Source organism: Perognathus longimembris, chromosome 4 (assembly GCF_023159225.1).
Source record: "Perognathus longimembris pacificus isolate PPM17 chromosome 4, ASM2315922v1, whole genome shotgun sequence".
Taxonomy (NCBI): Eukaryota; Metazoa; Chordata; class Mammalia; order Rodentia; family Heteromyidae; genus Perognathus; species Perognathus longimembris.
The window spans coordinates 17,582,832-17,726,426 of NC_063164.1; the positions used below are offsets into that span (position 1 = coordinate 17,582,832).

The 143,595-nt window shown below is 43.6% G+C and overlaps 3 protein-coding genes and 2 non-coding genes across 6 annotated transcripts; 3 read left to right on the forward strand and 2 right to left on the reverse strand.

Annotated features, from left to right (window-relative positions):
* Positions 1-1,830: 1,830 nt before the first annotated feature.
* Tmem169 (transmembrane protein 169) lies at positions 1,831-8,307 on the reverse strand. The gene is made up of 2 exons (XM_048344805.1): positions 7,578-8,307; positions 1,831-3,949 (listed from the first exon to the last, which is right to left on the reverse strand). Exons 1-2 carry the CDS (start codon positions 7,840-7,842, stop codon positions 3,327-3,329), a joined length of 888 nt encoding a protein of 295 aa, XP_048200762.1. The 5' UTR covers positions 7,843-8,307; the 3' UTR covers positions 1,831-3,326.
* A 21,069-nt stretch (positions 8,308-29,376) lies between these two features.
* Positions 29,377-49,433, forward strand: Pecr (peroxisomal trans-2-enoyl-CoA reductase). 2 transcript variants are annotated; one of them, XM_048344803.1, is made up of 8 exons: positions 29,377-29,586; positions 33,862-33,995; positions 35,819-35,984; positions 40,034-40,115; positions 41,042-41,138; positions 43,648-43,758; positions 46,931-47,042; positions 49,232-49,430. In XM_048344803.1, the coding sequence occupies exons 1-8, from the start codon at positions 29,463-29,465 to the stop codon at positions 49,315-49,317; spliced, it is 912 nt and encodes a 303-aa protein (XP_048200760.1). In that variant the 5' UTR covers positions 29,377-29,462; the 3' UTR covers positions 49,318-49,430. The 2 variants fall into 2 exon arrangements, with proteins under 2 accessions (XP_048200760.1, XP_048200761.1); XM_048344804.1 differs by lacking the exon at positions 46,931-47,042 and having other exon boundaries at positions 49,232-49,433.
* Positions 49,434-51,488: 2,055 nt separating this feature from the next.
* Positions 51,489-51,679, forward strand: LOC125350961. Its single transcript, XR_007210866.1, has one exon. It is a non-coding gene; the product is annotated as a U2 spliceosomal RNA (small nuclear RNA).
* A 3,700-nt stretch (positions 51,680-55,379) lies between these two features.
* LOC125350972 lies at positions 55,380-55,570 on the reverse strand. Its single transcript, XR_007210875.1, has one exon. It is a non-coding gene; the product is annotated as a U2 spliceosomal RNA (small nuclear RNA).
* A 2,045-nt stretch (positions 55,571-57,615) lies between these two features.
* Mreg (melanoregulin) lies at positions 57,616-109,561 on the forward strand. The gene is made up of 5 exons (XM_048344806.1): positions 57,616-57,759; positions 78,828-78,987; positions 105,738-105,828; positions 107,490-107,653; positions 108,967-109,561. Exons 1-5 carry the CDS (start codon positions 57,668-57,670, stop codon positions 109,099-109,101), a joined length of 642 nt encoding a protein of 213 aa, XP_048200763.1. The 5' UTR covers positions 57,616-57,667; the 3' UTR covers positions 109,102-109,561.
* The last annotated feature ends 34,034 nt before the right edge of the window (positions 109,562-143,595 follow it).

Consider the following 143,595-nt stretch of genomic DNA (forward strand, 5'->3'; position numbering starts at 1 on the left):
AAACACCCCCCCCCCCACACACACACACACACCTCTCAAACTGATCTGGGAAATGAAGGAACTAAAGGTAAAATGAGAATCCATGAGGAAAAAAGAAGCCTCAGGGAAGCCAAACACATTCAAGTCAAGACAGACATTTTCGGGTTGAGCTCATAGAAACCAGGAGGTTCTTCTTCCAGTTCTTGATTCAAATTCAGAGTTCTTCCAAAGATGAAATATTATTTTTAATAATAGCTGTGTGGTTGACAATTAGAATTACTAGAGGTGTGATTCAGTGAAGGAAATTCGACTGCTTGACCATTCTGGAGAACAGGAAATGTTTCTCCCTTTCTCCTTCATTTTTCCCTACTTTCTCCTGTTATACTTAAATGAATCCTGAATAAAACTTTTTTAGTTGGGGCGGGGTTGATTTTTTGTTGGTGGTGGTAGTGGTTGTTTGGAAACAAGATCTCATTTTGTAGCCCAGGCTAGCCAGCAACTTGCTTGTAACCCAATCTGAGTTGGAACTCTTGATCTTCTGGCCTTTGACATGCAAATACTGGGATTTCGGGTGTACACCACAGAAGCTGGCTTGAAATTAGTTCCTTTTATCTTGTTTTATAAGAACAAAGTTTGGTTCCCATTGAATAGGAACTGAAATGAAGGTTGCTACCTAACGTCAAAGGACAAGATGTCTTGGAAACATCAATATCACCATCCTAGATTAGATGTAGTTTGTCCAGCTCAGCATATTATGGTTGTTGAGCAATTAAAAAACAAATCAGCTGGGAATGAGGCTTAGTGGTAGAGTGCTTGCCGAGCGTGGGTTCAATTCCTCAGTACCACATAAACAGAAAAAGCCAGATGTGGCGCTGTGGTTCAAATGGTAGAGTGCTAGCCTTGAGCAAAAGAAGCTCAGTGGCAGTGCCCAGGCCCAGAGTTCAAGCCCCAGAACTGGAAAAAAACAAAATAACAACAACAAAAAAAAACCTATAATCTTCCTCTGCAACATTTGCTGTGAAAATCAAATAACTATGAGCTAACAATTATTCAAATACACTTAACTCTCCAAGGTCTTTTCTGAAGTTCTCTAGGTGTTTACTGACAGAATAAATAGTGTTTCAGTTCTATCTGATTCAATTTTCCTTCCTCGAGGCTAGGTGTTTACATACCACTTTACAGCCATTTATGTGAATATGTGTGTGTGCGAGTGCGCACATATGCACACGTGTGCACTTGTGTGTGTATGCCATAAAGTTTATCCATTTTCTACAAACCAAAGTATTCAAAGTTATTTTGGAGAGCCTCAAAAAAATGAACAAACATTTATCAGATTTTATTTTTATTTTATCTTCATTACAACTGTTCATATCTCTGCAAATGCACCAGAAAGCACCAAGTTTATCTTTAAAAAATGACATTTCCTCTAGCTAAACTAATAACAATTAACATAAACAACAAAGAAAGGAAGGAAGGAGAGAGGGAGGGAGGGAGGGGAAGGGAAGAAGGGAAGGAGGAAGGAATTTCTCTGAAGGTGAAGTTCAGCACCATACACAAAGCAGGTGGTCCTGGTCTTCTGTGGGGAGCATGGCAAACCTCTGATTCTGGTCACAGAAGTTCTTTCAACCACTTCTTTTTGAGATGTAAACAAAAATGAGCACCAGCTTTACTTATAAGGACTCAAACTTCCAAAATTACCTTACTTAAACTCAATATTTTGAAATTACGGATGATTTTTCTTTGTCTTTTTTTGCCAGTCCCAGGGCTTGAACTCAGGGCCTGGGCACTGTCCCTGGCTTCTTTTTGCTCAAGGCTAGCACTCTGCCACTTGAGCCACAGTGCCACTTCTGGCCTTTTCTATATATGTGGTGCTGAGGAATTGAACCAGGGCTTCATGTATATGAGGCAAGCACTCCACCACTAGGCCATATTCCCAGCCCAGGGATGAAATTTTTAACATTCAAAATCTTTAAAAGGAAAATCTGGTGTACCTCCTATTCCAGGAAGTCAAGTTTTTCAGCACGTAAAAGGCCCTGTTTATCAGTAATCTAGAAGGTTCTGAGTAAGACTCTTCAGTGAAATTTTGCCAAACCACAAAAGGATAAAATCTGGCTTGTGTTTAGGGCTACTAATTCCTGCTGGGTGAATATTTGGCATATGCAATCTTTCTCTTCCCATTCTTTAATCTACAGATTAAATATCAGCAACTCCTCTTCTACTTTCACTGCCAAGAAAAGTTATACTATGGTTGGATAATTATCCTCTTGTACCCACTGTTTCTTCCAAGAAACTTGAAACCAGAGGACATTACAGAAGTTTGATTGAAAAGTATATGAAAAGATATTATCTAGCATATGAGTAGACTATATATAGTTCAGGTCTGTGAATAATCTCACTATTTAATATTCAAACCTAAATAAATACACAAACAGATAAATATTGTGTTAACGATTTGGGATTTCAAGTATCATTAATTATTGTAAGGCAGAAATTCTTACTTGCCTACCAAAATTTCCATTCTTCCCTTTTCTCTCCAATTAGAACTATTCCCAGTATTTCACTGAGAATTTCACTCAAACTAAAGACTACATTCCTCCAGCATTTTTTTTGTTGTGAGATCATATGACTAAGGTTTAGCCTATGACGTATAAGTCATATTGAGGGGGAAACTTCAGGGAAATTTCCTTAAACAGGAAGAGTTGTCTCCTTTGCCCTTTTTGTTATTGTTTTTGTTTCACTTGGATATGGTGGCTGAAGATATACTCATTATTGGGACATTAAAAACAAGAACCATATCTCACCATGCAGAAACCTGGGACCCAGGTGACTTCACAGAGTCCCAGGATGGTCTGCCTCTCACTTCTATCTAAGAAAGAAACTTCCGTCTTGTGGCTTTAATTTTGTGCAGTTCAATCTAAATCTAAATGATTCTTACATATCTTTAGTTTCTGCTACAACATACTATAGCCCAGTTCGTTAAATGTGTTACTCCATCACTACCTTCTCCATGGACTTTGTCACCCCTGAGTTTCTTTATTTTCTCTGTCACATTTAATCACGTATTTCCCTGGGTTATAGGCACCAATAACACCATTAAACTTCCCATCCCAAATAAATTGTCATTGTAAGGAAAAGAGCCAAGAAGAGTGTGTCCATTGGAAGGACTAATTTGTCACACTTGGTTTTCTACTCCCTCCCTTCTTGGATCCACCAAGAAAGCCAGCCAGCCAGTATCGGCTAAGATCGTCCAGATCTATAGCAGGCAGAAGATGATTTAAAGAAAGAACCTGCTGGAATTGTAAGATGATGACTACTGGGGCCAGAGAAGCAAGTCAGCTGTTGGCAGTTTAGACAGTGGAGGTTTCTACTTCCTGGGTAGGGTCTTTGTTAGAGAGACTGGCTGAGATAGTGTCTGATTCAAGCAGCTCCACAATGCTGTAAGGAGAACAATCCTCTAGACCGAGCTTGCTGCAGAGCCAACCACAGAAGCCTTTTTCCATGTCCCTAGCAGCTTGCCACCATGCCTCCCAGGACCAGGAGAGCTGGACCACAGCAGCATAGATACCCAGGGACGAGGCCATAGCCATGATGAGCACTGGGTAGAAGAGAATGAGGCAGGGGCAGTAAGAGATCTTATGCCAGAAGGTTCTTTCCTCATTGTATACAAGGAATATGTTGTACCAGGTGATGGTGCCATAGTAGAAAGAGACAACGAAAGAGAGGATGAAGACCACAGGCAGGCAGACAAGTGTCCACAGGACCACGTGGGGCCCTCGGTCTGCTCCCACCTGGCAGGCCTTTCTTCCTTCAGGTGCTGTTTCCCTTAACAGCTCCTTGGGCTTGGTCAATTCCTGAATCTCCTTCTCTGTCAAAGTGACATGGATGTCTACCATCTGACCCTTTTTCTTCCCTCGAGTGATGGTTCCAGTTAATGTGACATAGCGGCTGTCCAAAGGCATGTCCCATATGCCTGCAGGGCACAAAGGAGGTTAAGAGTGAAGATCTAAAGGGTGGAAGTTGTGCCCTCCCCTGAGCCTAGGGTTGATACAAGCATCATTCCTTCCTTTATATAGCACTTGGCAGAGGAGTCAGGGCCTCATGGGTGGACTGAAGGCAATCACTGTTGGAAGGCAATCACTGTTCTGTGACATAACTCACTCTGATAGTGAGTTTTCACTCCACATGTCTAGGCCCTGATGAATTTTAATCCAGATTAGAGTTGTTTTGTCCTATTTTTCTCTATTTCTTGTGGAACTGAATCTTGGAACAATCTCTATGACATAAAGGGGGTGAGAAATTTTCCTACAGATACCACTTCATAATGATCCTATTTCTAGGTAAGCAGTGCTATAAAGATATGAAGTATCAATCTGTGTGTAAAGACTGTGTGTGCACCAGACTGATGAACAACCTATTTTTTCCTTCTCATGTCAAGTTCTGCACTACCTTGAGAAGGACCACTGTCATGTGCTTATGAATATCCCAGCCCTCATATCCTACCTTTGTACAAACATTTGCTATACATACCCACACCATACATATCTATACCCACACCACACAACCCATCTCACCTCCATAGAATCCCAACCTCCACACCACATACCACCTAACACATATTATATCCCCTACTCCACCACTTCACTAACACCACACACACACACACACACACACACACACACACACACACGGCATACTACAGCACATCTTCTACACACATCCATGCATAATATGTTCACACATCCCATGCATACCACATCACACACACCATATATCCACCCCACATACACAAACACACACCGACATATACACTTCTCACACACACACACATACACACACACACGCCCTGTGCACATATATCACCTTTCCTGATCCATTGAGACAAGTGTATGGTCGTTGGCATATAAAATACACATGGGTACAGGCTTCAGACAGGTACTTTCCCTGAGTCCTGTCTGGAAGACTCCTGACTCACAGCTGGAAAAAACAACTCATGGAGACCCCCTAGAAGCAAAGCCAGGACAGTGGCACAGGCTCTGACTACCAGAGAGGATTGACTGTACTCCAGGCCTAATAGTGTCACAGTCTCCATCTGAGCAAATGACATATGTCTGTCCTGTCTTACAATCAGACACCCAGCAGTCATCATGCATCCACACCCCACCTCTAGTCCATCAGCAAGTTCACGGTACATTGGTACATTCTGCACCAGCATCTCTTTGCTAGCTCTTGTTCCTGCTATCACTCAGCTCAAGCTTCTGCATTAATGCTCTTATGGCTGCCTTTCACTGTCTTTCCTTGTTCCATACACTCCTTAACAGAAATAACATCTTTCAATCATTGGGCAGATCTTGATTTCACCTCAAGGCCTTTCCCCTTGCCGTTGCCCTTTCTTAAAAAGCTGGCTCCTACAAAGGGTGAACAAATCAGCAGTATTTCTCACTAAACACTATGTTGACTGTGAACTATACAACTTGAGGGTGGAGATGGAAGGGAAAAATTGGGAGAGAGCAAGGGAAGGGTGACACTGTCCAAAAAGAAATGTGCTCATTACCTGACTTATGTCATTGTAACGCCCCTGTATTTCACCTTTGTAATAACAATAAAAATAATTTTAAAAAGAAAAGCTGATTCCTTTGTGCCATTCAAATCTAATCAATGTCACTTCTTAAGAGAAGCCTTCAATGACTACATCTACCTTCCCTAAGATCTCTTTGTGGTTTTGTTGTCACTGTAATACACACCACTACTTGGAATTATCTTTTATTTATTGACTTATTTCTGTTTATCCTCACCTGACTAGAAAGTCAACTCCAAGACTGTAGGAATATGGCATATATCTTAGACACCTATCCATCCATAAAAATAGACCTACTCCATCCATCATAGCTATATAATAATTCTCTCTCTGTCTCTCTCTGCTTCTGTCTCTCTCTGTCTCTGTTTCTCTCTCTGTTTCTCTCTCTCTCTCTCTCTCTCTCTCTCTCTCTCTCTCTCTCTCTCTCTCTCTCTCTCTCTCTCTCTCTCTCTGGATACTGGGGCTTAGACTCAGGGCTTGGGTGCTGTTCCTGTTTTTTCATTCAAGGCTGACATTCTACCATTTGCACCATAGCTCCACCTCCAACTGAATGTAGAGTTTTACAGACACTCCTGTCTAGGCTGGCTTTGATTCACGATCCTCGGATCTCAATCTTTTGAGTAGCAAGGATTATTACAGGTGTAAGCCATCTGGCATAATACAAACCCTTCACAGTTTTATGAGCAGCAACAAGCACTCTTACGTATGCAGAACAGGGGCATATGTTTCATGGGGGATATTTTTTAGAATTTCTGGCACTTGGGGTATACATATTTTGAATTTGGAGGTGGTTTTTGGCAGTCATGGAGCTTGAACTATGGGCCTGGGCACTGTCCCTGAACTTTTTCGTTGAAGGCTAGTGCTCTACCACTTTGAGCCACAGTACCACTTCAAGTTTTCTGGTGGTTAATTGGAAATAAGATGGTTCATGGACTTTTCTGTCTGGCCTGGCTTTGAACCACAATCCTTAGATCTCAATCTCTTGAGTAGTTAGGATTACAGGTATGAGTCACCAGCTCCCAGCTTGAATTTTGAGTGTTTCGTTTTAATTTTTTATTGGAAAGGTGATGTACAGAGAGGTTACAGCTACATAAATAAGGCAATGAGTACATTTCTTTTTGAATAGTATTACCCCCTCCCTTGTTTCCTCCCACTTTACCTAACTACTGACTTCCCTTCCCCACCCCAACTTGTAAAGTTCATTTCCAATATAGTGTCTAGTGAGTATCAATGTTGCATTGGTTTACCCTTTGTCCTATTGTTATTAATGAATGCTGACAAATTCCCTACAATGTTGTTAAAGTGGCTATCACTTCTATTTGAGGTGTATATAGGAGGATAGTCATTTCCTTACACTGAAGTTACTATTTTTACCCACTTTTTTGGCATATGAACAAAACTATATTAGATCTCATTGTCATCTTGTCACTTTCCTGGATATTTTGAAAGTCAACAATTGTTATTTTTCTATCTTAATACATTCAGTTACTATAAACTCTGTGTGTGTTGCCTTTTTTTCTGGTACTAAGGCTTTGAATTTAGAAGCCCCACACTTACTAGGCTGGTTTGATCATGGCTGGTATTCTTCTACTTGAGTCAGGCTTCCAGCCTCGCTTTTTTCTCATTAATTGGAGATGGAGTCTCACAGACTCTTCTATCCAGGCTGACTTCAAACCTCAATCCTGCAGGTTTCAATCTCCTGCATATCTAGGATTACAGGCATAAACCTCTAGCACCTAGTTTGTGTTACTGACTTTTGTTTATGAATCATCTTCTTCCATTATACTATGGATGATAGTGATTTCCTTCTCCCTAGAATCGAACATAGTAGGGACTAAATGAAATGAACGAAATATTTATTGGAAGAACTCCAAAAACAAAACAAACAGACTGCAATGCTGCAAGAAATGTATAACCAAGAAGAAAGAGGTCAGTGAGCCGATAGCCATTTGGTCTTCTGGAAAAAGCATCCTCTTTGAGTTTCTTCTAATGGATTTGAACAAGGGGCCCCTCGGAGACTCACCTTCATCCACAGCGCAGTCTAGGAAATCCTCTCCCTCCTCTTCTTTAGGCCGATCTCCACCTTCCGATTCTTCGGGCTCCTCATCCATGTTCTCATTATCTGACCGGTAGATAATGACAGATTCTGGTCGAGACTCTTTCCTTTTCTTTTTCCTGCGACCTATGGTGGATTCCCCATCAAGGGCCAGGGCAGCAGCCACAGCCCTCCTCAGAGAGCCCTGGTGGGAGCTTGGGAGTTGGCCTTCCTCTGGTGCTGACTCCTCCATCCTGGCCCTAATACCTAGTTGTGCCTTATAAAGAGTATGGCTTGCTCTAGCAAAGTCACAATCCCCACATCACAAACCTTCTTCCTGAAAGTGGTTACGTAAAACTATCTTGAGGACGTGCCACCTGGAAGACAAGAAAGCAAAGACATTAGTGGGGAGAAAATGGAGTGAGATGGAGGAGGACTTGGAAAATCATCCTCAGCTTGGTAGAAGTCTGCACACCCCTTGACTTCCCACAACATGATTTGGAGTGTCTAGTGGAAGTCCTTTTACAAGAATAGATTATGAGCTTGGCACCAGTGGCTCATGCCTATCATCCTAGCACTCAGTAGACTGAGATCTGAGAATTGTGGTTCAAAGCCAGACCAATGTCCAAGAGACTCTTATCTCTAATTAGCCACTAAAAGCCACCAGTGGAGCTGTACATCAAGTGGGTAGAGGACTAACTTTGAGCAACAATGCTCTGAGACAAGAAGGAAGAGGAGGAGGAGGAGGAGGCGGAGGAGGAGGAGGAGGAGGAGGAGGAGGAGGAGGAGGAGGAGGAGGAGGAGGAGAAGGAAGAGGAGGAGGAGACTGTAAATAAGTTTTTTCTGTGCCTATACTAGGCCTTGAACTCAAAGACTGGGCACTGTCTCTCAGCTTTTTTGCTGAAGGCCGGCACTCTACCACTTGAGCCACAGCTCCACTTCTGGATTTTGGTGGTTAATTATGGGTAAGAATCTCTGCCTTCAAACTTTGATCCTCAAAGCTGAGTCTTCTAATGTGAATGAAAATGTGTGTGTCAATACTGTAGTTTGTCAATTGTGTAAGTATATGATATTACCACAAAAAAACTTCATCAGGAATTGGAGTGCAAAGTATAGGGAAATTAGTTGAGAAGGGTTTATAAGGAGCTGGCATTTAAAAAACAACCTTGCCAGGTAATCCTAGCTAGTAATCCTAGCTATGCAGGAGGCTAAGACCTGAAGGTTAATGTTCAAAGCCAGCCAAGGCAGAAAACCCATGAGATTCTTATCTCCAATTAACCATTACAAAGCCAAAAGTGAAGGTGTGACTCAAGTACTCCAGCCAGCAGCGACCTTGAATGAAGAAACTAATCGAGAGCATGATGCCCTGAGTTCAAGCCCAGTACTGACACACAAATATAAATAATAAAATAAAAACTAACCTTTTACCATAAATGAACAATGAGAATTCAAATCCAAGTATTGCTGCTCCTCCCTACCGCTCCCCTCACCCCAGCAAATAAAGGTGAACATTAAAATGGCTGAGACCAGTACTCTGGACTTTCGGCCATGGAGTCATATATATTTAAAAGTCATACATGGAAAAGATACCCAAGTAGATAAAAACAACTTGGAGCAAGCCATTCAAAACTGGTGGAACTTCACCAACTGCATTCCCCTTGCTATTTTGTAAAGGAAGCCCATCTGCTGACCCAAGCCCTAGGAAACAGAAGGAATTTATCCTCTCATTTGCCGGGACAGCAGTAGGGGCGCACTTCTCACTCTTAACACTATCTGTTGTTTCTGTTCCTGTAAACAGAGTGTGAGAGGAGAATGCCAGACATCTTTTGGAGATGGATTGTTTGTGTCTGGAAAATAACTATGAGGTAGTGTTGGATTTATACAGGAAAATTAAGAGATCTTTTCTGGAGTTTGAAATTTTAAGCAAGACACACATACAGAAAAAAAGGATTATGGAGCTTTGTTTTCTCTCTCTCTCTCTCTTTCTCTTGTTCTCCTCCTGCCTCCTCCTCCTCCTCCTCCTCCTCCTCCTCCTCCTCCTCCTCCTCCTCCTCCTCCTCCTCCTCCTCTTCCTCCTCTTCCTCCTCTTCCTCTTCTTCTTCTCTCCTTCCTCTTCCTCTTTCTTCCCTCCCTCCCTTCTAGTACTGGGGTTTTGACCTCACACTCTCACACAGCTTTTTCATTCATCACTGTTGCTCTACCATTGTGGCATTCTGCTGGTTGATTGGGGATGGAGTCTTAGGGAATTTTCTGTCCATGCTAGTTTTCAATTGTGGTCCTCTATGTCTCAGACCCCTAACTAACTAGGATTATAAATGACCTCCACATGAGCTTTGATTCTTAAATTGAGCCAAACTCCTGGGAATCTATAATCCATCTCGCCGAGCTTGAGCCACCCAGAGGCCCTCTGAATGTTGCTGCTAATATGGTATACATTAACAAAATCCAACCTGTCATATTTACTTAGCTAACTGCTCATTTAAAAAAAAAATCTGTTGGGGCTGGGGATATAGCCTAGTGGCAAGAGTGCCTGCCTCGGATACACGAGGCCCTAGGTTCGATTCCCCAGCACCACATATACAGAAAACGGCCAGAAGCGGCGCTGTGGCTCAAGTGGCAGAGTGCTAGCCTTGAGCGGGAAGAAGCCAGGGACAGTGCTCAGGCCCTGAGTCCAAGGCCCAGGACTGGCCAAAAAAAAAAAAAAAAAATCTGTTAGAAGCACAGAATTCCATTGTGTATATATACCACATTCGGAAGGGAGAAACTGGGAGAAAATGAGGGAAGAGGTGACACTGCTCAAAAAGAAATGTTCTCATTAACTGAGTTATGCACTATAACCTCTCTGTAAATCACCTTTACAATAAAAAAAATGCATAAATAAATGAAAAAAACCCTGATGTTATGGAAAGTTTCAAACACATAGGGAAACACAAAGGAAAACCTTTGCTAAGGAAAATGACAACCCTCTGTGAAAGTAACAATTGTCTTAGTGAACCTTCCTTGTACTCATCACCCAGTTTCAACAACAACAGAAATATTCAGGAGCTGGGAATATGGCCTAGTGGCAAGAGTGCTTGCCTCGTACAAATGAAGCCCTGGGTTCGATTCCCCAGCACCACATATATAGAAAAAGGCCAGAAGTGGCGCTGTGGCTCAAGTGGCAGAGTGCTAGCCTTGAGCAAAAAGAAGCCAGGGACAGTGCTCAGGCCCTGAGTCCAAGGCCCAGGACTGGCAAAATAAAATAAATAAATAAATAAAAACAGGCATGAGGCCCTGTGTTTAAATGCTGATACAAAATAAAACAACAAGTGTACAACAGCATATCTCAGGTAATTTTTAAAGTAATTCTTTAATATCACTAAGTATGAACCCATTCAAAAACCATGACTAAGCTGAGTGTTGTAATCCTAGCTACTCAGGAGGCTGAAATTTGAGAATCTTGGTTTGATGCCATCCCAGGGAAGGAAAGTCCATGAGACTTTTATCTCCAATAAAACTACTCAGAAAAAGCCAGAAGTAGGGCTGGGAATATGACCTAGTGGTAAAGTGCTTGCCTCGTATACATGAAGCCCTGGGTTCGATTCCTTAGCACCACATATATAGAAAAAGCCGGAACTGGCACTGTGGATCAAGTAGTAGAGCGCTAGCCTGGAACACAAAGAGGCTCAGGGACAGCGCCCAGGCCTAGAGTTCAAGCCCCAGGACAGGTTGGTTCACTGGGTATTGTATATATGCCTACTTGATCTAGCGAAGGGAAAGAAAAACAAGGGTGTAAGATATCACAAGAAATGTACTCACTGTCCTATTATGTAACTGTACCCCTTTTGCACAACACCTTGTCAACGAAATTTAATTAATAAATAAAAAAACCAACACCACCAACAACAAATATTGACTAAACTAATATTTACTTGAATGATTTTCTAAGTAAAATATATTTCCAGAGGCTAATGATTCATGCTTATAATCATAGCTAATAAGGAGGCTGACATCTAGATGAAACCAGAAAAGCCCACAAGATTTGATCTTCAAAATAATAAGTAAAAAGCAGGCTGGGAGACATGGCTCAAGTGGTAGAGGCCCAGGCAAGCAAACACACCACACACACACACACACACACACACACACACACACACACACACACACACACACACACATCTAGACTGAAAACGGAGTCTAGCCCTTTTTGCCTATACCAGTCCTGTCCAGTGGAATTTTCTGCTATTTTCCCTGAAATGAGGCTGGTGAAACTGAGAAAAAGAGTCTTTAAATGTATTGAATTTTGACCAATTTATATTTAAATAGCCACATGTAGCTACTGACTACTATATTAGATAGCACAGGTCTTTATGTCCAACTTCCAATCTCCTTCCTTCCTTCCTTCCTTCCTTCCTTCCTTCCTTCTTTTCTTCTTTCCTTCCTTCCTTCCTTCCTTCCTTCCTTCCTTCCTTCCTCCCTCCCTCCCTCCCTCCCTCCCTCCCTTCCTTGCTTCCTTCCTTCCTTCCTTCCTTCCTTCCTTCCTTCCTTCTTTCCTTCCTTCCTTCCTTCCTTCCTTCCTTCCTTCCTTCCTTCCTTCCTTCCTTCCCTTGAGCCACAGCTGTACTTCTGGCTTTTTTTGTAGTTTAGTGGAGATAAGACTATCACAGACTTTCACAGAGATGAGGACTTGGTTTGAAGTGCACTCCTCAGATCTCAGCCCCTCTGAGTAGCTAGGATTGCAGATGTGAGCTGCTAACACCCAATTTGTAATTTATTTCTTGAAGAGTGCAGTAGACTTCCTTGTTCTATTTTCATAGCTGCAAATAATCTATTTCAGCAGTATTCAACCTCACACTGGAATTTTTCCTCATTGCTTGTTTATTTGGGCACTTTTATAAGTTGTGTACTGTACTTCTATCAAAAGTCTCTTAATTTCTATTGGACTCTTTTCTGTGATGTTAGTAGGCATTAAAGATCATTGGTTACACCTGTTAACTCACTTGGAGTCACAAAACTATTCTATATATTTCTCTCACTTGATCTCTGTGAACCTTTAACACACTCAGTTTTAAATTTTATAGAGGAGACATTGGCCTTTTGTTAGGCAACATTATCAGCAATTATCCTGTGAAAAAATAGCTTTCAAGATTACGTGAGCTATCATAAGCTTCTACTGATAATAAACGTTTCTAAACTACCAGAAAAGTTCCAGTTTTTTTAATTAACGTTGTTATTGAGAATTGCTTGATTCCACGCATACCCCTGACCATTTCAGGTCTCCCTAGGCTGTCTGGTCCTCAGTATCTCCAGGTTTCTAGGATTCTTCCACTTCTATTATCAGTCCTTCTCTTCCTTCTACTTCTCTCTGAGTGTTTCTTTTCAATGCTGCATGCATAGCTTTGGTGTATTGTTATTCTCAAGAATAAAGTTCTCTTTCTTCGTACTTGCATTTAATGGTCTCAATATCCAATGGGACTGGACCCATGGACATAGCTAGGGTGGGCAGAAAGAAACAAAAATCTAAGCTTCAAGTGCCATGAAAATCCCATGTCTGAAAATTAGTTATCTTTGATATTACTGTGTAAAGGCCTCTATGTAATATTTCTTCAAATGACAAGCCCATTTTTTTCCATTTCAATGTTTTCAAAATTGAAGTGTATTTTTATGCCTATAGAATGACTATTTCAACTTCTTCTTCTAATTATTGATTTTCTTACCTGATTCTCTGGTAAATAGATAGGTTAAGTCCTTTTCTTTTTTTTGTTGTTGGTGGTAGTGGTGGTGGTAATTGTGGCAGTAGTGGTGGTTTCCCAGGCTTGAACTGGGGGCTTTGTATATTAGGTGAATGCTGTCTTACTTGAGCCACATCCCCAGCCCAAGCTGCTTAACCTTAATTACCTTTGTATCTTGAGCACTCAGTAAGTGTCTGAAAGAAAGTGTTCAGTGATAAAGTCCTGTAGAGAGCAAATTGTCCCTTTATGGTCAGTGTCTTAAAGACCCATCTAACCAGAATGAACATCATAGTCTTTAGAATTTTATCCCATCTTCCAAACAAGGCTCTGTGTTCAAGCACTGTTGTTTGTGTGTGTGCGTGCCTGTGTGTGTCTGTGTTTGTGTATCTGTATGTGTGTGTGTGCGCACGCACTAAGCAGCTTGTGCTAATATTGCTTCTAGGAAAGAGACTATTAAGAAATCTCAACTGGGATTTGAAATTTTAAGTGAACACATACAAAGGAAATCAAGAATAACTTAGTTGGGGCTGGGAATATGGCCTAGTGGCAAGAGTGCTTGCCTCCTATACATGAAGCCTTGGGTTCGATTCCCCAGCACCACATATACAGAAAATGGCCAGAAGTGGCGCTGTGGCTCAAGTGGCAGAGTGCTAGCCTTGAGCAAAAAGAAGCCAGGGACAGTGCTCAGGCCCTGCGTCCAAGGCCCAGGACTGGCAAAAAAAAAAAAAAAAAAAAAGAGAGAGAGAGAGAATAACTTAGTTATCTCATTTCCCCCAGGACTTATTGGCCTATAGAAAGAATTTGGCTGAGGAGTCTAAGATCACAAAGGTAATAATCAAGAAGCGTCAACACAGAAAGACTGGCCCAGGCAAGCATTTTCAAATGATAAGGAAGGCAACCATGAGACTACTGAATAAGTCAAGCATTGATAAGCTCAGCCAAGGCACTTCCCCCTAACAGAAAAGTAGACATCTGCCTAGAGGCAGACTGGATATAGGAGCTAGGACATGCAATAACATCATACTTTTATTTTCTTTATTTTAACATTTATGTGAATTTTAATTATATTCACAAGGACTCTTCCCCTAGGCCAAATCCTCTAGTGAAACTGATGTGCAGGAAGCTGCACCATGGCGATTCTATGGTATGATATAGATGACCACTCAGTAAACTATGTTAGGGGTACAGATATCACAGAATGGGAAGCTATAATTGGATCCAGTGTTTTCCTAATTAGAGCTGCTGATTTTCTCTGTAAGTCCTTCCTTTCTTTCCTCCCTCCCTCCCTCCCTCCCTTCCTACTCATTCTTCTTTTGCTATCAAACTTAGAGTTCCCTTGAAGTGCCAGACTTTGAAGTCAGGCCCCATTTTACCAAGTGAACCCCATTTTACCACGCGAACCCCACTTTACCACGCGGACCTGAGATAAGCAGGCCCTGTGAGCAGACCCAGGACAAGCCCATTAGGGCCCAATTGTCTAGAACTCTAACCGCTGCGAATGCTTAACTCTGACCACCCCTAGAATCAAACCCTGAGCCAATCAGATTTGTACCTGTATCCTAATCTTGCTTGCTTGAACACCTGATTGTTGTAACTTTCTTCTTTGCCTTTATAAGCCCTGTGTAATCACAGCTCGTGGCTTCCTCCTAACCTCCGCTGTGTGGGTGGGTAGGACGAGGCCCGAGTTGCAGCTCGCTTAAATAAAGCCTTGCCTTGCTTTTGCATTTCTGAATGTTTGAGTCTCGGTGGTCTTCTTGGTGGTGGTTTCGCGACTTGGCACAACACCCTAACTACCAAAAAGACCTCTATCTTGCCGCTTTTTCTCATATTCCATTTATCTCCTTCTTTCACAGCCAAGCTACTCTTAGTTCAGTTATTAATCTGGATACTATTAATCTAAATACTAATACTCTTGAGAATGATTCAATGTATGATTGTTTTGACATTTTGTTTTCATTGTTCTGGTCCTGGGGCTTAAAATCAGGGCCTGGGCACTGTCCCTGAGCTTCTTTAGCTCAAGGCTATTACTCTATCACTTGAACCAAAGCTCTACTTCCAGATTTCTCTGAGTGGTTTATTGGAGGTAAGATTCTCATGGACTTTTCTTCCCAGGGCTGGCTTTGAATGCTATCCTCAGATCTCAGCCTTCTGAGTAGCTAGGATTTCAGACATGAACCACTAGTGCTGTGCTGGTTGTTTTGAATTTTTGCTGGTGTTGAAAATATTATGCATTCTGTAGATAGTGTACTTTAAATTTTAATATTTTTCTCCAAGCTAGCAATAAGCAATGTTAAAATTCTGGGTTATGGTAGCTATTCATAATACCCACTCAACCCTGTCATCCCTATGGAAAATAACTAAACACTGTAGTTCCTTGTGTTGTTATGATAGTGTGTTTGCTAGGTTAATTGTATTAAATGTATTTTCTTTTTTTTTTTTTGGCCAGTCCTGGGCCTTGGACTCAGGGCCTGAGCACTGTCCCTGGCTTCTTCCCGCTCAAGGCTAGCACTCTGCCACAGCGCCTGCTTCTGGCCGTTTTCTGTATATGTGGTGCTGGGGAATCGAACCTAGGGCCTCGTGTATCCGAGGCAGGCACTCTTGCCACTAGGCTATATCCCCAGCCCAAATGTATTTTCAATTAATGATGGGTTTATCAGAATATGGCCTTATTGTAAATTGAGGAATGTCTGTATATATCTACCCATTTAGTTACACATTCAGTAAACACTGACTATGACTATTTGCCAGGAATTGCACAATTGATCTGTGCAAAACAATCTTTAAAAGTCAAAGGGAGGCTGGGGATATAGCCTAGTGGCAAGAGTGCCTGCCTCAGATACATGAGGCCCTAGGTTCGATTCCCCAGCACCACATATACAGAAAACGGCCAGAAGTGGCGCTGTGGCTCAAGTGGCAGAGTGCTAGCCTTGAGCGGGAAGAAGCCAGGGACAGTGCTCAGGCCCTGAGTCCAAGGCCCAGGACTGGCCAAAAAAAAAAAAAAAAAAAAAAAAAAAAAAAAAAAAAAAAAAAGTCAAAGGGAATACCAAATTCGAGAGACACAGGGTAAAAAAAGAGAAATAACTACAAAAGCAATACTTGCAAAACTGTTTGGTGTAAGTGAACTGAACACCTGGGGGGGGAGGGAAGGGGGGGGGAGGGAGGGGGGCATGAGGGACAAGGCAACAAACAGTACAAGAAATGTATCCAATGCCCAACGTATGATACTGTAACCTCTCTGTACGTCAGTTTGATAATAAAAATTTGAGAAAAAAAAAAGTCAGTACTATTTTGCAGAAAACTGAATTTTTACTGAATAGTAACAGTTAAAACTTAATAGATGTTTATTGTGTGTCAAGGGTTGCTCTAAGCGCTTCACAATAATAATGTTGCTTACTCCTCATAATAATCCAGTGAGACAGGTACTATTATTGTACCCACTTAGAGGAGTAATTATATAACAATAATAAGTGGTAGGAAGGCTGACGTTCATATCCAAGTTTGTTGATTTCAAAGCCCAAATACTTTTTTTTTTTGGCCAGTCCTGGGCCTTGGACTCAGGGCCTGAACACTGTCCCTGGCTTCTTTTTTTTGCTCAAGGCTAGCACTCTGCCACTTGAGCCACAGCGCCACTTCTGGCCATTTTCTGTATATGTGGTGTTGGGGAATCGAACCTAGGGCTTCATGTATGGGAGGCAAGCACTCTTGCCACTAGGCCATATCCCCAGCCCCATGCCCAAATACTTTTCACTATGCCTGAGTGCCTACCAATATTTACCCATGGTTTTCAACTTAAACTGGTTGAACTTAACTTTGATGAGCATATTTCCTATATTCTTTTTGGGAATGGGGAGGACTGGAGGCATAAGATTTGAATGTATTGCTTCATCTTTGCTTGACAGGAACTCTATCACTTGACCCATGCTCCATGACCTCTTCTGCTTTAGATATTTTTCAGAAACATGGAAACAAGATCTTCCTGATCCCTACCAAATAGCTGAGATTATAGGCAAGAGCCATTACATCTGGCAGCTAGACAATTTTCTTCTGGTCCTGGAACTTGAACTCATATAGTCTGAGCTTTTATCCTTAGGGCTAGCACTCTACCATGTAAGCCACAGCTTCACTTCCAGCTTGTTGGTGACTACCTGGAGATAAAAGTCTCACAGACTATCCTTCATGAGCTGGCTTCAAATCTCCATCCTCAGATTTTAGACTCTTGAGTAGCTAGGATTACAGGCATGAGCCCCCAGTGCCTGGCAGCTAGACAATTTTCAAGTTTGCTGATCATTTGGATGAAATTTCTTTATTAATCTGTTCATTTGCATTTTTACCCCACCACATACTAGAATATAGCCCTCAGTTACTTCCTCAGAATTATTCTTATACTACTGTAAGTTGTGATTAACACTAAAACAAAATGTCATTTTCATCTTCTCCAGTAATCATTACTATCTTGCCATTTCTGGCCTCTCATGCCATTTCTGGCTAAAGGAGCTGTTTGTTGCTTGAGGTTCTCTGTGTTTATCCATTCTAAGATTCAGTAGCAGATTTCCCCTTCCAAGGTGACAACACAACCTCAGAGGTTACCTATGTTGGCTTTTAACTGGCCTTCTTTCCTTTTCTCTAGCTCTTCCAAGCCTGGCTGAAGACAAACTCACTCTCATCCTTTGTGACTCCCTAGCCCTCCTCTTCCCCCTCATTCCTCAGGCCTTGTTTTTTCAAGTGTGTTGTGAGAACATTAGAGATAGACTTTGGCCACATTTTCCATACTGAGTCTGAGCTCCTAGGGCTCAGATGTGAAGGGTCAACATTCTGAAGTTAATGTGTCATTTCTAGAGTGAATTGTCCTTAATCCTATGATTTTTTCAACTCTTCTCTAATTTGTGGATCTGTCATTTAGCAAGTAGGTCATATATCATCTGTCTGCAGCGATCAGACTCTGTCAAAGACATCTTTTTGTTGCTGCTTTTGGGTTTTCTTTGTGTCAATATTGGACTTGAAATTTAGGGCTTAGGCACTGTCCCTTGAGCTTTTGTGCTCAAGGCTAGTGCTCTACCACTTGAGCTCAAGTTCTAGGTTTTGGGTCGTTAAAGGTAAGAGTCTTACAGACTTACCTGCCTAGGCTAACTTCTAATCACAATCCTCAGATCTCAGCCTCTGGAATGCCTAAGATTACAAACCACCATCACATGGCTTTTTTTTTAAACTAGTACTGGGTTTGAAGTCTGAACCTCAAACTTGCTCACCTTGCTTGTTCAGCTGGCACTCTACCATGAGGACTATGCCTGCCCTTGGATTATCCTAGACTTTTCTGCCAGGATGCCTTTGAATTAAAATCCTCCAGATCTCAGCCTTCTGTATAACTAGGATTACAGGTGTGAGCCACTAGCTTCAGACTTGCCAATTACATCTGAACTTGCTCCCTACTAGGCAATACTGAAATATGGATGCTGGGTCTAAGTAACCCCATCTTGTCCTCACTACCATGTGGTATCTTAATAGATGATGGAGACTTTCTGAGAGCTCTAGGTGATACAAGTTATTCTTTGAACTGCAGCTGTATTATGGGTGGTTAAGCACTATACAGGTGATATAGGTCATTCACTAACTGCTGATATTTCATGGACTGTTGAGATGACAGGAGCCAGGCACTGGTGGCTCACACCTGTAATCCTAGCTACTCAGGAGGCTAAGATCTGAAGATCACAGTTCAAAGCCAGCCCATGAAGGAAAGTCCATGAGACTCTTATCTCCAATTAATCACCAGAAAACCAGAAGTGGTAGAGCACTAGCCTTGAGCTGAAGAGCTCAGGGACATTACCCAGGCTCTGAGTTCATACACTTTGCTTGTCCCCACACCATGAGACAGCTGCCTTGATGTAGTTTATGCATTTATAAACTTTGTGCTAGCTATATTCCTGACTGCAAGTTCCTGGGGACATGAGTCCACTTTCAGTCATTGGCTTTCTAATAAAAACCTCCAATTCAACCTCTGTGCTTTTTTGTATCTTGCTGATAGAATTCCCATATGACAATGCAATGTTTACCATTTTGTCACTAAAAATTACCACTAGCCCCTCTCAGAAACAATCTCATCCAAGTAAATGTGGAAAAGAAATTGGCCTAGACTAGTGTCAAGGGATAAACATTATGATGCAACAGTACCTTTAAACTCCCAGCTTCAGGTCAGTTGTTCTGAAGTGGGACAAGCACAGTCAGGCTGCAGATTGTTGCTTCCTGAGCATCTGGTAGTCAAAAGAAAACTGAAAGAACTTTCCATCTTGACTTTTTTTCAGTTGATGTGTGTGTGTGTGTGTGTGTGTGTGTGTGTGTGTGTGTGTGTGTGTGTGTGTGTGTCCTGGGACTTGAACCCAGGGCCTTGGCTCTGTGCCTGAGCTTTTCTGGCCAAGGCTAGCACTCTACTACTTGAACCACAGCTCCACTTCCAGCTGTTTGGTGATTAATTGGAGATAAGAGTCTCATGGACTTTCCTGTCTGGGATGGCTTCAAACCAGGATCCTCAGGCCTTAGCCTCCTGAGTAGCTAGGCTTAGAGGTGTGAGCCACTGGTGGCAGGCTTCAGTTGACTTTTGAAAACCACTTATTTTAGAGGTCACACAGCTGAGCAATTCATTATTAGTGTTTTAATAGCTCTGACTAAAGCTGCCTGGCAGGTTGAAATTTTTGCCTTTCACTGTATCTTATTATTCTCTCACAAAAGATGACCTTTGGATCTTAATAAGTAACTGCAAGGTTAGCTCACCCTTCTAAAAGAGCCATGAGAGGTAAACCCTACTAATCATTACTTTTCTCTTGGTTTGAAGAATCATCTGATGGTCTCCAAGTAACATAAAAAGTGGCATGCACGGGCTGGGGATATGGCCCAGTGGCAAAAGTGCTTGTCTCGTATACATGAGGCCCTGGGTTCAATTCCCCAGCACCACATATGCAGAAAATGGCCAGAAGTGGCGCTGTGGCTCAAGTGGCAGAGTACTAACCTTGAGCAAAAAGAAGCCAGGAACAGTGCTCAGTCCCTGAGTCTAAGCCCCAGGACTGGCCCCTCCCCCCCCAAAAAAGTGGCATACAGTTAATTTCCTAAACATTACAGCAAATACTCCAAACCCCAAACAATTTTAAAAGACTACTTTCAAAATCTATACTCAAGGGGCTGGGGATATGGCCTAGTGGTAAGAGTGCTTGCCTCATATACATGAAGCCCTGGGTTCAATTCCCCAGCACCACATATACAGAAAATGGCCAGAAGTGGCACTGTGGCTCAAGTGGTAGAGTGCTAGCCCTGAGCAAAAAGAAGCCAGGGACAGTGCTCAAGCCCTGAGTCCAAGCCCCAGGACTGAAAAAAAAAAAAAATCCATACTCAAAAAGGAAGGAGAGGGCTGGGAATATGGCCTAGTGGCAAGAGTGCCTGCCTCGTATATATGAGGCCCTGGGTTCAATTCCCCAGGACCACATATACAGAAAACGGCCAGAAGTGGCGCTGTGGCTCAAGTGGCAGAGTGCTAGCCTTGAGCAAAAAGAAGCCAGGGACAGTGCTCAGGCCCTGAGTCCAAGCCACACGACTGGCCAAAAAAAAGGGGGGCTGGGGATATGGCCTAGCGGCAAGAGTGCATGCCTCGTATACATGAAGCCCTGGGTTCGATTCCCCAGCACCACATATGCAGAAAACGGCCAGAAGTGGCGCTGTGGCTCAAGTGGTAGAGTGCTAGCCTTGAGCAAAAAGAAGCCAGGGACAGTGCTCAGGCCTTGAGTCCAAGCCCCAGGACTGGCAAAAAAAAAAAAAAAAAAGAAGAAGAAAGAAAGAAAAAGGAAGGAGAACTTTAAAGAGATGGATAAATTTCTAGAGAAACACAATCTGCCTAAGTTGAACCAAGAAGATATATACCAGTTAAACAAGCCAATAATACCCAACGAGATAGAGGAAATAATCAAAAGTCTTCCAACAAGGAAAAGACCAGGCAGGCTTGGACAGATTCACAGATGAATTCTATTAGACTTTTAAAGATGAACTAACACCAGTGCTCCTCAAGCTTTTTGGTGAAATAGAAACAGAGGGAGTAATTCCATACTCATTCTATGAAGCCAGTATCACATTCATCCGAAAACCAGGCAAGGATCTAACAACAACAAAAAAGAGTACAACAGACCAATTTCTCTGATGAACACAGATGCAGAGCTCCTCAATAAAATATTAGCCAACAGAATCCAGAAACAAATTTTTAAAATCATACATTATGACTAAATAGGCTTCATCCCATAGATGCAAGGCTTATTTAACATATGTTGAAGGGGGGAATGAAGAGTTAGGGTGAACCCCATTTTCAGGCAGCCCCCGTTTTGTTGTCTGTTTAAACTATGAGCAAACCCAGGGCAAGTTTATTAGGGCCCAGCCGGTCAAGAACTCTAACTGCCTGGGAATGCTTAACTCTAACCGCCCCCAGAATGCCTCGAGCCCTGAGCCAATCAGATTTGTACTCGTATCCTAATCTTGCTTGAACACCTGATTGCTGTAACTTTGGCTTTTGCCTTTATAAGCTCTGTGAAATCTCAGCTCGAGGCTGGCTCCTAACCTCCGCTGTGTCCGTGGGTAGAACAAGGCCCGGGCCGTGGCCCTGCTTGAATAAAGTCTTGCCTTGCTATTGCATTTCGGAATGTCTTAGTCTCAGTGGCCTTCTTGGTGGTCCTTTCGTGACTTGGCATAACAATGTAAATTACTAAATGTAATTCACTATGTCAACAGTGCCAAAGACAATAACCATATGATCATCTCAATAGAGTCAGAAAAAGCCTTTGACAAAATACAACTTTCATTCATGCCAGAAAGCTTAGGAGATGCTAGAAATAGAAGGAACATTCCTTTAAATCATAAAGATTATATATGACAGACCAACAGCAAACGTCATACTGAAGGGGGAAAAACTAAAAGCATTTCCTCTAAAATCAAGAACAAGGCAAGGATGTCCATTCACTCCACTCCTCTTCAATATAGTCTTGGAATTCTTAGCCAGAGCAATAAAGCAAGAAAAGGACATAAAAAGGATTCACATGGGGAAAGAAGTCAAACTAGGAAGTGGTATGGTGGCTCAAAGTGGTAGAGTTCTAGCCTTGAGCAAAAGAGCTCAGGGACAGCACTCAGGCCCTGAGTTCAAGCTCTATGAATTACAAAAAATAAAATAAAATTATTCTTATTTGTAGACAGCATGATCTTATACCTAAAGGACCCAAAACACTCCATCCCCAAGCTTCTAGAGCTGATCCAACACTTTGGCAAAGTAACAGGATACAAAATTAACCCCCCAAATCAGTAACCTTTCTGGAGGCCAACAATGTACAAGCAGAAAGGGAAATAGCCTCAAATAATAAACAAAATATGTAGGAATAAACCTAACCAAATATGTAAAAGATCTTTATAGTGAAAATTACAAAATCTGAAGAAGGAAACCAAAGCGTACACCAGGAAATGGAAAGACCTTCCATGTTCATAGAAAGGTAGAATCAATATTGTGAAAATGACCATACTGCAAAAAAGAATATACAAATTTAACACAATATCCATCAAAATCTCAATGATGTTCTTTACTAAGATAGACAAAACAATCCAAAAATTTATATGGAACAACAAAAGACCTAGAATAGCCAAAGCAATTCTAGACAAAAAAAGTAATACATGTGGCATCACAATACCAGACCTCAAGCTTTACTACAGAGCTATAATAACAAAAACAGCTTGGTATTGGCACAAAAATAGAGCTGAAGATCAACGGAATGGATTAGAAGACCCAGAAATAAAACAGTTATCTGATATTTGATAAGGAAGCCAACAGCATACAGTGTGTGTGTGGGGGGGGGGGCGGATAGCCTCCTCAACAGCTGGTGTTGGGAAAAGTGGGTATTTATATGCAGAAAACTAAAAGTGGATCCCTGTTTGTCATAATGGACTAATATCAATTCAAAGTGGATCAAAGACCTCAACTTTGAAAATACTGCATGAGAGAGTAGTAGAAACTTTAGAGCTTATAGGTATAGGCAGGAACTTCTTGGAAAGAATCCCAAGGGCACAACATATGGGAGAGAGACTTGACAAGTGGGATTAAGGGCATGGTTACTAAACTACAAAGACAGCCAACGGACTGGGAGAAGATCTTTACCAGCAACACATTAGGCAAAGGCTTAATATCCAACATATACAAGGAGCTCAAGAAACTAACCCCTCACAGACCTAATAAACAAGTCACTAAATGGGCAAGGGAGAGACTTCTCAGAAGAAGAGATAAGAATGGCAAATAAACACACGAGGAAATGCCCATCATTGCTGGCCATAAAGGAAATGCAAATCAAAACAACTCTGAGATTCCAGCTCACCCCAGTTAGATCGGCCAACATTGTGAAAATCGAACAACAACAAATGTTGGCAGGGATAAGGAGAAAAAGAACCTTATTGCACTGTTGCTGGGAATGCAAACTAGTACAACCATTCTGGACAGCAGTCTGAAGATTCCTCAAAAAACTAAACGTAGACCTTCCTTATAACCCAGCCATACCACTCCTGGGCGTCTATCCTGAACATCATGGGCCAGGATATGGTAAAGACACCTGCACATCCATGTTCATTGCTGCATTCACAATAGCCAAGATATGAAAACAGCCAGATGCCCCACAATAAATGAGTGGATTGAAAAACTACACATAATGGAATTTTACAGAGCCATTAGAATAAAACAATGTAATTCACAGGGAAGTGCACAGAACTAGAACAAATCATGTTAAGTGAAGTAAGCCAACTCTGAGAGACAAACAGCTCAGGTTCTCTCTGATATGCAGAAATTGGACCTAAAATACACTGGGCTATGACAAATTATACAGGATTCTAGATACTCACACAGTGAAAACAAAATGAGGATAGTCTTAGGAAAGAAACACAAAAGTGCAATGCCTAAGTGCCTCTTCATATTTATATAAAATAACATACATATTGAAAGTAAATCCAAGATATGGGAACAAGAGATCTCTTTTTTCCTTCCTTCCTTCCTTCTTTCTTTTCTTTTAGCCTTCGATGATTCTATCTTCTTTACCTTATATATGGTGTATTCAAGTGTGCATCGACAGAAGAGTTGGGGGGAGGGTAAAGAACTAGAGGGGAAAAGGGGGGAAAAGTGCAGCAGTGGAGCTCACTGGACACTGAGAAATGTGAACCATACAACTTGTGGGTGGAGCCAGGGTGGAAGAACTAGAAGAGAGTGAGGGAACAGAAGACACTATACAAAAGAAAATGTACTCATTACCCGACTCATGTAACTGTAATCCCTCTTCACATCACCTCTGTAATAACAATAAAGTAGATTAATAAGAAAGAAAGAATATGGTGGGCTGGGAATATGGCCTAGTGGCAAGAGTGCTTGCCTCGTATACATGAGGCCCTGGGTTCGATTCCTTAGCACCACATATGCAGAAAATGGCCAGAAGTGGCGCTGTGGCTCAAGTGGCAGAGTGCTAGCCTTGAGCAAAAAAGAAGCCAGGGACAAGTGCTCAGGCCCTGAGTTCACCACCTAGGACTGGCCAAAAAAAAAGAAAGAATATGAAGTTCAAAGTAAATCTAAAAATATTAACTTCCTAATCTCTTGGGATGTGTGTGTGCGCACGTGTGTGTGTGTGTGTGTGTGTGTGTGTGTGTGTGTGTGTGTGTATGCCCACATGCATAAGCCAGTACTGGGACTTGAACTCAGGGACTGGAAACTGGTCCTTAGCTTTCTTGCTCATGGCTGATGCTCTACTACTTATGCCACAGCTCTACTTCTGGATTTTAGCTGAATTACTGGAGATAATAGCCTCATGGGCTTTCCTGCCTGGGCTGGCTTTGAACTGAGATCCTTAGATCTCATCCTTCTGAATAGCCATTGATTCCTGGCTAATCTTGCTCTTTAATTAAAAGTAAAATAATATTTAACTTGCAGGAATACAATATGTTGGTCTAAAAAAATAGAGGAGATGAAAATAAATTATTAGCCCCAAAGATATTCCAGTAAAAAGTACATGCCCTGAGTATGAAGACCTTGCTCAATATATGGCCCCTGTGCTCATTGCCCAGCTGCTTCTCCATTCCCTCTCTAGGAAAGCCCTTTGTACTCCTGACCTTCTTAAAATGGAGCTTTGTGAACAATAACTGTTCCCATCTGCTTTGATTTCCTAGCTTTCCAAATAAATCAATCTTCCTTCCTTCCTTCCTTCCTCTTTGTTGTTGCCAGTACTGGGATTTGAACTCTGGGCCTGGGCGCTATCCCTTATCTTTTTCATTCAAGGCTGGTACTGTACCACTTGGTCCACAGCTCTACATCTAACTTTTTGCTGGTTAATAGGAGGTAAGAGCCTCTTAAACTTTCATTCATGGGCTGGTTTTGAACTGCAATCCTCAGATCTCAGATCTTATGAATAGGTGAGATTTACAGGCATGAGCTATGAGTGCTGGCTCCAAATAAATCTTTTTCTTGCTCCAACAACTTTTTGTTGAGTCACTGGCCTTCAAGAGTGGCTAGTAAACAATCTTGGTTTGGTTCTAAGGCTAAGGCTGGTTCAGCAGCATCTGATTGTATATAAAGGAATACTTCCTTGGCAGCAAAGACAGTTGGGTATGAGGACTTTGAGCATCTCTGCATTGGAAGAGCTAAAAGACCTATCTTTAGCCTGGCATGCCTGTAGCTCATGCCTGTAGTTCTAGCTATTGAAGAGGCTGAGCTCTGAGTATCATAGTTCAAAGCCATCCTGGGCAGGAAAGCCCATGAAATTATTATCTCCAATCACTAAGAAAGCTTGAAGTATAAGTAATTATTCAGGAAAAAATAAAAAATGATAAAAAAAAACCTTAAGGATTAAAAAAAAAGAAGAAGAAAGCTGGAAGTAGAGCTGTAGCTCAAGTGGTAGAATGCTAGACTTCAGCACTAAAGCTCAGGAACAGTGCCCAAGCCCTGAGTTGAAGAACCAGGACTGGCATACACACACACACACACACACACACACACACACACACACACACACACACACACCTTGACCTTCACCATCTGTTTGGCTATTGTCCTAGCTCTTGTGGCACATATTATCTCTCAGTCCTCCACTCCCACTATCCCTATATGTTAGAATATATACTTAGAAGACAGTGAAAGCTAACTGCATTTTGTTGACTACACAGAATCCTACAGCATTGCGTGGCAGACTGCAGTGCTCATAAGTACTGGCTGAATATTATGAATTGATTAGGAATCTTATTCATGGGATGTGGCTCAGGAATGGTTATGTTTCCAGGCAGGAGCAGAATGAGATGCCTCATTGGCATTCTATTCTGTGAATTTGCATGTTTAAGAAGCCCCAAAGCCCCTGTCAGTCTGAGCCAGCAGCTGTTATGCAGAGGGGAGCAAATGAAGCTTCCAGGCAGATGGGGTGGAGGAGGGGTGGAGAGATGGGTGAGCAGCAAGAGCAACTCACAAGCGGAAGGGAGGCATTGCTAATGGGCCATGATAGAACAGGAGGTGTGGAAGGCTCATGGTTACAGCATGTCTTTTCCTCCAGGACAAAGGGGGCTGTGATGCAGAGCACAGAGAAGAGCAGCGTCTGATTCAGCCAAAAGAGTGGTCAGTACAGCATGGAGTGAGGGCCCAGGGAAGAAATGCCTCAAACAGGGATCAGAATTAATACCTGAAAACAAAGTGCTTCCAAACAGGAGAATTAGTGTACATCCAGGCTTTGGTGTGTGTGTGGCTTTAGATGTTTACAACCCCATGGTCAAAGGTACAAGCAGAGAGCCAAAGCCTCCTTGTTTGAAACAAACTATCTCTTGAAGAGACTTCACCTCTGAATCACACAGCCTACCTGTATTGGGCTAGCATTCAGTCCCCAGTCACTTTTCACTGGAAAAGTTCAGAATCCTTCTCTCAGTTCACTTAGTGGTCATATGGCTGTGGTTGTAACCAGGCCTCTCTTGACCCACCTTGGCACATCTCAATTGAATACAATAAATGATACCTTCAATCAAGTCATCTTTGAAAGAATTTAAAATGCTTCTATAACCAGGAAAAAAACTACGGACTTTTCTAGATCAAAGTACATCTTCAAATTGGAGTCAACATTTCTTTTTCTGTTTAAAAATAATATAATTGGGAGCTGGGAGTTTAGCTGAGTGGTGGAGTGCTTGCCTAGAATGTACAAACTTCTGGGTTTGATCCTCAGTACCACAAAGCACAAAAACAACAAAACCATTTTGCCATTAGTATCAAAATGCTAGCGATTTTATTTTTTTCTGCAACAATGCATTGAATTTTCTTATTTACGATTTTTTAAAAAAATGGTTATGAGTTAGGCACTGGTGGCTCATACCTGTAATCCTACCTATTCAGGAGATTGAGATCTGAGGACAGTGGTTCAAAGCCAGCCTGGTCAGGGAATTCTGTGAGACTCTTATCTCCAACTAACCACCAGAAAACCAGAAGTGGAAATGTTGCTCAAAGTGGTAGAGCACTAGCCTTGAGCAAAATGCACAGGGACAGAGCTCAGGCCCTGAGTTTATGCTCCATGATCCTTTCCCCCCCCCCCCCCCAAAAAAAAAAGTGGTTATGATGGTGGGTTTGTTTTTTTTTCAAATTTGGTTCTAACTATATACAGACTAAATTAGCAGGGTTAGCAGTTTCTCACCCCGCTATCTAGTCAATGGAAACACCAGAGCTTTTTTCCTTCCTCTAATGACTGTTGACTGGAATTTGTCAGCAACCAGGATAGAATGGGAGGGTTCATAAAGGAAGGTTGGAGAAGTGGGAGTGTCTTGGGAGAACAGAGAATCTGTGGGAGGGTAGGAAATGATGTCTGATTCACTCTCAGTAGCTCCACTTCCAATTCACTTTGTGGAGCCAACCAAAAAAAGGAAGAAGATGACCTCTAAAAAAAAAAAAGCACACAACTTTTGCATTATTTTAATACCTGTCAGGGAGAAATATAGCCCTCTAGCAACATAGTTAGAAACAGCATTCCACTTGGATTAAGCCCATAGCACCTGGCACTTTCCACAGATATTCCCTGACACAGTCCCCAGATCTGCCAAGTTTGTAAGGCCAAAGTGGCAGAATCTGAATTAGTGAACCCTGTTAACTGAGTGCCAAGTCATTGATGGGAAATTTCCCCCATTCTCTCCCTAGGTTCGACTTTTTTTTTTTTTTTTTTTTTTTTGCATAAAGAAAGAACTAGAAGACAGATCTCAGACATAAAACCCACAGAGGGGTCGTGCTGGAAGCACGGCATCCTCCAGTGAAGGGTCGTCGGTTTGACTGGTTATGTATGACCAGCTGAAACGCAGCAGATCTCAAATCCGGCAAAGGTTGCTCCTTTCCTCCATTCCTGGGTGGGGCTCGGGAGATGCGGGTGGGAGAAGGCCCGAGGGCATTTGTGTAAAATTAAAATGCTTATTACCTATGTGACCACCTGCAACCATAGCCCCCTTCTCGCCTTCCACCTTGCTCCGGGCTTCCTCCCTGGGGATGCAGAGATCTGGAAACTGGGTTTCTGCCCCCGTCTTTCCCCAGCCAAGCCCCGCTCCTGTCCCCCTTCCCGGCACACAGCAGCTGGAGCCCCAGCAGCTGACGTCTGGTGCGGGCACGCGCAGCAAGAGCCTCCTTCCTCTTTCCAGACACACTGGAGATTTAATTTTAATTAACCATGATTGCTATGGCCCCCAAGGGATGGCTTTCCCAAACGGAGCACATTCTATCTATCTATCTATCTATCTATCTATCTATCTATCTATCTATCTATCTATCTATCTATCTATCTGAATCTATCTGATCTCCCCTCCCCTTTTCCCCATGGCATCGAAATTTGAGAATATATTTAAAAAGCAAACGAGGTGTCTCACCCACTCGTGCCCGCGGACCCACGCCGGCGGAGGATGCGGACGGCAGCGGGAGGCGGTCGCGCCGAGCCGCCCAGCCTAGGGAGGATGCGGAGCTGGACCGCGAGGGGGCGGGGCCAAGGGGCGGGGCCCGGCGTGACGGGAGCGGGTCACGTGTGCCTTCAGCCACACCCACACGCTGGAGTCCCTGGCAGCCTCAGGAGACTCCAGTGAAGGACGCTGGCCCTGCACTGGGCAAGCTCACTCAGACGCTCCGAGGGCAGCGATGGGCTCTTGGGTAAAAGGCAACAGCTGCTTGGCGGCTGGGCTGCTGCAGAACAAAGTGGCCATCGTCACCGGCGGGGCCACGGGCATCGGGAAAGCCATCTCCAAGGAGCTCCTGCACTTGGGTAGGTTGGGCCTGGGCACCCAGAGCCAGGGTCTGTAGAGGCCTAGGTAGGAAAAAAAAAAATTCAGTTCTGGAGCCAGGGGACGCTAGTAGGGCCCGGACAGGGCTGTGTGCAAAGCTGGAGGGGGCTATAGAGGTGACTGAAATGACTGCTCGAGAAAGGGAGAGTTCTTCCTGACAAATCATGGCCTAAAGCCAATGATACTATGCCCGAGGTAGGTAATAAACTGGCCTGTGAAAATGTGCCGTGGAATTGTCTTTATATTTTAAGCTAATCCATCCTAAATGTTGCCCAATTCTCCAAATTAGGAGACTGTCCTCTCACATTTCTTGTCATAACTGCAGCAGGAAATATAATAGGTATCTTACTTGAGATAAGGAAGAACCTTATGCATACAAACACAAGGAAAGAAGCCACAAAGGAGGAAATAATTAATTTTTTTAAACGTGTGTGTGTGTGTGTATGTGTGTGTGTGTGTGTGTGTGTGTGTGCGCGCGCGCGCGCAGATACTGAGGCTTGAACCTAGGAACTGCGGGCTATACCTTAGCATTTTCACTCAAGGCTGGTGTTTACTACTTGAACCATAGCTCTACTTCTGGCTTTCCTGCCCAGGTTGGCTTCAAACTGCCATCTTCAGATCTCAGCCTCCTGAGTAGCTAGGATTACAGGCATAAGCCACCAGCACTCGGCTTCATTCCTAATTTTTAATGTTCAGTGCATTTTTCAATGAGTTTTAAAATGTGAAGTTTAAAGACACATGTAGAATATTGAAAGCATTTAGAAAGCCAAGTGTGATGGTGCATACTTGTAGTCCCCAAACTTTGGAGGTGTAGCAGGAGAATTCTGAGTTTCTCAACCACTCTGGAGTACACATAGTAAACACAAAAGGGGCGGGGAGGAGGAAGAGTTCTTAGCTTAGCACTAGCCCAGGAGGCTCTTACCTCCAATTAAGAAGCCAGAGGTTGAGCTGTGGCTCAAGTGGTAGAAGTGCTACCCTTGAATTAGAAAGCTCAAAAATTTGGTGATCCGTCATTTTTATATTGTTTTGTCCTTATTTAACAGGGATCTTCCTTCCTGGCTCTTTTGTTGTCTCTTGCTCCCATTTTATGGTTAGGCAGCTCTTCTGTTCAAGGCTAGCACCCTACCACTTTGAACCACAACTCCACTTCCAGTTTTCTGGTGGTTAATTGGAGATCAGAGTCTCACAGACTTTTATGCGTTTTTATGCCTCCTGAGTAGTAATGTGAGCCATCAGCGCCTGGCTTTAAAAAAAAATTATATATTATTCTTTGAGTAGTTGTACAATGGAGTTCAACCAAAACAGTTTATTTCTCTCGCTCGCTCTCTTTGTCTGAGACTGGGACTTAAGCTCTTAATCTGACACTTGTACTCTTTGGTGGATATTTTACCACCTTAAGCCATGCCTCTAACCACCACTACTACTACAACTATCACTTCTGAGTAATAGTCCATTATCTAGATATATTAGAGTTTTTTATTCATTTGATGATGGATACTTGGCTTGTTTCCATGCTTTAACAAGGAGTATAAACTTGAAAATTTTAAACAGTTACTATGTGACCCAGTAATTTCACTCATGGTATCTAGTCAAGAGAAAAACATTTGTCCACACAAAGATTTATATTTACTGTCACCTCATGGTGGTAACAACCCAAGTGTTAATCAGCAGAAATGTATAAAGAAAAAAAGGCATATATGTATAGAGGCATACTTACTTAGCAATAAGAAGGAGTTTTAAATGCAGTATGGTGAGTAGCTAAGCACAGAAAACCATGTATTATGTTGTATGATTTTTGTGAAATATTTAGAAATGGTAAAAGCAAAATCAGTAGCCATAGATAGATAAGTGTTTGCCTGGGGATGGATTGGATTTCAAATGAATTTTAAAAAGGAATGGGCGGGGTGGGGGGTGGACAGTGATTAAAACCTTCAGACAGAGAATTGTTGCATCATTGTGCATTTCTGTTACAAATCATTAGATTGTACACTTAAAGTATGTGAATTTCATGATGTGTAAAGTATACCACAATAAGGCTTTTTGTATCAAAATGTAATGTAAACTAAAATATAGTTGACTCTTGCTTTTTTGTGCAGTCTGGCAACCTGCATCTATAACTGGGGTATTTGCATGTAATGTGATTTCCAGTAGAACTGAATTTAAACCTGCCCTGTTGTTTGCTCCTTGTGTTGTATCTTCTCATTTACTCTTGTTTGCTTCCTTCATGTGGATTACTCGGTTATGACTTTCCAATTCATCTCTTTTGTTGACTTGGTACCTTAGTGCTTCACAGTGATGGCTTATCTGCCACTATTTTACCATTTCATCTAGAAGGTAAGAATGCCTTAGCAGTTTACAAGTGGTCCCAGCTTTACATGTACTGAGGTGCCATAGAAAAGAGCAAGCTGAGGGCTGGGAATATGGCCTAATGGTAGAGTACTTGCCTTGCATACTTGGAGCTCTGGGTTCAATTCCTTAGTACTACATTATAAAAAAAAGCCAGAAGTGGCGCTGTGGCTCAAGTGATAGAGTGCTAGCCTTGAGCAAAAAAAGAAGCAAGGGATAGTGCTCAGGCCCTGAGTTCAAGCCCCAGGACTGGCAAACAAACAAACCAACAAAAACAAAAAAGGAAAAAGGAAAAGTGCAAGCTGAGACCATGGAAAGCACATGGAATGATCAAATTGTCAAACATTCCCTAATCTTAAAGTCTTTAGTTAAGGCATCATAAATTCATTTTCTCTCGATTATGGATATATAAGGAAGTGTAAAACAAATAGTAGAACTAGACCAAGATAGTTTTACCGGGGAGATGTTAGGTGAGAGGCACCAAGTTTCAGTAAAATAGGAGGATTAAGTTCTAATAATTTATCGCAGACTGTAATAACAGTGTGTTGTAGATTTCAAAATCACTAAAAAGTTTGGATCTTAAATGTTCTTACCACAAAGAAATGCCTCTCTCTCTCTCTCTCTCTCTCTCTGTGTGTCTGTCTGTCTGTCTCTGAGGCAATTAGCTTGGAGATAGGTTGATACTCTGAAGGAGTACTTTTTTTAATTAATTAAATTTTGTTGACAAGGTGTTGTGCAAAAGGGGTACAGTTACATAATAAGGCAGTGAGTACATTTCTTGTGATATCTTACACCCTCGTTTTTCTTTCCCTTCCCTAGATCAGGTAGGCATATATACTATACCCAGTGTACCAAAATCATATACAGTAACCATGTAGCATATGCCAAAGGAAATTCACCTAGAACTTTATTCTTTTTTATTTTAATTTTTTAATTTTTTTTGGCCAGTCCTGGGGCTTGGACTCAGGGCCTGAGCACTGTCCCTGGCTTCTTCCCGCTCAAGGCTAGCACTCTGCCACTTGAGCCACAGTGCCGCTTCTGGCCGTTTTCTGTATATGTGGTGCTGGGGAATCGAACCTAGGGCCTCGTGTATCCGAGGCAGGCACTCTTGCCACTAGGCTATATCCCCAGCCCCTCACCTAGAACTTTAAATATAACATCAACAATAGAATCCTCCTGTGTCCTTCTCTTGGAGTTGTTTTTGCTTATTGAAGGAGTGCTTTTAAATTAAGTGTTGATCTGTTCAGCCTTTAGTCTATGGCTAACCCTGCCCCACTACTGAGGCTATGTATGCCCTTTACCCAGGGAAAGTCTTTTTTTTTTTTTTCTGGTTGGCACACTAACTATTCGTAGCTCTGTGTGAATGCAGGGTTTGGGGTGATTGTTCCCTCAGTCTATTCATGTACTCCCAGGTACTGATCAGAACTTGGGTGAAAATGCAAGGGGACTCTGCTGATCTCTTTCATCTCTCTGTACCCTCTGGAACCAGCCCCCAGGGTCTTGCTGGACTTTCACATTGTTCTCTTCCATCCAGGGAAACTTCAGGGCTGCAGTTTTGAAGCTCTCTCCAGAAAATAAGCTGGCTTGGACATAGGGCTCATGTTGTGTGTGTTTCCACTTTCTCAGAAACGACTGTTTGTTTCCAGTCCAATGTTACTGGATGTCCCATATGCTTTGGCGGGCACTGCTGCTTGTGCACCATTCAGTGTTTTTGTTGTTTCAGGACACAAGGTCCACTCAGTTCCTTTTACTCCATCTTGTCCAGAAACACAAGTACCAATTCATCTTTATTGTTTTCCTTTCTTTTTCAGGAACACACCATTTTTTTTCTATCTTATTGTTAAAATCTGAGAGGCTCATGAAAGCTTATTCACTTGTTATCTGCCCCCCGCCCCCCTTTCTCTTCCTAGGGTGTAATGTGGTCATCGCCTCTCGGAAGATTGACAGATTAAACTCAGCTGCAGATGAACTGAGGTCCACTCTGCCTCCCAATAGCCAGGCTCAGGTCTCTCCCATACAGTGCAACATCCGGAAAGAAGAGGAGGTAATACAACTGTATCTGTATCATTTATTTCTCTTTTTAAAAAGTTGAATTTGTTGTTTCCTAAACCTGGTTGTGCTTCAGGTTCTCCTATGAGAAGTTTCTTGTGCTGATGATTTACTGAGCTGGTGATCTCAGGAGAAAGGAGAGGAAGGGAAGCAAGACAAAGACTAAGAAATGACATGGTCTTTTGTCCATTAAAGCATTTCTTTCTTTTTACTGTTATTATTAAAGAGCTAACAAAGAGGTATAAATTCCATAAGTCAGGTTATGAATACAATGCTTCTTGGTCAACGTCACCCTTTCCTTTGTTCTCCCCCATTTCCCCCTTCTGGTTCCTCCTCACAAGTCACATAGTTCATCTTTTACATAATGTACATTGAATACAATGCATTTGCTCACCCTTCCCCCCCCCCATTCCTGGGTCCCTCTTTTGCTTTCCCCCACCATAAAAAAACAACAACATGTTTCCACTTCCCATTATTCATTTTTTTTCTTTATATCTTTATTGTAAAGGTGACAGGGTTTACAATTACATAAGTAAGATAATGAGTACATTTCTTTTTAAACACTGTTACCCCACCATATTTTCTGCTGCTTAGCCCTCCCTTCTCCCCTCCCCAAAGTTGTATAGTTCAACAGTGCAGCAGTGAACATGGATAACAAGTCTCTTGACCTTATCCTGACTGGTAATGCCTTGGGTAGATGCCAAGGAGTAGTATGACTGGGTCATAGTATGGTTCTATGTTTAGTTTTTTTGAAGAATCTCCAAACGGTTCAAGGCATTTCTTTTTTTTTTTTTTTTTTTTTTTTGGCCAGTCCTGGGCCTTGGACTCAGGGCCTGGGCACTGTCCCTGGCTTCCTTTTGCTCAAGGCTAGCACTCTGCCACTTGAGCCACAGCGCCACTTCTGGCCCTTTTCTGTATATATGGTGCTGGGGAATTGAACCCAGGGCCTCAGAGGCAAGCTCTCTTGCCACTAGGCCATATCCCCAGCCCCCTCAAGGCATTTCTTAATGTTAATTTTGCCCCAATTTCACCACTGTATTTTTTTTTTTTTTTTGGCCAGTCCTGGGCCTTGGACTCAGGGCCTGAGCACTGTCCCTGGCTTCCTTTTGCTCAAGGCTAGCACTCTGCCACTTGAGCCACAGTGCCACTTCTGGCCGTTTTCTGTATATGTGGTGCTGGGGAATTGAACCCAGGGCCTCATGTATACGAGGCAAGCTCTCTTGCCACTAGGCCATATCCCCAGCCCTCACCACTGTATTTTGAGGTTGGTGTTTATAAATGAGTACAACAGATCTACAAAACTTAGTGGTGAGTCAGGCCCTTGAAGAATCTTGTCATCAGAACTGAAATTTTACTTTTATATATGAGTATTTAATATTGGGGAATTACTCATGTTGTCTGAATTTAGGCTAATTCATTGTGACTACATGTTCATTGGCTATGCCTTTCAGTTCCTGTTTCATTTCTAGGATAAGTGACTGGTCCAAGTAGCAAGCTAGGTTATTAAACTTTGAACTTTTTCTTTTTTCATTTTTGCCCTGGTGCTGATGTTTGAACTCAGGTCCTAAGCACTGTCCCTGAGTTTTTGTGCTCAAGACTAGCATTCTATTACTTGAGCTACAGCTCCACTTCTGGCGTTTTGATGATGACTTGGAGATTCATTGAGACTGAGTTTCTTGCCTGGACTGGCTTCTAACCTCAGTCCTCAGATCTCAGCCTCCTGAGTAGCTAGGATTAGGGGTCTGGGCCAGCTGTCCCCAGCTTAAACTTTAGACTTTTAATAACCTTACTTTAAATTTTAATTTTTTTTCTTGTCAGGTGGATAATTTGATGAAATCAACTTTAGCTATTTATGGTAAGATCAATTTCTTGGTAAACAATGGAGGAGGTCAGTTCCTGTCTCCTACTGAGCATGTCAGTTCAAAGGGGTGGAATGCTGTAATTGAAACCAACCTGACTGGCACCTTCTACATGTGTAAAGCAGGTACGTGCCATGAAAGCTGCAAAAACCAACTTGTCTCATTGATCTCTATGAGGTCATAGAGAATGCTGAAAAAGAAACAACTGGGGACTTAGGAGCCTCATGTCATTCATATTTAACCCCATTCTTTTTTTGTGTGTGTGTGTCAGTCATGGGGCTTGAACTCTAGGCATGGGCGCTGTCCCTGAGCTCTTCAACTCAAGGCTAACGCTCTACCACTTGAGCCAACAGTGCCACTACCCCATTCACTTTTATCCACTATTCTATCGAAAAATCATACATTGTATTTGGTTTTTATTTTAATGTCTCTTTAATTTCACCTGATTTAAAAAATATATTTTCTTTTTTAATTCTCTCTCTGTGTGTGTGTGTGTGTGTGTGTGTGTGTGTGTGTGTGTGTGTGTGTGTGTACCCATACCAGGGCATGAACTCTGAGCCTCACAATCTCACTTGGCCGTTCACCCAAAGCTAGCATTCTTCCTCTCTATGGTCAATGGGAGATAGGCATCTCTCAGGTTTGTTTGCTTGAGCTAGTTTTGTACCTTGATCCTTAGATTTCAAACTCTTGAGTAGATAGAATTATAGGTGTGAATCAGCAGCACCTGGCCTTCTCTTTTTAATTCATTAAAATATTTAATAACATTGACTTAGCGAGTGTATCAAATTGTGTATCTTTTTACTTTGTAGTGATTCGATTCATTGTAAAGGTTTCTAGATAGAACTGAACAAAGATGGTATATATACTTCTTACCTCATCACATCTGGAGTCCTGAGTTAAGTTTCTTCTTTTAACTGATGTTGATCCTAACTGAATTTAATGTGTTATTTAAGATGATGACCACCAAGCTTTCCATTCTCAAAATATGGTTTTTACTAGTCTGTAGGGGGCTGGGAAGGTGGCTTAGTGGTAGAGTGCTTGCCTAGCATGCATCAAGCCCTGGGTTTGATTCCTTAGTACCACATATACAGAAAAAGCCGAAAGTGGCGCTGGGGCGCAAAGTGGTAGAGTGCTAGCCTTGAGCAAAAGAAGCTCATGGGCAGTGACTAGGCCCTGAGTTCAAGCCCCAAGACTGGCCAAAAAAAAACCCACAAAAACTTAATCTGTGGGGTACTCCTGTTTTCCTGTATTCTTCTACTTCATGGGTTTATAATTTTTTGTTGTTAGTTTTTACTTTGGCAGTACTGGGATTTGAGCTCAGGGCCTTGTGCTTGCTACAGAAATGCGGTACCACTTAACCATACCTGCAACCTAGCATTCTAGTGTAAAAATGAGTTTTGCTTTTTTCCCTCCCCTTCCCTAACTCTACCTCTGAAGCATTTGCTATTAGTGAATGGAATTTCTTTTTTTTCGGTGTTTCTAAGTCACCATTATTTTCTTTTTGATGCTTGAATTGTGGTTATGAGTGTTTGCTGCTTCTGCTCGACTTCTATATTTTTTCCACATAACTCTTCTGTTTCTCCAAGGAGCTCTCCTTCCAATATTAGTGAAGGGTTTTTAGAAACCCAGCTATGAATATACCAAATGTGCTTACTGCTACTGGGTTATCATTGTATTTTTTGCATTGTCAGTGAACTGAGCTTGGAAGGAAATACGTATCTCAATTTTAAGTATACTTAAAACAAACAAAAATGACAAATGACACATTGGGAAGCTCTGTACTATGTAAAATGGTTCAAAAACTAGAGAAAGAAAAAACAATAACCCTACAGGAAAATTGAGATGGCTGCCAACATGAGAACTGGGCATTTTATTACAGTAAAAGAAAATTGAGAAAAAGAAAAAAGGGACATTTGATCCATTTAATTGGTGGGATTTGTCCTTAAATTTGGACATTAGAAAAATTGACTTACAGCAGGTGCTAGTGGCTACTTAGCTACTTAAGAGGCTGAGATCTGAGGATCTTGATTCATAGCTAGTTTGGCCAGACAAATCCAAGAGATGCTTATCTCCAGTTAACCAGCAAAAAGCTGGAAGTGTTGAGGCATGTCAAGTGATGTAGAACACCAGCCTTGAGTGGAAAAAGACAAGCAAGACTAAGAGGTCCTCAGTTTTAGCACCAATACTGGCACACAAAAAAACTGGTATTGTAGTCTTCTCCAATCACTTTCTTTTACAATTGCTATGATTTCTTCTCACATTGGTAACTGCTAGCTTGGAGAATTTTTCTCAAACTTGTAGCTTTATCTAAAAATATGAGTATTCATTTATTTGTCTGTTAATTATGTGCCTGTACTGGGGCTTGATTCTGGCCCTGGCTGCTGGCCCTGGCTTTTTCACTTCATACTGGCACTCTACCACTTGAGCCACAGTTCCACTTCTGGGCAGTTGGTGGTTAATTGGTGATGAGAGTTTCATGGACTTTCCTATCTGGGCTTGCTTCAACCCTGATTTTCAGATTTCAGCCTTCTGAATAGGTAGGATTATAGGTGAGAGCCACAGCATCCTGCAAGACTTATGATTTATCAAATTATTCTGAGTATCTTGGAATACACTATATTGTCTAAACATAACCACTGTATCCTTTTGAGTCAAAGGTATAATTAACTTGTGAAATGTACCATCATTCTGTGTATTTCTAATAATGATACTTAAAAATGATACTTATAATTTTAAGATGCCACAACTGTATAGAGACTCTAAATTCACTAATAGGAAGATGATGTAAAAAATGGTCTTAGATTTAAAAATAATATATTTATTTATGTCTTTTCCAGAATTTACCTTCTTTTTTTCCTTTTATTTTTATTAATTTATAGGGAACCATTAAGTAATGGTCAGGTATTCTTATATTTTTCTATAATGTTCAATAGAACTAGCTATCAAATTTTCTCTGACCTTCCAATTCTAAAGATTCATATTTCACTGGGTGTTGGTGGCTCATGCCTGTAATCCTAGCTACGCAGGAGGCTGAGATCTGAGGATTGCAGTTCGAAGCAGCCTGAGCAGGAAAGTCTATGAGATTCTTATCTCCAATTAATCACCAGAAAACCAGAAGTAGGCCTGTGACTCAAAGTGTTAGAGCACTAGCTTTGAGCAAAAGACCTTAAGGACAGTGCATAGGTACTGAGTTCAAGCCCCATGACTGACCAAAAATAAAATATTTCTATTGAAGAATGTCTGGAGTACATTTCTATCATAATCTTGTTTTTAACGAATAGAGTAAGTGGGCCTAGCTATCAAATGGGGATTCACAAGGAGTGAATCATTTTGGAATGGGATTAACAAAAGATGTGTAAGATTTATATTCTGAAAACTTTAAAACATCATGGAGAGAAATTAAAGATTTAAGCAATATATAGGTATTGTGCTTGTGGATGAAAAGCATCAGTATTGTTAAGATGATAGCTCTTCCCAAATTGATTTACAGAATCAATACCATTCCTGTCAACTTGTGCAGAAATTAACAAGCTGATCCTAAAATACCTGTGGAAATGCAAAATACCCAAACCAATTTTGGGGCTTGTACCACTTGGTTTCAGTGCTACTTCTTGCTTTTAAGACAGTATGGTATTGGGCATAAGAACAGATGTGTAGATCATCATCATTGATCATTAAGGAAGTCCGAATCATAGCCCCAACAAGATACAGCACACTCAAGTCGACTTGCTAAAATAAAAAAATAAGGTGAGAGTTGGATACCAGTGACTATGCCTATATATAGTCCTAGCTATTCAGTAGACCGAGATGAAGATGCAGAGGATTACAGTTTGGAGCCAGCTTCAGCGGAAACATTCAGGACTCTGTCGCCAAAATAGCCACCAAAATGCATGGCTCAAGTTGTCAAGCTAAGCAAATCCACTTTCTGAGTAGTCAAGCTAAACAGGTCCAAGGCTCTGAATTCAATCCCAATATTGGGGGGGGGGGAGGGAATTTAAGTGTAAAAGTGTTCTAATGTGTAAACTGTGCCACAGTCAGGCTTTTTATAAAAAAAAAATAAAGGTCACATAAGTTAAAATGTAACGTATGTCAGATAGAGATTGTGTTGAAGCAGGATGTCAGAGAAGAGTAAAGACACTATTTAATATTATTGTCATTTGTCTGTGTTCTGCAGCTTACAAATTCTGGATGAAAGAGCATGGAGGATCTATTGTGAATATCGTTGTCCTTCTTAAAAATGGATTTCCAAGGGCTACGTAAGTGTTTTATACTTTCATTCTTCCTGTCTTTGGATTTTATTCTCCGAATGGGGGAGAAACAGGTAGGGAAAATTCCTTAAGTCAGTATGATTCTCAGGGAACATACAGTTAGTGGGGAGTGGAGCAGGAGAACAATCAGATGCAATAGAAGATGTTGTTCCTCCAAGAAAGGAATTTGCAAGCATGCATGTTGGGAGCAGGAAGCCATCAACATTCTGTCACCGAATCCCAAAAGTTAACTTGAAAGTTAACTTGGTTAGCACAGGAGGCGAAAGGAAGGCAAATGGACAAAATGCTCCATGGAGATGCACAGATATTTGAAATGCTATGACCCTTTGGGGAATTATGCCTGGGCTGGATTTGAACCTTGATCCTCAGATCTCAGCCTCCTGAGTAGCTAGTATTACAGGTGTGAGTCTTCAGTGTCTGGATTATCTGTGGATCTTCTAGTGTGCACTGTGACCCTAGAACTAACTGTGTGTGGGACATTATTTATGCAATAGGAGGCTTGTTTGTTTTTTTGTTTTTGTTTTTGTTGCCAGTCCTGGAGCTTGAACTCAGAGCCTGAGCACTGTCCCTGGCTTCTTTTTGCTCAAGGCTAGCACTCTGCCACTTGAGCCACAGCGCCACTTCTGGCCTTTTCTATATATGTGGTGCTAGGGAATTGAACCCAGAGCTTCATGTATATGAGGCAAGTACTCTTGCAACTAGGCCATATTTCTAGCCCAAGGAGGCTTGTTTGATAGCTGAGATTTCTCTTTAATATTGAAGGACCAGTTATTTCCCTATTGTGGACAGAGACTCAACAAAACAAAGCTCTTAAGAAGAATATTTTTTTTGTAGAGCTGGGCCCTTGTCAACTTAGCTAATGAGAAGACTGTTCAGCAGAAGCTAATTACCATGTTTCTGTTTTGTCTTTTAAGGCATACTGGAGCTGCTAGAGCTGGTGTTTACAACCTCACCAAGTCCTTAGCTGTGGAGTGGGCTAGCAGTGGAGTAAGGATCAACTGTGTTGCCCCTGTAGGTAAATGTTCTAATACGAAATCTGTGGACAAATTAGTGTCCTTCTGGGCTGGGAATATGGCCTAGTGGCAAGAGTGCTTGCCTCGTATATATGAAGCCCTCAGCACCACATATATAGAAAAGGCCAGAAGTGGTGCTGTGGCTCAAGTTGGCAGGATGCTATGCTAGCCTTGAGGGGAAAAAAAAAAAAAAGCCAGGGACAGTGCTCAGGCCCTGAGTTCAAGCTCCAGGACTGGCAAAAAAAAAACAAAAAAAAAAAAAAACAAAAAGCATATGTGCTGTTAATCTTATCATTAGCCACATGATAGGTAGTATATATTAACATGTAAAAACTATGGAAGATTGATTTTAAAAATAACTAAAATCAGATTAGCCAGGAGCTTAGTATATATTAACATGTAAAAACTATGGAAGGTTGATTTTAAAAATAACTAGAATCAGATTAGCCAGGAGCTGATGGCCCAGGCCTGTAACCCCAGCTATTTGGGAGGCTGAGATTGGAGGACTGAAGTTCAAAGCCAGCTCAGGTCAGAAAGCCTGTGAAGACTCTTATCTCCAAGAAACTACTCAAAAAACCTGGAAGTGGCAATGTGGCTCAAGTGGTAGAGCACTAGCCTTGAGCAAAAAGAAGCTCAGGGATAGCAACCAGGCCCAGAGTTCAAGCCCCAGGATTAGCAAAAACAAAACAACAAAAACAAGTTTTTGTGAAATAAGCTACAGCTTATTATATAATTATATAATCCTGCACCCATCAGTTCAAATCCTACCTTGTTTGTCATGTTGTCTGATTGTTGCTAAGGAGATGATAATCTCTCCATCTGAAGCTCAATCATACTTACAGATATTATCCACAGATCTGTCATATGAAAGTTATAGATATTTGTATCCCGGTATCTAGGTGAGAACATGAACTAACTTGTTGGTATTAGTAGAGAAAGATATGAAAATTATGGGATCCTGGCTAGCAACTTTTTAATCTCTTTAATCTTCCATGTGTGGTATTACCTGGCCTGAGTTTCAGCCTTTCTTAATGTGAATAGCTTCACATTTTTGGGTTTAATGCCTGCATTTTCCCCCTCCTCCTCCTTCTACTCTTCCTTCCCCTCTTCTTCTTCCTTTTTCTTCCTCTTCCTGCTCCTCCTCCTCCTCCTTCTTCCTTTTCTTTTTTTAAGATTTTGTCCTCTTCATATAAAATGATGCAAAATGTGTAATTGGAATAATTAATACTGACAGACTTTCTCCTTGGACTGACTCTTCTCTCCTCCTCTCTTTAATTAGAAGTAATATGAAACTGCTTTATCCTATGTCATATAGTTTTATGGTAATTTTTCTGGCCATATTAGTTCATGAAAGCTAGTGATAGATAAATGAAAGAATTTTTTTTTTTTTTTTGCCAGTCCTGGGGCTTGGACTCAGGGCCTGAGCACTGTCCCTGGCTTCTTTTTGCTCAAGGCTAGCACTCTGCCACTTGAGCCACAGCGCGACTTCTGGCCATTTTCTGTATATGTGGTGCTGGGGAATCGAACCCAGGCCCTCATGTATATGAGGCAGGCACTCTTGCCACTAGGCCATATCCCCAGCCCAAATGAAAGAATTTTAAACAACTAAAATTTAAAGATTTATTTACTTTGAATTTAAAGTTTGTGTTTTTTTTTGTTTGTTTCTTGTACCTGTCCTGGGGCTTGAACTCTGGCCTGGGTGCTTTCCCTGAGCCTTTATGCTCAATGCTAGCACTCTACCAATTGAGCTACCACTCTACTTCTAGCTTTTCTGATGGTTAAGTGGAGATAGGAGTCTCATGGACTTTCCTGCTCAGGCTGGCTTCTAACTTTGATCCTCGGATATCAGCTTCCTGTGTAGCTAGAATTATAAGGGGTGAGCCACAGGTACCTGGCCAAAGGTTTCATTTTTATTTCACTCTAGATAAAAAAGCAGGCTGGGGGTGTGGCTCAAGTGGTAGAAATCCTGCCTGGCTTGCACAACGCCTTGCCCCAGGATTGCCAATAACAAGAACCACAAAACACCCTACAGGAAAAGCCAACAAACCTACACAGCTCTTAAGTGTCATATAGGCATTGCTCAGTTTTCCCTTGTAACGTTAGGGTGTGTAGTGGAAGATAAAGTAGATTTTTCTCACTGATCCACTTACGTAAGTATGATTTTCAGAAAACAAGTCTTATGAAAAATCTAGGTCTTGGCTGGCTCTTGAGGAAGAGATCAGTAGATGAGAATTCAGATGATACAGGTGTGGATGGTAGTTGACTTCGACTTTGAGAAAAATTGATATTAGAAATGTTAAACCACTTAATTTTTTATATTGGCTGGATGACCTTGACCTTTTATCTCAGTGTTTTCCTTGCTGCTTTTTTTTTTTTTTTTGCAGTATTAGGCATCAAAACCAAGTTCTCAAGCATGCTAAGCAATCACTCTACCATTGAGCTACAACTTCAGCCCCTCCTGCCTTCTTTCTACCTACTTTATCTTCTTGCTTTATTTTCCAATCTAGGGTGTAATTTATTCTGAAACTGCTATCAACAACTATGGTGAATTGGGACAAAGCATGTTTGCAAGAGCCTTTCAGAGCATCCCAGCTAAACGAATTGGAATTCCCGAGGAGGTAATACACATTTCTTTCATTGATTAGAATGACTTCTTTTTGTACACTGGAAACATATCATTTGATGCCCTTTTAATATGGTCTGATTGGCTGGTAGAGATTATTTCTCCTGGTGCCATCAACCATTTCCCCTGAGCTTCGGGATTCTGGGGAATATCCTCATGTGCTTTGACTGCTAAGAGCCGACTACTTGGGAGTCAGCGCAGTATGACTTATGACATCAGACTTTAGTTGTTTCATGTGGCTTTTCAGCTACATTATTTTGTTACATTAGTTCGAACAGTACCCCAAGCTAGACTGATGATTTTTTTTTTTGTCTCTTGTGGGGCTTGAACTCAAGGCTTGGGTGCTGTTCCTGAGCTATTTTGCTCAAGCCTAGTACTCTACCACTTTGAGCCATAAAGCCACTTCTAGTTAATTGGAGGTAAGAGTCTCACACATTTTCCTGCTCAGCTGTCTTCAAACTTTGATCCTCAGATCTCAGCCTCCTGAATAGCTAGGGTTACCAATGTGAGCCTCCAGTGCCTAGCTCAGATGCATGATGTTGAGTCTACAAGATTGTACATGAGATTTCAGTAAAGGAACTTGATTGAAGTATGGAGAAATCAGTATCTTTCTCAAATGTCAACAATCTTAATCTTTCCAAATCGGGAACCAGGGGCTGGGAATATGGCCTAGCACCGCATATATACAAAAGGCCAGAAGAGGCGCTGTGGCTCAAGTGGCAGAGTGCTAGCCTTGAGCAAAAAGAAGCCAGGGACAGTGCTCAGGCTCTGAGTTCAAGCCCCAGGTCTGGCACCAAAAAAAAAAAAAAAAAAAAAAGGAAAGCCAAATGGGGAACCAGTGGCTTATAACTGTAACTCCAGCTACTCAGGAGACTGAGATCTAAGGATAGCAATTAAGAGCCAGCCTGGGCAGGAAAGTCCATGAGACTCTTATCTCCAAGTAAACACCAAAAGGAAGAAGTTGGGCTGTAACTCAAGAGGTAGAGTACCAGCCAAAAAGATCAGGGATAGTGCCTAGGCCCTGAGTTCAAGCCCCAGGACTTCTTTTTCTACCCCCACCCCATACTTTCAAAAGCATAATTTCCATAAGAATAATAAAAACTTAAAATACCTAGAAGTAAACTTAGCTCTAATTTAAAAAAATCTTTTACTGAAGAACAACAAAATGCCAGAGTAGAAACATGTCATATTAGTGTCAAGCTTCCTTAAATTGATCTATAAATTTAATACAGTTTTAACACATAGATTCTAAAATTTTAGAAAAATATTTATGAGGCTGGGTGCTAGTGGCTCAGCCTGTAATCCTAGCTACACAAGAGGCTGAGTTCTGAGGATCATGGTTTGAAGCCAGCCCAGGCAGAAAGCCCATGAGACTCTTAACTTCAATTACCCAGTAAAAAGCTGGAAGTAGAGCTGTGGCTCAAGTAGTAGAGCTCCATCCAAGAGACACTGCTCTGGCCCTGAGACTCAGCCCTAGTACTAATACCCACCCCCACCCCCACACACATTGAAAAATATTTTTTAAAAAGGTAACAGGAGTATTTGCCCTTCTAGATGTCAAAACTTACAGCTATATTTGTGAACAATGTCTGGTGCTGATATTGGGGTAGATTATTAGTAAAAGTGAATGATTTCATGAGTCAGGACTGTGTCTATGTGAAAGTTTAAATAAATATTGAGGAGGCATTTCAGATCTGTGGGGAAAAGATAAGCCATTCAGCAAAGACTCTAAAATAATTGCCTATTTATTTGGAAATAAATTAGGTCCTCTGCCTTGCCTATAAAGTTAAAAATAAAACTCTTAGGAGAAAAATGTGCTTCTGTGTTCTGTAACTAGCTCTAATATGTTTGCTATATGTTTTTTCTAGAAATTCATTCTGCATACCTAAAATAGTGACATTTACTGATTTTTTTTTGTCTTTTCTTATTTGGTACTGGGGTTTGAACCTAGGATGGTGCACTTGCTAGGCAAGCACTGTGCCACTGAGCTATATCCCAGCCCCACATTTACTGATTACTTTACAATACTGGGATGCTGTTCTGTGCTCTTTCACTTATTACTATTATTACTATCATTATTACATAATGGCTTTTGACAGGTCCTGTTTTGATACTCAGCTTCTATTCATGTTTCTGTGATTGCAGAAATCTTAAAGAGAGCAGCAAGAGGAGGTCAGTTTCTAGATGCAAAATCTCAGAACAATAGTACATTAAATTTGGGGGGAAATATTGTTAGATCAAATATTATCTGCCCTTCTAAAAGAGGTGTTGGGAGTATTTATTCTGAAGAGGAAGAATAGATCTAAAATGGTTTTAAGGAAGTAGCATAACATTTTATTTGGAGTAGGAGCCTTTTTGTTCATATGAATTATGTTATTTATACCATATTAGAAATTTATTTAGTTAGTTAGTGCCAGTCCTGGAGCTTGAACTCAGGGCCTGGGTGCTGTCCCTGATTTTTTGTGTTCAAAGCTAGCGTTCTACCATTTGAGCCACAGCTCCACTTCTGGCTTTTTAGTGGTTACTTGGAGATAAAAGTCTCATGAAGAGGCTGGGAATGTGGCTTAGTGGTAGAGTGCTTGCCTAGCATGCATGACACCCTGAGTTCCATTCCTCTGTACCACATAAACAGAAAAAGCCAGAGTGGTGGGCTGTAGCTCAAATGATAGAGTGCTAGCCTTGAGCAAAAAGAGGCTCAGGGACAGTGCTCAGCCCTGAGTTCAAACCCCAGAACTGGGGGGGAAAAAAAAAGTCTTATGGACATTTCTTCCCTGGTTGGCTTTGAACCATGATCTAATGATCTCAGATTCCTGAGTAGCTAAGGATTATAGGTATGGGCCACTGGCATTCAGCTTTTCATAACAGAAATTTAAGAAGAAAGAAGGCAGAAGCAGAAGAAAGGAGGAGGAGGAAGAGGAGGAGTCTGCTTATTTGGGGGTCTTGAATTGTCACTCATGGCTGGTTACTTTTCTGATCACAGCAGTGCGCAAACAGAAGCGGAAAGCTATGTGCATCCTGTCGGCTGAGGGCCCTGGTAGAGGAGTAGACAAGGACTCCCACCACAGTCCTGTGGTTTGAGATGGGTTTGTGCGGGAGTGTGAAGCACTAGAAATGGAGAGGAGCCTTGGCTTTCATGCATGCGTTTGCGTGTGTGCTTCTCTTTCCAGGTCTCTCCCCTGGTATGCTTCCTGCTGTCCCCCGCCGCCTCCTTTATCACTGGACAGCTGGTGGATGTGGACGGAGGCCAGTCTCTCTACACTCATTGGACTGAAATTCCAGGTGCGCAGCGAAGGGATGAACAGTCGCTAGCTGTGTGCCTTCTTATGTGCCAGAACTCAGGGCCCTGCCTTCTTACTCAGTTTACTTGCTCACAGCAGGAACTCTATCCACCATTTGTACCATGCCATGCCTCTAGTCCAGCATTTGGCTGGTTAATGGGCAATAGAGCCTTACAGAGGTTTCTTCCCCAGCTGGCTTTGAACTATAATCCTTCCCCAGTCGCTAGGATTATAGGCATGAACCACCAACCACCTAGCTCTGCATGCCTTTTCATGTTCAAGTTGTCAAATTTTCTTGAGTGGGTACTTAGGAGGCAGAGATCCTGTTGAAAGGGGTGACATTGATCAAGATGTACTGTATTGCTGGGAATATGGCCTAGTGGCAAGAGCGCTTGCCTCCTACACATGAAGCTCTCCGTTCGATTCCCCAGCACCACATATATGGAAAACGGCCAGAAGGGGCGCTGTGGCTCAGGTGGCAGAGTGCTAGCCTTGAGCGGGAAGAAGCCAGGGACAGTGCTCAGGCCCTGAGTCCAAGGCCCAGGACTGGCCAAAAAAAAAAAAAAAAAAGATGTACTGTATTCATAAACTGCTTTGGTAAATGGCAACTCCTTCAAACAGTGACTTAAAGATAATAATAGAAAAGATATTTTCCCTTAAAGAATATCAAAATGTGCAGAATGCATATATTCATGATATGATTTTTAAAAGCTCCAAGTCACAGATAATATCTAAATACATGTACTACAGAAACTTAGCTTTATATATTTAAAGTTTGTGTGTGGATAAGTTGTTGGAATTTGAACCTTGAAATATCTCTGGATGAGGACTGATGGAAAAGCGGCAACAGGTTATCATAATATATTAAAGATTCAATTATTCTCCCTTTCTCCAATAAGTGGCCTCCATGTCTGAATAGAAGAGTCAGACACGCTAGGTGTGTATGGCACTACTTTGCCATCTCTGGGGGATATGCGCTAAGTGACATGTTTAGAAATTTTCGTGTTCAACCCTTTTTCTTTTTTATGTACTGGGGTGTGTTAAACAAGTACTCTATGGCCGAGCCATACCTCCAGTTGGTGTTGTTGTTTAGAGAGTCTTTTGCTTCCCGCTTGGTCACACACTGGGACTACAAACCCCCTGTTTTAGGCTTCCTGTCATTGCTAGAATGATAGCTACCTGCCACCCCATCCAGCTTCCCTCTGTTGACATGGAGTCTCGAGGAATTTTCTTACTGGGCTGGCCTCAAACCACAATCCTCCCATTAGTAGTCTCCTAAGTAACTAGGATTACAGGCCTGAGCTATGTATGGTTTACCATCTGCCATGTTCATTTTTTTTCCCCCATCCTGGGGGCTTGGGTCTCAGGGCCTGAGCACTGTCCCTGGCTTCTTTTTGCTCAAGGTTAGCACTCTACCACTTGAGCCACAGCACCACTTCTAGCTTTTTCTGTTTATGTGGTGCTGAGGAATCGAACCCAGGGCTTCATGCATGCAAGGTGAGCACTCTACCACTAAGCCACATCTCCAGCCCCAATCATTTTTAATGTCTAGAAACAATACTTCTTTGAGGTCAGCTCAATAAAGCTATCATGTGTATATATCATGGTTAGACCAGAGATCATGGGGTTAGGTCTATAAAAACCAGATAATCCAATATCCTAATGCCAAAAATAGTTAACCAAGCCAGGTACTGGTGGCTCATCTTACAATCCAAGCTTCTCAGGAGGCTGAGATCTGAAAATTACAGTTAAAAGCCAGACCTGGCAGAAAAGTCTGTGAGACTTTTCTCTCCAATTAACCACCAAACAGTCTGAAGTGGAACTGTGGCTCAAGTGGTGGGGCACCAGCCGTGACTACAAAGTGCTCAGGAACAGCAGTAGATAACTGGAGTTCAGACCCCAGGCCAGCGCACGCACGTGTACACACACCCAAGTGTTAAGGAGATGCATTACTTAGCATGCGCAGTTGTGTCAGGCTCTTGTGGTTGCCTTCAACGCAAAGCAAGGCTGAGACTCAGGAACAATAACCTCTCCAAATGTGGAAACACGTTGCCCAAGCCTCTGTCATTTATCCTGAGAACACCTTTTTCCTTGCCTGGGTGAAGCCAGTGACTGGAGGGTGGGTGGGTGGGCGTGGGTACCAGGTAGAGAACGGAGGTCTTGGTGACAGCTTCTCTCCTTCCTTGACAGATCACGACAAGTGGCCGGAAGGCCTTGGAGACCTTTCCACGGTCAAGATGTTGAAGAAATCTTTTAAGCAGAGAGCCAAGCTCTAGGTGAAGGCCCGGGGCCTTTTGTTCCCAAGGGCCTTGACACCTTGTGAACACAAGTATGTGCCTTAAGACTCTGGTGAAGAACATCACTTCTCTCATGTGCTCATTTATACCTCTGGCCAACATTGTACCTGAAGTAAACGCACTTGAATGTTCTCACAGGGGCCTTCGGACCTGTGATTAATTTTTTTCTTTTTTTAGGAAATTGAGATTGACCTACTTTAATACCTCCTTATAAGGGAAGGACTTAGAAATGAAAAAAAAAAAAAGAAACAATGTTAAATATGTGTAAAGTATCCGAGAAGCCACAAATTGAAGGATCGCATCTTGGAGTTTTTATTAGAGCCTTAGCAGTCTGCAGGCAGCCAGTTGTTACAAAGGCCTGCAGCCCACACATACCCTTAACACTGTCAGGAAACAGACCAGAGAGGGAAGAAAGAACAAAAACCAATACGGACGAACCAATCCAGCTCCAATGGAGAGCTGACTTGGGATGTCATGGTGATAGGGAGACCCCTGTCTCTTGGGATTCAGGAACACCCATCACCTGGGGAATGGGACTCTCCTTCCTGTAAGAATCCAGGCACACCCATCAAGACAAGATGACAGACAGTACAACTAGCCACCGTGGCTAATGATAGTGATGGCCAGATCTGACCTCCATGTGACATTAATAACTAGAGCCCATCATGATTTCCCACAAGGTCCTATTATTGAATTATAACACGAGGAAACCCATTTCCATGGTGGCAGAATTATGATTACGACCTCTGGAAGCGTACGATGATTTACTTTTTGGTGAGAGATGCCTTTGGATCAGTGAAGCTGCTAACTTGCAGCTACTCCCATCCAGGGTAAACTTTGCTCAAATCCCAGGATTGCCGGCTCACAGGTGGTCAGCGCGCATGCGCCCCGGCGGGTGGGCGCCCCGGAGTGAGCCGCGCATGCGCCTCGGCCCCGCGCAGCGCTCAGCCTTTCCTACCCCGGGAAGTCGGGGCCCGGCTGGCTGGGTGCTGCGCTGAGTAGATGGCATGGCTTCCTGTCAGCTTCTCTGGCGCGGTGCAAACTCCCACCTGGGAGGTGGGGGGGGGGAGATGGGGGGAGAGGAGGGGGAACCCCTCACCCTCTAGGCCGCACCCATAGCATGGGAACAGCAACCAGTGACTCACTTGCCCGGTCGGAAGCCCGGGGAGCAAACGGTGCGCGCGCACCTGTCCGCTCCCCCCCCCGCCCCGCCCCCCAGGGAACTCGGTGAGGGACGCAGACGCGCCGCCGCCGGGAGGGTCCGGGTGGGCGCGTCACCCAGGGAAACTACGTGAGCTGGGAGCTACGCGGCCGAGGGCGCTCGCCTCGCGTGCACGAGGCCCCGGGTTCGAGTCCCCGGCTCCACACATGCAGAAGAAGCCGGAAGCGGCACCGTGGATCCAGAAGCCCCGAGACCCAGCCCCAGGGCTGGCGGAACTACAGTAAAAATCAAACACTACGTGACTTGCCCGGCGGTTCCCCCGTGGGCTCCGCGGTCTGTCGGCCCCTTTGGGGCTGCCCTCCCGCCCCCTCGATTTTCCGGAATGGTTCTCCCAAAGGCGCGGGGGCGGGACCGCGGCTCCGGGGGTAGAGGGCCGGCTCGTTGCCGCCTTTCCCGGTCCGCAGACGGCGCCTCCCGGCGCCGAAGGCCGCTCGGGGCGAGTGCGGGGCGCCCAGCCGCAGCCCCCGAGCGACCCGCCGAGCCGATCAGAGTCGACGCGGGCGGGCGGGGCGGCCCGCGGCCGCGTCTTCGGTCGGAGAGCTCCGGGCCGCCGGGCGCCTCCCGCACCGCCCACCGCCCACCGTCCGAGGCCCGCGCTGGTCCCCGCCGCGGGTTTTGAGCCCCGAGCCAGTCGCCCCCAGCCAGCCTCGGGCTCCCGGAGCCGGCCCCCTCCGTGGCCACGCCCCTCGGGGAGAGGGCGGGGACATGCAGAATAGGGAGGCAGCGTCAGCCCGGGGGACGCCGGGATAACCGCGGCGGACGTAAAATTTCCAGTGAAACGCGGCAAAGGGAAATTCGCTCGGGAGCGTGGGCATGTTTGTTTCTGCATGGATGAGGCAGAGGGGGTAAAGAAGCGAGGTCGTCTCTGTGACCGCGAGTGAAATGTGTATGAGAGGCGTAGGGCAATGGTGAGGTTGGGGAGGTAGGTATCGCTTCTCGGCCTTTTGGCTAAGATCAAGTGTAGTATCTGTTCTTATCAGTTTAATATCTGATACGTCCTCTATCCGAGGACAATATATTAAATGGATTTTTGGTCCTCGGAGATGGAATAGGAGCTTGCTCCGTCCACTCCACGCATCGACCCGGTATTGCAGTACCTCCGGGAACGGTGCATTCCCCTCGGGGAACATATATGGTGTTTAACAACAGATCTTAAAGACAGCTTTTCACTAAGCTCTTTTCTCAAAGTGTTTTACATCCCCAACCCATATATCTACTTTTATGTGGATTTTGGTTCCTGTGCCATTGATATGTCATAAGTAGATGTCGCGCAAGAGTGTTTTTGTTAATTCACGGATTACTGTAACCCGAGGCTAACTGTGGCAAATAGTATGTGTTTGACTTACGTTCAGTCCAGCGGAAGGAAGACAACTTGGGGAAATTCCACAAACGTGGAATCAACCGGTTGATGGCATTCTTGGGGAACTTTTTCTGCGCGTTCATTGAGCTGAGTCAGCTTTATTTTGTTAGCATTGCAGGTTTCTCTAGAGGTTCTCTCTTGTCAGCTAAGCGTAGAAACATCGGATTGTATTATGTTTTCACCGTTAGGGAAGTGTTTCTTTTTCCCCAGTTCTGATAGCTGGGAACCACACAGCGAAACTAAGCCACATTCCCGGCCCTGTGCTTGAACGGCTTTTTGCCTCAACGGTAGCACTGTATCCCTTGAGCTACATTTGGTAAATACCCTTGCAATATTTCAAGAGGCAGCACTGTATCCCTTGAGCGACATTAGGTAAATACCCTTGCAATATTTCAAGAACTAGGCACTAGTACAAAAAAGGTCTGTGTTATGATAGGGATAATTTTATTTATCATTTCTGAAGTGTATCCATCACATGGGTTCACCACAGCCAATAGGAATTAAGCCTACAAAATTTTAGTTAACAGCTAAATCCTGCCGTCGGAAGGGAGAAGTCTCGGCAGGATTGGAGCTGCTCCTTTGAATTTGCAATTCAACATGAAATTTCACCTCAGGACTATGGTTCTTCCCATAGAACTGCCTGTTTGAATATTAATTTTCATCCGAAGATGTCTTGCATTCTTGAGCAATACCGTTGCTAGGCTTAAAAACTGATGCTATCCCAGGACTCCGAGTTAACCAAGCAACAGTTTCATCTTCCTGACCTAAACTTATGGACAATGTTCAGAAATTTGTGGATCTAACCACAGCTTTATGCCTATTGTATTAGAAATAGTGCCACTAAAATGTCTGCAGACACCACCAACAACCAAAATTTTATTCCTAGCGATTTCTAGTTCTATAAGAGTGAAGTAGAAGTTCAATTTAAGCTTCTTAATAAGGTTTTCTCATCTTATTTTTTAATTTCCGCCTCCTCATGGAAAGGTCAATTTCAGGTTTGTGGTCTGAGGAATCTACCCCCCCCCCCCCCCCAGTGCTTCATGTACCACTAAGCCACATTCCCGCTCCCAGTGGGTTTTTTACACTTCCACACTGATGACACATTACTTTTTAAGATTTATTTTTTCATCGGTCAAGGGGGTGACATTGTGGCATTGTGTGACATTTTTAGGACCTTGAATCAAGGTTTGTTTTGTACTGGTCTTGTCCCATGGACTCAAGGCCTGGCTGTCACAGCTCCTTTTCCAGCTTCCTCAATCTTGGCCAGAGATCTATCACAGCCTGAACCACCACCGTGGTTAGCAAGACTAATTCTAAATGAACGCTTTGTAGTTTAATCATTATAAGACAGTATTGTGGCTATATCAGAATTCTGTCCACAAGTGGCATGTCACCAAAAGAATTACAGAGAATCCTTAGGAATGATTTCAAAATTGCTACCCATAGGAACTAGGAACATTCTATAACAGAAACATTCTAGTTCCTGTCACATTTTGGGCTGATCTCAAGACTGTTCACTCTCAAGTCTCTTGATGGTGGAACCTTGCTATTTATTTATTTATTTATTTATTTATTTATTTATTTATCCTGTTTGTCTTTTTAGTAAGGTTTAGTGTGCAGATGGAGCTACATGTGAAGCAAATTTGCCACTCCCCTTGTAAGAAAAATGAGCCTTGTTCGAATACTGTCATTGTCAGCAGCTCTTGGCCACAGCCTTTCAGTTGGTGTAGTTCACTAGCCCTGAGAAGGTTGGGTATATATCAAGTCCGAGAAAGTACACTGTAGTCATTACACTCTGGGCAGAACCTTCCTGTGCTTTGCATATTCCTGTACCACTAGGATGATATATGTTCCTATTGGGTGCCATCTCCACAAGAACATCAGGTTTATATCCCTCATTGCTTCCCTCCACTCATTGATAGTGTTTTCAACCTGTCATCCTCAAGCATGTGGTAGGGATGCTTACCTACTGAATAAAATTATTTTTAAAAGTCTGCGTTTTGGGGCTGGGAATATGGCCTAGTGGCAAGAGTGCTTGCCTCCTACACATGAAGCTCTCGGTTCAATTCCCCAGCACCACGTATATGGAAAATGGCCAGAAGGGGCGCTGTGGCTCAAACCTTGAGCGGGAAGGAGCCAGGAACGGTGCTCAGGCCCTCCCTGAATCCAAGGCCCAGGACTGGCCAAAAATAAATTAAAAATAAATAAATAAATAAATAAATGTATGTCTGCGTTTTGTTGTTGCTAATTGAGTGCCATTTACACTAGCAGTGCAGGGCAAATTGCCTAACATCCATGTACAAGGCCCAGTATGCAACAAATAGCACTATAAAAAGAAAACAGAAGAGGAAAAAGAAGGAAGGGTGGCAGGTAGGTGGCATAATATAGTTAATACTGGGCAGCAAATCCACAAAAAGCCAGAAGAAGTGGAACTATGGCAGAGTGATATAAGGCAGTTATGCCTTAAGCTCAAAGTGCTTTTAAAAACCCCAGGAGAAACGAGGGGTGGGGGGGTGTGTGTCTCCTTCCTTGTATCTCTAAATATGAAGACTTCCAGCTATTTCACTCCTGAAGCGGACTTCTTTTTGCTGAAGCCTAGCACTCTACCACTCTGGGTTTTTCTGTATATGTGGTACTAAGGACTGAAACCCAGGGCTTCATGTACAAGGCATGCCATACTTTTTGCCACTAGGCCATATTCTCAGCCTAACAGCAAACTTGTTAGTTACCTTAAGTAAATTGTTTTTACAGAAACAGACTGAGCTGCTGATGACATGTGAAACCAGTCATCATGACAGACTGATCAACCCTGAGTGGGTCTTTTTTGAAGTATAGTTAGTTGTATGATATGATTTTGTACCCAAGTTTTGGACCACGGAGGAAAGCTTCGTGTTTCGTCCAAGACACAGGAAACTGCTCACATGCCCCTATAACTACAGTCAGTTTTCACAATTTTGACTTCCGCCCTTGTTTGAAAGGAAAATAGGCTATAAGTTGCATTCACCTGACTACTTTTTTTTTCAGGAATGCGATAAGCACCGGTGAATGAAAACTGCGGAAAAACTATGCAGAAAAGGAAAAAAAAAACACTACAAGCTTAAGACGTGCTTTTAAAGCAGAAACAGTAGAGCATACACAAGGAACCAAAGCAATAGGCAAAAAGCACTACTGGATCTATTTATTATTAAGCACCACAAATGTTCCACGGAGATATTGCAGTACCAGATGGATAAGTACATATCGCAGCCTGCCTTCAGTTACAGTGGTACGTGAATTAACTAAAACACTTCTTGCGATACTTACTTGAGATCTCTCGCAAAAGACACAAAGCTCAAAGCACACAAAAGCAAATACATATAAGCTAATAGAACCCAGAGTATAAAACATACATCTTGAGAAGAAGTCGCAATAAAGAAACGTTGCTAACATCTATTGTTAAACACCATATATGTTCCCCGAGGGGAATGCACCGTTCCCGGAGGTACTGCAATACCGGGTCGATGCGTGGAGTGGACGGAGCAAGCTCCTATTCCATCTCCGAGGACCAAAAATCCATTTAATATATTGTCCTCGGATAGAGGACGTATCAGATATTAAACTGATAAGAACAGATACTACACTTGATCTTAGCCAAAAGGCCGAGAAGCGATACCTACCTCCCCAACCTCACCATTGCCCTACGCCTCTCATACACATTTCACTCGCGGTCACAGAGACGACCTCGCTTCTTTACCCCCTCTGCCTCATCCATGCAGAAACAAACATGCCACGCTCCCGAGCGAATTTCCCTTTGCCGCGTTTCACTGGAAATTTTACGTCCGCCGCGGTTATCCCGGCGTCCCCCGGGCTGACGCTGCCTCCCTATTCTGCATGTCCCCGCCCTCTCCCCGAGGGGCGTGGCCACGGAGGGGGCCGGCTCCGGGAGCCCGGGGCTGGCTGGGGGCGACTGGCTCGGGGCTCAAAACCCGCGGCGGGGACCAGCGCGGGCCTCGGACGGTGGGCGGTGGGCGGTGCGGGAGGCGCCCGGCGGCCCGGAGCTCTCCGACCGAAGACGCGGCCGCGGGCCGCCCCGCCCCGCCCCGCGTCGACTCTGATCGGCTCGGCGGGTCGCTCGGGGGCTGCGGCTGGGCGCCCCGCACTCGCCCCGAGCGGCCTGTGTAGTGCTCCCGGCTCTGGAGACCTCTGCACAAGGGACGGGGCTGTTCCCTTGTCCTGTCCCGACCTCGAGCAGTTGGTGGCTGCGAATCACCGCCGGCCCCGGGGACTGCCCGCTGCTCGGGCGTGGGGGCTCCGGGTCACCGCCGGCCCGCGGCCTGTGGCTGCTGCTGTAAGCCCAGGTAGCCTCAGCCTCTGACGGCTCCTGAGAAACGGGAAGCTCGCCGCTCCCCGAGGCCGGGGTGACCCGGGGGCGGGGATTTTCCTGAGCTACCCGTACCTCCAAACCCCCCCCCCCCCCCCAAACCGAGCCGCCCGTCAAAGTCTGCTTTGTGAAAATGCGGGCCATCGGGAACTTCCGGGGGGGGTGAACGCGGGGGAAAACACCGATCTGATGATTGCTTCGTGCTTTCATTCTGGTGCGAGGCCGCCGGGGCTCGAACTCCAGGCCCGGGCACGGTCCTGAGCCGCCGCGCGCAAGCCTGGTGAGCTCCACCCCTTCCAGTGGGTCTGGTGGATGGTGGGAAGTAAGAGGATCCGCTGGGAGCCTCGGATCTCGGCCTCCCAGGAGCTCGGGTTCCAGGCCGGAGCCGCCAGCGCCCAGCCGGGTTCACCGTGAGAATAACGCGCTGGGCTGGAGCTGGAGTCGTGCGCTACGGGGGTGACACCTGGCACGGCCGCGTCCGCATCTCATGATGGGGTTCATGGCCCGTGTCTCCTGCTTGCTACCCCAGATGTCACGGGGGTTGGGGGAGGCTTCTAGATTTTTCCCTTCTTTCCAGCGGTCTCTCAGCGTGGACGCGCTAGGCAAATCCTCACCGGGACAACCCTTACGTGTAGCAGAACATGAATACGATAAAATGAAAACGCAGGGCGAAACACCATTGGCCGGGCATGGGAGGGGGCGGGGCTCAACGCCTGTGATCTTAGCTACTCAGTGCGCTGAGATCTGAGGGGTGGTGGTTCGAAGCCAGCCTGGGCAGATGAAACTGCAGGCCTCCTTTCTGTAATAAGCAGCCCCAAAGCTCTAGGTAGGGGCATGGCACGAGGGGTAGAGGGCCGACCTGGAGCCCAAGAGGCTAGGGAGAGCGAGAGGCCGTGAGTTCAAGCCCCAGGATTGGCACGCGCGCGTGCACACACACACACACACACACACACACTGCATTAAAGATCCTGGCCGCCCGGGCCCCGCGTGGGGCGGACACGGGGCCAGCTGAGCCTCCCCCTCCGCTTGCCAGGCGGGCCGGGCCTTCTATTTCCGCCGCGGGGAAGCCCATAAAGACTATGAATAGCTCCGGCCTCCAGACCCGGCCCGTAGCGCCTGGCTGGAGTCCCGGCTTCGTCTTTAGAGGGCAGCAGTGGGGCATCTCGGGGACGCATGCGCCCCAATTGACGCCCGGGGAATTAAAAAGACAGGGGAGAGGGAGAAAGCAAAAAGATCAGCACAGGAACGCGGCACAGCGCCCCCCCCACCCCACCTCTGCGCCCTCCACCCGCGCGGTGCGGTGCAGCGCCGCCCCCCGCGCCCGCGTCCCCCGGCCGCGGCGGGATGCGCACCGCCCCGGCCCCGGCCGCCGCCGTCCGCGCTCTCCATGGGGCTGCGGAGCTGGCTGCGGAGCGCCTGCTGCTGCCCGTGCCGCTGCCTGGACGAGCCCGCGCTGCCCGAGAAGGAGCCCCTGGTCAGGTGGGTGCCCCTGCGCCCACACTTGGGGCCCCCTGGCCGCCGTCAGGCCCGGGGTGGAGGGCGCGTGGGGGGGGGGCGGTTGGGAAGCTGTGAGCGCCGCCGTCCTAGGCAGGTGGGCTGTGCCTGGGTCACCCTGGGGCGCCCACCCGGCCCCTTGCTCCCTTGGATCTGTAGGGTAAGAGCCGCGTACTTACAGGCCCTTTGCGTAAGAAGTTTGTTGGTGGTGGGTCCTTTCCCCCTCCCTCCCTCCCTCCCTCCCTCCCTCCCTCCCTCCCTCCCTCCCTCCCTCCCTTCCTTCCTTCCTTCCTTCCTTCCTTCCTTCCTTCCTTCCTTCCTTCCTTCCTCCTTTCCTCCTTCCCTCCTCCTCTCCCTCCCTCCTTCTCTCCCTCCCTTTTTCTTGCTTTGCTTTCTTTCTTGAAAGCACAAATCTTGGGAAGCCAGGGACACCCGCCTTGTGGCATATGCTAGGGATATGGCCTCAGTCCCTAAACAGAGGAATAAGGGAAGAGAAAGAAGTTTCCACGGGGCTCTCCGAAAATACCACCGCACGTGGGTGTGGAATAAGATGCACTTCATTGATGGGTTTCTCTGTCACTTGCCAAGTTGGCCACAGGGCTGTTCAATGTTATTATTTTAAAAAAAATGATCATCTTTGTGAGCAAGAAGAAATAGTTTTTTTCCTCATGAAAAATGCATGGTGTGTGGGGCCCCGGGGCCCGGGGTATGGATTCATGAGTGGCTAACTATGCAGTGGAAGGTTATTTCACGTTCCCTGCCTATCTGAGAAGAGGCTGGGGGGGGGGGGGCGGGGATGGTGGTGGTGGCTGGTGACCCTGCTGCACAGTTTTGTTCAGGGCTGTGATTTCTTCCTTTCTTTCTTTCTTCTTCTTTTTTTTAAACAATGATTTGATAGCTGGAGAATGTTGACAGGGGTGACACAATCAAGATACATTGTATTCACAAACTGCTTTGTTCAATGGCAGCTCCTCCCTACCAGCTACCTAAAGAGAATACATAAAATTAGGAAGCAGTGTATAAAGTAGGGTAAAGCCAATCCTGAAGCCAGTTCCTTTCTTTTGAAGTAAGTAGCTGGGTGTTGGTAACTCACACCTGGAATCCTAGCTACTCAATAGCTTGGGAGGTGAGGATGGGAGGTTCAAAGCCAGCACAGGCAGAAAAGTCTATGAGACGCTTATCTCCAACTATCAAAAAACAAACAAAAAAACCAAAAAAACCAGAAATATAGCTGTGGCTCAAGTGGGTAGAGTGCCAGTGTTGAGTGAAAGAGCAAAGGGACAGCAGCCAGTCCTTGAATTCAAGCTCCAGAACACACACACACACACACACACACACACACACACACACACACTATACAAGTAAGATCCTGCCACTTTCATAACTCTAAGTCATGACTTAGTCTTTCAAGTTTGGACACTGCCTTCGACTTCAGAGGTCTTGCATAATGACTCCTTTCTGCCTGTGCCATCTTACAAATAGGATGGTGTGTACTGTAGGAAGAATCCACAGGGCCCTCCAAGCCTGAAGTGAGGTGGAAACCTTTGCCTCATTAACCCCTTCCTCAATGCCCCTTCCTCAGCGCTATTTTTCCAAGTCTCTCCAGCAGTCTTGTTTGATCTCATGATCCTCCTCCATCTTCCTCCCTAGGAGTTAGGAGTGACGTGTTTATCATCAGCTCCTCACTGTTTGGCAAGCACATACATATGTCATGTGTAGTATTTATATAAACAGCAATATATACCCCATACACATTTTTTCAAAATTGCTTTTGAGAATACTACTTCTACTTACCCTTCTAGATTTTTGTGGGATGGTCTGGGAATGTGGCTTAGTGGTAGAATGCTTGCTTTGCACGCACGAAGCCCTGAGTTTGATTCCTCTGTACCATATAAACAGAAAAAGCTGGAAGTGGCGCTGTGGCTCAAGTGGTAGAGTGCTAGCCTTGAGAGCAAAAAGAAGCCAGGGACAGTGCTCAGGCCGTGAGTTCAAGCCCAGGACTAGCAACCAAAAAAAAAAAAGAAAGAAAGAAAGAAAGAAAGAAAAAAGAAATAGATTGTTGTGGGCAAGTTGAAACTACCACATTGCGTTGAATTTCAGGTTTGGGTTATATATACACTCAACTTGTCAGCACTCTTAGTTAATAGGAAATACGGCCTTCTGCTTAGTTGTGTCCTCAGAGCTTTAGGCCATTTCTAATGTTCTAAGATTGCTACTTTAGTCAGTGGTTTTGCTTATTTTCATCTCTGGAAACGTCTTCTATCCTGGGCATGCCACTGGTGAGCTTTCCGATGGATTTCAAGTGGGCAGGGTTGGTGGGAGGAGCTGAGCAGGGCATTTGTGACTCTGCTGGCAGTGGAATGAGTCACCACGTGGGTGAGTGAGCCTCGGTTATTAAACTTATTTGCACCTGCATTTCCTCATCTGTAAAATAGGGCTGATAATGGTGCACACTTCAGAGGACTGCAGTCAGAAATGGAAGGAGACAAATGTTTCATATAGTGTCAGACACATAGTAAACAGTGCTATGACGTTTAGCTGTTAAGCATCATGGTTACTCTGCCGAGCATGCGGGTATGAGTGGCTTAGTGTCATTGTGGCACCATTTCAACCGGCAGCTTATTAATGGGCCTGTGGGACACTGGTATTTGTGTATTTATGGGACCTACACATTCTTTCCTCCCTAGACCATCTGAAGGCTTGGTTTTAAATCTTCCTCTCACCCTTACTTATTTATTGTGCCAGGGCCTGAATGCTGTTCCTGAGCTTTTGTGTTCAAGGCTAGTGCTCTATTACTTGAGCTCCACCTCTGGCTTTTTTTTTTTTTTTTTTTTTTGACTGTGTGCTTAATTGGAAACGAGAGTCTTGCCCAGCCAAGCTTCAAACTGTGATTCTCAGATTTCAGCCTCCTGAAAAGCCACTGGTGCCCAGCATTATTTTCATTTTCAAAAATATAAAATTGAGAAGCCCATACGATGCCATACACCCATTGCTGTCGTCTAATCTTTATCGTGCCCAGAACAACCCGTAGGCCCACAACCAGTTACTCTTCTCACTCTTCCCACCCTCATCGACTAAATCTGTTTCTTGGCACTACAGATTTGCCAAATCTGTGTATTTTGTAGAAATGGGATCATATAACACATAGATTTCTGGGTCTGGCTTCTTGCACTTAGAGTTCCAACGTTTATTGTGGTCTAGCATATTCTTCTTGATGGCTGAAGAGTATTTCCCTGTGTGGATGTATCACATTATTATTTGTCAGTTGATGGACATATGGCTCCCCACCCCTCAATTCTTTTTGGCTGTGATGAACAGTGAATGCTACTGTGAGTGTTCCTGGTCAGGTTTCTGTGTAGATAGGGTCACAGTTCCCCTGGGTGAACCCAGTGGTTTTGTGGTCATGAGGTAACTTCATCTCTAACCTTTCAGGAACTGCCGTCCTGCTTCTCAGAGCCTTGCTTTGAAATATTGATGGGGTGAAGTCATGTAGCCAGGTGGTCAGAAGTATTTTATGGAGAACTTAATTCTTTGTGTCATCTTTTCTCTTTTTCTACTTAGGAAAAAACAACAACAAAACAACCAAAGCATTTTGTGCAGATACCTTTTTTCTTTCCTCCATTTCATTCTTCCCTCTCTGGGAGGATGTTTTCATGTTTGCTTTTCTCCCCAGGGGCTCCAGTGCATGAAGAAGTGCCAGGAGGGGACTTGGAGATTATCCTGCATGCACCATTACCTCCAGTGCTTTCTAAAAACACATTGGGGCTGGGAATGTGGCGTAGTGGTAGAGTGCTTGCCTAGCATGCATGAAGCCCTGGCTTCGATTCCTCAGCACCACATAAACAGACAAAGCTGGAAGTGGCATTGTAGCTCAAGTGGTAGAGTGCTAGCCTTGAGCAAAAGAAGCCAGGGACACTCTCAGGCCCTGAGTTCAAGCCCCAGGGCTGGCAAAAAAGAAAAGAAAAAGGAATATAATATTTATGTCCTAGAAATCCTTAGCTTTCTGTGCCCTATTTCCTGCTCATCTTGGCTTCATCCTCCTTCCTTTTTTCTCTATCCTTTGTTATTGAAATCCTTACTTAAAAATATAATTTTAGTGTCTGGGGATGTGGCCTAGTGGCAAGAGTGCTCGCCTCGTATACATGAAGCCCTGGGTTCGATTCCTCAGCACCACATATATAGAAAACGGCCAGAAGCGGCGCTGTGGCTCAAGTGGCAGAGTGCTAGCCTTGAGCGGGAAGAAGCCAGGGACAGTGCTCAGGCCCTGAGACCCAAGCCCCCAGGACTGGCCAAAAAAAAAAATATATATATATATATATATAATTTTATTATTATTATTATTTTGTTTATGTGGTACTGAGGAAGCCAGGGCTTTATGCATGCTAAGCAAGCACTCTAGCACTAAGCCACATTCCCAGCCTGGAAATCCTTACTTTTAGGTGAGACACAAGCCACCCATGAGCCCTGGGGGTAGAAGGCTGGGATCTTGGCGAGCTGAGAGGTTTGGGGGAGTTATTAGCAGCCTCTGTGGAAGGGGACGGCTCACTGACCTGGTGACCCAGAAGGGCCTCCAGGCTTCTTTTGAACTGGAGTTCACTGTGACTGGAGGGGAAGGGTGGATCCTGGTCTTCTCTTCAACCCTGCAGCTGCCAGGCGTGACTGCTTCAGAAACAAATGGTGGAGTCATCTCCCTCCCCTCCCTCCTCCCAGGTCTAGCCTTCCCCTCCTCTTCCCCCTCCCTCCCCTCTTCTTTCCATCCTCCTCTTCCATCTTCCCTTCCTCTCTTCCTTCCCCTCCACTCCCCTTCCTTCTCCCTCAGTCCTCTCCTCCTATCTCCCCTCTCTCTCCTCTTCTCCCTTCCCATCTTCCCTTCCTTTCTCCTCCCCTCCCCTCCCCTCCTCCCTAGCTCTAACATGGGCATTGCTCACCCCAGGATGCATATGGGCAGGTTCGGCCTGGAGAAAGGACTCCTGGTCTGATCATAACCCAGGCATCTATCAGTTGCAGAGAAAGCCAGAGGTCTGTTCAGTCTGAATCACATGTGAGACTGAGGTCACCTAGGGATAGAACCTGGTGAGATTCACCTTATCAGGAATCATGTGAGATTCACCATATCAAGGTCCGTGAGGGCTGAGGTTCGGTGCCGCAGCCAGCCCAGGTGCCTGCAGCATGGCCAGTTTGTCTGTAACATGACATGTCTATTTCATGACGCTCTGGGTCAAAATGTTATGCTAGCAATGAAAAGAAACATTGGAGGGGATGTAGTTGTAGTTTTCTAAGGATGCCACTCACAACAACTTCATCCAACCTGATCGTCTAAAACAAGAAATGTCTTCTGTCAACGTTCTTAAAGTCAGTCTGAAATCAAGGTGTCAGGAGGGCCACCATCTTGCCAGAGGGCCACTTCTTGCCCTAAATTCCAGGATGGTCTCCTCTCAGGATCCGCAACTTGATTACGTCGACCAAGATACAAATAAGGTGTCACTCCTACATCTGGGGGAGGGGCACTCTAGCTATTTTTTGGTGGGGATACTGTTCAAGCCATTACTTGAGTACTTTGGGGGGATAAAACATGTGAGCTCAAAGCATTGGCTTTTAGTTTAGGTTTTCAGCATGGCCTTTTACCCACCATTGCTAAGAGCCTATGTGCCCTTGACACAGAAATCCACCTGTAGTCACGTCTATGCAGAGAGAGGCCCAGTCCTCTGTCACCACAGAGCTAATGCCACCTGTCTCCCAGCACAACAAGCACGAGAGGCCCAGAAGAGCCTGGAATGGGTGTGGGTTGGTTGAATGTCAACGCTGGCACTAAAGCCTCTTTCATGAAGGTGAATTTGAACCGTGTGTGTGTGTGTGTGTGTGTGTGTGTGTGTGTGTGTGTGTGTACAGGTACTGGGGCTTGAACTCAGTGCTTTGTACTGTCACTTGACTTCTACCGCTTAAGCCACAGCTCCATATAGCTGACTTTATGGTGATTAATTGGAGATAAGAGTTTCATGGAATTTTTTTGCCTGCTTTGGCTTTGAACCGTGATTCTCAGATCTCAGCCTCCTGAGTAGTTGTGATTATAGGTGTGAGCGGGGGGGGGGGGGGGGCTGGCTGCAGGGATATGATTCTTACTCACATTTGCTGTTAATGACCGAGAAGCATTATTGCCACTGCCTGGTTGTTCAAAAGTCAAAAAAGAAATGAAAAGAACTGACAGAATTGGACACACGTGGACAGACAGACAGACACACGTATATATATGCTGGTACTGGGGCTTGAACACAGGTGCTGTTCCTGAGCCTTGTTGATCAAGGCTAGTGCTCTACTTCTGGCTTAATTGGAGATAAGAGACTCATAGACTTTTCTTCCTGGGCTGGCTTCAAACTGGGATCCTTCTGATCTCGGCCTTCTGGGTAGCTAGGATTACAAGGTGGTGTTAGAAGCACTGAGCACAGAGAAGATGGCCTCTTAAAAGTTTCCTCCTTGGGGGCTGGGGATATGGCCTAGTGGCAAGAGTGCTTCCCTCGTATACATGAGGCCCTGGGTTCAATTCCCCAGCACCACATATACAGAAGTGGCGCTGTGGCTCAAGTGGCAGAGTGCTAGCCTTAAGCAAAAAGAAGCCAGGGACAGTGCTCAGGCCCTGAGTCCAAGCCCCAGGACTGGCCAAAAAAAAAAAAAAAAAAAAAAAAAAAGTTTCCTCCTTGGTTTTCCAGCCTCCTACAGCTGCCTCCCTTGTCTCCTTTTATGACATGTGTTAGTCAGTGCAAATGACACTGGGAGTGTCCCAGGAGGTAAAATGTCTTTCTCTCATTTACCATGTGACCTAGGTGGTTTTCTGGAACCTTCTTGAGGTTTTAAAGCAGTTGCATCATCATTGTTTGAAAACTGACTTCTGGGTGCTGGTGGCTTTTCTCTGTAATCCTTGCTACTCAGGAGGCTGAGATCTAAAGATCAAGGCTCAAAGTCAGGCTGGGCAGAAAAGTCTGGGTGACTCCTCTGTCCACTTGGCCGGCAGGAAGCTGGAAGTGGATTTGTGGCTCACTTAGTGGAGCGCCAGCTATCAGTGAGAGAGCCATGTAAGAGTGTGGGGCTTTGAGTTCATGCTCCAGGTCCTGTGTACATGCATGCACGGGCACACCAACATGCACACACACTCACACACAGGTACATTCTGCTTAAAAAGTTTATTTGGTTGGAGACCGAGTTCTTTCTAGTTTGGTTTAACCGATATTGGTTTTGTGTCAGTTATGTACTGTGCACTCTATTCTGTGGTGCTGAGGAATCGAACCCAGGGCTTCATGTATACAAGGCAAGCACTCTTGTCACTAGGCCATATTCCCAGCCCCACTGTATTCTTTTGTGCTCTCTGTGGAAATGATTTGATGAGCTTGTGTATCCACAGAGAGTGGATACCTTGCACTGCTTGCCAGTGTCCCGAATTGCTTCTTAAAATTCAATACTTGTTTCTTTTTTAGCTAGCGTTAGTGTTAGATGCCTGTAGTCCCAGCTACTTGGGAGGTGGAGTTAGGAAGATCACTGAGGCCATTCTGGGGGAAAAGTTAATAAGACTACCTCAAAAAAAAGGCTGGGCATGGCGGCACTCACCTTTGGTTCAGCTCCTTGGGATCCTGGCAAAGGTAAAAAGATCAAGGTCTGAGCCAGGCCTGGGCCAAAGCAGAAGGAGATTTTATCTGGAAAAACATATTGTAAGGTTCGCCAGAAAGGAAACCCACCATATGGTTCAGGAAGAAAGGAGTTTATTCGGGGGAGAGCAAACTGCCAGCCCACACAAGATGGAGGTACAGGGAGACAGAGGGAAAGGAAGAAGGGAAAAAGAGAAAAGAGCAAGAGACAATAAGAGAGAACAGGATAGGGAGTAGGGACTGTGTTGAGCCAGATTATATAGGAAAAGGTTGGAGATCTGGCCAGATAGATTGGATGTGACTGCAGAGGAAGGAGGTAACTGCCCCCACGTGTGCCAGTTACCTAGGTAACTCAGGTACTGGGTGTAGACTTAAACAGGTGGGGGGCATCTGCATGGAGCCTCCTCCCCCCCCCCCGTGGGTGGATCTTACACATATTAAGAGCAAAATAGGGGTTGGTGGCATGCCTCAGTTGGTAGAGCACTAGCAAAAGCTTCACATACCAAGCTCGAGTCTCCATCTTGAACTACCCCTCCACACCTCCCCTAAAAAAGAAAGAAATAGCTATATATAAAGTGCACATGTAGTGCCCTTATGTCATTCAGAGAGAGAGCTATTGCCACCCACTGCTTCCTCCCTGATCATATCTAGACCTTTGTGAGAATCATTTCCTCATTTCTTTAAAGCTTTACCACCTCTGTGGACACCTCAGAGATGTACTCTAGTTTCTCTTGCTCTTAAACCCTGCACAAAGCTGTGTGTCCTTTTCACAGTACTTTCTTTGCTCAGTGTGTGAGATTGGTTGTGGCCAGTTGACTTCACAGTTCTTTTATTGCTTTGTAGTACATTGCATTACACCCACCCTTCCACTTAGGGTGGTTTCCAGTGAGGAGCGATTTTTTTTTAAACATGATTTCAAGTCAGCACATCAGAAAAAAAAAAAAAGATTCATCTTTCTACCCCTGTGAAGGATAAAGCCACTCACCTTCATTCTTTTTTTTGGCCAGTCCTGGGCCTTAGACTCAGGGCCTGAGCACTGTCCCTGGCTTCTTTTTGCTCAAGGCTAGCACTCTGCCATTTGAGCCACAGCGCCACTTCTGGCCATTTTCTATATATGCGGTGCTGAGGAATCAAACCCAGGGCTTCATGTATACGAGGTAAGCACTCTTGCCACTAGGCCATATCCCCAGCCCTCACCTTCATTCTTTAGCTATACCACACTTAGCCCTACCCCAGGATCTTTGCACATAGTGAGATTTTTCTGCTAAGAATTGTTGTAGGGAGCACAGCTGACTCCATCTTGATTAGGGAAACATGGTAGGAAATGTTGGGGAGAGTTGATTAGGTCAACCTGACCCCAAAATTCTGCTTCTGTAACTGGCTTGCTTAACTTGTTTGTTGCGTGCTCTACCCATTGTCAACCCCCTACATCTGTGCTACACTTTTACCTTTATAAACCCCAATTTGAGGACTGCTCGGGGTCACCGTGGCAGCTCCAGAGTCCGCACTGTGTCCCTGGCCAGTCAGTTCGCTTTATGCTTCCCCAGTAAATCCATCTTTTTGCTTGAGACTGTCTCTCAGTGGTGGGCTCTTGGAGGGACGGGGAATCCCTTCCCTTGAACCCCGTAACAAGAATATTCTTCCATGGGTGCCCTGCCTGGAGCACTCACTTTATTAGATCTCTGCTGAAGGCTATGTTCTCAGAACATGCTTCAACAGCCCCCTTCCCCTCTGTCTGAAGCTCTCACTCTGCCTGCCTTTCTTTGGTCCTGGTCAGGATCTGACATAAACGTCTCATCTGTTTCCTCCCACGAGACTGTAAACCCATGACCTTCACAAAGGTGACCTTCACAGCTGCACAATGTGAGTAATTCGAGAGTAAGGAGACAGATTCCAGCCCCATCTCCGCGCCTAGAAGCCTTGCGCAATGGGGAGACAAGAGTGCATTCATTCAGGGGATGTTTATGGACAGTTCTTTGTGTGCCCGCTGGGACTCTTTAAGTTCTCCAGATACATCACCACGCAAAAACTGCAGGGTTCTCGCTTCACTCTGGTGGTGGCAGGCCAAGCTCCCTGTAAACAGTAAACACAATACTTTCACTAGCAGACAAGTAGCTGTGTAAGAAAAAGCCTAGGTAGTGAGGGGCAGGGAGGCGTGTTGCAATTCTAAAGACATATCAGATCTAGTGGGCCGGGGAGGGGAGAAGGTGGTGTTTGAAGGTGGGGAGGGAGGGAAAGTGGAGGGGACTTGGGAGGAGGTAGCTGAGGCAGGTAGACTTGCCCATGCTAGCCCCCCAGTGCCAAAGAAGCCTGGGAGCTAGCTATTACGGCTGATCTCTGGACCTGGGCTGGACTGGCTTATACACCCTGAGTAAAGTGGGCGACATTGCAGGGCTTGGAGCTCAGGGAGGGCAGGATTCTAAGGTACATTCATGGAAACTTGGGTAGCAATGAGAGGGGGAAATGGGGGGGGAGAAGGAAGGGGTGACACGTCACCTGACTTAGGGAGTTGTAATCCCTTGTACAACTCAATAATACTAATACGAATATGACATTGTCTTGCCAGGTGACGTGGGGATCTGCCACCGAGGCCTTGGGGTGGAGGAGGGGCTGGTGAAGGGCAAGCGAGGTCACCCCGTACTGCAGGCCTTCCCAATCTCTTCCAAAGGGACCAAAGTAGTGACTGCCGCCCACCCCTCACCCCCTCAGTAAATAACCCAGCTCTTTGGGATTCTGGCCCCAGGCTCCAGCCATCTCCAAAGTGCCTTTCAGTTAGACAACCCCCCCTCCCCCAGGGTAGCAGACTCCAAGCCCCTGGCTTTAAGCCTCTCAGGTGAGACTGGTGTGAAATGGGACACTCTCCTCAGCTTACCTTTTGGGACTGAAGGAAGCTTTGGGGGAGGCTGTAACCTCAGAGCTGCCTCTCTAATGCCTGAGGCTAATTAAATATTTATGGTCAGCAGATGGTGGCTGGGGGCAAAGCAGCGGGCTCTCACTTTCTTCAGAACCTTTTAGAAGTCAGTATGTGGGAGGGGGAGAGAAAGCAAAGCTCTGGATGGACAGCTCCTCCCTCTCTCCCTCCCTCCGTCAGCTCTGGGGTGCACACCTCAGGGCCTTTGCACTGACTTCTCTTTACAGACCCCGGAGCCCTTTCCTGGTCTGGCTCCCAGCGGTTCCCAAGCTGCTTCTGCTCAGGTTGAGTCGTGCTGTCCTGGCCTTTTTGCCCTGAAGGTCTACAGTTGTAGAACAAGATGGATGGATGCCTTGTCTGGGTGGGGGCACAGAGATTAAAGCCTTGGGGAGGACCATGCCAGGGACTAGAACCTGCCACGCTGTGAGCCCAGTGGTCACTGACAGACACTTCCGAGCTGCTGGAGAAGCCCGCAGCGCCGCCCCTGGCTCATTTTCATCGTGACCGGCCAGAAGCCTGGCTTGTTACAGCTTAAGAAGAATGTGGCAAAATGAGAGGCCCAGGGGCTGGGGATATGGCCTAGTGGTAGAGTGCTTGCCTCGTATACATGAAGCTCTGGGTTCGATTCCCCAGCACCACATATATAGAAAAAGCCAGAAGTGGCGCTGTGGCTCAAGTGGTAGAGTGCTAGCCTTGAGCAAAAGGAAGCCAGGGACAGTGCTCAGGCCCTGAGTTCAAGCCCCAGGACTGGCAAAAAAATAAATAAATAAAAGAGAGGCCCAGTGCAGGAGGCAATGGGGCCGTGGAGGCTTTGCTGGAAGAGCAGCAGCTGCGGGGGGCGGGGGGGAGTGGGGAGCAGCCCTGGGAGGCCCTAGGGAACCCCCCCCCCCATCATTAGGCTGCTGCTGCTTCTTGCTTGCCTCTTTCACCCCATCCCCTGGGATGTGGGATCTGCAACCAGGCAGAGTGTCAGGCACAGCTGCTTAGTTAGACAGAGCTAGATGGGGTTGGAGGGGGGGAGTGGGAAGGACTCAGGAGGTGAGTATTGTACCTGGCTGGAAACAGGAGGAGTACTTCTAAACAAGTTGTATTTTTTTTTTTTTTTGCCAGTCCTGGGCCTTGGACTCAGGGCCTGAGCACTGTCCCTGGCTTCTTCCCGCTCAAGGCTAGCACTCCGCCACTTGAGCCACAGCGCCGCTTCTGGCCGTTTTCTGTATATGTGGTGCTGGGGAATCGAACCTAGGGCCTCGTGTATCTGAGGCAGGCACTCTTGCCACTAGGCTATACCCCCAGCCCAACAAGTTGTATTTTAACCATCCCAGGAGCCGCCTGCCCTCCAGCTTGTAGACTAAGGATAAAGGGTGGGTGTTTGGCACTTAGTGTTAGTGTCTTTGCTGTGTGTGTGTGTGTGTGTGTGTGTGTGTGTGTGTGTGTGTAAGTGGGTGGGATATAGAGATACAGGGATAGTTAGAAAGATGAAACAGACTGAGTTAGCTAGAGAGACAGCAATAGAAAAGGGAGAGAGGTAGCAAGGGAGATAAAAAATGGATTATACACACAGAAGAGAGGAAGCAAGGCACAGAGATAGGAGGAGGAGGATGGGGGGGAAGGGAAGGGAAAGAGGAAAGGAGAGAGGGAGGGAAGGACAGAAGAAGGGGGAGGGGAGGAGAGCAGATCCGAGAAGATGCAGGGGGCCACAGCAGACCCTGACCAGAAAGGCATCTGTGACAGTCTCTTAATATAGGAAGGGAAACCAAGGCACAGTAAAGCAGAAAGTAACTCAGTTATTCTGGGTCAAATGTTCCTTGTATGGATTATTCAAGCTCTTACTGTTTCATTTCCTCCCTGCCTCTTTGGGGACTTAAAAGGTGTTATCAATGAATTAGGGCAGGGATTTCTTCCTTGGTTGGGGTCGAGGCTCTTGTTTGCTCTACTCCTGAGTGCTGAGAAGGCCAGCCTGCTGGGTGGGATCGTGCTGGGTGATATGGGGGTGTAGAAGAAGTTCTGGATCTAATCCCTGGCTGGAGGAAGACAAGAGTTTATAAAAGGAGGGGCTGGGAATATGCTCTCCTTGAATACATGAAGCCCTGGGTTCAATTCCTCAGCACCACATATATAGAAAAAGCCAGAAATGGCACTGTGGCTCAAGTGGTAGAGTGCTAGCCTTGAGCAAAAAGAAGCCAGGGACAGTGTCAGGCCCTGAGTTCAAGCCCCAGGACTTGCAAAAAACAAAACAAAACAAAGAGTTTACAACAGGAAACACAATTGGAAGGAAATGCAAGGCAGGAGAGCATTGCAGGTATTGGTGAGGTGGACAGCAGGGTCCCTGGGAGACGCCCCTGGGGCCTTTTCAGGTTTGTTGGAGATGTATGCTAGTCCTAACATTTGGAGATTGAGTCCTAGCCCGGAGGCCTGACTGGGAGCGTCGGAGAGGGCTTTAGAATAAATGAGGTTTGCCATTCATCCTAGAAATTAAATACTAAAGTAGGGGGGCCGGGAGAGGGGGAAGAACTGAATCTGTGTGGCCCTATAAAAAAGCTGGAATAGCCATTGTCAGAGGTATGGACCTGAGCCCCCAGTTTATGCAGGGAGGGCGGAAGACATTAATCAAACTTGCCGGAACTGTGGTCTGGGAATTATGATCTCAGTTCTACTTCAGTGAGGTGACTCCTCCTTACTGTCATGGCTCGAGGGGGCAGACTGGTTCCCATAAGATGACTTGTCCTGCCTGAGGAAGCAGGGTGTGGAGGCCAATTCCTGCCCTGTGGTCATGGCTCCCAATTATGGGAGGGGAGACACAGGGAGAGAGACAGAGAGACAGAGAGACAGAGAGAGAGAATGTGTGTGTATTCTTCCTGTGTGAACTGTCTGTGATGCTCCCCAATAGTGTAGGTGCAAGGCCATGTGTAGAGACTTCTGGGTTCCACTCATGAGTATGTATGTATGTATGTATGTATGTATGTATGTATGTATGTATATATCTATGTATGTACCTATGTATGTATGCATCTATGTATGTATGTATGTATGTATGTATCTAACTAACTTTACCAGTTGGGGGCTGGACCTTAGGGCCTGGGCACTGTCTTGGAGCGTCTTTGTTGCTCAAGGCTATCACTCTACCAGTTGAGCCACAGTACCACTTTGGCGTTGCCCCCGTCCCCCATTTATATGGCACTGAGGAATTGAACCCAGGACTTCATGCACTAGGCCACATTCCCTGCCCTCATGATGATCCAGAACAGGATGTGCTAACACTGTCAAAGCTGACCATTGAGGGTAGCTACTCAGGAGGCAGAGGCTGGAGAATCATGGTTTGAAGGCCAGCTCAGGAAAAAAGCTAGTGAGATTCCCTCTCATATCAACAAATTAGCTGCGCATGGAATCCTGGCTTCTCTGGAGCCTGTGGAGGCGGCTCCCCATCCAAAGCCAGGCCAGCCAGGCCCTAGGCAATAATGTGAAGCCTTGTTGGAAAACTAACAGGGAAAGAGCTGTGTGTGTCTCTACAAGACCAGAGTGCTTATCTAGAGAATAGCAAGTCCTGACTCTCCAGGAAGCTTGGAAATACCTTAGTTACTCTTATCTTACTGTTTTTAGTCTTGATCTTATCTTACTGTTTTTAGTCTTGAAGAAGAGTAAGATAGGTTAGGTAAATCTTGGGCAAAGTCACCTGTATCTTAGGCAGGTAGGCGCTGCTTAAAGATTAAACACACAGTGGGGTGCTGCTGGCTCAGCTGTAATCCTAGCAATCACAGGATCATGGTTCAAAGCCAATCAGGGTGGAAAAGTCATGAGACTCTTAGCTCCAATTAACTACATCCAAAACTGGGAGTGGAGTGGTTCCTCAAAGTGTATTGAGTGCTAGTCTTGAGCACAAAAGCTCAGCGACAGAGAGCCCAGGCCCTGAGTTCAAGTCCCATGATGGACCGAAAAAAGATTAAGCATGCCAGTGTGTAGGGTTGAGCAGGGATCAGACCCCAAGTTTGCACACAAAGGGAGCTGGATGCCAAGTGAAGGCAGAGCTCCCAGCCTTCTTCCTTGTGCCTTTGCCACCCATTGGGCCTCTGCAGAGGAAGTGAAGAATCAGTGCTTTCCTCCTAGCAAGAGCCGCGGCTGAGTCCTGGCGATAGCGCCTACCATGCCCTCACACACTGTCAGCCTGCTCTCGAAGCCCAGCAACACGCAACCCAAACATCTTCTGTTCCTGTTCACCAAGTTGGGGTTGTGCCTCCTCTTATCCTGCTGTTCTCCTGGTAGGAAACGTGGTGGAAGGCTGAAGCCCCTGTGCAGCCGCTGAAGCTATGGTGTAAGCTGGGGTGGCTTGTAATTGGGTCAGGGCCATTAGGGTCCCTGCCCAGGGCCTATGGGTTCTTTTGGACCCCTCCTTCCCCTGTTGTCTCCCCTTCTTTCCCTCGCTCTCTCCACTCCCGTTTCCCCACTCATCCCTTTACGTGGCACCTTGGGGCTCCAGCTGCCTTTGACCCTTGGTACTGCAGTGATCCACCCCCTCTTCCTGTTCTCTTGCCCACATCCTCCTCCGTTTCCAGCTTCATTAACCAAATTTAAAGTGAAATTTAATTCTGTATTTATTTAGCAATAGGACAGCAGCTCTCACACACTCAAAGGCTCTTCCTGGAAGGTTGAGAGAGGGTAGTGCTGTGGTTGTGGTTGATTTGGGGCCATCTCTTCCTGTGCTCTTGCCCCATTGGGACCCTGGGGACACCTCCCCGCCCCTCCCCCCCACCCCCAACCAGGGAGACCTCAGGGAGTGGCCCTGAAAGCCACACCCACCCTCCAGGGACAGTTTATTGTGACAGCCTCTGAGCCATCTCCAAGTACCTGCTTCTTCCAGCCATTCCTCCACAACCCAGACCTGACACGCCCCCAGCCCCTCTGGGTGACTTGTTTCAGTTTACAGGAAAAATCCGGGACTAATGTGGTCTTTAGCCTGTCCCGAGTTACCTTTCTCTCTGACTGTTCTGTCAAACATGTGGAATTCCTCAGCCGACGGGCACCTGAGGTCTGCACAGGCTACGCCTGCTCCTGTCCTTGCTCCTTCTCGGGTCTGCCTACACTTGTCTCCATAAAAGCTTAAAAAAATGTCATAAAGGTGATGTAGAGAGGGGTTACAGTTACATAAATCAGGTAATTACATTTCTTTTTGGACAGTTGTCACCCCTTTCCTCTCTTTATCCCAGCGTTTCTGCCCATCTCCACCCACAAGTTGTATAGTTTATTTTCTACATCGTGTCTAGTGAGGACCACTGCTATATTTGTGCACCCTTGTCCTTCCATTTCTGTGCCTCTCCTTGCCCTCCCAAAGACAGATAAATGAACAAACAAGACAAAAAAAAAAAAAACAGCAACAAAGAAAAAAACCTGTTTCCATTTCCTGGAGTCATAAAATCTTCTTTTGAACTTCATTCTTGTCTTCTGTGATTTGTCACTTCTTTCTTTGTGCTCCTATGGCATTCTGTGTATACTTAAAAAAAAAATCGGGGCTGGGGATATGGCCTAGTGGCAACAGTGCTTGCCTCGTATACATGAGGCCCTGGGTTCGATTCCCCAGCACCACATATACAGAAAATGGCCAGAAGTGGCGCTGTGGCTCAAGTGGCAGAGTGCTAGCCTTGAGCAAGAAGAAGCCAGGGACAGTGCTCAGGCCCTGAGTCCAAGCCCCAGGACTGGCCAAAACAAAACAACAACAACAACAACAAAAATCACAGGACTGGGAATGTGGCTTGGTGGTAGAGTGCTTGCCTAGCATGCGCAAAGCCCTGGGTTCATTTCCTCAGTACCACATAAACAGAAAAAGCCAGAAGTAGTGCTGTGGCTAAAGTGGTAGAGTGGTAGCTTTGAGCATAAAGAGGCTCAGGGACAGTGCCCAGACCCTGAGTTCAAGTCCTAGGACTTGCAAAAAAAAATCATAATAATACATTATAATTAGGTTAGGAAACAGACAATAAATATCCTTTTTGTCTTTTAGTATCCAAAGCACCTACTACAGGCTGGGATGTAGCTCAGTGGTAAAGCTCTTGCCTAGCAAGTGCAACATCCTGGGTTCGATCCCCAGTACCAAAAAAGAAAAGATAAAAAAATACAGTTAAAAAAATCCCAACCAAAGCACCTACTACATAGTAAATATTTATGTATGTATACATACATATATGGTATGTGTGTATAAGTGTGTGTGTTTATATATACAAACACACACACTGGGTACTGGGGTTTGAACTCGGGGCCTCACACTTGCTTTTCTTGCTTATGGCTGGCAACTCTACCATTTGAGCCAAACCTCCAGCCCAACATTTTGCTGGTTATTTTATTTATTTATTTATTTATTATTATTTTTTTTTGGCCAGTCCTGGGCCTTGGACTCAGTGCCCGAGCACCGTCCCTGGCTTCTTCCCGCTCAAGGCTAGCACTCTGCCACTTGAGCCACAGCGCCGCTTCTGGCTGTTTTCTGTATATGTGGTGCTGGGGAATCGAACCTAGGGCCTCGTGTATCCGAGGCAGGCACTCTTGCCACTAGGCTATATCCCCAGCCCCTTGCTGGTTATTTTAGAGATGGATTCTCACAGACTTTGCTGCCTAGGCTGATTTTTGAATTGTGCTCCTCTGGATTTCAACCTCTTCTTCATAGCTGGGAAGACAGATGCCTATCACCACGCTGGGTTTACTTATTGAGATGGGATCTCGCTAACTTTTTGTCAGGGCTGGCTTTGCGCAACCACGACCCTCCTGACCTCTGTCTCCTGACAGCTGTGGTGATCATTTGCTCCTCGTTCATGAGGAGGAACAGGTGATGGAACCCCGTGACTTTCTAAGTCAGCCTGATGAAGAACAGAGTATGGTTGTGCTGGGTCTGACTCCTCCTAAGCTACATTTTGACCCTTAATCTCTGCCCTATGGCCAGATGGATTTCAGAAGCATGCTCGCAGTCCCCAGGTGCTGTGCTGGCCCAGGGGACTGACTTTGTCCTTGAGGGCATTCTAGCTCTGACTCCAAGACAGACATCACACACCATCCGGGCAACTAAGCCAGAGCCTCGGTGATATTTGCTTCAGCCTACCCCTCTTGCAGCCCTCCCCCCTGAGTTCATTCCCAGTTCCCTTACTTCTACCTCACATGGTCTTGAATAATGCACTTGTTTTCAGCTCCATTCCATCCCCACCTCTCACCTGAGAGACGGCATACTTATTTATTTCTTTGCTTGTTTGTTGTGGTGGTGGGGCTTCATACATGTTAACCTTGTACCCTGTCATGAGCTACACCTCCATTCCTTTACACAGTATCTTTCCTTTCTTTTTTTTTCTTTTTTGCTTCTGTTCTCAGATCCCAATCTCCTGAGTAGCTAGGATTGTAGGTGTGAGCCACTGGCTCCTTAACACTGTCTCTTAATGAGTCTCTTGAATTCTCTCTGCATATCATCTTAGCTTTTCCACATGTATTCTGCAACAATCTCTTAAGCTGTATTCCTTGCTGGGCACCAGTGGCTCATGGCTGTAATTCTAGCTGCTTAGGACTGCTGAGGATTGCAGTTCAAAGCCAGCCCAATAAGGAACATTTGTTAGACTCTTATCTCCAATTGACCACTGAAAGGATGGAAATAGAGCTGTGACTCAAGTGGTAGAATGTTTTCCTTGAGCACAAACCCAAACCCTGAGTTCAAGGCCCAGGACTGGTGCCTGTGTGCGTGCACACACTTACAAATATAATCCCATTTGTGTCACATCACAATCCCACTTAAAACTCTTGTCTTGCTTTTAGTATGACCATACTAGAAGAGTGTTTGAAACATGATCTATGGAAGGGGAGCTGTGGTTTAAAGTGGTAGACTATAGCACTTAGGCCCTGAGTTCAAGCCCACAATTGACAAAACAACAATAACCAACAAAAGTACGGTCCATGAACTCATGAATTAGCTTCCCTTTCTTTCTCTAGCCATGACTCTTTTCTTCTACTGCCTCTTCCCTGCTGTCCTCCTGCCTTGAGCCTTTCAATACATTGCTTCCATTGCCTGCGGTACCTCATTCTTACGGAACAAGCCTCCTTTCCTCCATGCCTGCTCGTGTCCCCTTCTACTTGGGTCTTAGTGTCTTTATGTGCTCTCCTGGCTCTCAAATGCCCTCTTTATAGCACTTATTACCACGTTTAATTATATAGTCACACGATTGTTCATTAATGTATTTCTCATCCTTGACTGCAGTGAAGTCCAGGGAAAGGAATCTCATCTGTGTTTCTCAGTCTTATTGAGCCCAGTGATTAAGGTGTAGTCACTGCTTTATAGGCATGATTAGATGAAGTGAGTGGCTCCAGCGTGACCATACCTGTCCTATGCCATGTTATTGACAGAGGGTGATGTACGGTGTTCCACCTCTAATCTCTTTCTAATAAATGAAGAATTATGAGACAAATGATCAAACCAGGCAAACTAGGTCCATTGTTTAGTTTCCTTCCTTCCTCCCTCCCTCCCTCCCTCCCTCCCTCCCTCCCTCCCTCCCTCCCTCCCTCCCTCCCTCCTTCCCTCCCTCCCTCCCTTCCTCTCTCCCTCCTTCTTTCTCTCCCTCCCTTCCTTCTTTTCTTCTTGTCTGTCTTTCTTTTTTTGCCAGTCTTGGTGCTTGAACTCAGGGCCTGAGCACTGTCCCTGGCTTCTTTTTGCTCAAGGCTAGCACTCTGCCACTTGAGCCACAGCGCCACTTCTGGCCTTTTTCTATATATGTGGTGCTGAGGAATTGAACCCAGGGCTTCATGTATACGAGGCAAGCACTCTATCATCAGGCCATATTCCCAACCCCCATTGTTTACTTTTCTTGGTGTAAAAATTTTGGTAGATATTATGCCCTTTGTATACTCAAGTTTATTGTGTGCCCTTCAATTCAGAGTTCCTCTCTTCATGTTACTTGTTTCCTTTTAGTCACACAAGAATTCAATTCCCTTTTGGATTTTCTTCTTTGGCCTTTTCTGGGGAATTTGTTGCTGAATTTCTTGTTTACTAGTAATCATTACCTCTGTCCACATTTCCACTTATATCTGTTGACTTCTATTTTAAAAGGGATTAAAGACAACCCACAGAATGGGAGGAAAAAAATCCTTGACAACTATTCAACGGATAATGCATTAATATCCAGCATTTACAAAGAGCTAAAAAATTAAACAGTAAGAGAACAGATCATCTGATTAAATACATTGAACAGACAGTTCTCAGGAGTACCAATGGATAATAGATACATGAAAAAATGTGTAGCATTCTTATCCATAAGCTAGTTATTTACAAATAAAAATGACACTAAGATTCCAACTCATTGTGGATAAGAATGTGAACTAGTACAGCCCTTCTAGAAATCAGTATGGTGCTTCTTAAAAAAACTAAAAGTGGACCCACTTGTGACCCTGACATACCAGTATTGGGCATGTATCTTAAGGGAAGCTAATTAATATATACCCACGTTTATTGTAGCTCTGTTCACAGCAGCAGAATCACACAAGGTTCCCAACAACTGGTGAATGGATAATGGAAATACAGTATACATATATACCATAGAGTATTACTAAGTTGTAAGAAAAATGAAATTATGTCACTCACAAATGAAGCTGGAGATCAACTTGTTGAGCAAGATTAGCCAAGCTCAATAAGCCGCATATCATGTTTTTACTCATTTGTGGAACTCAGACCTACAAGAGAGACATACACACTGACACAGACATATAGACACACAGACACACACACATATAGCATGATTTAACTGTGAAACTCGGAATGGGGAAGGGGGAAGTAAGAGAGTGAAAGAGAAAGATAGAAGACATAATAGAAAATACAGTTGGGTATGTATTTAGGTGTCTATGCAGGTATGTGTCTAAACAGGTGGGTATAAGGAATTTCACTGTTGGACAATTGAGGGCAAGGAAGGATGGGAAAAGAGCAATAGAGAGGGTTAGTATGATTAAATTGTGATATAATAAGTTTTACTATGGTGAAACTCATTAAAACAATTAATATGCACTACAAATGATGAAGAACAAAGACAGGAAAGTTAACCTGGTCCTATATGGTGGTAGGCACCAGCAGGAGTCGGGCAGGCAAAGAGAGAGGGTGAATGAGAATGAAAATGGTCCAAGTACTTCATTTGCATGTATGAAAACAGAACAGTGAACCATGTTGACATTTTTTTTCAAGAAGAGGGGAGAGGGGATAGAGAAAGTGATAGAAGGGATGAGATTGATATGGTTAGCCTGTAAACATATATAGAAATATTGCAATGAAACACCCCTTGCAAACTGATGTATACTAATAAAAATTCTTTTTAAGAAAATGACTTACTTTTGTTTCATTGTAGTGTTATGCTTAGTTATTAATGATGACTTACTTAGATCTTTTATTATAAATGTACATGTATTTATACATTATAAATTTTCATTTATATTGTATGTTATATACATATGGTATAGAAATGTATTACTTATATAAAATAAGATCCTTACCCTGTTTTGTATATTTAATATCACAGTGGTGACAACCCATATTCCTCATTTGGAGCAATGCTGGCCAGGGATGATGAGAAGAATTTGTGGAGTCTTCCTCATGATGTGTCTCACACAGAGGCAGATGATGACAGAATGCTGTATAATTTGATAGTCATTCGTAACCAGCAGGCCAAAGACTCAGAGGTAAGCACCTGTGTTTGTTACATTTGACAAAATTCCCGAATAAACAGTTTGAGGGAGCAAAGATCTATTTTGCTCATAGTTTCAGAGGTTTCAGTTCATCATGGTTGGATTGATGTCATGGAGCAAATCACCTTACATAATAGCAGACAGGAAGTGGTACAGAGCCATGACAGGAAGTGGTACAGAGGTGTAACAGGAAGGAGAAAGGCAAGATACAGCCTCATAAGAAGCCAGAGACCTATTTCCTTACTTTCTCCTTCTAGGTTCCACCTTCCCTAGTTCCACTCCTCTCATTAGTCTACTCAAACTTTGGATCCATCAGTGGATCAAACAGTTCATAAGGTCAGAGATCTCATATCTAATTGTCTCTGGAACACCCATGGACAAGGCTAGAAATGAGCTTTCCTAAATCCCGAGATGCTCTTGTTGATCATGAAGATTAACCCTAATGGTATCTTTTGACACTGTGCTGTTGTGCAGACAAAACTTGACGTTAAGATAAAGAAAAAAATACTTCTTTATTTTTGGAGATAAAGGGTCTCGTTCTGTTTCCCAGGCTGGTCTCAAACTCCTGGGCTCAAATGGTCCCCCTGTCTTAGCCCCCTGAGTAGCTGTGACTAGAAGTAGCTGAGACTGTGTCTGGATTATTCGCAGTCTATTTGAAATGTAGCGCAGATATTTAATAGGATATATTACCATTGGTTACTAATTGCAGATACTCTTGATAGACCTGCTTGATAAGACTCATTTCTAATTACTATCTTAACAGTGCATTTAAACTCAAGGCAATATTGTTGAAAAGGAGAAAGATGTCTTAAATAGTCCATCTCCAATTGCTCCAGTTGATTAACAAGCCGAAGTTAGATGATTTGAGTGGAACTTAAAGGATGCTTTGGATTATCACTAACTCTAAATTAGTGGGTCTTGAATTAACATTTCTTTTTGTTGTTGTTAAAACATCTTAAATAATGCTTATTAACCAGTTACCCTTGGATCTGCTGTATTTAGGGCAGTTTTTGTGATGGTAAGGATTGTATCTATACCTAAGGATCCTACGTCCAAAGTTATGGGTTTGGGAATGATAGAACATTAGGGAGGAGAGGACATTGTAAGTTGAAATAGCAAAGAGGGTTGTGATTTTTCCCCCTCATTCTCCCGAAATTCATGCTACAGTACCCTATCAAATATCATGAAGAGTCATTTCCCAAATAATATAACTTGAGTTCTCTAACATCTATTAGTAGGCCTGGGTAGAGGCCTATATTAAATGCACACTGCATGTGTCTTTGTATCTTGTAGTAATTGAGTCAGCAACCATCTCCTACCTATCTTCCAGGCTCTGAAGGAAAGGGTTGCAGTTTGTAGTAGGTGCTGTAGCCTACAAACTCATTTATTATTTTTTCAAATCTAGGTTTAGTTGCTAGTTTATTCCTCCAGAAACATGTTTAAGGAAGCAATGATAACTTTTTTTGTTGTTGTTGTTGTTGGTTGTGGAGCTTGAACTCAGGGCCTGGGTGCTGTCCCTGAGCTCTTTTGCTTAAGACTAGTGCTCTACTACCGAGCCACAACTCAACTTCCTGTTTTCTGGTGGTTATTGGAGATGAGAGTGTGTCATGGACTTTCCTGCCCAGGCTGTTTTTTTTTTTTTTTTTTTTTTTTGCCAGTAATGGTGCTTGAACTCAGGGCCTGAGCACTGTCCCTGGCCTCTTTTTGCTCAAGGCTAGCACTCTGCCACTTGAGCCACAGCGCCGCCTCTGGCTTTTTTCTATATATGTGGTACTGAGGAATGGAACCCAGGGCTTCATGTATACGAGACAAGCACTTTTACCACTAGGCCATATTCCCAGCCCCCAGGCTGGGTTTTGAACCACAAGCCTCAGATCCCCCAGTCTCCCCAGTAGCTAGGATTATAGACTTGAAGCACCAGTGCCTGGATGACATGACTGATGATTTTTATTAGTGCCATGTGTTTAGGGCTTAAAGGTGGGATGGAGGGAAGGAGCTGAGCTGACCCTAGGCAATGATGAGGCCTGCCGATTTCTGTAGTGGCTGTTGATACTTAGCATTCCACTAGTGGCTGAGCAGTGTGCTGGTCTCTGGCTTCCTCTGTCCTTCTTCCATCTCCTCCTGTGTGGAACACTGCAACTAGGTCACAAGGGCGGCTGCTGCCAGGGACAGCTTGTGAAGGGACTGCTTGACCTTGTTTTTCCTTTAAGGAGAAGAGTAATTGCTTTTTTGCTGGTTAAGAGTCTCACAGACTTTCCTGCCCAGGCAGGTTTTGAACCACTCAGATCTCTGCCTCCTAAGCAGCTAGGATCACAGGCATGAGCCATCAATGCCTGGCTGGAATTTTTTTTTTAATTTAATAAAACAGAGAATTTTGGTTCTGAAAGAAAACCTAATTCCAATTACTAAGGAACAAGGTACCCTAGATACTTTTTCATATTAGAGCTCAGAAGCTCAAGCGAGGCATTAAGGAAATGGAGCGACATATTTTTCCCTGGGTAGTCACAGCATGTTAGAAATTCTCAGAATAATGAGAAATAATTCCACAACAGTGTATCTCTGAGTTTGAAGCAGGTCAATGAAGACTGCAAAGAGTCCAGGCCGAGTTTATAGTAGTCCAAATTGAAAAACAGGAAACGTCTTATAGCAAGGCAAATAATAATGGAGAAAAAGCATGAGCTTAACTAGTTTACAGTGTCAAAAAATGTAAAAAGTAACTTTATTTAAGTCTCATAGACAGAATTCACTTCCATTTTCACAAGCCTTTAAGAGCCGATGGAAATCAGATGGTCAGCAGGAGAAATTATGCTCTGGCAACCCTCCAAGCAGAGGAGAGTCAGTTCTCTCCTTTTTGAGTGAAATACTTTAAGCTTGATTAAGAAATAGTAAACAAAGGGCTGGGGATATGGCCTAGTGGCAAGCGTGCTTGCCTCGTATACTTGAAGCCCTGGGTTCGATTCCCCAGCACCACATATACAGAAAATGGCCAGAAGTGGTGCTGTGACTCAAGTGGCAGAGTGCTAGCCTTGAGCAAAAAGAAGCCAGGGACAGTGCTCAGGCCCTGAGTCCAAGGCCCAGGACTGGCCAAAAAAAAAAAAAAGAAAAAAATAAATAGTAAACAAAAAGGAACATATGTGGTGTTTGAAAAAACAAACAGTAAACAATTAGCCAGGTGCCCATGGCTTATGCCTATAATCCTAGCTACTCAGGAGGCTGAGATCCGAGGATTGAGGTTTGAAGCCAGTTAGGGCAGAAAAGCCTGTGAGACTCCTAGCTTGAATTAGCCACCAAAAAGCTGGAGCTTTCTTTGCTCAAGGCTAGCACTCCACCACTGGATCCACAACCCCACTTCCAGCTTTTTTTGGGTGTTTATTTGGAGATAAGAGTCTCTTGAACTTTCTTGCTTGGTCTGACTTTGAACCAGAATCTTCAAATCTCAGCCACCTGAGTTAGCAAGGATTACAGGCATGAGCCAATGATGCTCAGTTCCTAGCTTATTCTTTTCCATGGTTTTGTAGCTGGGCTCAGCCTTTCAGTCTCAGCTGGTCTCCAGCACGGGGCACATCTAATTTTCAGGGCTGCCTGATTTTTCTATGGGAGGGTGAACACTGGATGCTGTTCGAGATCTTGTAACAAGTTCGGACCAACCATGAAGTAGCAGAATAGCTGTGGGAAATTCAGGCAGTTCCTTACATAATCTGGGTTCTTCTAAAAAAGAAAAAAAAAGCTTTTTTCTTTAGGGTCCAACTTATCTGCATTATTAAATGCATCTATTCCTGTGTGTGTGTTGTGTGTGTGTGCGTGCGTTTGTGCTGGTTCTGGGGCTAGAACTCAAGGCCTGGGCAATGTCCCTAAGCTTTCTTGCTCAAGGCTAGTAGTGCTATATCAGTGATGTACAGAACACTTAGGGTATTTTGGTGATAAATTGGAGTTAAGAGTCTCTTGAGGGCTGGGGATATGGCCTAGTGGCAAGAGAGCTTGCCTTGTATACATGAGGCCCTGGGTTCCATTCCCCAGCACCACATATACAGAAAACGGCCAGAAGTGGCGCTGTGGCTCAAGTGGCAGAGTGCTAGCCTTGAGCAAAAAGAAGCCAGGGACAGTGCTCAGGCCCTGAGTCCAAGGCCCAGAACTGGCCAAAAAAAAAAAAAAAAAAAAAGAGTCTCTTGGACTATTATCTCTGGTTTCATACCATGATCTTCATATCCCAGCCTCCTGAGTAGCTAGGATCATAGATGTGAGTCACCAATGCCTGGCTATATCTGCTCTTTGTATTGCTTTGTTAGTGATAATTTTGGTTTAGGGGATGGGAGTGGGGGATTAAAAAGAAACTTATCGGTATTTGAGGGTCCAGGTCTCTTGTCCTGTTTTATCTATCTATCCATCCATCTATCTATCTATCTATCTATCTATCTATCTATCTATCTATCTATCTATCTATCTATCTTATCTATTTTGTGACAGTCCTGGGGCTTGAACTCAGGGCTAGAGCTCTGTCCCTGAGCTTGCTTTTACCAAGACTAGCTCTTTACCACTTGGGCCACAGTACCACTTCTTGCTTTTTCTGAGTGGTTTATTGGAGATGAGAGTCAATATTATAGGTGTGAGCTACCAGCACAGGACTCTGGCTCTGTTTCCTAATTAAAAGTATTATTAAGTGTGATGGTGTATGCTCAGCTGCCTGTTACATACTGTCCAGACAAGTACTGATTAACATTTCAACAGCTGTGATTAGCGACTTGAGTCACCTGTTGGAGCTCTTGCAGGAAATGAGTACAAGAGCTCACAAGGTTGCAGCACAGGTCTATGTGACCCAGAAACCTGTGTGACCAGAAACACTCCTCTGGTCTCTTTACTGAGTTTAGGAAAAACTTTGGGGTTCCTTCTCATTGAAGTCAAAGTTCCTAAGTGGAACTTCCTGCTTCGAGTCCACACTTGATGTTGAGTGTTTTGTGACCCTCCCTGCACCAACTGAATTGCCGAATGACTAACGTTGGAGTTCTGAAGTTTATTTAGTGTCAGCTTGTCTGGGCTTCTGCAGGTAACATGTCCACGACACCATGACACCATGTTGGATAGTACAATCCATTGGGTTGTACGCAAAGGCATTCTGTTGTACTTTGGCTATTTTGTAATTACAGAACGGTGAATATTATTTGACTGCACTGTGAATATACTATTTGTTGCCTGTTTGGGGATGCAGTGAGTGGATGTCTTAGCTCAGAGGAAAAGGGGCTGCAAATATGTAGTATACCAGGGCAAAAATAGAAATTGAGACTCCCTAGACAAATTGGGGCTTATGACTACTACCTTAAAAAAAACTGTGCTAAAATGAATATAACAAGGTGTATTAATTTAGCTTTTCTTTTTCTTTGTAGTGGTCCTACAGCTTGAACTCCGGGTCTGAGCACTGTCCCTGAGCTTTTTTCTTCAAGGCTAGCACTCTACTGCTATGCTTCTGGATTTTTGGTGGTTTATTGGAGTTAAGAGTCTCACAGACTTTCCTCTCCAGGCTAGCTTTGAACCATGATCCTCAGATCTCAGCCTTCTGAGCAGCAAGTATTTCAGCTGTGAGCCACCAAGGGCACCCGGCTTAAATTTAGGTATTTTTAAGCATAGCTTAGTGACATGGAGTCCACACAGCCATGACCACTATTAGTCTCCAACTCAATCTCTGTAGCCATCAAACACTAATAATTCCCTTCTCTCACTCATCCCTGCGATGCCAAGTGTCAGAATTTCCTTTGTTTTAAAAGCTGAATCATATTCCATTCTGTGGACATACCACAGTTGATGTGTCCATTCATCCACCGATGGGCATATTGGTTGCTTCTAACTTCTTGCTTTTATGAACCATGGAGCTATTAAGGTATATACACAGATGAAGGATCATGTGGTAATCTTGCTATGTGTGTGTATGTGTGTGTGTGTGTGTGTGTATGTATGTGTACGTGTGCTCCTGTGCCTCTCCTGACACTTGAACTCAGAGCCTGGACATTGTTCAAGGCTCTACTATTTGAGCCATAGCTCCACTTCTGGCTTTCTGGTGGTTAATTGGCGGTGAGAGTCTCATGCACTTTTCTACTTGGGCTGGCTTTGAACTACGATCCTTAGATCTCAGCTTCCTGAGTAGCTAGGATTATAGGCATGAGCCACCAGTGATGGGTTAGTTCCGAGTTTACTGTTTTGAGGAACTGCTGTGACATTGCCAGCAGCAGTAAGAGTTGCAGCTTCTTCACGTCACCATCCATACTTTTATTTCAGTCCATCGGTCTTAACCTCCAAGTTGGTCAGTGAAACTTCTGATGGTTTCAAGTTGACCACAGTTTCAGCATCTAGGTAGAGCGGATAGAGTTGAAACTGTTGGCCAGATACAACCACACAATATTAACATTAGGAATATCAACCCCCAAGAAGATGGAGTCTGGCAGAGGCTCGCTCCATCTGCATAGCCAGAGAAAACAGATACGGAAAAGACAGAGAAAGGGAACTTTGTTTTGTACCTAATTCTATTGTCTTGGGCATTTATATGAGTTTACTATGAGCTATGAAAGATCCTTCTTTCACGGTTTATGAGGCTCTTTGGACTCTTTCTGCGGTACCCAAAAAGATCTGGAAAATCCAATGGATAACATGTTCGTGCATACTGATCAGTAAATGAAGTAGGATAGACAAAGTTGGGCACTTCCAGAAGAAGGCAGTGCCCGAAGGAAGCTAGCTAACACTCTTCATATCCTGTACTTCATTCTGGCTGCAACTGCCAGACTTCTTTGCTAGCCGTTGCCTTTTCTATAAGGAAGGCCATTTAATTATTAGCAGGGAATCCCAGCATAATTTTATAATTAGATTTGGCTCTTTCCATTAGTTTTTTTTTTTAACTTGCATAAAGCAACTCAGCCCCAGAAAAAAAACTGAAACCACAAAGCTGTCTCCATAGTTTTAACTTTTTTTAAAAAAAGAATTGAGTGTTTAGATGTTTGCAATGCTGAGGATTAGTACCAAGTTAAGCCTCTGGTATCTTCCTCAGGGATGGCTTTCGTTTTTCTTAGCATATCTTAGGCCATCACGGCTGCCATCCTGTCACAGTTAGTGTGTATCCTGTGTGGATTATATATAGTTTCTCACAGCAGTCTTTTGGGATAAATGAGCTATATATATTTTTGTTGTTGTGTTGTCTTTTTCCACTCCCGGGGCTTGAACTCAGGGCCTGGATATTGTCCCTCAGCTTTTTTGCTCAAGCCTCAAGCACTTTACCATTTGAGCCACAGCTCCACTTCCTGCAGTTTTAGTGCTTTATTGGAGGTAAGGTCTCAGGGACTTTGCTGCTTGGGCTGTCTTTGAACTGATGATTCTCAGATCTCAGCCTCCTGAGTAGCTAGGATTAAGGTGTGAGCCACTGGTGTCTGGCTAATGAGCTATATATTTTAAAAGAAGGAGTGTGCAAGTGACCAAAGGTTAAATGACTTTTCTCAATAGTATCCAATAAACAGTGGGTTTTGTACTTAGGTTCAATGTTGCTGATTCTCAAGTGGAGAAGGAAAGTAACTGAATAATTTTATTTGCCCCTTATTTTAACTGTGAGAGGAAATAATCAGGTTTTTCTGATAAGCTTATAGGCATAGATTTTTTGTTTTGTTTAGTTTTGGTTTTTTGCCAGTCCTGGGGCTTGAATTCAGGGCCTGAGCACTGTCCCTGGCTTCTTTTTGCTCAAGGCTAGCACTCTACCACTTGAGCCACAGCACCACTTCCAGCTTTTTCTATATATGTGGTGCTGAAGAATTGAACCCAGGGCTTCATGTATACGAGGCGGGCACTTTACCACTAGGCCATATTCTTAGCCACTCAGGTATAGAATTTTTATAGTAAAAGTTGTAAACATTGTCCAATTTATTTTCTTCTCTTAAGAAAACTCAGCTGGGTGCTGGTGGCTTATGCCTATAATCCTAGTTACTCAAAAGGCTGAGATTTGAGGGTCGCAGTTCAAAGCCAGCCAGAGCAGGAAAGTCCATGAGACTATTATTTCCAATTAACCATAAAAAAACCAGAAATGTAATTGTGGCTCAAAATGGTAGAGCACTTGCCTTGAGCAAAAATGCTCAGGGATAGCACCCAGGCCCTGAGTGCAAGTACCATGACCAACCAAAAAAACCCCCAAGAAACAACGAAAGAAACAAAATAAAATTCTAATGTATCACTGTTTTGTGTGTGTGTGTGTGTGTGTGTGTGTGTGTGTGTGTGTGTGTGTGTGTTGTTGGGGCTTGAATTCAGAGTCTTGCCCTCTCACTTGCCTTTTTCACTCATATCTGGCATTCTACCACTTGAGTCAGCCCCTAAGTCTGGCATTTTGCTGGTTAGTTGGAGGCAAGAATCTCTTGTACTTTTGTGCCCCAATGGCTTTGTACCTTCATCTTCATACCTCAGCCTCCTTAAGTAGTTTGGATTACAGGCTTGAGTGCTCAGCTGCCATTGTTATTTGAAAAGTATCTGGATTACTATATGAAGGGCATGTTAACTCAAATTCTGCCCCTTGTATCTACCAATCAGTTTATTCTGTTCTTTTTTTTTTTTTTTTCTGGCTCTGGGGCTTGAATTCAGGGCCTAGGCGCTGTCCCTGAGCCTCTTTGTGCTCAAAGCTAGCATTCTATCGTATACATGAAGCCCTGGGTTCAATTTCCCAGCACCACATATACAGAAAAAAACAACAAAAAAATGGCCAGAAGTGGCACTGTGGCTCAAGTGGCAGAGTGCTAGCCTTGAGCAAAAAAAAAAAAAAAAAAAAAAAAAAAGAAGAAGCTAGGGACAGTGTTCAGGTCCTGAGTCCAAGCCCCAGGACTGGCAAAAAAATAAAATAAAATAAAAAAGCTAGCATTCTACTACTGAAACCACAGCACCACTTCTGAGTAGTTATTGGAGACTTTCCTGCCTGGGTTAGCTTGAACTGAGATCATCAGGTCTCAGCCTCTTGAGTAGCTAGGATTACAGACATGAGCCACTGGTACCTGGTGCAACCAGTTTATTCTTTTAAAAACTGTGTTTAATGTTAAAACAAGCAGATTTGACTTGGAATTAGAGTGTTGTGCATTCTTTACTCATCCAAAAACCTAATTTATTTTGGATTGCATGTGAATTCTGTGTTAATAAGGTAGGAAAATCTTTTCTTTGTGTCTTAGATTCCCTACTACTTAACACAGAATTAGAACTAGCTGTTTGACCTTGACATATGAAAGAGAATCTCCTTCTGTCCTAGTGTGGATCCATTTCTACTTTCACAACTATTCTTAGGTGAATATGATAGACATGTCAGCTAGGGTGTCTAGTTGGTTGTTGGTGCCAAGTTCCTAGCCATGTAATACCAAGGGTGATGTGATTTCTGCCTAAGATCAGGTGATCAGGTCTCTAAACTTGACTTTTTCAGGGGTAGAGCTCCTTGAACTTTGTAAGTGTATGAATCAATGCTTATTAAAGAAGTAGAAGCAAAGGATGTATAGATAGATGGATCAATCGATAGATAGATACATGCACACATACAAACATGCAGCTTTATCTTCAGGAATTGGATCACAGTTTGTGGATGATGCTAACCTGGTAGTTGAAGCTGCTAGGTTGGAGACTCAGTGAAGAGATACAGAATAAATCCAAAGGCTGTGAGCTGGTAAAATTCCTTCTTGGTTGTGAGAGGTCAGTCTTTGTTCAATTTAGGCCTTCAGCAGATTGGATAAGGCATTCATTTCATGCAGTTATCTAATCTAATTTAGTCAAAATCTTCTGATTTAAATGTTAATCTCATTTTTAAAAAACCTCCAAAGAAACAATCAGAATAATATTTGACCAAATATCTGGACACTGTGTCTCAGCTAAGTGGATATATAAAATTAACTATCCCAATGTTTTGCAAACACTATCCACATTCTGAAGAGAATAGTGTATAATGTGCCTAAACATAAGGTTAGTCATGAGTTCAGAATCTCCCTTAAGATTAAATCTTTAAGGGAAGCCAGTGACCCTACAAGAAAAAAGGTGGGTTGGTAAGAAGAAGGAGGACCATGAAAATGGTTCACTGACTTGTTTTTATTTTTTGTAGTGGGGCTTGAACTCAGGGCCTGGGCACTGTCCCTGAGCTTTCCTACTTAAGGCTAGTACTTTACCACTTTGAGCCACAGCTCCACTTCTGGTTTTCTACTGGTTAGTTGGAGATCAGTCTCACAGACTTTCCTGCTTAGCTTGGCTTCAAACCTTGATCTTCAGATCTCAGCCTCCTGAATAGCTAGGATTACAGGTGTGAGTCACTGGCACCAGACTTGCATATATTTTATTGATTGATTGATTGATTGTTCCAGAACTATGACTTGAACTCCAGGCCTGGGTATTTTCCCTTAGCGTTTCCATTCAGGGCTGGTACTCTACTACTTTAGCAGCAATTCTACTTCTGGCTTTTTGGTGGTTAATTGTAGATGAGTCTCACAAGACTTTTCTGTTCCATCTGGCTTTGTATCTTAGTCTGCTCACTGGCTAGGATTACAGGAATGAGCCACTGGTTCCTGGCTTCTGAGATATAACTTTTTGATAGCAATGTAATTCTCAATATTCACCTTTTCAGTGCTTTAACCTTCTTCTTATACATCAGTCTTTTACCTTGGAGCTCTCTTCTCTTGACATCATTTTCAATTGTTATTTTTAAATTTTCACTACTCTATCCTTACAAACTTCTGCTGCTTCCTTCACTTGGTCTTCTACTCTTAGAATAAACAAACATGACTCGTAATTGCATGGAGCCCTTGGGAACCCTTCATAAGGACACATTGGGAATTCCTGATGTAAGTGTGGCCTAGGCTATGGGAGGGTTCGGAAGAACATTCTAGAAGGACAGCTTCACTTGCTTTCTGGCTTGGATTATGTGGGAAGATGTGAGAGCCCTTACCTGGTTCTGATGGTGGCCAAGATCTGCTGCTTTTCAGACTGAAATCTTTAGAATGTTCTGGAAGGATGCCATGTTTTTCCTAACAAGAAGCAACCCTTCCCATTTGGGTGCCAGGCTCCTAGATACCTGGTGTTCCATCGTTGTTACACAGGACTGCGGTGTTTACCACCCAGGAGTGAGCTGTGCCATCACATGGTTGTGCAATCTAATGAGTACACAAGCCATGTAGCTCATGAACACCAGCTGGCATGCCCTGGTGAAATAATTGTCATGTTTAATTACAAGCAAGATGAGGCAAACTCACACTCAGATCCTTCTAATTTTTTTGTTGTTATGGTTATTAAAACACTTAGGGCAATTTCCTGTGGACCTGAGTCAAAATTAACTTAGTTCCCTTTCCTCTAAATAGTATGTTTTGCCCCCAGAGGCGTTGGTTGAGCCACACAGGTGGCCAGTCCTGGCTGTGTTTTGATGTGGTGTGTTTGGTGAAGGCCTGAAGATCCAGGTGTTCTTGACAGTCAGCCAAGCCCAGATGGGGTGCAGCAGGAGTCAGCTTTTCATATACAACCATGCTTTTTGGTTGCCTTGTATGACTGAACTGAATACCGTTTTATCTAACTTTTTTTTTCTTTGTGCCAGTCCCGGGGCTTGAACTCAGGGCCTGAGCACTGTCGCTGGCTTCTTTTTGCTCAAGGCTAGCACTCTACCACTTGAGCCACAGCACTACTTTCGACTTTTTCTATATATGTGGCGCTGAGGAATCGACCCCAGTGTTTCATGTATACGAGGCAAGCACTCTACCGGTAGGCCTCATTCCCAGCCCCCTAACTTGTTTTTATTTTATTTTATTTTTTGGTTTTTGTTTTTGCCAGGCTCAAATGAGTTTACCAGGAACTCTTGAAAACAGGTACAAGTGTTGGGGACACAAGTGCACTGCAGTGTGGTTTGTGGAACAGCCCTGACATGCTTCAGGGACTTGGCCCTTTATCCACTTGTTCTGGTTTCTCTTCCAGCAGGCACTTGGAATTTTGAGAGCTCTGGGAGAGCTAAGAGTGGGACTGGCAACAGCTTATTGGTAGGGATAGATTGCTGAACCCTGTGGTCTAGGGTGTCTGCCTTTTCTTTTTTTTTTTTGCCAGTCCTGGGCCTTGAACTCAGGGCCTGAGCACTGTCCTTGGAGCTCAAGGCTAACACTCTGCCACTTGAGCCACAGCGCCACTTCTGGCCATTTTCTATATATGTGGTGCTGGGGAATCGAACCTAGGACCTCATGTATATGAAACAAGCACGCTTGCCACTAGGCCATATTCCCAGCCCGAGGATGTCTGCCTTTTCAATACAGCCTTAGCAATCTGAAAACGTAACTAAAAAAATATTCAATATCAATTTTATGATCTGTTATCTATCTGCTATTATTAGTATTCTTTTAAAGAGGAATGGCTACAGTTCATACTTACAAGCCGCGCACGTGCATGCTTGCATGTGCCGGTACAAGGGCTTGAACTCAGGGCCTTCAAGCCCTTCCTTGGCCTTTTCACTCAAGGCTATTGCTCTAGCACTTGAAGCCACACCTCCAAATCTGGCTTTGTGCTGGTTAATTGAAGATAGGAATCCTGCAGACTTTTCTTCCTAGGCTGGCTTTGAACTATGGTTCTCATCTCTCCGCCTCCTGAGTAGCCAGGATTATAGACATGAACCACTGGTGCCCAGCAGAAGTTTTCTTTTAAAAACACATATTAGGCTCACGTCTGTAATCCTAGCTACTCAGGAGGCTGAAATCTGAGGATCCCAGTTTGAAGCCAGCCTGGGCAGGAAAGTCTGTGAGACTCTTAGCTCCAATTAACCACCAGAAAAACTGGAGGTGGTACTGTGGTTCAAAGTTGTAGAGAACTAGACTTGAGCAAAAAAGCTCAGAGACCAGTGCCCTGAGTTCAAGTCCCCAAATGGACAAATCTATGCCCCCCCCCACACACATATTAGGAGAAAAACAGAGGAATTCAGTGAGGGATGTGAATGGCTGATGAATTTAACCTCCTTTGCAACATTGGGAGAGGAAATTAAACGTACATTTGTGGGAAAGGGTTTTTTTGTTTGTTTGTTTTGTTATTGTTTTTAGAGGCTAGTTCAGCTCAGTGCTCTCCTTCTAGGCTCCAAATGCACCCAAGATTCCATAGTCATGGCTTTTGGACTTTCTGGAAGTCCTAATCTATGCAGTGACCTTGCAGACTCTGTCAGAGGTTTGGGGTCTAGGATTTCTGGGATAAGGAGTCCTGAAGAGCCAAGTCAAGGCACTAAATGAGCATGCCTGTTTTTTTTTTTTTTTTTTTTTGTCCCAAATGATCTGGTGAAGGCAAAGGGCTGGATTGTTTAGAGGGGTGAATGAGTTAGTAGTCAACACCTGACCCATCTTTGAGGCAATGATAGTTGAATGTGGACAGCTAATTGGGAATGGCTTTCCCATCCAATGGTTGAGTAGGGCAGAGCACCAGCCATGTGCACCTCCTCGCTGTGAGATCCTCTGCTGATGTAGAAACAGTGACTTACCTTCATCCCACCAGTGCTACCTGCTTCTATGACCTACTTTCCAAAGGTCATTTCTTGTTCTCTTGTTTCTGCAGCTTCTAATCACTCGCTTGGGATTCTTCTTGCAGCTGCTGAAAGTCCAGGGCAAGACAATGTAAAACTACTAGGAAGGGAAGTTAATCAGAGCCACCACTGTGTTTGTCCTTTTCTTCATTGTTTTATCCCAAACATTTTCCCCTGTGTCAGTAGATACCTGTCTTTATTTGAACTTCTTATCTGTCAGGGAGGAAAATCTGGTCTTTGGGAGGAAATGGCTCAGGCACAAATATATCTAGGCTCTTGATTGCTGAGAACCTAAAAACATTTCTTGACTCTTCAGTCCTCATTCATGCATTCATTCATTCATGTAGAAAGTCAAACATATCTTGAACTAGCTGCTCATAGTTTAATCCATGCGGTGGTATTAACCTTTTTCTTCTTCTTCTTTTTTTTTTTTTTTTTTTTTTTTGTGCCAGTCCTAGGCACAGGGCCTGAGCACTGTCCCTGGCTTCTTTTTGTTCAAGGCTAGCACTCTACCACTTGAGCCACAGCGCCACTTCTGGCTTTTTATATATGTGGTCCTGAGGAATTGAACCTAAGGTTTCATGTATGTGAACGTGGCAAGCACTCTACCACTAGGCCACATTCCCAGCCTGATATTAATCTTTTTATTTTTATTTTTTGTACCAGTCTTGGGGTTTGAACTCAGGGCCTGGATACTGTCTCTGAGGTTTTGTTGTTCAAAGCTATTGCTCTACCACTTGAGCCAGCATTGCACTTCTGATTTTTCTGGTGGCTAAATGGAGATAAGAATCTTATAGACTTTTCTGCCCAGGCTGACTTCAAACCGCCATCCTCAGATCCCAGCCTCCTGAGTAGCTAGGATTACAGTCATGAGCCACCAGCACTCAGCTTATTTTTATTTTATTTTTTGCTGGTCCTGGGGCTTGAACTCCAGGCCTGGGCACTGTCTCTGAGCTTCTTTTGCTCAAGGGTATCACTCTATCACTTGAGCCACATTACTACTTCTGCCTTTTCCCAAGTAGTTTATTGAAGACAAGATCCTCATGGATTTTTCTGTCCCGGCTGGCTTCAAACGGCAGTTCTTGGATCTTACCCTCCTGAGTAGCTAGGATTACAGGCGTGAGCTTCCAGCTCCTGGTCTTATTTATTTCATTTTGTGTGAAATGGCCATGAACTCAGGGTTTTGCACTCTCCCTTGGCTTGTTTTTTACTCGAGGCTGAGTCTCTACTATTTGAGTCCGACCTTCACTTCTAGATTTTTGCTGGTTAAGTGGAGATAAGAATCTCCACAGGTATCTGCCTAGGGCTTGCTTTGAACCAGGATCCTCAGATCTCAGCCTCCCACATAGCTAGGATTACAGATGTAATGTCAGCCGACAATTTTTTTGCCCTTTATGACGTCATGACCTAACAATTAGTATTTGCTGTTTTAGTCTTTTTTTTTTAACTGTGAGGAAAAAAAAATCGCAAACAAAATAAAAACTCATCCCAAACCAAACCCAAACCAAACAAAAGCCTGAGGCAGGAAGGCTTTTGTTTTTGGATCATGGAGGCAAATAAGAACCAGGTGCCTAGGAGAGCCTTGTGCTGCTTCAGCTCATAGCAGAAAACTAGACTGTGGGTTCATGCAGAAGAGATAGAACACAAGGGGTCACCCTTTCTCCATAGCAACTCTCTCTTGAGGTAGCTAGTTCAGTCCCTTGAGAACTACCTGAATCCACTTAGGAGGTTGGAGTCCCCACGACCTAATCAGCCCTGGAAAATCCCATCACACTCTCTAAGCTGTTATGTTGGCAATGAAATCTCAACATGAGTTGCAGTGGGACAAATTAAGCCGGGGGAGTGCATAATGCTTTCTTTAGGGAACGTTCCCACCATAATTGAACCTTACCAGGTTGTGGCAAGGCAGGGTGAGGGTTTCCCAGGTGAACATGAGCTCATAAGGCCCAGGTTCCATGATTTCTAGGTCAGGGATGGATGGATCTCTGACTCAGACCCACTTCTGCCTTTATGCATCCATGATGAGAGATGTGTGGTGAACTTTTGTCATGGAGGCTTTGATCATACTCATTGTATTTAGAAATTTCACAGTGGGAAGACTCCTGGTTCACAGATGAATGTTGCTCGGTTGGAGGTTGTTCTGAAACAGACATGCCTCTTTCCACAGTTCTGCAGGTCAATGGCGGAGACACAGGCTGGGTTTCTTCTGATGGCGCTGAGGGATTTGTTCCAGTTCCTTCTTTTCAGCTTCTCCTCATCATTCCCACATCCACCTTTTTTCAAGCTTCTTCCACTGAAGACACCAGTCATGTTAGACTCACCTTAATGACCTCATTTAAACTTGGGAACTTTTGTAAAGAGACACTGTCTCCAAGTCAAGTTCAATTTTAAAGTATTGGGAGTTAAGATATCACCATAGCTGGGAATGTGGCCTAGTGGTAGAGTGCTTGTCTAGCATGCATGAAGCCCTGGGTTCGATTCCTTAGCACCACATATACAGAAAAAGCCAGAAATGGCACTGTGGCTCAAGTGGTAGAATGCTAGCCTTGAGCAAAAAGAAGCCAGGGACAGTGCTCAGGCTCTGAATTCAAGCCCCAAGACAGGCAACCAAAAAAAAAAAAAAAAAAAGATATCACCATAAAGCTGAGTGCCAGTGGCTCATGCCTGTAATCCTAGCCAATCAGGAGACTGAGATCTGAACCTGGGCAGGAAAGTCTGTGAGACTCTTTATTTCCAACGAGCCACCAAAAAGCTGGAAGTGGAGCTGTAGCTCAAGTAGTAAAGTGCTAGACATGAGCAAATAAAATAAAATAAAATAAAAAATAAAAAAAGTGAGGGACAGTGCCCAGGCCCTGAGTTCAAGCCCCAGTACTGGCACATAGAACAAAAACAAACAAACAAACAAAAAAACAAGAAAGCTGATACAGAATCCCTGTGAGTTATTTATTTATTTTCATGACTTTTGAGTAAGAAAAGCACAGACTGGACATGGAGCAGATGTTGGTGCATTTGAGTGTATGGATTTAATTTCTCACACAGAGAACGCATGAGCAGCTTTCTGTGCCCACTGCTCTATCACATTTTGAGTTTTGGGGTTTTGTTTTGTTTTTACTGTATTTTCTGGCTTTTCTTTTTTGGTACTAAGGATTGAATCCATGACATTGCACTTGCTAGGAAGAAGAGGCCTGCTTTGGAAACAGAATCTTAGCTTTTCCATTCCTGGGTGTGAAGCCTTTTTCATATACTGAGGATTTTTTTTCTTTGTAAAAGAATTACCATGCAATGATTCATTGTGCAATGATTTATTATGGAAGCTTTATCTCAATTAAAGCAAACAAACTGTAATTTTCAAATATGTTGGGATGTACTCCTGTCTTAAATTACTACCATGCCATTCTTTTCCAGCTCCATTCTGGGAGTTCTTAAATGCACAGGACTTGTTTTAAAGGCTTTGCTTGAATTCATGAAAACCAGCCATGTTGGTATGTGCCAGAGGTTTTGAAAACTAGAAATGGCTGAGAGTTCACAAGCAGCTTTCTGATTGGCTCGGCAAGGAGTCATCATGCGGGTAATGGCTAGGAAAGAATGGAGCGATGATCAACAAAGGTGTTAACCAGGGAACTTCTAGGCAATTCCAGAAGCCTAAGTGGTGCGTTTGTTTTGAGGCTTGTGACCTTACAATGTGCTTTAGGCTTTGTAAGAGTCAACTCCCAATACTTGAGTCATGAGTAAATACTATGCCATTTCATGCCAAGACAGAACCACTGTGAAGTTCGGTGTGTGTGATTATCAAGCAGATGACTTAATATCCTGCTGTATGTTTTAGCCCACCTCTGGACTACTTATATACATAATATAATATAAATGGCATGCAAATAGTTTTACTATATTGCTTAGGGAATAACGATAAGAAATGCAGCTGTTTTTCTTTTTCTACTTTTGAATCATACTTGGTTGAACCCTCTGATGGTGGACCCTATGGATATGGGAGATTGGATATAAAAATAACATAATATATATTGTTTAACCCACGATTTCCAAAATAGTATCATTTCAATGTATAGTTAACATAAAATATTTTCTTTCTTTTTTCTTTTGGAGCAGGATCTTGCTATATAGCTTAGGCTGCCCTGGAATTTGCCATCCTCGTATCTCAGCCTCTCAAGTGCTATGATTATAGGTGTGTGCTACCATGCCTAAATTTAACACCAGAACTTTCTTTCTTTGGTGGAACTGGAGTCTGAGCTCAGGACCTTCTACCCACTCTCCTTGCTTATGAGGCTGGTGGTCTACCACTTAAGCAACATCTGGCTTTTTGCTGGGTATTTTAGACTCAGTGTGTCATAGACTGTTTTGCCTGGTGCTAGAACTCAGTCTCCAGAATAGCTAGGATTCTAGGCATGAGCCACCAGCTCCCAGCTTTATTGTAAAAATCTCCTCCTAGGGGATTTTACATTCGATTTGTCTCCGTCCAAGAATTCAATGTATATCTTATATTTATAGCACATCTTCAATTTAGACTAGTCTTAGTTAAGGAGCTGAGTAGCTGTGTGTGGCCAGTGGCTACCATGGTATTGGACAGCTCAGGTGTAGCCGCAAGAGGCCAATGCATTGGGTGGTATAGGTCTGGATGCTGCCTGGTAGCCAGATGTTTGCAAGGTCTGGAATTATTCAGTCCACCCATGACTCTGAACTTGGGCCAACCTCCCTTAATGGTACACAGTCACTGTAATTGTATGAATCTGCTGTTTCTACCTTGCTAGAAATTTAAGTGCCTTCCTTACAACAAGCAGGCATTTAGCTACATTGTTCTTTGCCTTTGGTGACAGCAGCAAATTGTCTTTTCCCTCAACCAAGTTGGAGCCCCAGAACTCTGCGTTGGTTCTCAGTATATGAATATTAGTCGTCACATGAACGATGTCACCACCACTTGTTGGCAATCCCAGTGACATCCTGGGTTTGACTCTTTTTTTTTTTTTTTTTTGGCCAGTCCTGGGCCTTGGACTCAGGGCCTGAGCACTGTCCCTGGCTTCTTCCGGCTCAAGGCTAGCACTCTGCCACTTGAGCCACAGCGCCGCTTCTGGCCGTTTTCTGTATATGTAGTGCTGGGGAATCGAACCTAGGGCCTCGTGTATCCGAGGCAGGCACTCTTGCCACTAGGCTATATCCCCAGCCCCTGGTTTGACTCTTTTCCCCCTAAAGCTGTACCCTGGCTGCCCCCCCACCCTCCACTGGACAAAAAAACAACAAAACAAAACAAAATGAACTCATACGTTGTTGCTTAGCAACCCCTTGCTATGGCTTTGCTGGTACTCTTTGCTCTGAGCAGTAGCAGTTGCTCCAAGCTATCCTTTGACTTAATCTGGCTAAAACCAGACAAAGAATTAGGTCAGAGGCTGCAAAGCAGTCTGTTTCTACAAGTCTTGCAGAGCTACGGAATAAAAATAAACAAGGAGAGTGGGTAAAGCTTATTCAGCCTTTGCCTTTGTCCTGTTTTAGGTCAGAAGTCTAGCCCTAAATCTGAGCAGGCATTGTAGCCAACAGAGGACTTCAGGAACGACTCCTGGCCAGTTATGCTGCTCTGAGGTGCCCCAAGCAGGAACTCAAGAGTGGTGTTGGGAGTTTGAGACTCTGCCTGGCTTGTAGCCACAAAGAACCCAAAGGTTTCACTGTATGAGTCTTGGAAGTAGCAGAGCATCTGGGTGTGCTGTTAGGGCCTTCTGGCAGATTCACAAACTCCAGTAAGACTCACTTTTCTGGTTTCAGAGAAAGGAGGTAGCTCTAACAGTCAGTGAAGAGAACCCCCCATCAGTGAAGAGAACTCCCGGTTACCCCTTTGGGCTGTTTCTCAGCATGCCAAACACTGAAAAGATAAATTTTGCCAAAGTTTATTTGTGAGGTTGCAAGTATGTGGGAGTGAGGAGAACTAGCTTCGAATGTGCATCTCCAAGGATATGGTTTAGGGGTGCTTATGGGATAAAGAAGCAGGCTGATCTGAGATGTAGGGAAAAGTGAGTGAAGGTAAGGAAAAATGAAGTCATGGATGGTCTCCGGCCAAATTTCCTGATTCTTTATGTTCAGAAAATGGTGACCTTCGTGAGCTCTGGGGGGGCCTTTTGACTTTGACAATTCTGTGTGTGTGTGTGTGTGTGTGCGCGTGCGCCTGCGAGCCAGTATAAAGGCTTGAACTCAGGACCTTGTGTTCTCAGTTTCTTTATTCACAACTGGTGCTCTACCACTCAAAGTATGTCTTCATTTGAGCCCTTTGACTTTAAAAGGCCATCTATTTGACACTGGGTTAGGACTTAGGGAAGGCAGTATTAGCCCATGTGAGTGACCTCCCAAGTTTCTACAAAATCAACTTAGTAGGCAACTGTTCTCATCACAATCCTTTTAACAGAGGTGTTATCTGTAGCAAAGCTAATAGGCTGTATTCCTTAGCTACAGGACCACTAAAGTTGGTGATAAAAATGAATGATTAAGACAGGTACTGGTAAATCACACCTGTAATCCTAGCTACTCAGGAAGCTGAGATTTGAGGATTGTGCTTTGAAGTCAGCCCAGGCTATCTGTGAGTCTCTTATCTCCAACAAAATACTCAGAATAAACTGGAAGTGGCAGTGTGGCCTAAGTGGTAGAGTGCTAGCCTTGAGCCAAAGAAACTCAGGGACAGTGCCCAGGCCCTAAGTCCAACTCCAACTATCACACACACACACACACACACACACACACACACACACACAATTATTAAAAGCAAGTGAAGCTAACGGTTTATTCCAGTTTCCCCTTGTTTTTACCACTTGCAATCCCATCGTCTAGAAGTAGCTTCACTGAAGGTGGATCTGATGAGGTTCAGAGAGAGATGTCTGATTCATAGTTTGACCTATACAACTAAAAAGGCTCCTTTCCACAGCCTTCCTTCCTTTACTGATGGACACGGTAAAGCCAAATCTTGCTGGGAGGTATTAGGGAGCCACATCCTAGACTTAAATGCTCAGGGTCCTGGGCACTGGACCCCCTTGGCCCGTGGTCCCTGCCATCCCCTTCTCTCAGGTTTTTGTGTCTGAAACTTTATTACTTAGTACAGTGGGCATCTTTGCTCAGTCATTCAAGCTTGTGCTGTTTGGGCTAAGGTGAGGGCCTATGGCTAGTAAGTAGACCCTCTGTCTAGGAGCAGTGAAATACTGCCCTGTCTTCCTGTGTACACATCATATCGCTGATGGATGCAGCAATGAGACTTTTATAGTGCTGGAGGATGATGTGCCTTTTGGGCAGGTGGCCAAAACTATCCAATTTGGGTGTGTTTAAAGGAAATTCAGCACTTGCTTCCTTTGCCTAACTGGCTTCAGGTAAGTATCCTGGGTCTGTCGCATGCACTAGATTGCATGACGTCGAGTTGTCTTGATCTTCCACCTGCTGGAATTTTTCACTTAGTACTTTTGGATCATAGTTGATCATGGAAAGTGTGGAAACTGCAGACAAAAGCCAGGGTGGGGGTGGGGAGCTATCATAGTGCCTGTTCCTTCTCCCCCTTTCCCCAGAAACTTAGAGAGGCTGGCTGAGAAGAGAAGGGCCATCAGGATTAGATGTTTAGTAGTGAGAGTCTGGAAATGATGACGTGAGGTTGTTCGAATCAGTCACCAATGGGTTGGGCAGTGTGGGGCATAGTCTTATCCTTTTCTATTGGGAGTGATCCTGAGGAAAGGCAGATTGCCAGAGGCTGGTGAGGAGGGAAGAAGGCGATGAGAGCAGTAAGTGCTGGGAGCTCCCCTCCCAGCAGTTTAGCTTCACAGGAAGGGGTGAGAAAGGACTGAGGTTTAAGGAGTTGCAGGGGTTGAGGGAAAGGCCACGTGACTGTTTGCATCAGTGAAACTAGATGGTTTATTAAGAAAAGTGAAGTGATTCCTTGCAAATCCTTTTTTTCTCTTGTATTTGGCATATGAGGTCAGACATTGAGTGGTTCTTCAAAGGAGGCAGCCTGTCATGTGAGAGTGGAACTGTGGTTTGTCACAAGAGCTCTGAGGAAGACTCAGCTGGGTTCTCAACTGGCCATTCTTATAATCCTGTAATCTTGCCAGCCTGGGGTCAGTAGAGGGGTACAGGCTGTCCATGGAGTTTTCCAAGGCTGGGCTTCCTTTGGAGATGAGAGGTGGGCCGTGGTGGAGGAAGAATGGGGGTGGTACCACAGGTGAGTCATCCCTGGGGGATTCTCACCCCTGAAGCCTGAAGCCTAGTTTCAGCCAGGACTCTCTGTGGTAGATGATTAAGCAGGGGTTGGTCTCCTCACTTACATCCCAGACCCATGCAGTTTCTGCTACCCTCAGCGCCCCCCTGTGGCTGAAGGGGGTGGCTGCCAGGGGGTGGGGATCTCCCTCCACACTGGAAGCAGGTGGAGATGAGACAGTGTGTGAGGAGGAAGGGATGAGAAACGTGGGAGGGCTTTGATGTCTTTCGCACCCTTCTTAAGGAGGGAAGAGCTGGACTGAAGTTCCCAGGTAGATACTGAAGAGCGAATCCACCCTTTAGCAAGAGAGCACTCCAATGCCAGGCAGCCTTGTCAGCTAGAGCGGGGGAGACTTTGTCTCTGGAAAGCTCTGTTTTCTTCCCAGACTTCAGATATAGTCACCCTCTTCCTCAGTTTGGTCCCTTCTCAGACTTCTTGCTCTTCTTCTTGCTTTGTACCCTGTGTGTAGCTCCCTTCCTGTTTGAAGAGGCAGTGCGGATGGTGGCTAAGTGTGGAAGCCACAATGCCTTGGCTTGTCCTTTCAGCCCCTCATCTTGTGCTGTGTGCATGTGGACAAGTTACTTGGGCTCCCTGAGTCTCAGTTTCCTCTTTCTATCACTTGAACCACAGGTTCATTTTTAGCTTTGTTGGTATATTGGAGATAGGACTCTCATAGACTTTCCCTGCCCAGGATGGCTTTGAACTGCGATCCTCAGATCTCAGTCTTCTGAGTAGCCAGGATTACAGGTGTGAGCCACTGGTGCCTAGCTCCTGAAGACTTTTTTCTGGACCATGTGGGGGTGGTTTTTGTGGGCTCCTCATTGGAATAAAATGGCTGTGGCCTGCGTGATCCATTTCACATTTCTTTGTGGAAGATGAACATGAGAGAATTAGTTACATACTTGTTAAAATCTAGATACTTATCCCGTATTATGTATCTTAGCTGATATTTGCCACTGCCTACATTATAAAGAAAAAGTGAACAGAAGAAGCAACCAATACAGTCTCTTGATCTTTTAGAGAATCCTTCATTTTAGGCAGAAAGTTGGTGGATGTACATTGGTGAAAACCCAAAAGAAATGGATCATAGTTACTGTGTTCAAGGAATTCACCTCACCAAAAAGCTAGGCCTTACTGTGAAAAGGGTGAAGGCTGATAATCCATGACTGGGTGGCCCCTGTTGGGCACCTGATTTGTTGAACTAATTCTAGGAATCGAATCTTAACAACTACTCAACATGTGCAAGTTGGCTGTGGTAGGGTAGGCCAGGATTCAGAGATGCATTAAAACCTCATTCAGGTGTTAGTTTTCAGTTCTTCATCAGAGAGAGCAAGCGGTAATGACAGGGAGTGAATTTGAATGCTATTCAGTGTGGATATTTAGGAAGAGAAAAAGAGCTGATTGATGGATAGCAGGAAGGGAAAGCCCGGAGCCTGGACCATTCAAGGATGAACATGTCTCTGAAAAACAGAGATTTTTCCAGAGAGAACAAGATCTCAGATATCCATCAGTCAATAGACTTGAGGGAAAAAAAAATCACTAGAAACTTTCAGATTGCAAGTTAATGAAGCCACCTAGTGGTTTGTTCTGCAAATTAAGGTTGTATGAACATACTATTAAGTAATTGGTGTGCAGGTTGCTCGCATGAGTTCCTAATCAAGTGTGACTATGATTCTGATCATTTTGCATGAAGCCCAGAAAACAGGCTTGGAATTTTCTGAGGATAAGCATAGCATGCCTTTAATGCTCTGTTTAGAGTCTTTTTGGGGGAGGGAGTATTGGTACTGGGGCTTGGACTCAGGGCCTCACATTCTTGCATGGCTTTTTTTTTTTTTTTTGCTCAAGGCTGGCTCTCTACCTCTTGAGCCATGACTCTACTTCTAACTTTTTCTGGTTAATTGGAGATAGAGTCTCTCAGACTTTTTTTTTTTGCCTAGGTTGGCTTTGATGGGAAATCTTCAGATCGCAGCCTCTTGAGTAGCTAGGATTACATGCAGGAGCCGACAGTGTTTGGCTTGTTTATAGTCTTTTCTTTTTAATCATAAATAATTTAAGACAGCTTACATGAAGAACAGTGAAAAAGCACAAATCAGAGCCTATGAACAAAGGAGAAAAAAGATTGTCAAAGAGGCACAAAAATAATACAAAATCATGGTAATTCCTAGATGCATCCTAAATCCACGTATCTTTCCGAAAATTTCATGTAAAAGTGGTAATTGATCCATTATAAAATTCAATGTCAGAACAGATGTAGCCATTTTTTAAGGAAAAGGAAACCCCTACTTGATGCTAAGTGCAGAGAAATCTCCTGAATATCCTCACACAACATACTGCATAATGTAATGAACAGTGTTCAACACATTCATGGTGGAAATTTGAATCTTGTAGGAGTTTTTCTTAATTGTATCTACACTGATTTGGGGAGAGAATGTACACCAACCTCCATTTGGATAGATTGCACTAACTTATCGGTTAGACTCACACAGTAAATCATGAAGTATAAGGTGGTATTGTTGCCATATTTTAGATGATGTTGTTATATGGTAAATTATCCAAGAAGGCACATTTTGAAGGATGGAATCTTGGAGTCTTTATTAGAGCATTAGCAGTCTGTAGGCATCCAGTTGTTGCAAAGACCGGCAGCCTGCAAATACCCTTAACACTGTTAGGAAACAGGCCAGAGAGGAAAGATAAAACAAAAACAATACCAGTAAATCAATTCAGCTCCAATGGGGAGCTGACTTGGCATGCCATGGTGACCAGAGACGAGCCAGGAGCCAGGACACAGGATGTGAAGATGGAGACATATGGCATGGCATAATGGTGCCTTAGCTGACCCGACCTTCCTAAATAGGGTCAAGTCAGGGGGCAGGGTCACAGGAAGCTCCTAGTCCCAGGCACTTGACTGACAGATTCAGTAACCTATAGGCCAAGTGCCCTCTCCTGTCTCTAGGAATTCAGGAGCACCCATCACCTCGGGGGTGGGACTTCCCTTCCTCTAGGAATTCAGGCACAGCCATGAACGCAAGAGGCCAGACAACTCACCGTGTGGCCAATGATGGTGATGGCCAGAACTGACTTCCATACTACAAGGTAATGGAGTCACAAGTAGACTAAGAACTTCCCTGTGCTCCCGCTGTGAATCAGTAGTGGAGCTGGAATCCAAACCTGGACAGTCTGGCTCAGTACTCAGAGTCTTCCCAACAAGCTACACTGAGCAGTCAGTTCAGTGCAGTTATGCCGATCCAATGGAAAGGGCAATGACTCAGGTTTCCCCCTTCACTTTATTCAATCTTCAGGAACCTGATAGGCATGTTTGGACACGATGCAAAGATGAAGCCAAAGCTGCAAACTTTTGACATGATTTAGCTAACTTTGCTTTCTGCCTTAATTGTAGGCTTTGTCCTCAATTCCAGTCACACATGCCTTTGGTCAGAAAAACAGGACCAGGAGATTTACAGCCTCCTAACTTCAAGAAAGTAGCTCAAATCCCACTATCAATTTTTTTTAAAGCTTATTCTTGGATACAGGATATGAAATGAAGTCATGTTAAAATACAGCTTATTTTTTTCTTTCTCTTTCATGTGCTGGTATTGGGGTTTGAAATCAGAACCTTGGGCTCTCACTTGGGCTTTGTTTTTCTTTTGCTCAAGGCTGGCACTTTACCATTTGAACCACACCTCCATTTCTGTTTTTTTAAATGGCTAATTAGACATAAGGGTCTCATGCACTTTCCTGTCCAGCCTGACTTCAAATCTCAGTCCTCAGATTTCAGCCTCCAGAGTACCTAGGATGACAGGTGCAAGGCGCTCTTGGCTCCCTTTTCTTTTGCAAAGTGGTATCTAAAAATAACTATGAAAGGCAGATAAATTATTTTTCTTAATCAGCCATGGAAGTTGATTAGCAATCAGCAAAGTAGGCATTAAACTCGTTTTTTTTTTTTTTTAAAGAACTTAGTAGGGAAATAATGGCACCAGTGGAACAATTTTCAGTTATTGGAGCCAAAATAGCATATAGCTTGAGTCTTAAATTGGGAATTTAAAACGATGTTCTTATAAGCTCTATATTAGGTTAGTTGTGTGGCTAATGTCTTTGCTAAGAAAGAGGAAAATGTATACTTTGTAAAATGACTTTTCTATATAGATAAGTCTTCCTAAAAGCAAATTACCGTGACATTTTGAAGAGAACACTTAGCTCAGAGACAATTATAATGCTACTAAAATATTCGGCTTCTGAATTGGGACCAACATGATGGTCTGCTGCATCTGAGACCATACAGAACTTTTCAGAATGATAACCTTTTAATGGCTTCCTGAGCTCTGGGAAGCTCCATCCTATTAATGCAATGTAAGTAAAAGAAGAGGGATGCTGAGATATCGTGTAGGCAACATTGGCTAGAAGCCAAGCTGCTTAGGATTCACTTATCTTCCTAATTCTTATAACAAAGGGAGACCTACATTTTTTTCTTTTCTTTTTGCCAATCCTGGAGCTTGAACTCTGGGTTTGGGCACTGTCCCTGAGATCCTTTTTGCTCAAGGCTGGCACTCTACCACTTGAGCCACAGCACCACTTCTGGCTTTTTCTGGTGGTTAACTGGAGAGAATAGTCTCATGGCCTTTCCTGCCCAGGGTGGCTTCAAACTGCAATCCTTAGACCTCAGCCTCCTGAGCAGCTAGGATTACAGGTGTGAGCTATTGGTGCCTGGCTAAGACCTAGATTCTTGGCATTCCAGTTTTCACCTGAACTTTGGAGCAAGTTTTGGTTTCAAATGGCCAAAATTCTAATACTGAATTTGTCAAGTAAAGCTACTTGATGTTGTTTCTTCTTTTATAAACTTGGTCTAACTACCTGTTGTTTGTATCAGTGCCATCTTGTTTACCTTTCTTCTTCCTTCAGGCATGCTTTGAAGATCAGTAAGGAGAAAAACCACAGGTTGAAGCAACAGGCAGCTCAGGAATGAGATAGAGGTTAAGGCCAGAGGATGTAGATAAAAATGAATTTTTATTTTTCTTACAGGAATGGCAAAAGCTCAACTATGATATCCATACCCTGAGGCAGATTCGGAGAGAAGTCAGAAACAGATGGAAATGCATTTTAGAAGATTTGGGTGAGTCTGGAGGAGATTGTGAAGTAGTAAAAAAGAACTAACCATGATCACAACTATTTTTCCACCCTAGATTCTGCATGAAGACCAGTAACTGACTGTCTAAACTACCATGTAATATTTCTTTTCCTCAGTCTGCTCTTTTGCCCTCAAACATTAACACCTGGGCTGCCTTCCTTCCTTCCTTCCTTCCTTCCTTCCTTCCTTCCTTCCTTCCTTCCTTCCTTCCTTCGTTCCTTCCTTCCTTCCTTCCTTCCTTTTTCTGTGCAATTACTGGGACTTGGGCCTGTGTTCTTAGCTTTTGTGCTCAAGGCTGGCACTCTACCACTTGGGCCACCTCTCTACTTTGAGCTTTTTTGGTAGTTAATTGGAGATATGAGTCTCATGAACTTTTCTGCCTTGGCTAGCTTTGAACTGTGATCCCCAGATCCTGGTTTCCTGAGTAGCTTGGATTATAGGCATGAGTCACCAGTGCCTGGCAACCCCTGATATTTCTGTGTTCCCTGACCAGCCTGTGTCTTGGAGATACACTGCCATAGGTTACTCTATCTGTCCTCAGTATAGGGTAGCACAGGGAAGTGGAGTCTCTGGGTTCTCCTATGTTAGGCTTCTCTCTCACTAGGACACCAGGAGAAGGCCACAGTGTCCAGCTCTTCATTGAGAAGGGGTTCTCAGGACTTCTTTCTGCCTGGATTGTCCTTGACCCACCATCCCCACAATCTCAGCCTCCGAAGAAGCTAGAATTATCTAAGTGTGAGCAATTGACATCAAGATGAATTTATTAATTTTGAGGCCCTGATTCTTCTGCCTTGAAAGAACATGGCACCCTGGCATCGTAACTTTTAAAGGAGAGATGCCACATTTCCAGCTCCTATAGCGTTCATTGGGGTGCTGTGGGATGAGATGGTGCTCTGCCATCTAACACCCAATATTGCTGTGGGCTAATAGTCTTTTCATCTGAGTGGTTCCAGGCAGGTTTAAAGTCTATTAGTCTTTCCTACCATGGGGCAAGACGTGTTCACCAGCCAACCATGTGGCCTAAGGGAAAGAAACCTGGGCTTGGAGAAGCAGGGGACAGGAGCAGGTTGGGGGTGTGTGTGGGTGTAATAATTCTAAGGACCTGAGGAGGAAGTGAAGAGTAGGGAGGACAGGAACTGGATTTCCAGCTCAGCATAGAACAGCAGGCAGTCGGTAGCTCAGTAGAGGTGGAGGAGACGTAACCGAGAGAAAGGTTAACAGAGAGAGAAACATGCACACTTTTGTTTTTGTTTTACGGTGCTGCTCCTAGAGCTGGAACTCAGGGCCTGGGCCATGTCCCTGAGCTTTTATGCTCAGGGACAGAACTCTACCACTTGAGCGTTCTACTTCTGGCATTTTTTAAGAGTTAACTGAAGATAAGAGTCTCAAAGTCTTCCATGCCTGGGCTGGCTTTCAATTGCAATCCACAGATCTCAGCCTCCTGAATACTTAGAATTACAGGCATGAGCTTTATAGGAGTTTTAATCAAACCTGCTGCTCTAGGAGGCAGCACAGGCAGTGAGTGCCACCTGTGGTTTCCATGTTGTACTGTTTGTGCAATCTGCATCTGAGTCTATTCTTTATCTCCTGCAGGCGCCATATTGCAGGGCAGACATTTACCTGAGGGGTAACTTTTTCTACTTTAGGTTTTCAAAGGGAAGCGGACTTGCTGTTGTCGGTGACAAAACTCAGCACTATGAGTGATTCTAAAAACACAAAGGAAGCTCGAGAGATGCTATTAAAGCTGGCTGAAGAGACCAATATTTTCCCAACCAGCTGGGAGCTCTCCGAGCGGTATCTCTTCGTGGTGGTAAGTGGGTTCTTCTCCTCACATGCCTTGATTTTGCTTGGCATGCTTTTGTTTGTTTTCCTTTTCTGTTGTTCCCTGCACTGGTGTCTCCCACGCCACCAAGACTACCATCGTAACTGTGGTGCAAGGTGGCTGCTGCCATTTTCTGCACTGCTTTCCAGTGATGGCAACCATCCATGTCTCTGAAAAAGTTTTGAAAATTCACATTTCTGGATCACACCTAAACCTATCCAGGCTCAGGATGTAGCTCAAGAGTCTGTGCTTCTCCACTGATTCTAGTGGGCGGGCTGTCAAATTGTTAGGTGAGGAAACTTGTTTATGTAACCTAAGAGGGAGGAGTCATTTGGAAAGATCTGTGACACTGGTGGAGGGATGGGAAGCATCACCAGTGAGGAAATGTGTTTACATTTGTTGAGAAAAAGTTCACAAATGTTTTATTTGCTCAGTGTTATTTCTAGGGTGGGCTTGGTGTGTGTGTGTGTGTGTGTGTGTGTGTGTGTGTGTGTGTGTGTGTGTGTGTGTGTAAGAGAGAGAGAGAGAGAGAGAGAGAGAGAGTCCTGGGGCTTGAACTCTGGGCCTGGGCACTCCTGAGTTCCTTTTGCTCAAGGTGAGAACTCTACCACTTTAGCCACAGCACTACTTCCAGCTGTTTTTGTGATTTAATTGGAGATGAGAGTCTCACAGACTTTCCTGCCCAGGCAGGCTTTGAATTGTGATCCTCAGATTTCAGCCTCCTGAGTAGTTAAGATTACAGGAGTGAGCCCCTGGTGCCTGGCTTTGTTCCTGAGTTTTATTGCTTCAAGTTAGACCTCTACCACTTGAGCCTCAGTTCCCTTTCTAGTTTAAAAAAAATTTTTTTTTTGGTGATTAATTTGAGATAAGAGCTTCACAGATGTTCCTGCCCAGGCTGCCCAGGCTGGCTTTAATCTTTTTTTTTTTTTTTTTTTTTTTTTGGCCAGTCCTGGGCCTTGGACTCAGGGCCTGAGCACTGTCCCTGGCTTCTTCCTGCTCAAGGCTAGCACTCTGCCACTTGAGCCACAGCACAGCTTCTGGCCGTTTTCTGTATATGTGGTGCTGGGGAATCGAACCTAGGGCCTCATGTATCCGAGGCAGGCACTCTTGCCACTAGGCTATATCCCCAGCCCCGTGGCTTTAATCTTTGATCCTCAGATGTCAGCCTTCTGAGTGGGAAGGATAACAGGCATAAGCCATCAGCGTTCAGCTTGGGTTTGGTTTCGTGAGATTGATTTTTCCCATCCACAAGGCTTGGTTTCTGACTTGACAATCTTTTTTTCCCTCCCCACCCCCCACAGGACCGTCTCATTGCTCTGGATGCAGCAGAAGAGTTCTTTAAAGTAGCCAGTCGAACTTACCCCAAAAGCTCTGGGGTCCCATGCCTGGCAGATGTTCAGAAAGAACCACACTACCTTCCATTTCCAAGTCCCTAAGGAGAGGCCCAGAGGCAGAAAGGGAAATTTCCCACTGGGACTCAAGAGTTAACCAAAGCTGGACAAGGAGCGCTTGCTGTGTGAAAAGGATTCTGAATTCTATAAAATGTGAGGTCTTCATGAGGACCTTATTTGTGAAGTGTTCCTAGCTACATTGAGACACCAGAGTGACCTTACTTTCCAGAAAAGAAGTTAAAGAGCTGCTCAGAGGGAGAGTTCTGGGATGATCACATAAAGAGCTCATTTTTCCCAGCTTCAGTTTTAATGGGGTACAATCAGTTTGGATCATTTAGCCTATGATGGAGTGCATTATCCTAACTGGTAAAATAAAATGGTTACCAAAGAGAGCAATCAGCTGGGTGCTGGTGGCTCATGTTTGTAATCTTAGCTACTCAGGAGGTTGAGATCTGAGGATCGTGGTTCAAAGCCAGCCCGGGTAAGAAAGGCCACGAGACTCTTATCTCCAATAAACTACTTAGAAAAAAGCTGGAAGTGGTGTTGTGGCTCAAGTGGTAGAGTGCTTGCCTTGAGCAAAAGAAGCTCAAGGACAGTGCCCAGGCCCTGAGATCAAGCCCCAGCCACCCCCCCTCCAGCCCAAAAAAGGGAGAAGAGAGAGAGATCATTGAGCTCCCAAATGGATTTTTACATTTCAAATAATGAATTTAAAATATAATACTAGAAAAAAAATGCCCCCAAATAATACTAGGCATGATACAATCTCTCTTTGATTTTGAAAACCCTGCAGAACTTGGGGTGCTGTTTGAGGTACTATTTTGGGTACCAGTCATGCTCACTGAGAAGTGTAGATGAGCTAGATACATGTTTAGGAATGCTGTTCAGAGGTGAGATCCACAAGGAATGACCCCTTGAGCAGATGTTTCCTGACACTTCAAGGAAAAACTTCAGTCTTTCCTTGCGGTACAATGCATCGTGACTCCACAACATGACTGATACCTGGTCATCTCATTTTTGCATATTGTTTGATTCTCACACTGAAAGCCAGGGCATTTTTTTTTAATCAGGGATGAAATCTGTAAGCAGAAGTGTGTCCCTGCACTTCCTTCTCTTGTCTGTAGTCTGTTTCTGAATGGCCAGGGCGGCACTTCTCATGCAGACTTGTAGGTGGGCAGAGGTAATGGCTTGTTACTGGGTCTTCTTCCATCACAGAAGGGGAGCAGCAAACCCAGCTTACTGCTGTCCACAGATGGACAAGTCCAGCTGCAAAATGTACTTATCAGTTCAGCAAGGAAAGCTCCAGTGATCCTGGGATCTTGATTCATTTTGCTACAAAGCCTTTCGTGAAGACTTGGAGAGTTTATTAGGAGATCGCTGAGAGCAAGGGCAATAGTTTTAAATTCTTGTTTCTATGCACTTCTGACTTCAGGTTATAAATGAACTTGTATTAGTCTCTCCAGGGGATTGTGACTTGAAGAATTTCATATCCTGATTGGCGTTTTCTTTTTTTTTGGGGGGGGGAGAGTAGAACATATCATGTTTAAAATATTTCGCAGAAGAAGTGTTTGTTAATGCATTGTAGACCAATTTAATTAATGTGTTTCCAAAAAATTTTCCTAGTGTAGTATGTAAGAGGAAAGTTTATTTTTTATATTTAGCACTTAATCTCCGTGTCATGTTTAAAATTAGCCTTCAGATATTTTTCTCTCACTTCTGCAGACTCTTGGGAGATAAACATACCAACAGTGAAGCAAACAAACAAATGAACAAACAGAACTCTTAGAATGTGTTGTTTTAATTTCTGTACTCACAATTTGTATTTTATTCTTTTATCGTTTATTGATGTCAGAATAGATGAAGTTGTTTCTATCTATGGAGTATAAATTTTCTTCATTGTCTCTATGTTTGGTAATAAAGTAAGGACAAGATTTTCTCTATGGTTGTGATAAAAAATGTGATATTATCCAGGTAATTTTCCTGTGGAACTAAGAGCCTTCTGTTCTTACTTTTATTTTCTTTTGGCCAGTCCCGGGGCTTGAACTCAGGGTCTGAGCACTGTCCCTGGATGCTTTTTGCTCAAGGCTAGCACTTTACCACACTCGAGCCACTTTAGCACTTTAGCCACAGTGCCATGTCTGCCTTTTTCTATATATGTGGTGCTGAGGAGTAGAACCCAGGGCTACATGTATGCAAGGCAAGCACTCTACCACTAGGCTATATTCCCAGTCCCCTGTACCTACTTTTAAGTTGGATGTTTGTTATATTTATGATCAATAAGAAGAAATGGATACTCTTTTCATCATCCCTTTAAGTCAAAGGGCAGAGAAGCTGAAAGGCAGATGGGGTTAAAGGCCTCCTGATATCCTAAATCCAGTCATGGAGTGATCTGTACTAACCACTAGTTGACAATACATGAAGGAGACTCATGGGTGACTGAAATGGCCATGTCAGAAGGCACAATGTGGTCATCAGGACCAGAGACCACTTTAGTACTTTCCAAGGTTCATGTGTGTTTGCAGGATGGTTTCAAGTGGTGATGGGAGGGAGTTTTTACATTGGTAATTATTCTAATGTATACCAGGAGAAAAATCCCTGTAGCTAGCAGATCAAATACCTCACTTCCTATTTCATGGATGTTATAGCACAGAACATTAAAGTACTTAGCGTTCTCTTAAAGGTGAAGGGTACCCCAAAAGGCACAATTACCAAAGTGAGGAGGTAGGCATTGGGGTTGATCCCTAGTATGTCTGAAAAGCGCTAGGGCAGCTCTGTAGGCCAGATGCTGTTAGGGAGTGGGGCTCACAGGCAGCAAAGGCCAGGGGGAAGGGGAGCTAGTGGCAGGGCTCCACTGTATGGCAGCTGGGCACGAAGATCATGATGTGTGGCCTGTAGAGAATGAGGAGTGGCTAATAGAATAGGGCAACTTAGTTGGGGAAACAGGAAGGTTCTTGCTGAAGCTAGACCACTGATCTCAAGGATAGATGATCCGGAAATAGGGCACAGCTGCCCTAATAAAGGCCTATGATCTCTTGACAAGTTTCCAGACATTGGTTATTTTTCAGAGCCCTCAGTCTTGACTACACGATTTGTGATGCCATTGCAGGTGTGGATGACAATAATTCCTCAGTGCTTGCTGACACTGAGGAAGGGGAGTGTACACAAGTACAGTGTGGACCATGACACACAAGGTTCAAGCTGGCATTGGTAATGAAGAGCCACAATATTACTGTTGCCAGCAGAGACAGACTGTCAGGTGGTCTGGGATCCAGGTAACACATACATTTCTCTCTTCAGGTCTTACAGCAGATCCACTTGATTATCATGGATCCATTCACTCATCCCTCCACTGAACACATTTGGGTGTGGGCTGAACTGCTATACTTTTCTTGATTTGTAAGCTTAAGAACTTTCTTAATGTTGAAGTAGAAACCCTCCACTTCCCACCCCTTGTAGAAACCAAGTAGAAACCTCTCCACCCCACTCCTACCCCCTTGTCCCATTTAGTAAACCAGAATTTGTATTACATTCCAGGGAGATGTCAGATACTAATTAGCTAAAGATGTGTGTGTGTGTGTGTGTGTGTGTGTGTGTGTGTGTGTGTGTATTATCGCAGGATCCTATCTAGGACATCATATTTAGTTGTCAAGTCCTCTTAGACTACTATTAGCTGCGACAGTTGCTTAGGCTTTCTTTTCTGTCAATGACTTTGACAGTTTTGAGAAGTAAGTACTGGTAAATAATCTAGAAGAGAGAGACATTGAGACCAGTTGTAGCAGAGGGATGGTAGGTGATTGTATTGATCTTCATGCAGTTTTCTTTGGGAAAAGAAATGTGCCATGGTCCTGGAGAGGTACCCCCTCATATCTGGCCATTGAAAACAAGCAGGTCATGGGGTGGTTTGAGCTGCTAGTTTGCCACTTCTGGACTGATATATACTCAGATCCCATAGCTGGTGGTAATAACTACCCGTGACCTCTAGGGGGTGCCATCAGCTAATGAAAGCTGTATTGTCTGTACTTGCTTCCTACATCTACTACCCCTTCACCAACACAGGTTTAGCCTAGTTCCAGAGCTCCTCATCTGATTGGCTGAGGCCTTTGCTGTGACTACATTTCAGGAAAGCGTCCTTCCCCACACCCCTTTACCCTTTCTCCTTCATAGTCATTTGCCAATAAACACCTTGTGTGTCTCTCTCCATTTCTGAATCTTTCTCCTAGGGAGGCCGATGTGACAGTGTCTGAGTCACCAATATAGCATCGGCATCTGTGTTTATAACTGTCACAAAGGCAGTAGTCACAGTGATTCAATGCTGGTTTAGAATCAGTCCAGCCTTACTTGAAGTAATCTGTTGAAATATTTTATTTCATTAGGAATCATTTTCAGATGAATTCTTTTAAAAATATGAGGGTTCTTCAAAAATTCATCTTAGGTGTTATGTATAAATTTATTTGAGCTGGTGAAATGGTGTGTTTTCCCCCCTCTCTAATTATATTTCTCTCTGTCTCTCTGTCTCTCTGTCTCTCTCTCTCTGTGTCTCTCTCTGTCTCTCTCTGTCTCTGTGTCAGTTGAACTCAGGGCCTGGGCACTGTCCCTGAGTCTCTTTGTGCTCAAGACTAGTGTTCTAACACTACCACTTGAGCCATAGTGCCACTCCGGTTTTTGAGTGGTTAATTGGAGATAAGACTCTCTTGGGGACTTTTCTGCCTGAACTGGCTTCAAACAGCAATCCTCAGATCTCAGCCTTCTGAGTAGCTACGATTACAGGTGTGAGCCACCAGTGCCCAGCTTCCTTTCAGTACTTTTAAAGGTTCTGTCTATTAGAAAAAGAATTTTCTGATGTGTTCTCTGGAGATAACCATATAATCATTTAAAATGACATGCACATATATGAGATTGTAGTTTCCATAGCCTACAAAAGCCTCTTCGGAGAAATAAAAGTAATGTCAATTGTAACTTTAAAATGAATGGCTTCTTTACTAGACATGAAGTTCTATGCATGGACCTTGTCACTTGTGCTGATAATGCACTCAGGACAGGTGAACCCGGAACAATTCCTCCCACCCCTGTAGCCCCTCTAGTTACTGCAGGCAAATCTGTTCCCCTAGAGAGACCCTCTTCCCCCCAGCATCCCCTCAAACCCCTCCCTGTACCTAAGCAGAAGAAAGAACAGTCTTCCTAAGATGACAAGTGGAAACAAACAGTTGTTCAGTGCTTTCTGTGAGTACCTTCTGGGACATTCCACACCCCACATTTCACTAACCCCAAGAAAGCATGCCTACAATGATGGAATCTGCTTCGTTCTCATAACTCCACGTTGCTCCCTTGGCCCCCTGACCACCCTCCCCCCGCCCAGGACCCCTGGTCCTCAGGAAAACTTTACCCCTAACCTTATCTGAAAGTTCAGGACTGTCGGTATCAGAAGGTTAGCATACTGTAAATCCCAAACAGGACAGGACAAAGATGTTCCAAAGAAATGTTTCCACTCCACTGTATTAAAACCCTCACACCTTCAGGCTCTTTGCACTTTGTTTCTCCCACTCTGATGGATGTCACAGGGAGTAGGACTGTTGTAATGAGGAAAGTAATGTTCTTGTCTCTTGGGGGTCTCTCCTTTCATTGGCTCGATCTTTCCTTTTCTTTTTTTTTTAAATTTGTATTTCAATTTATTTTATTTTATTTTTTTGCCAGTCCTGGGGCTTGGACCTAGGCTTGAGCACTGTCCCTGGCTTCTTTTTGCTCAAGGCTAGCAATCAACAACTTGAGCCACAGCGCCACTTTTGGCATACATGGTGCTGGGGAATTGAACCCAGGGCTTCATGTATATGAGGCAAGCACTGTTGCCACTAGGCCATATCCCCAGCCCAGCTCAATCTTTCCTAAAAATACAATTATCTCCACTGTTCCTTTCATTACAAAAAAATGAAGACACTACTTCTTGACTTATTTGGGGTTTTTTTTTTTTTTTTTGGTTGGTCATGGGGCTTGAACTTAGGGCCTGAGCACTGTCTGTGAGCTTTTGTGCTCAAGGCTAGCACTCCAAGACCTTGAACCACAGCTCCACTTCTTGTTTTCTGGTGGTTAATTGGAGATAAAAGTCTCAATGGATTTTCCTGCCCAGGCTGGCTTCAAACTGCAATCTTCAGATCTCAGCCTCCTGAGTAGGATTACAGGCATGAGCCACTGGTGCCCAGCCTGGCTAAATTTTGGTGCCTCGAATGAATGGTGTAATGTCTTACACCAAAATACATGTAACAAATGCCATTTAATATAAGTAAGAATAAGGAAAAAAAGCAAAATTATCTGCTTTCATTTGGCTTCAAGGAAAAAGAAAAACCATGTACCCTACTACATATTATAATATCCGACCAATGTGCAACATACTACAGCAAAGCTTTAACACAAGGTGGTTGAGCATAATGCTCAGATATTAAACTTTTCAAGCATATAAAGATTATCTTCAGAAAGAGCAGTGGGCTTCTCTTGGAGTGACCTGTATGTAATTTTATGAAAATTTCTCCTAAGCAATGTGTGACAGAGTGATCTTGATACTTGTTAGAAGTTTGATGTAAGATAATGGCATCTCAGCTGCTGGAGATGTTTAATCCAGTGCCTATCTTCAGAATCCAGTACTGGGGCCTCTGAGCTCTTGCTTGGCTTTTTGTCTACAGCTCCACTTCACTTTTGTGCTAGTTAATTGGAAATAAGAGTCTCATGAACTTTTCTGCCTAAGCTGGCTTTGAACAGTGATCCTCAGCCTCTTGAATACCTAGGATTACAAGCATGAGAAACCAATACCCAGCTGCTCATTCTTTTATTTTCCTGTCCACACACCTGCCAATATGCGTTCAGAGCTTGTTGTCACAAGATGTTGCATCTGCCTAAGAATGGAGGTTTTTCACTCAAACATTTCTTTCAATAATATATGCCTGAGACCAGAAGGGACATTTCTCTAGGATAATAGGAAGCGAATGTATGATTGCTACCTTGTAGGTATTATATGTGTAGAATTTAGGCTCTGAATTGCTTTCCTTGGGACATACCACCTGGTTGTAAGATTATGATGGAGAAAAATCAATGACCTTTACATCCTCTTTCGGTTGCTGAAGGTCATTGGTGTTTGTTAAAATCCTAGACATTTCTTAAAGGTCACATCAGTTTAGGGCAATTTCTAACTCATTTAAAAAAACATACAATAATTCAGAACTTTTCTTTTTTGAGATAGGTCTTACTATGTAGTTTAGGCTGGGCCCTTCTGCCTCGGCCTCCAGAGTTGCTGGGTTTAGAGGTACATACCACCATTCCCAGAACAAAATTTCAAGGCAAAAAGAGGGGGAAGGAGAGTCTAATTCTAGAACTCTAGTGCACTACTCATAGCTGTTTTTTGAGAAATTTCAATCTTCATGGCTATATTAGAAATTTGTACATATAATGTTACATCTGATTTTTTAAAGTTGGTCAAAGATTATAAACTCGAATGCCTCCCAAGGCCAACAGGGTAGGGACAGTGGCTATAAGGAAGTTTTCTTCTTCTTTTTTTTTTTTTTTTTTGGCCAGTCCTGGGGCTTGGACTCAGGGCTTGAGCACTGTCCCTGGCTTCTTTTTGCTCAAGGCTAGCACTCTGCCACTTGAGCCACAGTGCCACTTCTGGCCGTTTTCTGTATATGTGGTGCTGGGGAATCGAACCCAGGGCTTCATGTATAAGAGGCAAGCACTCTTGCCACTAGGCCATATTCTCAGCCCCTCTAAGGAAGTTTAACCCAATTTCATAGGCCATAAAGATTTTGTTACTAAGTAGCCTCTGAGAACATACAAAAGTATCTATCCATCTATTCATTCTATCTATTTTGGCATCCTTACTGGGGCTTGAACTCAGGACCTCATACTCTCACTTGGATTTTCCACTCAAGGCTGGTACTCTACCACTTGAACCACACCGCCACTTCTAGCTCTTTGTTGCAGATAAGAGTCCCTGGGATTTGTCTGCCTGGGATGGCTTTAAACTGGGATCCCCAGACCTCAGCCTCCTGCACAGCTAGGATTACAGGCCTGAGCTACCAGTGCATGGCTCAAAAATGCAAATTTAATTATGTGAACATTTTGTAATCTTTCATCTCTTTTTTGGGCATTTATCTAAATGGCTGTTTGGAATTTTTTTTTCCTGTAATGAATATCCTATACATCACTAGGTCCTGTGTTCTTAGTGGAATTACAGAATCAAAATGCATGCAAATGTAAGTATTCTTTATGCACATCATCAAGGTGCCATGCTCTCAAGGGCAGTGATGCAAGGGGACATAGTGTCACAGCTTTGTCACCTCTGGACTATATGTTGCTAAGACAGTAGGCAAAGAGCAAGGGGGTCTCCTTGGTTTAATTCTCCTGTGTCTGTGTTAGTTAGGTTGGATGTCATTTTGTATGCTGTGGACTGCTTTTATTTCATTTGTGAGTTATTCCTAGTCTATGGGGTGTGTGTGAATCTCTCCTCTGAAGTTTCAACAATGTTAGTCTATGCCACAGCCAGGTATAGATAAACATGGACACCTGCGCTGAGTCCCAACCTCTGCTTTCTCAGCTTGGGTTTCTCCTCCTCCCATGTGGCAGTATTCACTACAGAGGCAAGCGGACTCAAAGGCACCTTTAAATGGCCATGGGACTGGCGCAGTCTCTTTAATTCCTGACGTGGGGTGCGAAGGTGAAGATCGTTTATTTCCCATTTATGTTTTCTGCTTAGTTCCTGAATTCTGCTTTATGGATTGTTTTGAAGCTGCATATACAAGCACTGAGTTTTGGTTTTGATTTTAGTGAGAATTCCAGAGCTCAGTTAGAGCTTCCCTGTCATCTTACCTGTTCTTCTTCTTTTTTTTTTTTTTTTGAGTTCATGAATACAATTTACCTCCATCACTGTGTGAATTCTTATGTTGTGAATGTATAGCTTCTAGCTATATAAACTGGGGATTGGAGTTGAATACTAGTGGCGCACACCTATAATCCTAGCTACTCAGGAAGCTGTGATCTGAGGATTGTTGTTAGAAGCCTTACCTGTTCTTAAATGACTCAGTTTGCTAAGGTGACATTGAATTTAAATGACCTCTCCAACACCAACCTAATTTACTGTCTGTGACGTTCATTTCTGGCTTTATCATTTTTCCATATCACCACACCATCTTCTCCTAGTGCCGTATGACATTACATTTTTTCTCTTAAGAATTATTATTTTAATTTAATTTTATTGTCAAGGTGATGAACAGAGGGGTTACAGTTACATATGTAAGGTAATGAGTACATTTCTTGTCAAACTTGTTACCTCCTCCCTCATTTTTCTCCCACTTTCCTTCCCCCCAACCCCCCCCCCCCCGCAAAGTTGTACAGTTAATTTCCAACATATTGTGAATATCACTGTTGCTTTGGCTCACCCTTTGTCTCTCCCTTCCCTTCCCTAATTCAGATAACCATATATACAATACCCAGGATACCAAAATCAAATACAGTGACAACAGGAGATAAACCATAGGAAAGGAAAATGAAAGATTTTTTTTTCACATAGTACATTAAAATAACAACATTTCACAATGTGTGTGTGTGTGTGTGTGTGTGTGTGTGTGTGTGTGTGTGTGCTGGTAGTGGAGTTTGAACTCAGGGTCTGAGCACTATCTCTAATCTTTTGTGCTAAGGCTAGTACACTTGAGCCACAGCTCCATTTCTGCCCTTTTGGTGATTAGTTGGATGTAAGAGTCTCACAGACTTTTCTGCCCAGGTTGGATTCAAACTGCAATCCTCAGATCTCAACCTCCTGAGTAGCTAGGATTATAGGCATGAGCTATCAGCGCTTGGCTACAATATCATTTGATCCTGATAGATATATCTCCGGAAAAGAAGGGGTGTATCTTTGTTATATTCATGTCAGAAATCTGTTACAGAAAAGCACTGACTCCTACAGTGGCCCCACAGTGCACCAGGAACCCTGAGCTTTCAGAAGAGGTTTAAAGGCAGAAGGATGGAACCCCACAATGAGTTGGGATGAAGCTAGAGAACTCTGGCCTGTGAATGCTCTTGAAACTTCATAGCAATCTTTAAACTGCCCTGTCTTGAGAAATCTAGTTTCACACACAGGGCCAGGTTGAATGAGATTTATCTTAACTCAGCAGTGGTACCAGCTCTTACTGGGGTTCTTTTGACTATGCAGACAGGGTGGAAAAATAGCTCACAGTTGTCTGGGCCTAGCTTGCTGGTCTCCGAGTTTCTTATAAAAACAGGGAATTTGCATAACCTTTTGTGATTTGACTTCCAGGGCTGTAAAATAAGGGGGAGGGGAGTCTAGTCCAGGATTGATTGAGTGATTATTTGTTTCTTTTCTTGTGTTGTTCCTGGGGCTTGAACTCAGGGCCTGGGCACTGTCTCTGGGCTTTTGTGGTCAAGGCTAGCATTCTACCACTTTGAGCCACTGCACCACTTCTGGCTTTCTGGTGGTTAAGTGGAGATAAGAGTCTCATGGACTTTACTGCCCCAGCTAGCTTTGAACCACCATCCTCAAATCTCAGCCGCTTAAGTAGCTAGGATTACACCTGTAATCCTAGCTACCCAGGAGGCTGTGATCTGAGGATTAATGGTTCACAGTCAGCCCAGGGAGGAAAGTCTTTGAGACTCTGCAATTAAATCACAGAAAAAGCTGGAAGTGGTCCTGTGGTTCAAGTGGACTCAAGGAACTCAAGGACAGTGCCGGGGCCCAGAGTTCAGGCTCCAGCTTCAATTCACACCCCTCTTCCCCCCCAAAAAGCCGGAAGTGCAGCTGTAGCTCCTGTTGAGCATATCAGCCGAGTTAAATAAAGCCCTAGGACGTCACACACAAAATCAGAAATGATATAATTTATAAGAGACTTTGCTGATTATAATGATAATCATGTAACTACAATTAATAGGATGGCTAACTCAAGAGGAAACAGTTTTATCCCCCTGATCACGGGATGTTTGGTCCTCTTGGGATAGTTTCAGTTGTGCCTCTGGGACAGGGAAACAACTGAATGTTGTTAGAATCCAACCATTTACTTCCAGAGAATGCTGTTAAGTAATCCTGGGGCAACTTCTGTTCTCCACGGGGGTACCCGACATGTGGGTTTTGCAGCTTGTCTAGGAGGGGAGCCCGGAGTGAGGGTGGGGGTGGGCTGTGTGTCTCTCTGGAGCCACCTGCCTGGGTTCAATCCCTGTGAACATCTGTAGAAGTAGCAGCAGCGGGTTCAAAGTGAGTGGGATGAAGGATCCAAGTTAGTGGACCTTAGGCAACTGATTTGCATCTCAGCATAAAGAACCAGCCGCGCCCGCAGCTCTGCGGAGGGGCATGTAGGATTCGCAGTGACCACTAGATGTCACTGTTGACTCGCTCTGCCAGTTGTCAGTTCCACCATTTCCCGCCCAGGTTCCATCTGGATAGATTATTATTTTTTTTAAAGCTCCAGTCAGTATACAATTTTTTTCCCCCGCTCACTTTATTAATTTGTATGGCTTACGTTTTTCTTGCACTGAAAGACAAAAATGAATTAATTATTAGGTAGGGCAAAGGAGACTTGTTCTAGCTAGGCTTACCCAACCTCTTGAACTTCACCATTTTTTTTCCCTTTGTTATAGTTTTTCCCCCCTCACCATTTTTGTATCAGCAAAGTACAGCATAGTCTTTCCAGGTGGAATTTCTTAACGAGAAATTAAGAAATCCACTCTCTTTCTAAATACATACAACATATTGGACAATGGCTTTATGGAGATATTATTCATATACCACCTATTTTACAGGTGGTATATGAATCAACCTATTTTACAGTGTAGTTCAGTGGTTTGTGCATACTCATGGAATTGCACAAAAACCATTGCAATTAATTTTAGAATCTCTCCATTATCCACAAAGAAATTTGGTGAGCAATCACTCCTCTTATCTTCATGTCTGTCCCTTCTCTCCCCAGGCCCTAGACAACTACTAAGGCAGTTCCTATAAGTGTGTGTGTGTGTGTGTGTGTGTGTGTGTGTGTGTGTGTGTGTGTGTGGCTTTGGGGTCTGACTTCTTTCACATGGTAGAATTAAAGTTCCTGCACACTGCAGCGGCTATCCAAGGTTCATTCATTTGCACTGTCCATTGTGTAGGTAGTCATCTCATGATATCCTTCACCAGTCGGCGAGTGGGCTTGTTCTAGCTTGGGCTGCCATAGCCTACGTGGAGTTTTGTACCCATTCCCTGAAGAATTCTCCTGCTCAGTCAGCTGCTTGCTCAGGGACTCTGGTGATGAATTCTGCTCTGTACGCACTGTTTCAAATGGAATCGCCTGCATAATTGAAAGTTATTATTGATGTTTCCAGCTGTTTACTAATGTGGCAGCGACTATGATTTGTGCTTTAATATTTGTTTCAAAGCCCATTTACTTTGTAAATGTAGATCTAAACGGCTCAGGGGGGATTCCCATGTGGTCCATGCTAATGGATGTGTGAGTTGAAAGGCCACCGGAAGATGGCGCCAGAGATACACGAATGCAGTTCCACCCAATGCCTCGCACACAGACTTACCCATTCATGTACATGGCTCAAGAATCAAATCTGTTGTTGTTTTTGTTGGTTTTCTTTTCTTTTTCTTTTTTTTTTCCCCCAGGACAACATCACACATAAGTATAGAAATATCTCTGTACTTCTGGTGTTTAGAGAGGGCTGTGTTCCTCCAAACACGGTATTTTTAAGTTCATTTCAATTTTAATTCACATAGTACAACATCAACATATACAACTGCAACACACATACACACACATGGTATGTTTTTTGTGTTTACTTTTTGGTTGGTTGTGGGGCTTAAGTGAAGAAGATTGTTTGTGACCAGTGTCTTACATCCCTTCTCAATTGTTCAATAAATGGTGGCAGCTGTTGACTATTGGGGTAGATAAAGAGTGATTAGCAAGAAGGCAAGTGATGGTTCTTTCTTTGCCTTTTTTTTTTGCTTGTGCTGGTACTGGGGCTTGAACTCAGGACCTCTCGTTCTCTTTTGGCTTTTTTGCTTAAGACTGGTATTCTACCACTGGAGTGACACCTCCATTTCCAGCCTTTTACTGGTTAATTGGAGGTAAGAGTCTCTTGAGTTTGCCTATTTGGCTTCAAACCAGGATCCTAAATCTCAGCCTCCTGAGTAGCTAGGATTCTAGCTACTCAGTGTGAAATATTGACAGCCAGCTTGAAGATTCTTTTTATTAATTTCAAAAATTGTTATTATAAAGGTGGTAGGTATTCAGAGGGGTTACAGTCACCTAAGTCAGGTATTGAATATTCTTGATCTAAATCCTTCTTGTTATCTTTGCCAAGATTATTGGAGTAAAATCCTACTGTTTAGAGGGAACCCAAAACCCCCTCTGTAGACACTGGGCCTGTTTTGCAGGGTCACTGAGGAAATGTGTTTATGTCTCAGGCTCCACGGGTGCCCTGTGTGGGCTCTTTAGACCGTTTTAGAAGCATTCAGGCATTCTGAAATCCACGCTATGGCATACTCCCAGCTTCTGCGTTCCAATGTAACCTGCAGTCAGGTTTCAGAGAGACAAAGAACACGCACCATGTGGCCCTGTGAGGTGCTGGGGTGGAAAGGCAGTGAGATGCAGACAGGGTACCCAGTTCTAGTCCACGGAGCGGCCGTGTCTCTCCCATGCGCGTGCATTTGCACACAGGATTAGCTTCATAATTGGCAGGGCCAGGACAGAATGAAGACAGGGAACCTCTTGTTCAAAATTACTGGAAATTTCAGCCATCTTGAAATTCTGTCAATCAATGGCTAGGACTCTAATGAGCAAGGTCCTGAGCTACTGCGCAAGTTTCATGCTCATGAGGTATACATTCTCTCCTCTCTCTCTCTCTCTCTCTCTCTCTCTCTCTCTCTCTCTCTCTCTGTAAGAAAACCAGAGAGACCTAGAAAAGAGCTTTCTCACAATTCTATTTTCAGTGCTGGATCTCTATCAGCAGAGTGTTTCAACCTTAGCACTACTGACATTTTAGAACAGGTAATTCTTTGTTGTAGGACTGACCTGGCCATTGTGAAATTGAGCAGCACCCTCCTTCTTTATATCTTCTAGAAGCCTGTGGCAGCTTTCATTCCTGGTTGTGACAATTAAAAATATCTGTAGGCATTGGCCGAGTGTGTCCTTGTGGGGGCAAAATCACTCTGATTAAGAATAGCTGCTTTCGGGCTGGGAATATGGCCTAGTGGTAGAGTGCTTGCCTTGCATACATGAAGCCCTGGGTTCGATTCCCCAGCACAACATACATAGAAAAAGCCAGAAGTGGCACTGTGGCTTAAGAGCTAGAGTGCTAGCTAGCCTTGAGCAAAAGAAAAGGGACAGTGCTCAGGCCTTTAGTCCCAAACCCCAGGACTGGCAAAAAAAATAAAAAAAGAATAGCTGCTTTCGGTTGGAGGCTTGGTTCTGTGGGTAGAGTGCTAGCCATTGAATGAAGCAGCAGGTTTGGAGTCTGAAGACCAGTCTTGGACCAAAAAGGAAGAAAGACAGAAAGAAAAAGAAAGGAAAGTAGCAGCTTTAAGAGAAGGTTTATGACATCCCAAAAGAGAGCTCAGTGGCGTATTATTCTTTCCTTTTCTCAACCTGCTATGCTCTGCCCCTGCCAAGCATAAGGGGAATATGAATGATGCATTTGTCGTGGGGGTAGAACACCAAACATCTACAGTGGACAAATGTACTGGAGACTCATTGAGAAGTTCAAGGACATCCTGGTTCTGCCTCAGCCTAGCCTGTCCCTGTTTGTCTTGGGTGAATACACCTTTCAAGAGTGTCTGTTCTCTAAGGCCTGCAAATGTATCTTTTAATCCTCGACTCAGAAACCCTTTGACTGGTGAAGGAAACACCAAAGGCCTTCCCCTTGACAGGCCAGGGGAGGGCTGTTTGGATTGCTAATTTGTTTTCACTCCTTAGTCTGTTTTCCCTTCATGCTGGCTGTTCCTCTGTAGACCTTGAGTATGAATAATTCTGCATAGCCTGAGGGGAGAAGCAGGAGGCTGGCATGTAGGGTTGTTTGTACTGTAATGAAATAGAAAGTTTAAAAGCTTAGCAAAGCTTGAGCCATTGAAAAGAGAGAGCGGGCGGGCTAGCATACAACTTGAAAAATTACTCATAAAGCATAACAAACTCTGCCTGCCTCTTGGAGGGCAGAGAGATGAATTGACCATTTTATTGTTTGAAAGTGATCCCCATATAAAATAGCAACTCCCCTGCCCACCCCCCCACGAAAAACGGTTGAGTATGAAGATTTTGTCCCAATCAATGACACGTGTGTCAGGATGTTTTCTTCATTCTATGTTTGCATGAATTAACAATTTGAAAGACAAAGAAAGCATAGATATTTCCTGGGATGTGAATAGAATCAGTACTGTTTTGTGTTCAGATGTGTTTTGGTGTGGGGATGGTTGAATTTATTCGGACTTAATGATAAAGAAATCAAGGCTCCCATGCTTCCTTGTGTAATCTGTTGGGCCTTTAACTATGTAACTTAATCCAGTGGTATGGTGGATTTCTCCTTCATGATAATTGTCTTGAAAATGTCCAGGTTTTCTTGGTTTCTTTGTATTTTACCGGTGCTGGAGCTTGAATTCTGGGTTTGGGTGCTATCCCTGAGCTTTGTGTTCAAAACTACCACTCTACCATTTGGGCCACAGCTCTACTTCGGACTTTTTGGTAGTTAATTGGAAATAAGAGTCTCAGGGACTTTCTGGCTCAAGCTGGCTTTGAACTGAGATCCTCAAGTCTCAGCCTTCTGAGAAGCTGGGATTACAGGCACAAGGCTCCTGCTGTACAGATTTTCTAAGTGATGGCTGTAGTGGAGCCTGGGTATTGCTGTGTGTGTTCTGGGGAGACAGCGGCTGTGTTCTCAGGAGGCAGAATTCTCTCTAATCCAGGTGCTTCCTTCATTTGTCCTTTCCCACCATCCAACTCTCATGAAAGAAATGCCACTTCTCAAACAAATCTAAACTTGATCACTTAAACTCAGCTTTTGGGGGTATCATTTGTTCTTTCAGGGGGTCAGATTTTCACAAAATTAAGGTCAGAGAAACATTTAGATCCTATAGCAATCCATGCACAGCCGAGGACTGACCAGGGGCTCTGAGTAATGCATAGGTAGACACTTAAAACTTTTGTTTTTGAAATTCTTTTGTTTTCTTACCATTCTTTGACCATACTTGGTCAAAGCTGTGTGTAATAAAAAAAAAATAGGGGAACTAAGGTAGGCTTATTGCATTTTCTATATGGAGAGTTAGCCTCTCAAATTAGGAACTTTAGGCTATGAATTCCCAGTAACTAGAACATGCCTATCAGATAGTAAGTGCTCAATTAATGGACTAAACTGGTTTTCAAACATGAAAGAATAGAGATTAAAGAAAAGAGCAGATCAATAGAAACCATTCCTATTGATGGAAAAGCAAATTAACAACACGCTTTTTTTATTAAAGGAAAGAAGAAAAGAGTAGTAGAATAGAGATTTAATTCCTCGCTCCATGGAAGGGCATCTTTGATCTTTTGGAATTAATACAACAGACCGGAGTTTCTGTCTCCTGGGTATTAACTCTAGCTGTTGTATGCAAAGGAACACCTAATTTTTTCCTCCTTTCACTGAGTAGCTAATAGTCTGCAGTGTCAGTGACACCAGAGCTTACACCTGCAGTCCTAGCTACTCATGAGGTTGAGATCTGAAGATCATGGTTCAAAGTCAGCCTTGGCAGGATAGTGCATATAACTCTTATCTCCAATGAACTACCCCGAAAGCTGGAAGTGGCACGGTAGCTCAAGTGGTAGTGTTAGCCTTAAGCCAAAGAAGCTCAAGGCCCTGAGGTCAAGAAACAGGACTGGTGCACTGATGTGCTCTCTCTCTCTCTCTCTCTCTCTCTCTCTCTCTCTCTCTCTCTCTCTCCCTCTCTCTCTCACACACACATGCACACATGCATACAATCTGAGAAGACTTTAGGGGTTGGATGGGAAGGGAAGGATTGTAGTCAGAGGGGAAGGGTTGCTTGATGCTGTGTGAGATAGAACGAGGTAAACTATCTGTAATTCCTCAGTGATACAAATATAACAATCTCGTGCTGTCTTTTGGATTTCTTATGTTCAAGGATAACTAAAAGATACAGTATAATCATGAGTCTCAGATATAAAATGAGCATATTATAATTTTTTAATCATTAATTCATTTATAAGATGTTACAATTGGTTTAAAGGAAAATTCAAAGAACATGCAAGTAGTCTTGCAATAAATATAAAAAAATAGAGGCAATATTGGCTAATGTCTTAGAGAAATAAACCATTGTGTTTTTCAGAGGACAAAATTCATGTCCAGGCAATAGAAAAAAATCATTTGCATTACTATTAGTTTTCAACAATTTACAGAGCTCAAAGTCGATGTAAAATACTAGATTTCACTGAATTAAACAATCTGGAGTCATAATCTAGAATGATCATCACTGAAGAGCCATCTTAATCTTTGTTATCTATTTGCATCTTTTACCATTTTTTCAAAAGAAAAAACATCAAATGCCTATATGAATATTTTTGTCTAATAATAACTCTTGCCAATGGGTAGTGCTTTCTGAAAAAGAAAGCACTTTTTAAAATAACTGAAGGGTTCTCATTTACTAGAAGATTTTGGTCATGTCAGCTCGGATTTAATATTTTTTAATTGCGTTTAAGCTACTACATATATTTCACGGTACACATTTTAACTTTTACAATGATGAAAATTAGCATTCTATTCTACATAGCTTACAAAGTCTATGAACTTATCAATAAAAGCATTCCCTCCATTTCAGATGATATGTACATTCCCTTTGTTTAGTAAGCACTTTTTTTTGTTTGTTTATTTGTTTTTGCCAGTCCTGGGCCTTGGGCTCAGGGCCTGAGCACTGTCCCTGGCTTCTTTTTTGCTCAAGGCTAGCACTCTGCCACTTGAGCCACAGCGCCACTTCTGGCCGTTTTCTATATATGTGGTGCTGGGGAATTGAACCCAGGGCTTCATGTATATGAGGTGAGCACTCTTGCCACTAGGCCATATTCCCAGCCCTAGTAAGCACTTTTGACAGCTTTCTTTAGTGGCTTCCTTTTCAAATTCAAGAGGCCAGAATGACATGTTTGTGGGAGGCAGGGGAAGGGAGAGAAGGGGGCGACTGTATGAGATAATAGTTACAGCTAGGTTTTACCTTGTGTAGTCTCTGTTATACTTGGAGTTACATCCTGTGGTCCATGAAACTCTTAGGAGATTACATTCTGGAGCTCTGTCAAGGGCAGGCAAGCATAGCATTGCTCTTCCACATTTTATTGAGCATACATGTGGGGTTGGCTCTTTGCTAGGACAAAAAGTAGTGCCATCAGAATAATCTTTAATGTGATTTGGAAGGTGGGAAGGATTGGACAAGTGGAAGGAGGGGCAAGAGTATGTTGTAAGTAAAAGGAACACCATAAGATCTGTATGCTCAGATACCCACATTTTGTGAAAATGGTTAATTTTAGACCATTAGACTAAAAATGACTCTGATGTAAGCAAATTAATACTTAACTCAGTAAAAATCATCATATGCTAGGGAAACAAAATGTGAGCTTAATTAGCTAGAAACATCAATGAATTTCTAACTATGAGTTTTTCTTGATCTACTTGAGGCAAGCAATTACTTTCTTTACCATGCTTCTGACTGAATTTGTCCTAGGAAATTGATCCCCTCACTCTTCATAAGCAGAGTCCGGACCACCTAACGTATGAAGGTGCTTCACTTGTGAATCATTGCTTAAATAAACTCTTAAAACTTACTGTGATTAGGGGCTGGGAATATGGCCTAGTGGCAAGAGTGCTTGCCTCATATACATGAAGCCCTGGGTTCGATTCCTCAGCACCGCATATATACAAAAGGCCTGTGGCTCAAGAGGCAGAGTGCTAGCCTTGAGCAAAAAGAAGCCAGGGACAGTGCTCAGGCCCTGAGTCCAAGGCCCAGGACTGGCAAAATAAAAAAGAAAAAAAAAGTTATTGTGGGGGCTGGGGATATGGCCTCGTGGCAAGAGTGCCTGCCTCATATACATGAGGCCCTGGGTTCAATTCCCCAGCACCACATATACAGAAAATGGCCAGAAGTGGCGCTGTGGCTCAAGTGGCAGAGTGCTAGCCTTGAGCAAAAAGAAGCCAGGGACAGTGCTCAGGCCCTGAGTCCAAGGCCCAGGACTGGCAAAAAAAAAAAAAAAAGTTATTGTGATTAAGATTATCTTTGCTGGGCAGACTGCCATCAAAGTTACTGGCTCATGCCTGTAACCTTAGCTACTCAGGAGGCTGAGACTGAGGCTTGCGGTTTGAAGCCAGCGGAGTCACACAGATCCCAGGGATTCTCATCTCCAATTAACCAGCTAAAAGCTGAAAATGGAGGTGTGGTTCAAGTGGGAGCACTAGCCTTTAGCGAAAAAGTCAAGTGAGAGCAAGTCTCTCTCTCTTTCTCTCTCTCTCTCTCACACACACACCACACACACACACACACACACACACACACACACACACAATGTGCTTATGTCAGAGTATTCTCACTAAGATGGAAAAAATACATCTAAAAATTCAGTTTTTATTGGTTTCTGATGACCTATATAGCTCAGGGCAAAAGGACCCATTTTAAAGTTGAATCGTTAAAAACAAGGAATGAAAAGAAAATCTCTTTTTGAAAGGCAGAAACATTTACTCAAGAAAACCCATGTGACTAAAGAAACTCAGCATTTGAGTGTTGGCAGTGTGGATACCAAACCATAGAGTTAAAGATAAAAATCAACTTCTAGCTTTGAGGTTGAAAAGTGGCCTTTGAGAAATGACCTTTTAAAATGAGATATTTAGCATGAGCAATTTTTGTTTGAATCACAAAGCTCTATTTGCTTACTCATTTTCCCACCTCTTTCTTTACTAGGCAAACATTGGTGGAAAGCTTTTTATGCTTTCCTTGCCTTTGAATATTTGAAAATCCATTGTGAATAATAATTAGTAGGCCTTAGCATCACAGAATTTGAATGATTTGGTATGAAGAAAAGGAGATAAGAAGTCATAAACCTCCCTTTAAAATCATCAAGCCTTTTTACATATATGGGCTAAATTACGCATCTGTGCATTAGAGATAGTTTAAAAGCCAGATATTATTTGTGATTGCAGCCAATTTTCATAATTTGAGTTTTAACTCAAAATAGCTGTTGTTTTTGGACTTTAGGGTCTTCTTGTTAATACAAAGTATTAAATATGTAAAACATGAAAACAAAACTGTGGATTTGGTCTTTTTTATTGAGTAAATAGAGAGATAAAAATGTATGTGCAGGGCTGGGGATATAGCCTAGTGGCAAGAGTGCCTGCCTCGGATACACAAGGCCCTAGGTTCGATTCCCCAGCACCACATATACAGAAAACGGCCAGAAGTGGCGCTGTGGCTCAAGTGGCAGAGTGCTAGCCTTGAGCGGGAAGAAGCCAGGGACAGTGCTCAGGCCCTGAGTCCAAGGCCCAGGACTGGCAAAAAAAAAAAAAATGTATGTGCAAAGCTTCAGAACATTTGGGAGTTGTTTTCCTTGTGGGGATGGGCAGGTCAATAAGGAAGTTAAGACAGATTAGAGCATTTCTTCGTATTGCAATGTATTTGTATCAGGTCCAATATCTCGAAAAGTAGTGGTCTCAGAATCATTCATTTAAAATAGGTCATAGGTAAATTAATGAAACATAACCCTCCCTTTCCCAATTCTCAGCTGCGTTAAATAATTCAGTCAAAACCCTTGGTAGGTACAAACGTCTAGTTTAGATCTCCCAAGTTACTAAGAACGATCACTGAATCAGGGGAAAAGGGCAGAGTCTGACACACGGAGTGATTTGTAAGTCCCTGCACTATGGGGAAAAAAAAAGTCAGGCTAACATGAATTCAGGTTTTACTTGTGCACTTTCAGATGGCATGCAGAGTCAGGAGTGTCAGTATGCTTGGTGTGTTGAAATATAAATTCACTCCTTGTGCCCGGAAGCATTTCTCCTCCCATCAGAGAGCTTCCACAGGGCACAGACGAGATAGAAGAAAGCCAATGTGGCAGTCTCTTTTCCTTGATCAACGCTGCAGCTGATATCCAGGAACGAGAGTGGATTTCTGATGGCACTGTAGCCCCTTAGCATTATTTGACACCAGATGAGAGAGGCAGTGGCAATCTCTGAGGATTGTGCATTCCTACTTCTCATCCTTATAGGGAGATTGGAAAGAAAGATGGCAGAGGGACACCAGGAGAAAGCCCCCAGGTCCTTAGTCAGTGGTCATTCACCTACAGGCTAGCTTGTAGCTATCTGTCTTTTATTTGGTCTTTGGTCTTCAAGTCTCGTATTGCTTATAAAAGAGATGAAAGGTTCAAGTGTTCCCCCCAGTGAGGTGAAAACATCAACTTTTGCTTGGACTCCAAAAACCATTAGGATTAGAATATCTCTGGATAGCTATTCCGGAAGGGCCAAACTATCAGTCAATGGTTGCTATTCCTATTATTAAAATGTATTATTACTTGACAGTAGTGTAATACAACAGTGTAATATAATCGTGTCATACTGTAAAACAGCCTTTCTAATGGCAGTGGTTACAAGGACCAGCATAGCTTGAGGTTCCAGATTGCTATGGGTAGTCTTTTGGGTCCTTTGTAGGTGATGTGGAAGGTGGGGGATCATGGTCTCTGCAATTTTCCTTCTTGCCTGGGCATTGAGGTTGATTTTTAAAGGGGCTACCAGGTTAGAATAGCTCCTTAAGGAGTTTTCCCCCCCTTGGAAAGAAATGGAAGGTTACCCTTGTGGTAGGGGCATAAACTGGAAGCAAAAGGAGAGGTTTAGTGGCTAGCTGAAATGACTGAGTGCTTCTTGGTGTATTTTGGATCTTAAGATGCCTTATGCCTACGTACACGTAGAAACAAAGTGGTTACACCTTGTCTGGTAAAGGTCTTAGACTTAAGACTCAGAACCTAAGGAGAGGATGAAGTATTTCAGGGAGATCTCCATTAGACTGTCCCTCACTACACCTCCCAGGTATAATGAATAACCATGCTATGATCTAAGAGGTGTGAATGTGAACTAATGAGGCTGGCTCTTGGGCGGGGATTAAGTAATTTGTGCCTTCTTCATGGTAACACTTCATTTAACTTCTAAAAGCAGTGGAACTCAAGCCAGTGGGAGGCAAAAGAAAACTCTTTTCCATCCTAGATCAGGGGCTGGTCATTCTGCTCCAAGGTGACTCACTCATCATCTTAAATCTTCCAGCAACTACTTAACAGAGGGAAAATGAGACTCAAATGTACCCAGTCTTTCAAAATGACTTCATAATTATTTCTTAATTCTTTTTGATTCAAGATAAATTTGGCTTAGGACAAATTATGCCCAAAATATGATTATAGGAGACTAGAGTATGTCACACTGAAAGATGCCTCTTTAGCATCTGGATTCCTTTGTGTTGCTACTCTTAGGGGACTGAAAACACAGGAGAGACTTTGAAAATAGATTACCTCAACATGGCAGATGATTCCATGAGGCAGGAGGATCAAGAATTTAGATTACTCTGGGCTCCATATGCCTGGAAAAAAAAAGAACTAGATTATACATTGTCCTTTTATAAGGAAAATTTATATCTATAAGGTAAGGAGATACAGGTAAGGACTGGCTAAGTCACTGGACACTGGTATAAAAATGTGGAAAAATATGGAATTAAATATATATATCATAAACCTTCCTCTTGCACTTGTTTCCTGTTCTTTTTCTGACTATTGCCCCAGGACCAAGCCTTCTTCCCACTCTTGCTCCTTTAATCCTGAAATCCAAGACAACTCTTTAGAGGTTTCTCCGAGCAGCTTCCATGGGCATAGAAGGTGTCCATATCATGAGACTTCTGTTTGTTTTTCTCTTGGTAATGTGTTTTTTGTTAGAGGGAGTCCCAGTTACACATGAAGGAGAAGAGTAAGAAGATTAATTTTCTTTTCCTACTCTTGTACAGGGCCAGACTTAAGTGAGCACCCCTACGTGTAGAGTGAAAGTAGATGTCTTTTCAACATCAGGTCCTTAATCATGAATAACTCTTTCCAAAGATTACTGTTGGGATAATTTCCTCACAGGAGTTGGTAGGGGAAGTCTTGCCAAGGATAGCCATGTATGTGCATGTTGGTGGGCTTGTCCAGCATCTTTTCCATCATGTTACCAGACTTAACTCTGTAGGCTTCATGTGACAGTTGGTGGGGAGGAAATCGGGTATGTTCAAGGATTGGTACACTGAAAAGATGGGGTGGGAAAAGAGGAGTACTATCCCAAGCCAAAAAAATTCTCACCATCTTGGGACGCTCAGGTTTGTGGAAGGTGAAAAGGACTTTAGAGGGAGGGATGAGATGTGCCAAGGGGCGGACGGAAGGAGCTGAGCTGGGTCTTCACCACCCAAGTCATAGAGTCTTGGGAAGAGTGCACAGACTTGTTTGTGGTGGGAAAGAAGAGGAGGAAGTCAAGGGAAAGGAGAAAATACAAGATGAGCAAGGACAGTTTATGGTGGAGTTGGGAGAAGCTGACTTCTCCAGGTGGGAAGGAGGGAGGATGCTGCTGAGAAAGAAGGGAATGGAGACTTCATGATAACTGTTGAGGAAGCTCAGTACACAGGGGAAAGGAATTATCCATTTACTAAGAATAAAGAGTCCAGACTATGGATGTGGACTCTAGATCAGCCACCACTATGGTTGTGACCTTGAAATGTCTGAATTTTCCTTTTGATAAAATGGGGGTACTGTGGTTATCTTACAGTTTGGGGAGTCAAATGGAGAATGTGTGTAGAAGTATGTAACCGAGGGCTCAGGAAGTCACCTGTGGTAGATGATAATGAATCTGAATCTAAATCAAGCTGAAGGGTTGAAGCATAGGACCATATTTTAGAATATATATTACAGTACTGAATGTGTGAGAAAGATATAAGGGAAAACATTTAAATTAAATATTTATATTTAATATTTAAAAAAACCATAGCCTTAAAAATATATCCTGGGAATAAAATAATGACTAAAGAGAAAATCCTAAGCAGGTAATGACTATGGACTATAGTTAGGTTCGTGTATGTGTGTGTGTGTGTGTGTGTGTGTGTGTGTGTGTATTGCAAGTCCTGGGGCTTGAACTCAGGGCCTGAGCACTGTCCCTGAGCTTCTTTTGCTCAAAGCTAGCACTCCACCACTTTTGGCCTTTCTGTTTATGTGGTACTGAGCAATCAAATCCAGTGCTTCATGCATGCTAGGTGAGCATTCTACCACTAAACCACATTCCCAGCCCCAGGATCATATTTTTAAACACATGATCTGTTTTTTTTTTGGTGGACAGCAAAGGTAGCTTAGGAAAACTACTGGTAGAGCCCAGTTGTAAGTACTGAGATGTGTCAGCCACTGCGCAAATTTATTTTGCTTTCCTTTCTGTGTTTCACTTATCTTTTAGTTCTTTTTCTTCCTTCAAATGATTTTTTTTTTTTTTTTTTGCCAGTCCTGGGGCTTGGACTCAGGGCCTGAGCACTGTCCCTGGCTTCTTTTTGCTCAAGGCTGGCATTCTGCCACTTAAGCCACAGCGCCACTTCTGGCCATTTTCTGTATATGTGGTGCTGGGGAATCGAACCCAGGGCCTCATGTATATGAGGCAGGCACTCTTGCCACTAGGCCATATCCCCAGCACCCCCTTCAAATGATTTTTAAATGTAAAATTTTTATTTTTATTGTTTTAAGTAATTGTACAAAAGTGTTGCCATTTAACAAAGCAGTTTATGACTACAATGTATCTTGATCAATGTCACCACTTTCAACATTCTCACCATCTCTCCCTTACCCACCCTTTTATTCACTCTTCTTAATTTTGTAGAGTATAGATTGAATTCTTGATTGGATTCTCCTTCTTCCCCTTTTCCGCTTATCTACCCCTTTCTCCTTGACCCTACTTCACCTTTCAAGAACCAGTTTTCTGGCGCTTATTTTGTTAAACTGTGACTTTGCCTTTCTAAGGAATTACATCCAGTTCTCCCTTGAATCTATTTATTTAAATGAATACATTTGTATACATTTTGCACACCACCCAACATATTTACTTAAAAGTCTCACTTTTATATATAAGGGAAAACTTGTATTCTTTGTCTCTCTGGGCCTGACTTATTTCATGTATCATAACCTTTTCCAGGTCTTCCCATTTCTTTACAAATATACAATATAATTCTTTCTGATGGATGAGTAAAATTCTATTGTGTATTTATACTGTATTTTCTTGATCTGTTTGTCCACTGAGGAGCCTCTGGGCTGATTCTGTACCTTGGCTATGGTGAATAGTGCTGCAAGGAACATGGTTGTGCTGGTGGCTTTACTGCATCCCCTGGTTTATAATCTTTTGGATAAATGGCCAGGAATGGAATTGGTGGATCATAGGGTAATTGTACATTCAATTTTTTGAGGAACCATCATACTGCTTTCTATAATGGGCAAATTTATTTGTTTTCCAGAGTGTGAACTTGCTTACTTGGTTAATTTCCTGTTTGTACTACATTCTCTGAGGTGTTACCAAGGCACAGAAACTCCCCTGTTTTTGAAGAAGTTGCAAAGGACAGCACCTGGGATTATAGCTGTATGACTGAAGCTTCAACACATTTTGAATCCTTTCCTTAAGAGCTGGTTTCCAAGATGGGGACTTGACATATTTCAAGAAGAAAGTTGCTTTCTTTCTATAGTAGAAAGTGGAGAGATAAACCCTGTGGCAGTAAGAGAGGCTTCTTAGAAAGAGGAGATGTTCCTCCCCTTGATTTATCTTCTCTCCCTTCTCACAACAGTTTTTTCTTCCTTCAGTTATTTCTTATGAGATGTGTTCTGTAAGGTGAAAATGATTATAGGGCTCCAGAGAAATCCGTTGATACTGAAGGGTTGCTGGAATCCAACTAAGGATGTCTAAAAGGTATCAGTGATACAAAGCGTTTCCTGGTTATTGATTAGTGTTCCTGCAAGACTATTAGAGCAGGCTACCAACATTATGTTCCTGTATTTTATGTGGATAATGAGGAGGAGGAGGAGCAGAAATATACCAAGATCAAATCCTCAAGCACATTCCTAGATTCAGTCTAGAAAACAGGTTATTCCCAAGGCAAGAACTCATGAATTTACAAGTTGTAAGAACTCCCCCAATCCCAAAGGAAAATCTAAGGATTTCTCATTAAGTTTTACAGTCATCCTTAGTATTTGCAAAGAATTGATTCCAGGACACCCACGGATACCAAAACCTGTGGATGCTCAAGTTCCTGAGCACAAATATGTGCTCACAAAATGGCGCGGTACTTGCAAAGAGCCTATGCGTCATCTCCACTCTCCTTTAAATCACTTCTATGTCACTTCTAGTTCCTAGTACAATGCAGATGCAGAGTAAATGGTTGTTAAACTGTATTGTTGGAGGAAAAAATGACAAGAAAAAAAATCTATATGCATTCAGTACAACTGGAATTTTCCCCCCCACTCTGGTATTTGAACTCTGATTGGTTGAATCCTTGGATGCAGAACCTGGGAATATGGAATTCTTATTCATCATATCTGTCTTTCCAGATGGCCACAGGTTTAACCTGGCTGAAAATTTGAGAATGCAACTCTTGGCCCTGCCAGCTACCTTAAAAAAATGTCACAGCCATTGATTGAGTGTAATGAGGCCCAGATGTACTGGTTTCCTAGCGCTAGCAAGGGAAATGGAGCTATAAACCCAGGCCTCTCTTGAGGCATGGAGGGAAGAAACTGTCTCGGTCCTCACATAATACCTGGACCTCACTGTGGTACAAAGTGAAACTCATCAACTCAGGTGGCCAAAAAAAAACAACAAAAAGCAGATGTTCAGCACAGCTAAGTGTAAAGTATGGGGGAAATGGCTTTACGGGCCTTTGGCTGAGAAGTGCCCACTTAAATGTTATACACAGGAAGTCATCAGGGAGTGGGATAATATAAATAAATCTTACTTCATGAAGGAATTTACTTTGGATTGGTGGTAGCCAGAACAACCTCTAGCACAAAGGAATCAAAGGATATAATTTCTATTTGAGAGATTTGTTTTTTTTCCCCAACCAGTAAGGGCTCCTTGTAATGAAAAAGTAGGGGCAGAACTTTCTTTCTTCCTCCCTCCCTTCATTTCTTCCTTTTTCTCTTTGTCTTTCTTTCTTTTTTGTTGGTTGTAGGGCTTGAACTCAGAGTCTCTTTGTGCTCAAGGATAGTGCTCTACCACTTGAGCCACAGCTCCACATCTGCCTTTTTCTGAGTAGTTTATTAGAGATAAGAGTTTTGTGGACTTAACTACCAAGGCTGGCTTCAAACTGCCATCCTCAGATCTCAGCTTCTGGAGTAGCTAGGATTACAGAGGTGTGAGCCTCCAGCACTTGTAATATTGTCTTAGTTGTAGCCACTTTACTCTTCATCAGAGGAGGTGCTATTGATATGCAGCCATAATATTTCCCAAAGCATGTTCAGGTTTGATTTCTTTTATTCTCTCTCCCTGTGAAAGAAACAAGGACTATTGTCATGTACAGAAACTGAGGCAGACTGACTAAAAATGTGCTAGAAAAAGACATATTCAGGAAACAGCAAGACAGGAATTGAAATTATATTAAATTTCAAAAAATCCTTTAATGAAAAGTACAAGCTCAGTCATGGCACTAGACCCAGGATCTGAAAGCTACCTTGGTTTCTTGCTCTGCTTATTTTAACTGGAGTGTTAGAGCAGGAAGGTGGAAAGAAACCAGGCCTGACCAAAGGTGCTAGAGGTAAGGAACTTGGGGGATTTGGGACAAAATGGGAAATGGCCAATTCCAACAACTAGACACCATGACCATAAAAAGGAGACAGGAGGACAAATGAGTCACCCTGATTCAGCCCCAGACAGTTACCTCAGTGAAATGGAGGGGAACGAGGTTTGCTGATACCATCATTCCTATGCCACAAATGGCAGGAGAAGAAAATGAATACACCATTTGTAGGGATTCTCTTTGAGAAACAGATTCATTGAATCCTGCTCCTTCCTCCTTGGAATAGTTGTCTGCTGTTGGTCAAAGATCAAGATAGAATCCCCACCGTCTTTTCCTGGGTTCTTACTCTTTGCTCCCCGGTAAGCTGTTTCAATGGCTTACCTGCTCCAAGACAAATTCTCTAAATAATTGCATATATTCTGTCTTCAAGTCACTAGCAAACACAGTGACCTAAAAATCAGAGCAAGATTCATAGAGTAACATGGGTTTTTCTTTGATATTGCAGATACCAGAGGCTCTGGCCTAGAAAAGCCATCAGTTTCAGATCCCTTGTCATTTTGGGTCAAAAGAACACTAAAAGTTTTAGGTTCTTACATGATAATTTCAGGAATCTGAGATTTTTAGATGCTGGGAGTTCAATTGGGTTAGACTTCCTGGCTTGGAGGTGTGTCTCCTGTTCTAGCTACTCCAAAGTAAATCAGAGTTGATAAGTTGCAATAGAAAGAAACTGTGGTTAACCAAAGCAAAAGTTCAATTTCCTGGAATATTTAATAGCATATATAACTGAAGAAATAACAGAATTGGTCAAATCTTGGAAGGAGAGAAAAACATAGGCAACCTCAGAAGCCGACAATAGTTAAAGGCTGGCATTCAGATCATTTACTCTGTCCTTTTGTTCTCGGCCCTTGACATGCACCGATTCATCTTTTTTAAGCAATGCTGTGAGTTGGGTACCATCATTATCTTGAGAATGAAAGAGTTAACCAAATTGAATTCCCCTGTAACTACCTAACTGTTACTCTAGAAGCGAATTATGATGGTATGTGTCAATCAGGAAGCTAGGCAACACTGTTCAAGGTAAAAATGACCTGTGATTGCTAAATTGCTCCTAGACTAAGAGGGCGAAAATTCATGTCAGGAATCTATGGTTTTCAGCTTCTCTGACTCTTGCAGCCGGAATGTACTTGGGGGAGGGGGAACCAAAAGCTAGGCTGATGGATTTGTTGCAGTAACTACTAGTTTTTTGGGGAAAGTTGAAGGCCTGAGGTTTTTCCAAGCAAAAATCACTCTCACCTGATGTGGATCTTGGCTTCTTAGACTCATTGGGAGCACTGCCTAGGATCATGTGTGGAAGAGGAACATGATAAGCATCTTAATAAATTGAGGCCCATGGCCTCAATTAGTACCTGTTAGTACCTAGTAAATAGCATGATTTATCCTCAAGAAGAATCCTGATGACTATTGCATATTGTTTTTGTATAGAGAAGGAAACTGAGGCATATTCATATGGGTAGTGAAAGGAAGAGCCATTCTTGGGCCATTTACCTTTTTCTTTTTCAGTTTTTGGTGGTTAAAAAAATATTATTAGAAGTGGTATCGTGGCTTGAGTAGTACAGCACTAGCCTTAAGCTGAAGAGCTCAGGGACAGCACCCAGGCCCAGAGTTCAAGTCCCACAACCTACAAAAAATTGTCATTACCAAATTAAAGATGAAATCAACGAATTCCTAAGCCACAATGACAATGAAAGTACATCACAAAGAAACCTATGGGACACAGCTAAGGCAGTACTGAGGGGCAAGATCATTGCCCTCAGCACTCACATTAAAAGAATGGAAGCAGAGCAGGTGAATAATCTCACAATGAAACTAAAACAACTGGAGAAACAAGAAATGACCGAATCTAAAATGACTAGGAGGAGAGAGATCACAAAGATTAAAGAAGAGATAAATCTGATTGAAAATAGAAAGACCATTCAACAAATAAATAAGACTAAAAGCTGGTTCTTTGAGAAAATAAATAAAATTGACAGAACCCTCGCAAGACTTACAAAAAAAAAGAAGAGACTCATATACGTAAAATCAGGGACTCCACTGGAAAAATTACAACAAGTACACACGATATTCAAACAATCATAAGGAGCTATTTCCAGAACCTCTATTTAGTAAAAAACAATAATTTTACAGAAATGGATCAATTCTTAGAGAAGTATAAACTGCCCAAACTGAACCAAGAAGAAATAAGTCAACTAAATAAACCAATAACTTACAGTGAGATACAGGAGGTAATCAAGAACCTCCCAACAAAGAAAAGCCCAGGCCCAGATGGATTCACCAACGAATTCTACAAAACCTTTAGTGAGGAGCTAATACCAATACTCCTCAAACTCTTCCGTGAAATAGAAACAGAGGGAGAAATCCCAAACTCATTCTATGAAGCTAATATCATACTCATTCCCAAACCAAGCAAAGACCCAACAAAAAAAGAGAACTACAGACCAATATCACTTCACTAATGAACGTAGATGCAAAGCTCCTCAATAAAATATTCGCTAACAGCATCCAGAAACTGATCAAGAAAATTATACATCATGACCAAGTAGGCTTCATCCCATAGTCACAAGGATGGTTCAACATCCGTAAATCAATCAACGTAATTCACCACACAAACAGAACTAAAACCAAGAATCACATTGTTATCTCAGTCGATGCCCCAAAAGCCTTTGACAGAATACAACATCCATACTTATTAAAAGCTTTGGAGAGAACAGGAATAGATGGAACATTCCTCAAAACAATAAAAGCCATATACAACAGACCAACTGCTAACATCATATTAAATGGAGAGAAACTTAAATCATTCCCCCTAAACTCAGGAACAAGACAAGGATGCCCACTCTCCCCACTTCTTTTCAACATAGTGCTGGAATCCCTAGCCATAACATTAAGGCAAGAGGAGGACATCAAAGGGATCCACATCGGCAAGGAAGAAATCAAGTTATCCCTGTTCGCAGACAACATGATCTTATATCTGAAGGACCCAAAAAACTTGGTCCCCACCTACACCTAATAAACCATTTTGGCAAAGTAGCAGGATACAAAATCAATCCACAAAAGTCAGCAGCTTTTCTGTACACCAGCAATATACAAACAGAAAAGGAAATTATGGAAACAATTCCATTTACAGTAGCCAAAAAAAGAATAAAGTACCTAGGGATCAACTTAACCAAGGACGTGACGGACCTATTTAATGAAAACTATAAAAATCTAATAAGGGAAATCAAAGAAGACACAAGGAGATGGAAAGACCTCCCATGCTCATGGGTAGGCAGAATCAATATAGTGAAAATGGCCATATTGCCCAAATTGTTATACAAATTCAAGGCAATCCCTATCAAAATCCCAGTCACATTCTTCACTGAAATAGAGAAAGCAATCCATAAATTCATATGGAACAGCAAAAGACCTAGAATAGCCAAAGCAATTCTAGGCAAAAAAAGCAGTGCAGGAGGTATCACAATACCAGACTTCAAGCTCTACTACAGGGCCATCATAACAAAAACAGCCTGGTATTGGTATAAAAACAGATCGGAAGGCCAATGGATTAGAATTGAAGATCCAGAAATAAAACCGCACTCTTACAGTCAGCTGATATTCGACAAAGGAGCTAAAGACATACAATGGAATAAACATAGCCTCTTCAACTACTGGTGCTGGGAGAACTGGGCAGCTATATGCAGAAAACTCAAAGTAGACCCAAGCCTATCACCATGTACCAAGATCAACTCAAAATGGATCAAGGACCTCAATATCAGACCTGAATCCTTGAAACTACTGAAGGACAGAGTAGGAAAGATGCTAGAACTTATAGGCACAGGAAGGAACTTCCTGAATATAGTCCCAGGGGCACAACAAATAGGGGAGAGACTCAACAAATGGGACTACTACAAATTAAAAAGTTTCTGCACAGCTAAGGACATAGCCACCAAAACAGAAAGACAGCCAACCATATGGGAAAGGTTCTTTACCAGCACAGCAACAGACAAAGGCCTAATATCGGTCATCTACAGAGAACTCAAAATCTAAGCCCCTCCAAGCCCAATAAACCAATTAGGAAATGGGCAAAGGAACTAAAGAGAGACTTCACAAGAGAAGAAATAAAAATGGCAAAGAAACACATGAGGAAATGTTCAACATCCCTGGTAGTAAAGGAAATGCAAATAAAAACAACCCTGAGATACCACCTCACCCCAGTTAGAATGGCCTATACTCTGAACTCAGGCAACAACAAATGCTGGAGGGGGTGCGGGGCAAGAGGAACCCTTCTCCATTGTTGGTGGGAGTGCAAATTAGTACAACCACTTTGGAGAACAGTATGGAGGTTTCTCAAAAAGCTCAATATAGACCTACCCTATGACCCAGCCATACCACTCCTAGGCATCTATCCTAAACAGCAAGTCCCAAGATATCAAAAAGACATTTGTACTTCCATGTTTATTGCGGCACAATTCACAATAGCCAAAATATGGAAACAACCCAGATGCCCCTCCACAGATGAATGGATCCAAAAAATATGGTACCTATACACAATGGAATACTACATAGCGATTAGGAATGGTGAAATATTGTTATTCGCAGGGAAATGGTCAGAACTCGAACAAATAATGTTGAGCGAGACAAGCCTAGAACACAGAAAACAAAGGGGCATGATCTCCCTGATATATGACTGTTAAGAAAGGGAGACGAAGAGACAGTAGAGACCAGGTCTGTGAAACCAAAAACTGCTTGTCAAATGTTATTTCCCACAGGATTGGGGCAGCGACCCAACAGTATGTAACTAAAACCAAACACAACTATTCAACATATAAAGGTCAAAAATCGACCTCTCAGTGGAATACAATAGCTCAAAAGCTATGTATGTACGTTCATATAAGACTACTGTCGACATATTGTCTAATATCGACATTACATTTAAAGCCCTAGGCGAATTTTCTTGGGCTTGGCCACGTGGCTACTGTGTATGTTCTTGATACATTGTATATTGTATATATGTCTACCTGACCTAGAGACGGGAAAGAAAAACAGGGAGTAAGATATCACAAGAAATGTACACACTGCCCTACTATGTAACTGTACCCTTTTTGCACAACACCTTGTCAAAAACATTTGTGTTCAATTAATAAATAAGTTAAATAAAAAACATTGTCATTATAAACATGATGTATAGAGGGGTTACAGTTACATAACTCAGGTAATGACTTCCTTTTGCACAATGTCATCCCTTCCCTTGCTCTCTTCCAGTTTTTCCCTTCCATCACCACCCACAAGCTATATACAGTTCATTTTCAACACAGTGGCCAGTGAGTACCACTGTTACATTTGCTTGCTCTTGCCCTCTATTTCTGTGCCCCCTTTACCTTTCCAAAAACAGATAAATGAGTCAACAAGACAAAAAGAAAAGAAAACAAAAGCTGCAACAAGGAAAGAAAAACTTTGTTTCCATTTCCTGGAGTTCATGTCTATAAATATTATTGTATATGATCAGATACACATTGGCATTGTGCCTTGTCCAGTTATCTCTTAAATGAGCCGCCAGTCACTGAGGGGCAAAGCTTCTGGGGGGAATTTGCTCTAGTTATTTCCACTAATGGGTCTCTCAGTTTAAGATGCAAATTCCTGGAGGAAAGAGGCCTAAATTATTTAACTGTGCTATGAGACAATCTCTTGATCCAACATGAGTCAAGTCTGGTGCTGGTGGCTCACATCTATAATCCTAGCTACTCAGAAGGCTGAGATCTGAGAACTGAGCTTCAAAGCCAGCCTAAGAAGATAAATCTGTGCGACTTTATCTCAGCAAAACAGCTAGAAGTGGAGGCCTGGCTCTATAGCTTTGAGTGTAAAAGTTAAGTGAGACTACAAGGTCCTTCCTGAGTTCAAGTCCTAGTACTAGCGCGCGCACACACACACACACACACACACACACACACACACACACACACTCTGGCCAAGTGCCTTGCCTGACAATCTTAAAGGAAAATTAGAAAGGAAAGGATATTGATTGTGCAGAAGCAATGGATTCCCACTGTTACTGAGGGCAGACAGGGCTCTAGGAGAGATCCATAATGGACATTAACTGCACTGTGTGTTACGCATTGCCATTGCCATTGTTATTTAACATATATATGGGAAGGGAACTATGTCATCGTATCCCACAACATCCCTTGCCAGATGATCAAAAATACTCATCTAACCATGTGATGATGGCTTCATGCCTGTATTCCTAGCTACTCAGGAGGCTGAGGTCTGAGGATCTTGGTTCGAAGCCAGCTGGGGCAAGAAAGTCCATGAAGTTCTTTTTTTTTTTTGGCCAGTCCTGGGCCTTGGACTCAGGGCCTGAGCACTGTCCCTGGCTTCTTTTTGCTCAAGGCTAGCACTCTGCCACTTGAGCCACAGCGCCACTTCTGGCCGTTTTCTGTATATGTGGTGCTGGGGAATCGAACCCAGGTCCTCATGTATACGAGGCAAGCTTTCTTGCCACTAGGCCATATCCCCAGCCCCTGAAGTTCTTATCTCCAATTAAGCACACACACTCACATACACACACACACACACACACACACACACACACACACACACACGCTGGAAGTGGAGCTGTGACTCAAGTGGCAGAGCATTAGCCTTGGGCACAAAAGCTCAGGGACAGCACCCAGGATCTGAGTTCAAGCCCCAGAAGAGGCACACACTCACACACAGACACACACAGACAC

Coding starts and splice junctions, on each gene's coding strand:
- Tmem169 (XM_048344805.1), bottom strand. CDS start 7,842: ATGGAGGAGTCAGCACCAGAGGAAGGCCAACTCCCAAGCTCCCACCAG. Junction 3,950..7,577: donor AGACTGCGCTGTGGATGAAG/GTGAGTCTCCGA, acceptor TGTGCCCTGCAG/GCATATGGGACATGCCTTTG.
- Pecr (XM_048344803.1), top strand. CDS start 29,463: ATGGGCTCTTGGGTAAAAGGCAACAGCTGCTTGGCGGCTGGGCTGCTG. Junction 35,985..40,033: donor CTTCTACATGTGTAAAGCAG/GTACGTGCCATG, acceptor TGTGTTCTGCAG/CTTACAAATTCTGGATGAAA. Junction 43,759..46,930: donor GAATTGGAATTCCCGAGGAG/GTAATACACATT, acceptor TTCTCTTTCCAG/GTCTCTCCCCTGGTATGCTT.
- Mreg (XM_048344806.1), top strand. CDS start 57,668: ATGGGGCTGCGGAGCTGGCTGCGGAGCGCCTGCTGCTGCCCGTGCCGC. Junction 57,760..78,827: donor GAGAAGGAGCCCCTGGTCAG/GTGGGTGCCCCT, acceptor TTAATATCACAG/TGGTGACAACCCATATTCCT. Junction 107,654..108,966: donor AGCGGTATCTCTTCGTGGTG/GTAAGTGGGTTC, acceptor CACCCCCCACAG/GACCGTCTCATTGCTCTGGA.